Consider the following 144,179-nt stretch of genomic DNA (forward strand, 5'->3'; position numbering starts at 1 on the left):
ATCTCTGTGCATTTCTCATCTGTATATCTGCATGTCTTATGGTTGCTCTGTACATAGTCTTTATTTCTACTTTATCTATTGTTATGCTGCTCAGGACCTTGTTTTCATGCTGCTGTAATGGAATGGAAGGAACGCTGACAACCAACATGGGTCATAGCAGCAGTCACCTGGTGCGGTCATGTATCAGCTGGGGTGTGACGCAGTGGCTCCGTCAGTAACTATGGGCAGTGTGTACGCACCCAGACACACATGATTGGAAACCAGCTTTAATGAGAGGTGAGGGTTGCAAAAGTCCGAACAAGAGCCTGTTGACAGAAATCAAAACTCTAAAGGAGAAGGTTGCCATGTTAGAAAACGAACGAGACTTTCTGCAGAAAACCATGACCATGACATCCACTGGTAGGTCATCTGTTCTTTGAACGCAAACGGGACACAAGGACATAAACCTTTGCATTTCAATATACCAAATTAAGTTGGATGAAACTCCCACATCGCTGGGCTCCTGTCTTCAGAACATGTAAGCTGCCCTCCTATAGGGTTAAAAAACACAAACACACATAACACTCATGTTGATCCTGAGCATCACATAAACATGTGAATCTTTCATTAATATTGAAGTTCCTCCTTTGTTCTGGGAAACTTACAGAAGCTTCTTTGAGAAGTGGTTCAGCTGGGCCATGAACTTCAATGCAGCGGCTTTATATTCCTAAAAGAAATCTTTGTTCATAACTTTACCAATGTCAAACTAAGAAGAACATTGTGTTGTTCTTCCACTGACTGAAACATGAAAAAAGAGATGTCACACATGGCTCGTTGGTCTAGAGCAGGGGTGGGCAATTATTTTTTTGCGAGGGCCACATAGACTTCCATTAGAAAAGCAAAGGGCCACAAAAACATACAAAAACATCTGAAGCTGAAGGTTTTTATTTCACTATATGAAGTCAACACTGACCTCATATATCAGCCTGTTCTTGTTTTGTAAAATGACATTTTCTGGTAAAATAAAGGTTCAAATAAATAATGTGATTTAACCACATAAATACATTAATAGCATAAATACTATAATCAGATATATGGAACTACTAAAGGCAACTAACTGATTAATAAAACAGCTTTTGATGTTATTATTCATATGTGACTATTGTCATATGACGTAGTTTATCTCAACCGCAACCGCGTTTCCCCTTAAATCACCTATAATGTTTGCTGCGTTACCAGCTCTGTCTGTGCTGAGTTAATGTTCCATTATCAAGAACGTTGGTCGTCTTCTCTGTGAACATATCCGCGCTTATGTGTGTACGTGTGTGTGAACGCGGACGGGAGGAGAGAGAGAGTTGCGCGGAGTTGAATGAATGGAAAGATAGCGATATTATAAAGTCGCATTGGCGGAGACAAGGAGGGTTGGAAAGACGTTACCGGTAATGCCGTGCTGACAGCTGACTTTTGATGCCTTCTTTTTTTTATTGTGTGTACGAGTCCGCGGGCCGCATTGAAGACGCAAGCGGGCCGGATGTGGCCCGCTGGCCGTACTTTGCCCAGGTCTGGTCTAGAGTCTGATCTCACCGTTTATAGGAACTACACTGCAGTTTTGGGCAGATTGTCTTCAGTCGATTATTTGATGATTTGGCAGGTCTGGTTTTAGATCTGCAGATTGCACCCCCTCCTACATTAGCACAGGCCACTGGTGCAGCTTTGACACCTACTGCTAGGAGGGTTTTTTTAATGCACTAAAATTGGAAAGCAGTTTTTGTGACTGGGGGACAGGACACAGAAAAGCAGGGCTCTCTGATAAGGTGGACCAATGTGACCACTAGTGTGACATGTGGCGCCCTCAGTGACACCATGAGCTTCTTTTGGGTGTCGCCTCTTTAACCGGGGTCAGATTTATTGTGGCAACGGCGCCCTTAGCAACGCGGCGGGTCCATGGAGACAAACAACAGTCCGAGTAGTGAGGGAATGCTGGGCTGCACGGTTAACAGACACGAAGAAAGAAATCTGATTAAACTGCATGTTTGAGGACTTTTTATGGGCTCACTTCATACCGCTGCTGTGAGGTGAAGATGGGATGCCTAAGCTCGACGCACACGGCGGTTGAGCCGCTGGTAGCCGCGGAGGTGCAGGAGGTAGGCTCGGTGTGTGGAGACGTGTTACAGAGATTTACGTACTGTATCCTACCAATGATTCAGCTGCTGATTCTCATTCATTATTAACCAAAACTAGCAACTCTAAGTGAGAAACTTCTGCGAACTCATACAACACTATCAATAAAATCAGTCAATCAAATTACAGGATGGAACATAAATGTGAATAAATGGCCCTTAAAATGATCACATCATAGTGCTAATATTTATGTTTTAAAACATGTCACTAACAAAAGGATAAGTTGAATGAAACAATTTAATACTTAATAATCTTGGCCTTTGCCTGAGTATTGGCAGCTCTTGGGGATTTTATGCTTCATGATTGTATCTTTGTTTTATTGTATTTTACTGCAGTTTGTCTCTTTTATGTATTTTATTAGTTTGAGTTTATTTCATGTATTTTAATGTTAAGCACTTTGGTGGGCAATGCCCTTATAAATGTGATATATAAATAAAACGGGCATTGACATAATAATAAACCTTAAAATGTTTGTAGACTAACCTGAATTAAAAAAACTACAAATGAATTTAGTGTTAGATTTAGTTAAATATAAATTATACCTGTCCTCTGAAATGAAAGCGTGACAGATTTTCTCTGGTTCTACATTTACACCAGCAAAAATTGGCAAAATTTACTTCAATCTCTTTGTAGTGTATCATTGTTGTTGCTGAGTTACTGTATTCATGACAATATGTCAACACAATGATGATGTCACCATGACAACGTCACGTCTGGGATTCAGGATGCTGTCAAATTGTGATAATGTGTGTGTGTGTGTGTGCTGCCAGGAGGAAACTAAAAGTAAACTCAGCGGTCGTAGGGACTCTGCTGTGTCGAAGGGCACTGCGGACAGCGGGGTGGTGATGGAGAACACAGAGATCCCCAACTTACCCGACACAGTGCCCAGTAACCTTCCTCCTCTAACATCAGTGAGCGTCACAGAAAGTGAGGGAAACAAAGAAACACAGCACAGTGAGGATGTGCTCCACACAGGCTGGAGAGAGAAAACATGTGTCTTAAAATGTGTTTATGTTCTGTCTGCTGCTCCAGGTCAGCTGCTGCAAAATGGCACAGAACAGAACCGTCCAAAGGCCAGAGAGATCCTGGAGGAACTGATGCAGCAGGGAATCATCATAGAAGGGCAAAGAGAGGCCGGCAGTGGCGCAGGACAGGCCTACAGCATCATGGTGGGCACCTGGTTAGCATGCTTCATTCACAATATCAATGCTATGATAAAATATGTAACGTGTGTGTGTGTGTGTCAGCTGGATGACAGTGAAGGGTTCCGGCGAAGGTACCCTGCCAGACTTAAGTCTCTGAGGGGCAAAAAAGCTCCCTGCACCAGAGAACAGATTGATGAGAAGATGAGGCTCGCTGATGAGAGACGCAAGGTAGTGTGTGTGTGTGTGTGTGTGTGTGTGTGTGTGTGTGTGTGTGTGTACTAACCACCTTCTTCTAATGTCTTCTCTCTCACATGCTTGATATTTCAGTCAAAGGAAGATACGCTCAAAACACGTTTAAGAGCCAAGTCTGCACGTATTCGTGGCCCCGCTCCTGTCTGCACCACTGAGGAGGATGAAGATGCAACCATTACCCCTGTGGTGCCGCTGCAGTTACCTGTCAGTCCTGACAGACAGATTGGTCAAAAAGCTGGTGAGGAAAGAGGGTGGGTGAGAGACGCTGGAGGTGACGACAGTGGCCTTCCTCCTGTCTGCATCACATAAACCCAATAGTGGATTGGGTTCATTCTCTGGAATGTTGAATTAAAATAAACGTTGTTCTCGGACCTGCAGGACTTTGTAGTCACTTCAGCTGGACACGCATCAGAAAGTCTCACCTACGCTTACTACGTGGCCGGTTGTGGTGAAACGGCCACTTCATAGGACGTGAGCCAAACTCAAACATTTTGCACTGTGAAGACTCCTCTTTAAGATATATATTGTTTGCAGGTAAATAGACAGGATGTCATTAAGCATCAGCACTTTAATGGAGGTAACATTATTATATATATTTGCATTTAGGAGGGATCAGTCTGGCACTGAAAGTACTCCTGCACCACGTGCTGCTGAGGAACAGGAGTACTTTCAGTAGCCAGACTGATCCCTCCTAAATGCACCACTGAGTGCCACTGGAGGTCATTCCTTTCTGTGGCCATCAAACTGTACAACTCCTCCCTCTGAGATCAGACAATCTAACGCACTGTCTTGTAGTTATACCCATATTGGATTTATAGTAGACAAGATTTTACTGCACACAGTTTTAGTTGTATTATATATGACTATCAGTCTTCACTTGCCTGGATTTTACTTGAATGTTTATTAACGTTTGGAATTTCTAACCTGTTTTATTTTTATTTTACTCTTACTACTCCTGTTGGACTTGAGATGGCGCTGTTTCATTTCCCTGTAGATGAGCTACTAGGAAAAGTCTGAGTAACATGAGGAAGTGCCTTATGTGAAAAGACATTAAAAACTTATTTATGAATAAAGTTCCAGCTTTTCTTTAACTGTAAGTGTGTACAGTGGCAGTGTGTGAAGATATATGTGCTACAAAAGGATGCTGAATATGAATGAAATGTGATAAATTAAGAGGGAAAGATTACTATTTTAGGGGATATAACAACTCATATTACACACTGCTCAGAGACTGACCCACTAGTGTAACCTGATCTTTTAATATTTGTTTTAACTTACGCTTAAAAGTAACTTTAAAGTTATACAAATATTGGGTAGAGTAACAGTATTTCCCTCTGAAATTTACGTGAACATAACAGAAAAATGGAGAAGTTCCTCTCCCTATATTGAACACACAGTGCATATTTGACCATTTATCTATGTCATCTATGTCTTCAGGTTGGTTGTAGCCACACACACACAAGTGGAAGCTGTCAGGAAGCTGCACCTGTCTGTGGAGCATCTGTCCTCTGAGCTGCTGCCTGTCTGTTGGACAGGATGGATCTCAGTAACAGTTCAATCATGAGAGACTCAGCGAACTGAATGAGAAATATTTATTAAGTACAAAGTTTGAATGTGCATCGGCGTCCTAGACCCCGTCGTGAAGACCACATCCGAAAAGGGAAAACGCAAGAAGAGAGGCCGCTGGATCAGAAGATGAAACGCACTAAAAAAAACTGGGTGGGGTTAGAGGCAGCGCTTTTAGGAATGGGTCCCAAATGTATTTAGTTAGACAGCAGAGTTACCAAGAAGAGCTGGAAACACCTGATGCTATCCGTGGGACAATCCGCTCCATGTCACAGCCCTCTTAACTGACATCTACCTCCAGGTTGCTTCAGTATTATCACTTTTGTCGAGTTTTTTTGTTTGTTTTCTCCCGAGAAAGTCACAGAGCCAGCTGATCTTTTGCTTTCCTCTCCACACACGTATCGATAAGGAGACTTTGCACTATAATTAGGGCCCGAGCACCGAATGGTGCAAGAGCCCTACTGAAACCTTAGAGATTGTTATTATTAAGACGCAAGCGGGCCGGATGTGGCCCGCGGGCCGTACTTTGCCCAGGTCTGCCCTAGACCAATGAGCCACATGTGACTTCTTGCTTTTCATGTTTCAGTTGGTGGAAGAACAACACAAAGCACATGTTTTTCTTAGTTTGACATTGGTAAAGATATGTACAAAGATTTCTGGTTAGGAATATATAGTGTTGCTCCTGAACAGGGACTTGAACCCTGGGCCCTCAGATTAAAAGTCTGATTTCCTGCAAGATCCACCCACAGAGATCCTGAACACATAAAACTCAGATTCCCAACCAGAATAGTAGCAGAACTGAAGACACCACTTGGAGGAGTGTCTTCAAAAACCAATCCTTGAGTCCAATGTACCAACCAGCACACAGTAAGTGAAACAGGCATGTCCACGCTTCAACAATGAAAACACAGATTGGCCGTATGGGGATCGAGCTAATCGGTCGAGCCCTATTGATTAAATGATGTTATGATGTTATTCGGGAATTCTGCCTATCATTCCGGAATACTGATGTCTATATTGGAATGCTACTGTTTATTCTGGATTTCTGCATTTCATTCCAAAATTTTGTCTTTCATTATGGACTGCTTTTCATTCTGGAATGGTGTCTTTCATTCCGCAAATCTTTTCATTCTGTTAGCTGACTTTTGTCCTGGAATGTTGCCTTCCATTTTGGAATGCACGCTTCCATGACATCACAGGCCGCTGTCAGGTTAGGGGTTTAATCCAAGACTTTTGTCTACCATTCCGGAATCCTGCCTATCATTCTGGAGTGGGTGGATGGATGTCTATTCCAGGATGCTCTCATTCTAGATTTCTGCCTTTCATTTGGGAATGCTTTCTTCCATTCTGGGATGCTTTTCATTCCAGAATGATGTCTTGCTGACTTCTGTTCCACTATACAGAGTGTTAATCGGGAATTCTGCCTGTCATTCCGGAATACTGATGTCTATTCTGGAATGCTGCCACTTAATCTGGATTACTGCCTTTCATTCCGGAAATTTGAATTTCATTCTGGAATGCTTTTCATTCTGAAATGCTGCCTTTCATTCTGCAAGTCTGCTTTTCGTCCAAGGCGCTGTGTTAAAGTTGCAGTCTCCACTGGAGGACAATCCTGAGACAGAAACTGGTACACCCAAAGGATAAAACTCCCAGGGAGAAACACAGCAATATCATATATGCAGTCCAGTGCAGTGAGGAATGCTCTGATCTGTACATTGGAGAAACTAAACAACCACTCCACAGAAGAATGGCTCAGCACAGGAGAGCCACCTCCTCAGGACAAGACTCAGCTGTTCACCTCCACCTCAAAGACAAAGGACACTCCTTTGAGGACAACAATGTTCACATTTTAGACAGAGAGGAAGTCAAGGAAGCCATCTATGTTAAGCTGGTAAAACCTTCTCGAGGTGGTGGCCTCATCTTTTTACCACATACAAAGCAGTTATTTCATCCATTCCCAGGAAGTTTCACTCCAAGTCACATGCTAACAGCAAGAACAATGGGCTGTCTACCAGCAGTCTCATAGTCGTTAGCCAGTCGTTAGACACACCTGGCACAGGCAGCCAGATCATCACAGGTAATTATGGAAACATTTAGTGCTATTGTTTGTGAGTTTTATCCAGACCACCCACTGAGGTCTGCAACCACATATAAACCATGTTACCCCACCAACAGATCAACAACTGATGAAGCTGCTTGGATGAGCAGCGAAACCTCTTCAGGAAAACTCTACAAGTCCAGACGCCTTGCTTCAATCTTCTCTACAAACATGCCAAATCAAACAGTTTTTACCAACAATGTTACACACTGAGTTTTGAAGGTCTTAACCACTAGTCTTAAATTGGAATGTTTACGACATGTGTGAAAAATTGTAATTCACGCGTGTTATTACCCATAGACTCCCATGTTAAAATGTCCAACTTCACAGCAGAAATGAACATGTTTACAGCCTGGTACAAAAAAACTTTTGTAGAGGGAAGGGGGAGAGAGTGGGGCACAGCAGGGAGAGAGTTCAGCTTCCTGACAGCCTGGTGGATGAAGCTGTCCCTCAGTCTGCTGGTCCTGGCCCCGCCTGCGCAGTCTCTTTCCTGATGGCAGCAGACTAAAGAAGCGGTGTGAAGGGTGGGTGGGGTCTCCTGTGATGCGGAGGGCCTTTCGGGTGAGACAGCTGTCGTAGAGGTCTTGGAGGGAGGGGAGAGGGACGCTGATGATCCTCTCAGCTGCTCTCACTATGCGATGAAGCGTCTTCCTGCAGGTGGCGGTGCAGGCTCTGTACCACAGTGATGCAGCTGGACAGGATGCTCTCAACAGCCCCTCTGTAGAAGGTGCACAGGATGGAGGGAGGGGCTCTGGCTCTTTTGAGCTTGCGGAGGAAGTAGAGGTGCTGCTGTGCCTTCTTGGTCAGGAATGCAGTGTTGTTAGTCCAGGAGAGGTCCTCAGTGATGTGCACACCCAGGAACCCCGTCGATGGTCAGAGGGGTGTGCTGACTGTGTGCTCTCCTGTAGTCCACAACCATCTCCTTTGTCTTCTCCACATTCAGGGAGAGGTTGTGGTCTCTGCACCACTCGGCCAGAAGGTGCACCTCATTCCTGTAGTTTGTTTCATCTCCACCGGAGATGAGACCCACCACAGTTGTGTCGTCCACAAACTTCACAAAGATGTTGGAGTTGTGTATCTTTGAAGAAGAACTTGTTTCTGTCACAGCTTTTGCCTTAAACATAAGCATCTTGTTTGAAGACAAACTTTGACAAACATTGAAGGCCAGTGTTTGGAGTAGTTGTTTGGTTTCTCCATTGTACAGAACAGAGCATGCCGCACTGCACTGGACTGCATATATCCAGGGGTGGCAGTAAAAAAAAGCAGCTTCCCTGAGGGGAAAATCAGTGATGCTGTAACCTCTGTTATGCTGACTTTTTAAAAAAATACTTTAATAATCCCAGAAGGGAAATTGCTTAAAGCTGCTGCCAAGCAGTGTCATACAATGACCAGCACTGGAGGCAATGTGGGTAAAGGACACACAACCCTGCTCTACCACTGAGCCACTGCTGATGTTAGCTTCCCTTCTGGACTGCTGACTTGCCAGAATACTGACTGTTACTCCTGAATTCTACGTATAATTCCGGAATACTGATGACTATTCTGGAATGCTGCTGCTTATTCCGGATTTCTGCCTTTCATTCGAGGACAAAAAATGGACTTCTTTGTGGCTCTGTGGCACAATGGATAGCGCATTGGACTTCTAGTTAAACACAGGAGAAGTGATTCAAAGGTTGTGGGTTCAAGTCCCACCAGAGTCAAAGTGCCTTTTAACTTCCTGTGGCGCCTTCCTTCAGGGTGGATACAGCTCCCATCCTGAGAGCTAGAAAAAAAGGACTGCACTCAGACATCCCGGAAAACAGCGTCGCTACCCCCGGCTTTGTGACTGTACAGGTGGACAGAGATCTGACTGGTGTGAGATTTTGCTTGGCACAGAGGCAGCTAATAAACTGAAAAGGAGAACAGAAGATCTCTCAGCTGACATTCAGGCACAGCTGCTGGATAGACTGCGATCATGTAAGAAATGTTCCTTTCAGTTGGATGAATCGACAGAGCAGAGCATCTCCAGTGCTGCTCAGTTGATAGTTTTGGTGTGCTATCCCTGGAAAGGAGATATTTTGGAAGACTCCCTGTTCTGCAAGTTATTGCATAGATAAAGTCTGTCAATCCAGAGATTAAAGCTGCTCACTGTATGCTGCTGAACATGAGGCGCTGCTGGATCACTCTGAGGTGCGATGGCTGTCGCAATGGCTGCAGCACAGAGCTCAAACTGTACCGACCAGCTCAGAGGAGAAGAAGAAGGAGCAACATCACATCAGGAAGGCCCTGCAAACCTGTGGCTATCCCAGCTGGACTCTCATCAAAGCCACAAAAACAAGACCCACAGACAACAAGACAAAGACAACAACTGGCTGAGGAAGAACATTGTCACTGCAGAACTGAAGAAGCTACTCGGGGGAGTGTTGGTCCCACTTAAGATTCAAATGTAGGGTGTTTTCACACTTGCTCCCTTTCGGCCCTCTAAACGAATGCAGATCGATGACTCAGGATTTTTTGCTCTGTTTAACCCTAACTCTATTTTCCCTGAATGTGCAGTAATTTAACCAGAAAACACAGGAGAAAGCCGACATTCTGCTTCAAGTGAAAACTACCCAGACTTCAGTGCAGTGGAGGAGTCTGAGAGCTCTAGTGGACCTGGTGTGAACAGAAAGAGGACTAAATTACATAAAACCAGTGACCCTGACATGATTTGAACATGCAACCTTCTGATCTGGACTCAGACGTGCTACCATTGCTCCATGAGGTCTGTTCACAGCTTCTGCTCTTCCAAGGACTCAGTTTAGCATGACATGATTAGCTTGATGTTCATATATGTGTTACTCATTATTACTAGATGAGCTGCACTGAAACATCCAAGCCACCACGTCCCAGCACATATCAGAGATGCAGAACAGATGGAACAGTCTTATGGAGTGATGGAGGCCATGAAGCCTCCTAAAGCTTTGAATGGAGCTGAAGTCATGATGCACTGACCTTTCTTTTTATATAATGTCTCATAAGTATTTGTTATAATATTGCCCCAAAAAGTCAGCCACACTTGTGTGAAACCAGCCTGTCCAGTTAGGATCAACACTGATTGTGAATCAGTTTCAGCTACTGTTGTGCAAATGGAACAGACAACAGGTGGAAATGAGAGGCAGTTATCAAGACAGCCCTATAAAGGAGGTATTTGTTATAATACTTTAATAAATTATGTCTTCAGCTACTTTTATACTCATTATTAATCCCAGATTAAGGTGTCATTTAGGAGAGAGATTTAAATTATATCTTTATGTAACTTCTCCTTCTGATACACTCTGATAGTTATTCAGTTACAACATGCTGACTGGAAATCTGCAAAATGAGCCCTGAATTTTTAGAGAAAGTAGAAAGGACACCAGTATTACTGTCCAAACAAAACTAAAGGTTCCACTGAGATTTGAACTCAGATTGCTGGAGTCAAAGTCCAGAGTGCTAACCATTACACCATGGAACCTGCTTCTCATGGGTCTTCTTCTCCTCCTCTACCCAGCCGACTGTCAGCAGTTTGACATTGGTAAAGATACGTGCAAAGATTTCTTTGTGTCAACAAAGATTGAACACTTTGCATATCACTGTCCTCCATGAGGAGGCTGTCCTCCATGTCTAGATAAGGCTTGCTGTCTAGCAGCTGGGAGAAATGTCTTTTTGTGGCTGTGGCATTAGCCCAACATTGAATCATAAAGTTTATTTATTGCATAACAGGAAGTGGTCTTGTATTAGGGTGTGACCCTCCTGAGAAGCAGAACCTCTCCTCTGATAATTGTCTCTCATTGGACAGATATGAAAATTAGCCTGAACTATCCGGGCTCTACATGTTGTTACAGAGAATAATTCTGTGCAGACAGGTTAACTGAAACGGAGAGCATTGATTCAGGGTGAACTTCCTGTGTGTGCAGACAGTGGAGGTGGTTTCAGGTGTTGGCATCCCCATGGTTCAGATGAAGAAGTGGTTCCAGTTCCTCACAGGTCCTGTTTTCAAATCCCGGACGAGCCCACATCTTTGAACTTCAGTAGATTGGACGTTTGCATTTACAGGATTAATCTTTATTCCAACTTAGACCCTGTAAACAGCTGTCTGCTCAAACTCCCAGCAGCAATCATTCTAGAACTGAGACCAAATCATCAACCGCAAGCTCTACTTCCGACTGCATCCTGGGGAAGCCACTCCACGCCTGTATGGACCCAAGATACACAAAGAAGGAGTCCCCCTCTGCCTCCTTCAGGTGATGCTTTATGGCCTCTGATGTCACCTGGAGATAGTGGAGAAAAAACAGACAAAAGAAGTGAAAGAGGAGCATGACAACTAGAACAAGAACAACAAAAAGTTTCAATTACCGGTAATCAGTCTTAACTAAAATATATGAACATCACACACCCTGGTTACACTCATCACGTAATTAAGACACTGTGTCCTATTTCACCACTAGAGGTCACTGAAACAAAGCTTTGAATGAATGAACCCATACTCGACACAATTGATAAAGTGGTTCAATACTGCTTCACTGCTTCATTTGGACATCACTACATTATGGATTTGGACATATAAAGGCCTCAATTATAAACCAGGTCTGATTTTCTCATAAGGTAACAGCCCTGTCTGCCTAATTAAGCCTAATTAAGACACCTGTGTGATTCTCCTTTCACTCCTCTCAGGGCAGATCCCATGTATTTTAATAGGGGTTGTACCCTCCAAACAACTTCTCTTTTTGTCCAAACCGAAGCCTTCAGACAAAAAATAAGGACACCGCCAGAATCACAACAAGTTGCTCTACAACAGGGTATATTTTTTATGTCTGTGATGTCAAAGATGTGGAGATGGTGGTGAGTTAGATAATATGGCTGCTTCTCTGTTTTTGGTTTTACATTATGTCTTAATGGAAGAATGACCGGCTGTGAAGGCAAAACGGTTTGGTGTTCAGTTTAAAGAGTGACACCATCAGAAAGCTAACAAGTGTTCCTTCGAACTGATATACAAATTATCCCAGTTAGATGGACGGTGCAGGTCTAAGCGCAGGTTAGAGAGATTTTTTTAGGCATCTCCTCAGCCTCTCTCCACTCTGAGTGATGGCATCATCCACTCTGCCTTTGATCATTCCACACAATACACACTAATGTTAAACTCAGAGGAGACCTCAAAAACCACTCCAACTTTGAGAGCCTTGTATTCGGAATTAGAAAATTATGAATACAAGTTTGATAGAGCAGCATCTTTTATTTTTTTATTTTAGATACTGTATTAATCCCAGAGGGGAAATTCGTTACAGCTGCTGCCAGGCAGTGTCATACAATGACTAGCAAGGCGCGCCACAGGCTAGGGTGAAGTGTCTTGCCCAAGAACACACAACAGTGACTAGAGAGGAGTTGGGATCGAACCACCAACCCTGCTATCCCACTGCGCCACTGTTGCCCCCACTGTTGCCCCCTAATGAGTGTTTTAAGACTAAAATGGAGTCTGTAGCTTAAAATATGTAGGAGGAGATACATTTGGCAGATGACCCTCGTTGAAGGGCTCTCTCAAAGACTTCAATGTTATATGGCTTTTGAATTTTTATTAATATTTTGAAAATGAAACTTAACAAATCCGAATACAAGTTTAGTAGCCCTTGAAGAGCTGAACAGAATGATGTATGAACGGTTTCTGTAGCTGAAAGCATGTGGAACTAGTGACATGTCAAAGTTGAAGGTGATTTTGAAGGCTCCTCCATAGACTGTTAAAAATGATGCAGAAATTACTTAATATTACATTACATGCACAACATTTTGATAGTTGAATGGCTGAAATCGGTCAATGTATGCTGAAGATACGCTGCGCCTAGCAGCAATCAAACTAATAAGATAATGATGTCACGTTGATACAAAGTCAGGCAGAAGATTCAAAGGTAAGTAAAGGATCCTATGGAGAGGCTCCTTCCATGCCAACTGTCAGCAGCCAAGCTAGTCGGCCTATAGGCTGCTTGTTTCTTAGTCTCTTCTGCCACCTGCTGGTCATATAGAATAACAGCATCATTTCTTTAGTTTAATCGTCACAATTTAGTGCATGTATTTGTAAAATGTTTAAGACACTTCAGGTTATTACTTTGATGATTATAAAAAGAAGAAGCAAACCTGGTGTGTCTGTTAGGACAGCATGTGTAAAGACTGACTTGATGTTTCTATAGTTTAGCCTAATTAAAGTTACAGTACACGGTATTATTTGGCTGATGATACATTGTTGTCAAATCTGCAGATCAGATCTGATGCCAGGTGTCACACAGGTGTCTTAATTAGGGCTTAATTAGGCAGCCAGGGCTGTTACCATGGTGACAAGCTGACACACAGAGGCATACAAACTATATACTACTAAACTACTACTACTACTTTTCCACATTCAAATCACACAGTCTGTGTTTTTTATAGTCTTATGGTTTTATTCCAGCCTCTGACCTTTCATATGGTTTATTCACAGACTATTCTTTAAGGTCATGACTTCATACTGCTCTTGTCATTCAGCTGTTTCTTTTTCATTAGTGGGCCAATGCACTAGAGCATTGCCCTGTCGCACTGTTCTAGTGCATTGTTCCACTATTGTTATTGCTCATACTTCTTTATTGTTCTCCTTCTTCCAGACGTTATCTTTATTTATTCTTTCAGTGTTATCTGCTTTGTGTTTGTAGCTCTCACTCTCAAGTCTTTATTGAGTCATATAAATACTGCTCATAGTCGTAGTCCGGACTTTGTTTGTGGAATTGATGGATGCACCAAAGAATATGGAGTCTACAACTCACTATGGTCACATTGGAAGAAACCACCGCGAACACCTTGAACATGGCAGCAACCATTCACAGGGAGAGAAGACAACAGCAGCTTCATCAGGTGAACAGAACCGTGTGGGCATACAGTCCAGCTGAGCGACGGGGGAAACCAGTGAGCGAACGGATGAAGCAGGGCTGGAAACAGGGGGGTCATGTCTTCCTGCAGACTCTCTGCATCAAGTCAGTCAGAAGTGAGTCCTGTCCAGTTTAATAACAGCATCATGTTTTGTGTGGAGGAACAGTGATTTTCTTTTTAAGGAGGACATCAGGTGTAACCGTCTGACCAGACAAGCTACTGCTGTTATGTTGACTGCAAGAGAAAGCACCATCTTTCACAGGTCTGTCTACATACAACATTATTACATCTGTTTTGATTTGTGGCTCTGTTGATTATCTGCATGTCAAGGACAAGCCTAACTCTCACTGAATGGTGCACATCTGGGCTGATGCCTGCAATTGAAAACATTGTTTCAAATATTGTGTATATATATATTGAAAATAAAAAATACATTTACAGTGACCCTATTAGTCAATGAGCTGCAGCATATTTCTCTATGAGATGTGATGTTTAATAATTCCTTGTATTTGCTCTCTGCTATCTAATTAGGATTTGAATGTACTTTGAATGCCTTAATAATGAGTTAAATAGCATCATTGTGTGGATGTTAATATAATACACTTTGTAATAGAGATTGCATGCTAATAAATTAAAAACATGGACTGCTTGTATTTAATTTGCTCTTATTTCTTGTCTGTTCTGCAGAGGTGTGAATGATGTCTTGGCAGCAATGCAGCAATATCAAGCTCTGTTGGTGACTAGTCTGAGGAGTCAGCTACAAACTGTATTTCAACATCAGGGAAGTGAACTTGAAAAGGAAGCGTTGGCAGTATTGGACCGGATTGAGGATCCATTCACATCTGTTTGGACAGCATACAGGCAGGACAATGTGATTAAGAACAATGTCAAGTGTGTGGAGTCAGAGGAGCTTTCTGTTGGCTATACCGCCTGCTGCAGGAAAAAGGGACAAAAGGGGTTCTTGCCACAGTTCCTGAATGTTTTCATTACATACCTCTGATTACAAGTTCAGAACAGTTATTGTCCCATCCAAAAGTGTTAGAACTGACAGATGAGCCACCAAAATACAGAAGTGGCTCTCTCTATGACATCATAGATGGAGAGCTCATGAAATCACAGCCTTTATTTTCAGCCCCACCTTCTGCTTTACAGATCATTATTTGAAATCTGCAATGCACTTGGATCTCATGCTTCCCAGAATAAGTTGCTGATGTTTTATTATACATTAGGAAACATTCATCCAAAATATAGATCAAAACCTGCTGCAATCCGTCTACTGGCTGTTGCAAAGAAGAGTGAGTTGTCTGATTGTGGAGTGGATGGAATTTTGGGCAGGTTGTATGAGGACTTGAAAATGCTATATGATGGTGTTAATATTCAGACTGCAGCTGGTGAACGTGAAATATCTGGAGCATTAGTGTCGATATGTGGAGACACCTTAGCACAACATGAGCTTTGTGGATTTAAAGAGGCTGTTGGTTTCTCCTAGAGTAAGTGCCGGCAGTGTGAATGTTCATTTAAGGACACGCAAATGTATTTTGACCAAGACAACTTTGAACTAAGGACACTAGAAAGACATGTTCGGCAGTGCAGTGACATTGAGAAGCAAATACAGAGTATCTTAGCAACAGTTTAAAGACTACATTTGGCATCAACAGGAAGAGCAAGCTGGTAGAATTTCCAGCCTTTAACTTGATTGAACAAACACCTCAGGATATGATGCATGTAATTCTTGAAGGCATTGCTCCATTAGAAATAAAGTGTGTGTTAAACATTCAGTTCTTTTAGGTCAACTAGACTTGGATGCCCTCAATACTGCATTAACTGGATTTCCCTACTCTCCGCTTGATGTCAGAGACAAACCAAGCCCTATAGCTTACAGCACATTAGCTTCAAGTGACAGTAAACTGAAGCAATCCTCAGGCCAAATGACTGTTCATTTATTATTGATACAGCTAAAGATACTGAGTACTACAAATTCATCCTTGAACTCATAGAAAGTGTTCAGATGCTGTTTGCTCCTGTCATTGGTCTACAGACAATTAGCAGGTTAAAGAGACTGAACAGCATTTAAAACATATGACATGTCTTTTCCCTGATAACAATATTTATATCTGATTCATGCTCCATCGCAGATAGAACTCCTGGGACCGATGGTCCGTCACATGTGCATGAGGTTTGAATCAATACATTGTTTTTTCAAACAGTGGGCTGCAAAGGTCTTTAGTAAGGCATAATCAAATGTATGAGTGTTGTCAAAATGTAAGTCATCCTGAACACCCAATGTTTTTCAATGAGTGTGCATCGGGACCAACTTCAGAAATACGCAGCATGTCATATTTGAAAGAAAAACAAGGGCTTTCCTCGGAAATGATGACACAAACAATGCAGTGTCTGTTGAATGGATTCATCTAAATGGTAATAAATATGTACGGAGAAGACATTACTTGTAACTGCTGTTAATTCCAGTGATTTACCTGAGTTTGGACTCGTGAGCAATATCTATGTAATTAACTGGTCGTTATATTGTTTTGAGCTGCAGCAGCATAATACTGTCTGCTATGATAGAAATTACATGGCATATTCAATAGAGAGGCCAAACATGGCACAAGCAAGTGAACTCATAACATCTGAGGATCTGTTAGATTCCACTCCCTGTTATAGTTCTACTCACAAGGATGTGACATGTCCCCACAAAATATTACCTGGCAGCTGTGCTTGGGCTACACAGAGCCTCATCTGAGAGGTTGTAACAGGTGCAGTTTTTAATCGGTTTGCCTCGGTGGTTTTCGTTGTTTCGTGATTGTTCTTTCTGTCTGAAAATAACAGTAACACTAATCTGAAACAGCAGATCAACAGTCAGTCAAATGCTGATGCTGCAGTATACTGAACAAGCATGTTCTTTGCTACATTGTGATTTTTTTTATCTTTTATTATCACAATATTCATTTAAAATACACTCAACAAAAATATAAACGCAACACTTTTGTTTTTGCTCCCATGTTTCATGAGATGGACTTGAAGATCTAAACTTCATTCCAGATACACAATATTACCATTCCTCTCAAACATTGTTCACAAATCTGTCTAAATGTGTGATAGTGAGCACTTCTGCTTTGCTGAGATAATCCATCCCACCTCACAGGTGTGCCACATCAAGATGCTGATCTGACATCATGATTAGTGCACAGGTGTACCTCAAACTGCCCACAATAAAAGGCCACCCTGAAATGTGCAGTTTTGTCTCACAGCAAAATGCCACAGATGCCACAAGCATTGAGGGAGCGTGCAATTGGCATGCTGACAGCAGGAATGTCAACCAGATCTGTTGCTCGTGCATTGAATGTTCATTTCTCCACCATAAGCCGTCTCCAAAGTCGTTTCAGAGAATATGGCAGTACATCCAACCGGCCTCACAACCGCAGACCACGAGTAACCACACCAGCCCAGGACCTCCACATCCAGCAGGTTCACCTCCGAGATCGTCTGAGACCAGCCACTCAGACAGCTGCTGAAACAATTGGTTTGCATAACCAAACAATTTCTGCACAAACTGTCAGAAACCGTCTCAGGGAAGCTCAACTGCATGCTCGTCGTCCTCATCGGGGTCTTAACCTGACTCCAGATCGTTTTGCCCTAATTGCCGCTGCTTTACATTTTCTAATAGTTGTGCCGCTGCTAAAATCCCCGTCCCCCTCCCCGGATCTTTTGTAATATTTCCGTTTCTGTTTTAATAATTTCGATCAATTCTCTCTTCTCTTCGTTTTCTTCCCATTTTTTCCTCTTACATTCCTTAATGCACATTTTCTTAATTTGATTTTTGACTCCCTCCTACCATGCCAATAAATGTTCCGCTCCCTCCATTTCATTTTTAATTCCCTCTAAATAGTTATACATTTTGTTTTTAAAATTATCCTTCTCTAAAATTTCGTTATTTAAAACCCACAACCCCCCGTTTCTGGGTCTGCCTGCCCTTCCCAGAGTTACCCGGAGAAGAGAGTGGTCGCTCCATCCATTTGGCGCGTATTCGACGGTGTCCACGTCCGTGACCACTCCAGGAGACACCAGAGCCAGATCAATACGAGTCTGCTTTAGTTTTCCTTTTACTAGTTGTCTCCTGGAGCAGTCACGGACTCCCGGATTGAGGGTTCTCCAGATGTCTATGAGACTATATTTTGCCATGATATTATATAATTCGTTCCTACTAATATCATTCCGTATATCATTATGCGCTATATCATTATTAGTTAGTATTGTATTAAAATCCCCTATAATAATACTATGATTTGTTATCCATTTATCTAGTTTATTTCTATAAAAATCCTTTCTTTCCATTTCATTATTGCTACTATATATATTAATAATACGAATTATTTTTTCCCCTAACTTTACATCCACTACCACCAGCCGGCCTTCATCGCCGGCATGTATGCAGGTCATACTGTGAGGGAAGCCCGGTCTCACCAGGACCGCTGTGCCTGCTGTTAGCTGGGGCCCAGGGGCAAAAAAGAAACCCCCTCCCCATGTCTTCCTTGCATGCTCTTCCTTTTGCTGACCCCACCTTACCTCTTGCAAGCAGATTATGTCAGTTTGAATGTTTTTTAATATCCCTGTTATTTTCTCCGTGGTTCTTACCCCTGCTATATTTAATGAATTGATGGTTATCATTGCAAGAGGTAAGGTGGAATCTTTTTCTTATTATCATTTTTTTTTTAATTCTTTTTCCTTTTGTATTTGCTCCGTTTTGCCTCTCGTGCTTTTTCTCCTGCTCAACCTTCTCCCCGCTTCTCTTTCCAGGTCAGAGTCAGAGGACAGCTCTTTCCGGCCCAGGAAAGCAGAGACAGGGGCAGCCTCCTTTTCTCTGGCTTTTTCCGCCAGCAGGAAGGCGCTGGAGCGACAGGTGGACTCGACAGACATGGGAGAGGCATTTAACTGGGAGCCGGTGTCGACGTCTACGTCGTCTAGACTAGAGCCGAGCACCAGCTCCTGCCGTCTCCGCGACAGCCTCCGGGCAGGGAACTTCCCCCCCCCCATCCACAGCTGTCGCTGCACTGATCCTCGCACTACCTGGCTCAGACGTGCACATTATTTCCTCCTCTTCGTAACCCAAGGCAGAACCCATTTTTGGAGCTCCCCTCGCCCTCTCAGGAGCAGAGCCCACCCTCGGAGCTCCCTCCCTCGCAGGGAGTGCCTCCGTCCCTCCACCTGTCAAGCTCACCGCTGGCTCCTCTGCCTGCGCCATTGGCTCCGCCCCAGTCTCCGCTTCCTGGTCCTCGTCTTCCTCGACGTTGGACTCATCATTCCCTTCATCCATTTCGTTCCCTTCCTCGCTCTCCACCACACATATACACCTGTCCATTCGGTTATAGCACACCCTGCATTTCTCCACCCTCTGTGTGCACTCTCTTGCATAGTGCCCCTGAGCCCCACATTTATTACACGTGAATTCTGGGCAGTCCCTCACAATGTGACCCGGCTAAATGCAGATCCGGCAGACTCGGACCTGCCGGTCATGGATTACCCGGAAAAATTCTGCTCCTCCTGCCGTATTAAATTTGGCCGAGTATGGTAAAGACTGCACATCCTCGTTAAACTTTACTTTTACGAAGCGAGTCCCATCAGCCACCCTTGTCCCCGGCCACATACGGCGCTTTATGGGGGACACCGCCGATACAGGCCACACTCAAAAAAATAACTTGTCCAATCTACCTAATATAGTTATGTCAACAATTTCCACACAACTGTGTTGTGTTCAAACTAATTTAACCCTAGAATTACAATGGAAAGAACTAACTAATGTGAAACCCACAAGACTGTCTTGGGTCATTTCAATATTACCTGGTCAAGTTTACTTTAACTGATTAGGTTGTGTTCAGCTAACTAAACCGATATTCATCATGGTAACACAACTCACCCATGTAATTCTAACTCAGCTGTATTTAGTAACACAAACTAAACAGCTCCTTGTAGTTCCAACTTAACTTACTTGAATAAGCAGTACTTAAGTAGTTTTCATTGTATAAAGCTAGTGAATTTGTGTTGGACTTATTAAACCTAGTTATGTCAACAATTTCCACACAATGTTGTGAAGTACATACAAATCAAAATACCTTAATTCGGTGAAAAATATTATTTATTTCCAATGGAACACAACAACAACCAGGAATACTTAAAAACACAACATTTTTGAATACCTCAAAACTCCTGAATATCAAAAAACATTGTTGTTATATTTCCCAATGTCACAATAAAAATGTTTCCCTTTAATTTGTAAATGAAAACAAAAGTTGCTTATAGGGCTTGCCCTTTTCCCACGTTCACAGTTACTGTAACAGTATCCCACTGAAAACTTAGATGTTGAGATTGTTTAAGATGAACCATCATTAACACAGTAAAGAAATTTTAGGTGAAGATAATTGTGTCCTCCTTGTCACATGTGCATTGTAGGGCTTAAAAACAAATCAAAGCAGTTATAAAAAAAATCCCCCACAATCAGTGACAATTTTTAACTGATCATAGCAATCATAGTAAACTTAATGAAGGGTAACTTAGAAAACATGTTTATGTTGCTATGACCAAACAACAAAATATTCACCTATCACTCTTTTATACTGCTCACCTCTTCTGTGACATAAATGCAAACTTGTCATTGGTGCTTTCTGAGTAATTGAGTAATTTTTCTCTCTTATTGTTGTAAGCATTTTTAAATGTTAACCATTTAGTACATCTGATCTCTTCACCAACAGTTCAACACATACAGCAAAAAAAAAAAAGAAAGAAAAAAAAATCAGTTTCTGCCATATGATTTGGGATGGAATCCTTCCTCAAAACTTTCTCTGATGCTCAGGACCAGTACACTCTAAAATGTCCCTTCAAACAGTTTGTTCTTTAGCACTTGGGCCTTTGTTGAGAGTTTTTTGCCATCTAGTTCCATCACAAGTTTTTGCAGAACTTCAAATGTGTACGTCAGGTTTGTTGGATAGCTCAAGTCCAGAGAGTACATGAGGCCAAACAAAATTGCAACTGCATTTGCAATGTTATCAAGCTCATGGAGCACTTCCACACCTTCAATGATTATTCCAACATCTTCCAGGCCATCTGTAAGCTCGGCACCATCCCTCTTTATGGCAAAGATTCCCAGTACTGTCTGGTCCATAGCCTCCTGGTTGTCTTCAACATCCTCAAACACAAAACAAATAAACTTTAAGTTATAATATATGACATTTTCAGTTTCTGGAAGGAAAGTATGTACAATAGAACCAGAGACCAAAATACCTACCGTATACTCTTTTATCAGATCTTCAGGGTCTTCATTGAGGTAAACCATCAGTGCTTTCAGTACACAGGCTCTTCTCATTTCAATGGCATCATTCTACAGCAGAGAATAAGGTAAAGATGTCCAATTGGATTATGGTGACCAGCTAGTTTATCTTCATCATCAAAAATAAATGAAAATTCATAAATACCTTAGCCAAGTCAGCCATGATATTCCTTATTTTACGTCCTGCTGCTCCTCCCTTCCTTTTGAAGATTGTCATCAGCTTTGCTGAGTGATGATCCAGCTGTTGCATGAATTTCGATCTCAGTGGGGCAGTGGTGATGCGCTTAAACTCAGCTTCCACCTACATACATTTTAAAAAGCATAAAAATAGCAACACAATACAGGTCAATACAAGAATCAAATTACTGGACCAATGTTAATGTGACTTCCTAAGATGGAGTTCCATAACCAAGTATGTAAATCATTCTATCAACAAGATCCCGTAATTATTTTTCCCTAAATCCCTAACTTGACACAATGCTATTTTCTGGTAGATTATAATTATTATCTTTCAAAAATAACATTCATATAAAAAAACTTAGTCATCATGACTCACCTCATGCTCAAAGAAAAGCGCTGGCCACCTTTTTTTAAATTCACCAATGAAAGGCCTGTCTTCAATCACCTCATGACGCCTGTAAGCAAATGTCTTTTCCATTTTTTCCTTAACCACCTGTTGGTTGTTTCTCTTTGTCACTTCAGACAATAGTGCCACCCTGTCTTCCTCAAGGCTCTCTTGGGATTGTCCTGTTGGATAATCTGGACAATAGTTCACCTCTGCTCTTCTAGGTTTCTTCACTTGATTTGGTGATGTGCGTGGAGCACCTTGTTTACGCTTGAAGGAATTCAGATTCAGCTCTGAGCATCCAATACTGCGCAACTTCGTCCTGTAGTTTGCCATCTTATATTTTAAGCTTATTTTCCATCCATAAAAGCCAGAAACGGAACCCTGCTCCTTTAAACATGGGTGTTTCTTCACAAGTTCTTCACCCACTGCATCAAATTCAGCACTGGATGGATAAGCTTTATATTTGATTATCTGGGAGGCCAAACTTTCAAGAATGCATGATTTCATGCTTGGACTTGGACTGAAAAGGGTACCATTAATTTGAAAGTCAGTATTTGCACGCTGGAGCTGCAACTCAATATCATAAGGAAACTCAGGTACAGGGAAGATGCCTGGCCATGGCTCAGATCTGAGAGATGACGAGGATGAGCCAGAAAATGAGAGAATGTCAGTGTCCACAGATGAAACAGAAGCAGTCTCATTCAGGTTAGGTTCCACTGAAGATGTGCAAAGGTTACTTGGAGACAAAGTACTTGAAAGGTAAATTACTTTGAGGGTTGCTTTGTTTTGAACATCTGACATAGACTGCAGATTTATGAACTCATCAAAGTCAGTGTCCTTGTATTGCAGTCGGAAGTCACCTGACACCTCACATTGTCTCTTTATCTCATTTTTTAGTTCCTCAACAGAATCAGGTAATCCTGAAGGCAGGCTTATTTTGGACGAGTCGTTTTCTCCAAAAACAATGCGAAGCACTGCTGATGTCATGTTTCTTGACAGGTTATTCTGAGGAAAAGCAGGAAAATTATTAAGCCATATGTAATAAGTCTGAGTAGACAGCATCCATTTATCATCAGTATCACAATCACAGGGAGCAGAGGGTTAGTGTAAAGTAAGCATCCCTCAGAATGTTGCATAAAGGCCAGATACTTGCTTCCAAATTAGCTCATTGTGTATTGAAGTCAAAGTCAAAGTCAAAAGTAAGTCAGTATTATTTTATGATAGTGTTTACATGTTTACATAGTTAGCCAGTCGTTAGACCCACCTGGCCCAGCCAGATCATCACAGGTAACTATGTAAACATTTAGTGCTATTGTTTGTAAGTTTTACCCAGACCCACCCACTGAGGTCTGTAAACACATATAAACCATGTTTTCCTCACCAACTGAACCAAGAACTGATGAAGCTGCTTGGATGAGCAGCGAAACGCCTTCAAGAAAACTCTACAGGTCCAGACGCCCTGCTTCAATCTTATCTACGACTGCTGTATCAAACTTCACTTCATTATGAAATGTGTAATGTTCATACTGGCTATAACAACCTCATCCTGAAGACACAAAAAAGCATTGATCTAATTGTGACTAATGTTTCTGTGTAAAAATAGTTGTCTCTGAATCCTATTAAAAACAGTCAGCATCAAATAATAATCAAGAATAATTACCAGACACGTGTATGTATCTTTTAAGGGTGACCATTCGACAGCTTCCACACTTGTAGTCAACCAGGGGATAGTTGTCAGTCAGTTCAGTTAATTCAGCTGACACAAGCTCTGTTGCTGAGGGTTGCTGGATCTCAAATGCTCTGTAGTGCTCTCTGTACCATGATGCTAATTTTCTGCATATGAAGATCAATGTGTCTTCCAAGATACACATCTGAAGTATCTCCACAAATTCAGGCAATCCACCTACTGATCCATGCACAAGAATCATTCCATTTCTATATTGTATGCCATTGGTAGAGACACTTTCTGCTAGAGTAACTGTTGTGAGATCAGGATGTTTTTGTTGTAGATGAAGCACTACATCCTTTTTCATGTCACTATCTGTCAGACATGCACCACTGAAAGAAGAATTTAGTGAATCTGCTGTGGCCTTTTTCACAATTCCAGCTTTTAATTCATTCAGTGCAAATGTCCTGTGCTTTCTGTTCTTGTGAGTTTGATATGTTCCATAAATATTTGTTTGAAAGGAACAGTTCTCAAAAATGCAACATATAGTTTCATGTTTTTTTAGATGGCTATTAACATGAGTTAAAAATTCTTTCAATGAAGCAATGTGGCTACTTGAACAATGGTGGCAGCTAAATGTTGTGCAATCTACTGATGTTTGAGAGGCCTGGTCAAAATGTGATCTACACAGGTGACTTCGGAGTGCATTCCAAGTTTTAAATGTACATGGGCAATTGGAATATGTGCATGGATAAGGGTGTTTGCGGCCAAAGTGGCCATGTTTTAACCTATAGTGCTTCAGTAATTGGTAACGTGTTTTTTCTTCAGCAGCACACTCTTTGCACTTCCACATTCATAATACTGAAGATTGAACACAAACCACACAACAAAACAACAAAAACACCAACACATATACAGTATTAGCTTTGTAGATCTGTGAATACCTGAAATGTTACTTTGGATCTATTACTTACCTCAATAGCCACTTAGAAATGCAGACTCTCTGGTCCTCAAGCTCAGAAATGTAGGGAAAATCTGTAATATATAGGTACAGTTCATTTATTACACTCATCAGACTTAGTTACAGCTTGAAAATGTTGATTAACAAACATATCAGGTTCCAAAAAATAATATTATATTACTACCTATAACAAACAAATCAACATTATCATTGTTTTTGATAACGTCATTAGCTGTTGCCTCTGTCTGCATCTGATGTACACACGCGTGCACAGAACTCCACATACGGCCTTTCTACTGCGCGCACACGCACACAGGTTTAGAAGAGCTGCTGACGGCAGACACAGCAGCGAACCTGGAGCTGATAGTGTCGAGAGAGGTGGGCGTGTGCTCGTAGCATGATATATGATAATACATACATTTACACGCGGCCCTTCCACAGCAGCACGTGTCTGTCTCAGGCTTACCTTCGAAGACGCGTGCTGACGGCAGAAACAGCACCGAACTTAAACGTGGAGTTTGTTTTAGGGACAAGTCCTCCGTTTTCTTTTTGTTTTCAGCCATGGTTTCCTAACAGGGGGGCTGTCATTGGTTGGTCGTGTTCACATTAAGCATACTGAGAGTTGGCCGAGGGGAACAAAACTCCTACGGCTGCGTGAACATAGAACTGCAACTAATAAAAGGTGTTCTATCGACGAAATATGGATAAAACGATCTATCTGTTCCGGCATATCGCCAACACCCCATCTGCATTGTACATTTTATCACAAAACGTGGCTCATAATATTCTTACAAAGCGGTGCTAATTTTCAAATGAGCCAGCTGCTAAGGCAATCTCCCTCGCTCTTGATCGCCCACTCACTTACTCACGCGCCTGTTTTTTTTAACAAAAAGTCCGCTAGCTTACCTTTAGCTGTTAGCTTGCAGCTAAAATACAAGCAAATGACACACTTTCAGACTAGCTGTTTTACGAACTTTCTGTCCCCAACTGCAAAACCATTAGAACCATTTGTAGGTGACCTCACCTTGCTACAGGGAGCTCTGCTGCCCACAGAATGAACTGTAACCTATAAAATACCATTAAACAAAACTAATGTAATGTTGCATTCAAAATGAGATTATAAAACTAACATTACAGCGTCAAATTGATGATGTAATGTGTGTCTGTCATCTGAGAATTTTGTTAATTGGCTCGTTTGTTAGTTAAATAACATTTGCTAACCTGCTCATAAATAAAGAGATTTTCACAAGACAAATACAGCTGGACCAGCAATATATATCTCTCTCACCATACATTAATCTACATACAAACATAATGGAGCGTATTAAAACATACTTACTCACAGAGATGGAGGTAGATCCCACAGTGGCCCGCCAAAATGTAGCAAGTGCAGTCAGCTTCTGAGCATGTGCAATGTCAGGCCTACGGAAACCCTTCTAGGACATTCGTAGTGTGCGCATAGGTAATGTGCGATTTACTTAACAGTGTTATGTCGAATTTACTTAGTTCTGTTCTCTTGCTTTAACAAGTATACATTTTAACTTACACTCACTAAAGTGGGCTAGGTTTTGCAGCCAAACACAGAAATGTTAACTAAATTACACATAAATACAGTTGTTTGGTGCAACAACTCACTGTGTTCACTTTTTTGAGTGCATGTCTCCAGTTTCTCTAATATTTCCCCGTCAGTGACATACACGGGCAGACCCAGAAACGATACCACCAATTCATCATTACTTATTTCTTTCCCCTCCACCCCTGTGTTGCCTATTTTAAAGCCGTCTATCAACTCCCCGCCTGATTTCCCATCGTTATTTCGTATTTGTTTGGCCCCGTGCTTCTGCAGGCACAAATATTACCGCACATCAACCTTACCACTCTAATCAGCTCTATATTGGGGACACTATTTCTTCCCCTTTCAGTTCCACATGCACAGTTTTCTAAATCTTTTTCATAATTAACTGCTTTTTCCCTCTCTCCCTCTCTCTGCGACTCCGACCTCGTGGTTTCATGGCTGTCTGCCCCCCTCCCGGCCATCTCTCCCTCCCTTCTATTCGTTCTTTCGTTTACCCGTCTCGTGTTTTTCCCCATACTCACCTGTTCTTCCACTGTTTCTTTCTCTTTTTGTCCGTTTTCCGTTCGGTTTGCCATTTCTCCAGTCCTGTTTTCGTTGCCAGTGTTAACCATCCTTTTTATCGGCCCGCTTTCGCTCAGTCAAAGAGTCTTTCAAAAAACACAAAGTTTCCAAACACAAAACTACTCCCCGACAGCCAAAAGACTGCGGGGAGCGAGAAAAAAAATCCTTTAACGAAAAATGTTCAATACAGAACGAAAAAAAGCCAAAATAAAGCACAAGAAATTTACAAAGTTTCCCTCCAAAACGCTGCGCTCCGCTCCGCTTGCGACCTCCTCCTCTGGGCGTTTCTAGAGCTTTCCAAATCATTCACAGCCTTTGATTAGATAGAGTGGACAGAGGGGGACACAAAGACAGAAATGCCAATATTTAGACAGAGCGTTGTAGATGGACAGGAAAGATAGAAAAGCTTTTATATAGAGAAGAGATTAAAGATCGTCAGACAGGTCACCTGGAAAACAAAAACATAACATAAGGGGAAATTCCTGAAAAGCTGCTGTTTAGTTTACCTTATTCAGTAATGGTTAAACCTGAGAGTCAGGAGAAAACAGGAAGGAAATAGCAGGGGGTCCCACTCTGTTGATGATAAGCTTAAATTGAACATAATTTCCCCACAGGAATGATCACTTTCCCATAAGAGAGTGACTTTATGACGCGCCATAAAAGCTTACACCCCCCATGTAAGTTCATGTAAATGTGTGACACTGTGAATGTGTCAAGCATATCAAGCAAATGCATCGTCGAGCTGACATTGGTATTTGTAAATTATGCTGTGTAAACTGTCCCTTTGCATTTGATGGAAGCCTGACATCAGTGAGACCGAGCTAGTGAGGAAAATCCTGGACCAGTGTAATCCTTGGATCGCTGGGTGTCTTAGAGGCACTGTCACCACCATGGATCAGTTGGTGAAAGTAGGCACCCTAGTGGAGAAAGACTGTATGTCCACCAAGGAATATTGGGGAAAAGTGGATCAACAGAAAGCAAAAGAAAAGGGGGTGAGAAAGCCCCAGGAGAAGGTTTCCACTAGAAAACCAGCTGACGTGGTGACCACTGTTCAGCAAGGGAATAAAGTGCCACTGTCCTTGCTGCGTGTGCCCATTAAAGTGAGGGGAAGGCAGCATTGTGCCATCATTAGGGGAGAGGAGAGGTGAGGACTCCATGTTTATTCTATGTTAATGTTAATATTGATATCGTTACTGAGGCGATTTGTTTTCTTTAGTTTTCACGGTGTTCTAGATCTTTGTGGAGTATTAAAGTGATTGTGGACATCAGTATGGAGCGTGAACCTTTTAAAATCCAGGGCAGATACATAAGGCTTGTCAACTGTCAGCAGTTTGACATTGGTAAAGATATGAACAAAGATTTCTTCTAACTGTGTCAACAAAGATTGAACACTTTGCATATCACTGTCCTCCATGAGGAGACTGTCCTCCATGTCTAGATAAGGCTTGCTGTCTAGCAGCTGGGAGAAATGTCTTTCTGTGGCTGTGGCATTAGCTCAACATTGAATCATAAAGTCTATTTGTTGCATAACAGGAAGTGGTCTTATTAGGGTGTGACCCTCCTGAGAAGCAGAACCTCTCCATTCTCTGTCCGTACTTCGCAGCTTTGTACTCAGTCACACTGCCACATGTAAATGCAGTGGAGCGAGCACCCAGCAGGTGATGCACCTGACTGTTTATTTTATTTTTTAGTTTAGTTGATGTTTATTTTTATTGACATAAGTTACATTTTAAATGTCTTATCAAATCCAACCACCATTTCTTCAGATAACTGCAGTGAATATGCTTCCCTCAGGAAATGAGATCATTCCTATGAGAGAAATTATTCTTGAGGAGGCAGGGTAACATTGATGTTGCTTTTGTTGCAGCTAAAACCTGAAATATAATCAGATTAAATGTAGAATACATCAATTTACATATTTATTTTCACCTTGACTGTCCCAATGAAAAAAAACATCCACACATGCAAAGACAGTAAAACAAGGCCACATCGGGGCAGCAGCTATATTGAGTAGAGTGCACTTTGTATTGGTGAATTCAACTCTGGAGACCTGATTGATGTTTTTCGCCACTGTTTTGAGTTGGGCTACACATATTTAATAGCAGATGGAAATCCTGCACACAATTTGAGTTCATCCAATGAGCAACTGTACTTGCTGTCCATTATGGCTTCACAGTTACACTACAGTGCAGCTTTCCTTTAGTGGATTTTATTATGTAGTCCTATTTGCTAATGATGCCATTTACTTTAACAAGGATGCCTGCAATGACGTTATATGGTTGTTGGGGACATTAAACATCATGAACATGGAAAGCTAATGGAAAATCCAAATCTTGCACCATCAACTGTTACTTGTGTCTGTTGTATATGTGGAAGTGTGTCTTGTGGTTGCTGTTTATGTTCTGCACTGCTGGAATAATTCCTTAATTTTTCGGCGGAAAGAAAGACGTAGAGAATTGGGTTGAGAGCATTGTTGAAAATGCCCAAGAAGAAGGAAAAGACTCTGATGAGGCGCAATAATTTAACAAGACACTCATCCTTAGTGGTATATAAAAGAAACAAGTGTAGGACTCTTGCAATTTGGCCTGGCAGCCAGCAGATCACGAACACCAGGAGGACAGCCAGGACCAGAGTGGTGGCCCTGTGCTCCACTTTCTGAGTGTTTGAGCTCTCTGTTACCCTGTTCCTCAAAACATGAAGAATGCTGACAGTGCAGAAGGACATAATACAAAGGGGGAGGAAGAAGGTGAATGTTGAATACAGAACACTAAACAGCACATCATGACTTCTACTTGGATAAACACTACTACATTCAGTAACATTATTCTCAGGATCACGTACTGCTTTAAAGTAAACGATAACATCAACATTCAGAAGAAAACCCAGAGTCCACACCAGAACACATCCCAGTTTGGCACAAATTGGCCTGCGCAGTCTTTCATGGGACAGCGGGTGCACCAGTGCCAAATAATGATCTATGCTAACCAGAACAAGGAAGCCACAGCTGCAGGAGGTGTTCATGTAGATGATAGTTGATATCAGTTTGCATATGGCAGAACTCATGTAATCGTTTGCTAAAACTAGAACTTCAAAGGGGAAACGGCACATCAGAAGAAAGTCAGCAGCAGCCAGGTTGCTTAAGTAGATCTCAGGCGCAGTGCAGGCCTTCTTGTGGAGGCAGAAAACCACCAACACAAACAGATTGAGGATGATTCCCAGCACACTGATGGGAAGGAAGGTAACCTCCATCATTGTGAGGTAAAAAAATATGTCACCATAACACTGTGTTTCATTCTGATATGTAGTCTGGTTGCTCAGGTTGGCAGACATGCTGTGAAGACACAGAGGAAGCAAACTTAGCAAACAAAGCAGACAGCTTTCATTGTTGGTAACACAAGAGTACCGTATTTTCACAGCTATAAGGCGCACCTAAAAGTCTAAAACTTTCTCAAAAGTCGACCGTGCGCCTTATAATCCGGTGCGCCTTATGTATGGGTTGAGTACCAGACACAGGGACGTGATACATAAACTATGTACGCTGGCAGCAATTCACCAATCAGCTGAACGCTACAGTACAGGCGCAGCAACTTCCAGCAGATTACAAAGAAAAGCTGGCCAGCTTCCACGCCTACTGCAGTGACAACATTGCCAGCAAAAACATCCAGCCCAGCCTCATCACCAGCACGGATGAGGTCCCCCTCACTTTCGACATCCCCGTGAACCAAACTGTGGAGAGAACGGGGACCAGCACGGTATCAATACGGACCACGGGGCACGAGAAGTCAGCGTTCGATGTTGTTGTCAGTTGCCATGGTAACGGACAAAAACTTTTGCCTACGGTCATTTTTAAGAGGAAGACACTGCCAAAAGAAACATTTCCAGCCGGAGTCAGGACAAGGGGAAAATGAGAGTGGCTCAGGGAGGTTTATGTAAAGAGACCGGATGGTTTTTTTCACGCATCACCCTCGCTGCTGATCCGTGACTCCGCGTGCGCCCGTCTCACCGCCGGTGTAAAAAACCTGGCGAAGCAGATGAATTCATAGCTTGCCGTAATCCCGGGAGGGTTAACAAAGAACTCCAACCACTGGACATCGGCGTAAACAGGGCGTTCAAAGTAAAGATGCGAGCAGCGTAGGAGCGATGGATGGCAGACAGCGAGCACAGATTTACTGGGAGGCAGCGCCGGGCGAGTTACGCCAGCGTATGTGAATGGATTGTGGATGCGTGGACTTATGTTTCTGCAGTGACTGTTGCCCGAGCTTTTGTGAAAGCCGGCATAATTTCTGAACAATAATAATAATAATTTCTGAACAGCCAGCCGGCAACGTGTGTGGCTGTGACTCTGACAGCGATGAGAGCTGGCAGGTTTGAACTCGCACATATAGAGATGTGAGCGGCTTGCGGAGGACGCGGAGCGGTTTCCTGGGTTTTCACTTCTGTAACTCTCTGTCTGAAAGCTCAGACCCGAGGGTCCGAGCGTACGTCACTGCAGCTCAGAGCACAACAAGAAAAACACCACACAGGCGCGGCATGTGAAACAGAAAATTGTACATACACATTTCAAATTGTTATGCAGAATAACGTGCGAGTAACAAACCAATCAGCTGCATCTGTATTATGTAGTTATTGCGAGCTACAGCGCTATATGCAGCGAATAATCAAACTATATACAAAGTCGTTCCTTCACAACAATAAAGGTCGACTTAATAATAACTTATAATGCGGTGCGCCTTATGGTCGCGAAAATACGGTAGTTTTATACGGTAGTTTAAATACGGTAGTTTTCACAGGAGGTGTTACATGTCGGTGTTACAGTTACATGTTAATGGTCATAACAGTTGTTACGGCCCCAGGCCTTTGAATTGTTCTGAGGGTTTGGTTTGGTTTTCACCCCCCTGTGTTTTGTGGACCCTCCCCCTTACCTCGGCATTGTGACGACGATTTAATTATTCACTGCATGAATCCCATGAATACCACCTGCTTCTTGTCCCGGTGCCTGGTTTTTTGTGTTTACCCTGGGCTACTGCAGACTCACTGGGCACTGTCACTCTTCTCTCAGCATCTGCTTCACCTATGAAATAATATGTAGATGGAAATACTAATGCCAGGACACAAACAGCATCTTTGTTATGGTAATGTATCAACACAATAAACTACTCCATTCAGCTGTGCCTAATTTAATCTCCCTAATTTCGGTTTCATCAGTATTGTCTGCCTGGCTTTGCTCCTCAGATGCTCCAAAAAGCCAGCCCTAAAGGAATCCTTTTACAGCACACTTATTATACACATGTACATTATTTAATATATTATTATTTCATTTGATTTATTCAAATATTTATTATTGTTATTTACTATTTACAAACCACTTCTACCTCCAACAACTGTTCATATGTAAACTGTTCTTTGATTCTATTGTATATTTTTATTGGTAGTTTATCCTATTATGTATGTAGCTTCTCTTATCTTTTACTTTCTGTATCTGCCCATTGTGGGACTAATAAAGGTGTTCTTAATTCTTAACTTAGATTACACTTTTTAAATAAATGATATATTATGTAAATTCATTTCAGTAGCCATTGCCTATGTATACAATGCATGAATATTACTTTTTTAAATATTAGCCTATTGTTTAGTTTAGTTAATAACTGTGGTAACATAGCACATGTTCAAAGTGACGTGTGTAGCTTAATGGGTCACTTGGAAATGTTTTTTTTTTTATTTTTTTCAATGAAGATAACATTAAAGTAATCAGTAATCAGACATACAGTCTAGACATTGTTAACATGGTAAATGACTGTTCTAGTTAGAAAAGGCTGATTTTTAATGGAATATATACAAAGGTATACAGAGGCCCTTTTCCAGCAGCCATCACTCACTGTGCTCTAATGCTACATTGTGTTAGCTAATCGTGTTAAAAAGGCTGATTGATGATTAGAAAACTCCTGTGAAACTATTGTTAGCACAGCTGAACTGTTATCTGATCAGAGAAGCTGTAGAACTGGCCTGGTGACCCCACACTTTGGAACGGTAGTGTATGTATGCTAGTTTTGAACTAAATGATCAATTGGGCCTACCAATATATGTCCCTTACCCTTCGCCTCTTCTGTCTGTCTTCTTGAAAATATGTCAGTGAGCTTTGCACATTTGGCAGCATCCTCAATCAATGCCTTTTTCTTCTTTAACCTGGTCTTTCCATTTTTACCCGCTTCTCTGCCCGTTTGGACTTTTGGTTAAATAAAGATAAGATAAGATAAGATAGATACAAGATAAAACACATCCCAGTAAAGCTCATCAATACCTTGTAGGTGAGGGAGTCATTCCTGCTGATGAAGGATAAACTGTCAATCACCCAGCTGCTCTCTTCCAGGAGCTTCAGCATCTGATGTAGAAAATAAACTGATGTTAATGTGATGTCAGACAAAGGACTTTGTAACCACGCCCACTGTTGCCCCCCTTCTTGTTGCATCATGTGCAGAAATCAATGTTTTACCCTTCAAGCCAAGAATACATTTGTTCATCAGGATGTGGGAAAGCAAAGCTGTTATAAGTGCACATCTCCATCTTCTACTGCAGTGAAATATGAGGAACTACATCATTAACCATTAAGAGCCCAGACAGAGCTCCAGTACATGTTACATGGACATTTCAACAACCAGCATCACCTTTCACTGCAGACCATGTTAGTGAGAAGAGCTGGATACTGACACCACCTGCAGCTGCAGCTCTGGACTCCTCCCAGGATATGTAGACTGTACCTTCCACTGAACATGTATCCAGAAGGATCCAGTGGTTTACTGATATGATGTCACCATGATGTTTGTAGAAAGAACACAGGGAGACGTTCAGCTGCTGAGGAGCATGTTCACTTCAGTTTGACATTTGATTTAGTTCTCTTAAAGAATATTATTTAAATTTCTAATATATAACAGGTTTTGGTATTGAAAGAAAAAACAGGACAGGGAAGAGCAGGACGACTGTCCACACTCCAGTCTGGTAGGTGGCGGTAATGCGCCTTGTAAGTTGGCTGCCAACCGCCATTAAACTGAAGAAGAAGAAGAGCAGGAAGAAGGAGGAAGAGGAAAACAAAGACGAGCACAGCGGTGCTGTGTGTGCTGTGCACACTGACACACAAGAACTACATCTGTCAATTAGTAAAAAGGCTGTCCCACATATTAATGCTACCAAGGTGATGACAGTGTGACCACCAGTGATGACCATTAGACTCACAGCAGAGCAGGTTATTGGACAAATACACACATCACATCCACATTATCTCCACACTGCACAATAACACCAATGTATGAAACGTTTTTAAACATGTAGCAACATTATCAGCATGAACATGTTAAGCTAGGAAGCTAACAACAAGCAGGAGGAGCAAACCGCGTCTTACCTCATAAGCTGATGAAGGAGGGTCTGACCGTCGTTCGCGCCACACAGTTTTTATATCAGGTCCAAGGGTCCAATCAGATGTCCCCTTCAGTGACCATGCACCTGGCTGTCATAGGACGGACTGTCTGTCAGTCAGGCAAATGTCAGCCATGTTGGTCAGTTTGTAACTGGTATCTTTATTGGTTAAGAAAAGGCCGGTCATTATTCAAAATAATAAGTGTACTCAGTAACAAATTGTGATGTTAAAAATAGCGAAGTACATTATTTTGTTACATTTGTACTTAAGTTCAAGTAAAAGTACTGGCTTAAAAATAAAGTACAAGTACCCAGAAAAACTACAGTAACTACAGTACAGTACAGTAACTTGAGTATTTGTAATCAGTTACTGGCACCCTTGGATATATGCAGTGCTTCCCTGGGATATTTGCAGTCCACCCCTGGACACATGCAGTCCAGTGCAGTGAGGCATGCTCTGATCTGTACAATGGAGAAACCAAACAACTACTCCAAAAACTGGCCTTCAATGTTTGTCAAAGTTTGTCTTCAAACAAGATGCTTATGTTTAAGGCAAAAGCTGTGACCTTGTTCAAGCTTTGCAGCGTATTTTCGCTCGAAGCCGTGAACACATGTTAATCAGACAGACGAGGTGGCCGAGTGGTTAAGGCGATGGACTGCTAATCCATTGTGCTCTGCACGCGTGGGTTTGAATCCCATCCCTGTCGTTTCATATTTTAAGGTCAACATCCTGACACAGGATCATCACTTGATGGTGTCATAAACATTCCAACTTAAGACTAGTGTTTAAGGTCTTCAAAACTCAGTGGACAGACATCTGTTCCAGGCAGTTTTACACATATTGGAGGTTCCATGGTGTAATGGTTAGCACTCTGGACTCTGACTCCAGCAATCTGAGTTCAAATCTCAGTGGAACCTTTTGTTTGGACAGTAATACTGGTGTCCATTCTACACAGATCTATGGAGAAGTCCACAGTCTGTTCATTGGTCCAGCTGTAGTCATTAATTACTGAAATAAATCAACCTTTTGATGATGTTCTACTAAAACCAAGTGTTTATTTCTTTTAATTTTGATGCGATTGCCCCTTTATACAAGGGGGATTAGCTCAAATGGTAGAGCGCTCGCTGCGCAAAAGAAGGGGTCCGATTTTCTCGCTGTCGCACGCAAGGGAAAAAGTTGAGAAAAATGTGGAGCCCCGCTGTGCGCGGACAAACGTCTCGTGTAGCGGTATTGAGGCAATATTCCTGTTCATTATAAAGGAGTTTAAGTGAAATGAAACTAGAAATGAAACAAATCTGCTATGGGCTGGACTCGAACCCGTAGTCTGTGCCGTCAGCTGTGCGACAATGTATAGAGTTGTTGGAATGTTTAAAACCCACAACGTGCGTAAAATAATTAATGATTGATTTAGCTTAGTTTAGATATGTTTAAATATATTACAATATCAACAGATGTTTTTTAGTTTATTTAGTGTTTACTTTGGCTTTAACATGATATGCCCCATCCAATGACTTGTGATGTTTACCTGTTTATGGTTTAATAATATGAACAATGAGCATTCAAACGTGTTTTTGTGTGGGAGCTTCTTTGATAAAGATCAGAGTGAATCTTAAATGTTTATATGATTTATCAGAACAAATATAAAACAAATACAAGTGAATACACACACACACACACTGCATACAGGACTATAAAATACTATTCAGCTCATTCACCCATGTGAAAATATATACAACATATACAGGTCAAATATTAGGTCAAATATTACACAATGTACAATTATACAATAACATTCAACAGCACTGCATAAAGACAGACAGGCTTGTTGATTTAAACATAAGAAAATTGCTTATATACAATATATACAGGCCAAACATTGTACAGTGTTTACTGTGGATGTTTTTGCTGGCGCAGCCACTCATCCAGAGACATTCCACTGGATGAACGCGAGCAAAATGTGGCATTACCATATCTACTGTGGCCAAACTCTGCTGTTTTAGGATGCCCACATTTGCTGCATGTGTTGAAGGTAACCCTTCTCACATACTTCCTTTTTTGGACTCCACTCTCCTCCTCCAGAGCCCGCCGCCGCCTGTTCCTCTGAGTGAAACGGGACACAGTAGGAAGAGGAGCAGCAGACGCAGGAAGAAGTGGAGCTGTGCCTGCACCGGATGCTGCAGTACCAGAAGCTGCCATCACCACTGGCACAGTCATGTTTGGGTTCAGAACTAACGTGCCTAACCCAGCTGCTGAAACAGGCTGTGCAGTTTCTGATGCTGTGGGACCAGGTACTGTGGGCGCAGGTGTGATGGGGCGCTCCCTGATGCGCCGGCGACCAGGCCGCAGAGGAGGAGCCTGTCCTTCCTGATTTGGTGGAAGTACCAATGCGTGTCTTGGGCCTGACGTGACTGGTGCTTCATCCAGTGGTTCCCTCGGAGCAGTAAGCCGGGTTTGAGCCACAGGAATTGAGGCAGATGGAGCCGGTCCCTGATTAAGGACACTCAATTCCTGATTCTTCTGCCGCCGTTGAAACCTGAAAATACATCATTTGTATTATATGTGTTTAGAAGTATTTACTTCATTTGAGGCAAATAGTGTACCCTGCCTACCACTGAATGAGTGTCCGCTGGTTTAGCTCAAAGAGCTGGATCGTGGTTTCCTCCATCAGCCTGGTGCTGTTAAGCACCAAATCTCGGATGTGGTGGTAATCGGTGAGGATTTTAGACCACCTGGGGTTGCTCACTCCAGCCTTTTTGGTTGTTGACCTGTGTAAAGCGCACAGCTTTACACATATGGCCTCAAGCGGCTGGTACTAGGCCACTGAGCTGGCCCCCCAGGATGGCCAATCAAACACCGTTTTACACTCTCCACACCCGGGGTGACTCCAGATCGCTTTGGTGCCTTAAAGCGGCCGTGTGTCAGTCGAGGCTGATGTCGAGGCTGGTAGTTAACCCGTTGTTTGTCACCATCAGGGAGCGCTGCCCACAGCCGGAAGGCCTCTGTCACCTGCAGCTCAGTGAGGTAAGAAGCCTCACGAAGACCCACAAGGTAACCAGCCAGTTCCTGGACCTTGTCCCACCCAGTGACACCATCAGGGCCAATAACTGCTCCCTAGTAAATGCAGATTAATGTTAATATATGTGCAATAAAAGCTGACCAAAAGTTAAAAGGCCATTAAAATGTCTTACCTGAGGCTCGTTGGATGGACTGCTTCCAGGATCCAGTGCAGCCTGAGAGATGTCAGACGGCTGTGACAGCACTAAGGAGGCAGAGGCAGGATGCTGTCCTTCTCCATCACTGGACGTGGATGGGTGGGGTGGAGCAGAGGCCTGAGGACTGGTTGTCAAAGATGGGGGGCTCTTTTGAAGATCATGGCAGGGGTCATCCTCACAGAGCACTGACACTGTGATGTCCTCCATGATCTCCTCCTGAAATCCCTCATCTTGCAGGTCCTCGTCATTTATTTGCTCCACCAACCTGTCCTCCTCTTCAGGGTTCTGGAGCACTGGAGTCAATGTTTTGCCTGTCTGGCTGTACAGATACTCCACCCCCAGCAATTCACCTACAAGAAAAAAACAAAAAAGAAAGTGTTCTTAATATTTTGTCCAGAACATAAAAGGTTATACAGATAATGTTTCAAAATACAAAAATGTGGATTGATGAATAAATGATTTATATTGGTGTTAAATGAGTATTTCTTGCCTGTGTATACTCCAGGAGGGCGGTAGCGCTCATCCCAGGGCTTCCCAAACACAACTCGGCTGAGCTGGTCCACAGCCTCTCGCAGGGCACTGCCATATGATCGGATGGAAGAGGCTCCTTTTACAGCCTCTTCCATCCGATCTTCATTCCATCGCATCAAGCCTTCAAGGAGATAGGCCTGAAAATGTGCATCACTGGCACTGGTTCCTAAAGGTTAAATAAAATAGGAAAAAGGGTCACACACGCGCAAGATATGTGCTACATTTGAGTTACTATGAGGTTACATGCAATAGAGTTATGTAAATACATGAAAAATCATCATTATAACCAGAATTAATGAGGAAAAGTAATTAAATTAGTTTCTTGTGAGATAAGATCTGTTCTGACATCAGAAAAGGACTGTAATATTACTGTAGAATGTGACATTACTTTAAAGTAATGGAAACAGTTACAGTGCTTATAATACTTAAAGAGACACTGTAATCCATATGGGATACCTGGGATGAAGCGGTTCAAGTGGAGGTGGAAAGACTCCAGGGAGGTAGAGCCACGGGCACACCTGTAGCAGCACAGCTCCACACCACCTTTCTTCAGTGTCCCCTTCTTAATGTAGAGTGGGAAGTTCTCTGGGTCTTGGATACACAGTACATGTTTCTGCTGTTCTTTCCATATTTGCTGGATCCGATCATGGTCCAGTAGAGGAACTCCCAGAGTGTCCTTCCCATCCACACTGTCAAAGTGATCAATCAGTGATCCAATCAGGCTGGTGGTCTCCTCCATCCCTCTGGTCCTCCTGCGGCAGTGCAGTGCCAACTCCCTCCGGGTAATGCGAGCACTGAGTGCCTTTTCTGAGAGGTGGCCGGTCTTCTTTGCTGCTAGCTCCCCCTCCTTTGCACGGCGAAGAGCAGCGACATCCTCTGGATCCCATTCAAAGATGCACGTGGACAGACGTGCCATGAAGACTCCATAGAGTGGATGAGCCTCTGTTGTGACACCTGCAGCAAATCGGCGCATAAAATGCCAGATGTCAAGGCGCACTTCGAGGTCATCCCACTCTGAAAACATGGCCTTAACACGAGACTGGCCATGCTGACTGCAGCAGTCTCTGTCCACATACATCACTTTTGGGGGCATCTGTCCTGCCTCCCGATAGCGCTTCATCAGGCCAGCTGAAAGACAAAGACAGATGTAATTTTGGCCTTGACCTCATGCAGTCGCCCCAGAACATCCCTGGAGTATACAGCTAACAGCCACTTAGGTTTAGGTATGGCAGGTAAGGGAGGAGGCTCAAGGAACACAGGAGGCTGCACAAGGGAGGACTTTGTAAATGGCTCACAGGCAGTGAGGTACTGCAGTACACGCTGCGTCCATGCCTCACCATGTTGCTCCATCAACTTCTTGTGAAGCTGAGTCACACTGTTGCCCAATGTCCTCTCCCTCATCATCCTCACCACCCGGTTGTCACATGAGTATCTAATGAAAGACCAGTGTAATAACACAAATGCAGTTTTTGGTTAAACAATAACACAAATCAAAGCACCTAATAATGTTTGATCTTAATTATGATTACCTGTATGTCAATAAAGCAGGAAACTGACTGCGGTGGCCCATATCCAGTTGTCCTAAGATGTCTTCGGACCAGGCTGGATACTTTTTTGTGCAGCGTTTGCACTCCAAGTACTCTGTTGCAAGGTCATACCACCCGTCGATGTCTAAGACCTTGCGCACAGTACAATACAGTCCTGCCGCTGTTAGTCTGTGTTTACCACAGTCTGGGCGAACACAGACAAGAGGGAACTGCCACATCTTCAGCGGCATCCATAAAAAAAGGGGCCGACAGAAGAAGAGGTCAGGTGAGGCGGGCAGCTGACTGTGAATGAGAGGGGGCTGAGGAGGATGCCATCAAAGCTTCAGCTGGGGCACTAGCTCTGGCTTGCCAGTGTGTAGGTTGGCCTTGAAGAGGGTCTTACGGATCCACTCCTGCTGGAAAGGTGGAAGCTGATCCTTCCAGTGACGAGGGAGCTCAGTAGGTGGCTGATGATGTGGAGGGTCTGGTATTTTTACCACTAGAGGCGGACCAGCACGGGCCTCTGAATGAGCAATGGCTGGAGCTTTTGAAGGAGAAATGCAGAAAAAAATAATATAAGGATGACTGTTGTATTTGATCGCAGTCCACAATCTGCCTGCACAGCATACATTTGGACAAGCATTAATAGATTATGATTATAATTAATAGTTAGACATGAAAAATAAGAGACCGCTGTGGTTTCTTATTTTTTCCAGAGCTATATTTGAAAAGGATTAGATGGAATAGAGCAAAGAAAATAAGTTGTGATGAATTTAGTATAAAGTAGTGATGCCCACAGACATGAAGCGTGCACAAAGTTGCAGTGATGAAAAACAGTTACTGTGATCATTAAAACAATGAATCTCCTCCGTCCTGTTCAGGGGATTAGACAGATAGTGAGTGAGAAAAGCAAGTGATGTTAGTGAAAATGTTATCCAATGATTGTTTCTCAACGGGAAACACAAATGAAAACACCAACACCTTTGGATACCCTTGAGGTTTTGAAGAGGTGCACTCAAAGAATGCATCCCGCTTGAAGCTTGATGCGACATAATCCTGTACTGTAAACAAAAATATTTGAAAAAACAGTGATTTTTTATTCCTCAAAAATAATACTTCACAGTGTGTTTTCACTAAACATTTTCATAATATTTGCATTTGTGTCGTATGCCACACCTGTATTCTGCTGTGCTTCATATTGTGACACTGCAGATACCAGCTCCTCATCATCGTCTTCAGCAAAGTCACCCGCTCCAGAAGGGGCAACAGAAGTGCCTGCAGCACAAATAAAAAATGTTATTAGCATTTATTAATAGGTTAATAAAATTATTACTGTTGACAAGACACAAGGACAAACAATGTACGATGTTACTTACCAGTAGGGAAGAGCTGCCTTTGTGCCAAATGTTTGGCTGGGGGTTCTGTTGGCAGAGTGCACTGCGGTACTGGGGCTGGAAACAGCAAGTGGATAAGTCTGTGTAGTCTGTCATAATGATAACTGAATACATATACAGTACATGTTACGCAGTTACACTCACAGGGTTTAACTGGTGACATCAGTTTTTTAGCCAGCTGTGAAGGAGACAAATGTTTGCCACGCGCCAACAGTGCTTTCACAGTGCCAGTCTTCCACACACCAGTTTGGATGGCAGCAGGTGAAGGAGCAGACATGTGGGAGGCTGCAGGGGTAGGTGCAGAGGCACTGGAGGCTGCAGGGGTAGGTGCAGAGGCACTGGAGGCTGCAGGTGTAGGTGCAGAGGCACTGGAGGCTGCAGGTGTAGGTGCAGAGGCACTGGAGGCTGCAGGTGTAGGTGCAGGCTGACATGCTAGTGGACTCCCACCCAGCAGATCAAGTCCCAGAGGTTACAGCATCATTTATTAACTGAGTTTCCCCTCAGGGAAGCTGCTGTTTACAAGCTGTTTACAGAGAGAAGCAAGAAAACAACAGTCAGCATCATCTTCCATAAAAACACATGACAATAACAGGTGAGACAGAGAGTTTATGATCAGTGCTCCCCCTGCTGGTTAGGACATATGATGACATTTTAAATGTACCAGTCAAAAGTCACTCAGTGGTTTGTCTTTGTTTTTATGACTTTCTACATTGTAGATTCATCCTGAAGACATCAGAGCTATGAAGGAACACATGTGGAATGATGTAGTGAACAAACAGTGTTAAACCAAGCAGAATATGTTTGATGTTTGACATTCTTCCAAGCAGCCAGCTTTTGCTTTGATGACAGCTTTGCACACACTTTGCATTCTCTCAATCTGAACTGAGCCACCAATGCTGTGCAATGCTGACATCTAGTGGTGGAGTCCAGCTGTCTTTGATGATACTGATTGGACTTGATGAGGACAGACACACACCTGTCTGTATAAGACCTTACAGCTCACAGTGCAGGTCACATACTGGGTGATGACGTCCTCCTGCAGGTGTTACTGTGGAACAACTGCTCTGGATTGGGATGAGTCTGAATAGAACTTTGTTAGCTTTGTAAAGCTGTGTGGTAGTTAGAGAGGAACTGAAAAGAGTCAACAACAAGGAGTTGTCTCCAATGAAATAGTTACACATCAGGGCTCGTCCGGGATTTGAACCCAGGACCTCTCGCACCCTAAGCGAGAATCATACCCCTAGACCAACGAGCCATGTGTGCCCTCTGATCTTCATGTGTCAGCAGCTGAAACTGAAATGTAAATGAATAAAAGACTACTGTGCGCTATAGCTGTCTGGAATTAGCGACCTATCTACCACGCGTGTCACATGTGCTCGGAAAGTGTGGACAAGCTGGAGGTGGAAGAGAACCGTCAGGAGAGGGATGAACAGCTGCCATGATATTTGTAATGGGACGTCAGGACTTTGTTTTGGTTTTCTTTCCAGAACAATAAAGGATCTGAAATGAAATGTGTGAAATGTTTGTTCCACCATTTTGAAGACTTGGATTAAATTACGCATTCTGGGAAATTTTACATTTCTTTTTTATTTTAGGTACTTTAGTAATCCCAGAGGGAAATTGTTTAAGGCCCCTAAACAAAAGACAGGTCCTCTGGCCAGTAGGTGGCGCAGTGTCTGTAGCATTTCAGCATATCAGCTGTGAGTCAAATGTTCAGCATGACTGTAAGGTTTCATCCACATAGGATGAAGAATGAGGGAGATACAGCCACAGAAACCCTGTGGGGGTCTCAGCAGGGGATAATTGTCTAGTTGTTGAATCTAGAATCTAGAATCTTCTAATACGTCAGACAAAAAGACATTTCCTGGGACACATCAGCTGAGTGTGTGTTTGTGCAGTGAAATACACTTGTTGTGAGGACTTGAATCAGTTTACTCCTCAAACATACTCCTGAAACTTCTCTAAGCTTAATGAACAGTAAACACAGGTTCATGAAGCAGTGCTTCCAGCCAACGATCACACAGTTTAACACATCTTTGTTTTGTGTGGTGTTGTCAGGCGGCAACCTTCGGGGTTCAAACTTGAAGCCCATGCGGAAGTGTCAAAACTTGTAATTCATGCCGCAACCACTGGGGGCTGGCTCCAAAAGCGAGTCATTTCCCATAGACTCCCATGTTAAAATGTCTGACTTCACAGCAGGAATGAACATGTTTACAGCCTGGTACAAAAAAACATTCTGGTCTCAGATGATAGGTTCTCTTCTAGTGTCAATTGTATGGGGGGGGGATTTTTTTTATATAACTTACTCGTTTTAATTATATTCGGACTTAAAATTCTGCATAATTATAGGCGTTGCCACTTGAGCAGCAGAAGGCTGACATATAACAATGCGAGTTTCCTGCTTTCATGATCGCCCGCCCCCAAACTCCACTCGTGCTCCCCCTCTTTGTACGTATTTGGAGTTTTTGGCGGACGTGATGCTTCCAACATGGCGGCTCCCACGAGCCTCAGAACGGCGCTTCAGAAACAAATGGGTGACATCACGGAAGCTCTGTCTATAGTTTTTACTCTCAATGGGTTTTGTCTTTCTTTAAAAGGAACCTCCTACAGATCTTTGAAGGCATGGATGGGAATTGAACCCATGATCTTTGGTTTACGAGACCAACGCCTTACCACTTGGCCACCACGCCACCATGGCTTTTTCTTTTAACTTCTGAGTTGATCACTGATCGTGATCAATACACACAACATAAAACAGCAGAAGTCTTGTGATCCTACACTCAGAGAAACCACAACAGCATGCAGCTTTACCTTCAGGTCTAACAGCTGGGAGCTTTTTCCAGCATTATTCTGTCTCAGCATGATCATGGCTAACAGGACGTGTTACGTGGTCTGCGGTCTCTGCTTTGCTCATTGTGGAGTCACTTTGTGCTTCCAGCGCAGACTCTTGGCAATGGCAGGTATATGGTTTCACACAAAATATGTGATACAAATTAGAGTCATTTTTAACAATGATAAAAAACATAACACAACACATCCACACCATCTCACTGTATAATGCTAAGCTATTGTTTCCTTGACAGCTATTATGTAGAAGAAGTCGAGCAGTTCAGGATCGTTGACGAGGGAGAAACGTGCGATCTCATGGATGGAAAAATGTGCAGTGGATACAGATCATATCAGCCCCAGTGGCCTAATGGATAAGGCACTGGCCTCCTAAGCCAGGGATTGTGGGTTCGAGTCCCATCTGGGGTGTTTACAGCAGAGTGTTCTGTGTCCACTGGTCAGTGGACCAAACCAACCTGTGTGAAAATGCATTTCAATGTTTTCCCTAAACTCCATGTGTCAGCAGCTCACTTTTCATGATCACTATGCTGCACAGTGAACTGATATACACTCTAAAAACAATAAGCAGGCTCTACTCAACGTCTTTGGTGAAACATTTTTACACTTCAAAATATTAAGTAAACATGAAACTAATTATTTAAATATACTATACAGTTAACAACCAGAAAGTGTGTCTGGGCCATGTGCAGGACTAGTTGACGGCCCATCGTTAGAGATTGAATGTGAGTGAAGTCTGCTAGGAAGGGATGAAGGGACAGAGCTGTAAACAGGTGAGAGCTGATGCAGCATCACTTATTACCTGAGTTTCCCCACAGGGAAGCTGCTGTTTACAAGCTGTTTAAAGAGAGAAGCAAGAAAACAACAGTCAACCAGTCCCCCTCCGGCAGTTTCATTGTCATTAGCCAGTCGTTAGACACACCTGGCCCAGTCAGCCAGATCATCACAGGTAACAAGTGCCCCTTGTGAGGGTTGAAGTCACAATCTTCAGATTATGAGACTGACTCGCTGCCTACTGCACTAACGAGGCTCAGAAAGAGGTGAAACATGGTCTTTTTTCTTTTTCTTTTTAAAATAAAGACATCTACAGTGCTCATGCTGGCTACTGCACCAACAAACATTCTTAATTTAAATCAAATGAATGTGTTCTATAAAAAGGCTCTAAAGGTAAAACATCACAGTAATTCTTCCTGTGACACCTTCACTACCAGTGATGGTAAGTGCTCTTGTTTCAAATGTGCACTGTACCATTGAAGCTCGTCTGTGAAGTGTAGAGCCTCTGTGTGTATGTCACAGTGATGTTAACAGAAGTCAGGTAGGTCTGTTAACACATATAAAAACAACATGCTGAACAACAGCATAGATGTGAAGGTGAATATATGTCCCCTCACATGTTCCTCGGTTAAAAGGGTCATTGCATTGGCCAGGAATCGAACCCGGGCCTCCCGCGTGGCAGGCGAGAATTCTACCACTGAACCACCAATGCTGTGAAAAGCTGACATCTAGTGGTGCCATCGCAGGTTGCAGCCTCCTCATTCCAAAATCAATCCCTCCTCCACATAAAGTCAAAAGTTATAAATTCACCTCATTACATGAGCGGTTGTGTGTAATGACGCGGCTCACCAGCAGAGGGCGTGTGACGGAGCAACAAGCAGGAAACTACAGGGGAGAAGAGACACAAGCATCCACAGATCAGAACAGACACTCAGCTCTTCTCTCTGAGACCATGATGATACGTCACATATCATCACTGCACATGTTTTTGGCTGCACGTCTGGAAATGAGAGGAGACAGAACATTATCATACATGTTGCATAAGTAAAGTCACATGACTTGCACGACTGTAAACAAAGGAAACCACAGAAAAAGTCAAAGGATTCAATCTAGGCCACCTGCATTGCTGCATTAATTTCAGATTGCAGCCTTTCTCCCAGGTTTTGTCTGATGTCAACAGGCATCAAGTAGAAGCAGACATATGAGCTATGTTAAAGATGATAATATATGATGATAGATATATTAATGCTGAATCAATCTTGAACCCCTTTTTCTTTCAGATGACAAAGCCAAAGCAGATGCTGACGTGTCCTGTATGTGGTGGGATCTTCTGGTACGTGTCCAGGCACCTGATGAAGGCCCACCACATACAAAACCCACAGGAGCGCACCTTGCTCAATGGCCTGGCCACAGGCCACATAGCAATAGGCTGTGTGCAGTGTCCCGTGGCGGGCTGCACACCGCTGGTGAAAGATGTGAAAACACACCTTTCCAGGCAGCACACGGACAAGATTTCGCTGCATGAAGCCCTGATATACAGGCTGGTGAGGGCAAAGGTGTTGGAGAAGGTACTGAGATGCTTGATTCTATTTTTAGTTGTTTTTTTTCATGCCTATTCTACCATGTATAATACCCCCCCACTTCCCCCGGGATAAATAAAGTTGATTAATTTAATTTGATTTGATTTGAAGCTCTCGGCACCGTGGCCGCCCATAGTATCAGAGCTGGACTTGCAGGCCAGGGAGGATGAGGCAGGGACGGCCTGCACCAACTGCCGGGAGCTGGCGGCCAAAATCATCTCATCTAATGAGGGTGTGGCGGTGCAGAGGTCGAGGTGGTGGTGCCTGAGATTCATGATGGGGAATTCAAGGAGAAGGAGCAGGCCAGGATGGGCATGTCGCCAGTGACCGTGGCACTCTACATCGGCCAGGCCACTGGCTTTGTGGAGTACTTGCGAGACACCCCTCCGCAGCACAGCCGGCTCAAGGCACAGGATGTGGTCGTCCTGTTCAGGTACCTCAAAAAAATGTACAGGGACCTGAACAGGACGATCCTGGGGCACCAGATTGCCGTGAAGGCTCGGAAACAACAGCAGCTGGTGAGCCGGGAGGCGCTCGGGACCTGCATCCACCTGGCCAGAGACAGGATTCCCTCACTGCTGGGTAATGCTAGACTCCACACACACAATCCCAGCTTCACATACTACACATACTTCATCAGTCTAATGGTATGAACTGAAAGTTAACCTTACTAATGCATCTCTCTCTCTCTTCTTTTCACAGACAACGTGGAGAAGGCCGCACCCAAAGATCCGGTGACAAGATACCAGTTCTTTGGGTACATGGTTCCTGACCTGCATCTAAGGGCACAGGACCGGGGTCCTCACCCGTATGCGGGTCAGGGAGGTGGAAAGGGCAGTGGGGGATGATAGTACGGGCTACCTCGTCAGTGTAAGTTCAAGATGCCCGCAAAAGAATTTACCATGAGTTTAACCCTCATGCGTTGTTCGGGACATTTTTGTCCTCTGAGAGAAATTTTTCTGTTTATTTTGGCCATAACTTTGTCAATATGTGGACAAATTGAATCATTTTTCCTCAATAAGCTTAATTTTACATAAATTTTGTTAATATGATTTTAAAATTTTTCATAGGTCAACGGTACACTGTGGGCAAATTTTACCCCCTAATGTGTTGTTCGGGGACAAAAACGTCCCCTAACTTTAACGGTTTTAAAAATATATTAGATAAATATTTTTTTGAAATTTTTTTGCATAGACCTTTTAATTAACTTCAGTTCTAATCAACAGTAGTGAAAAAATCATTTTCCCCCAGGATTTTAACCCTTTAATCACCAATTTTATAAGGGGTGGTGCTGAAAATTGAAAAAAAAACACACAAAATGGCTCATTTTTAATAGAAAAGGTGAATGTGGACTGGATTCTTTTTAACCTTTATTATAGTCTTGGTCATGTCAAACATCAGTAAAAAAATTGACTTTATTGCATTATTAGTTTTTGCACAGCACTGGATTTTCTTTTTTTCTCCCATTTTGTCCCATAGACTTACATTATAAACACACTTTTTTTGACTGCACAGCCATGGCACTAAATAATCATGCATTCTTGATTGTTGGTGGTTTACCCTGTTGGTAGGAGGTAACATTTGTGATTTTTACAGTTAACAACTTAATTACCATATTAACCCTTTACCTGCAGGCCTGTGCTCATGTAGTGTAGTTTCTGGCTTAAGTATATGGAGTTATAGGGAGTATTTTAGCACATAATTGTGTGTCTACACACTGTGTGTGTATGTTAGAGAGGAAGAGAGCCATTTGCACACTGTCAGGGAAGGAAAGTCAGGAAAATAAAGTTACTAAGTAAGTGAAGTGTACCTAATTCAGACGTACAACGGCAATGCATAAGCATGTAAAATGAAAACATCCAGGAGTTCTGGCGTCTGAAGTTGTGGATGGGTAAAATAGCTGTTTTTTTTTTTTTTTTTAGCTTTCGGAAAACACGTCCTCCAGTAGAGTGACTTTACTTTTAGGTTAGTGTCTCAGTTGAGATCCCTGAATTAGTCTAAGTGAGGTTTAAGTGCCCCTTTTCCATGGTGTGTTGCGCTCCACACGACCATACGTACATGTGCATGTTACTAAATAGACACCATAGATAGATAACTTGATAACATAATAAATAATCATTGACTAACCAAATCTAATCTACAGTTTAGTCCCCTACTAAAATTAGTATTAAAAGTAGTTTAGTAAAGTAAAGTAAAGTAAATTTGTTGCAGCCCTAAAAGTAAGTGCCGGGCCCTTTGATGCTGAGAGGTTCAGACTAAACAAAACAAAAACACTAGTGGACTTGCATGCATCCTCCTGGTCATTTAATGGTGACAAGAGCAGCAAGCAGCATGAAGAGAGGATTCACCTGTGCATGAGTGAAGGATTCACTTGTGAACGAATGAAGGATTCGCTTGTGAACAAGTGACGGATCTACTTGTGCAGCCTTCACAGCTTCACAGCCTGGCCCTTCATAGAGCCAGGCTGCACAATCATTTCCAGAGATTGTGCACAAGTGAATCCTCTCTTCATGTTGCTTTCTGCTCTTCTCACCATCAAATGACCACAAGGTCACATGTAAGACCACTTGCCTTTTTGTTTTGTTTAGTCTGCACCTGTAGACATCAAAGGGCCACACGTGCATAGCAACACTTTCTTTGTTTTTGTTTACTATGAAGACTCTGTGGTTGTGTGTACTCACAGACAACAAGATCAGTGTGCAAATGGCTCTCTTCCTCTCTAACATACACACACAGTGTGTAGACACACAATTATGTGCTAAAATACTCCCTATAACTCCATATACAAGCCAGAAACTACACTACATGAGCACAGGCCTGCAGGTAAAGGGTTAATATGGTAATTAAGTTGTTAACTGTAAAAATCACAAATTTTACCTCCTACCAACAGGGTAAACCACCAACAATCAAGAATGCATGATTATGTAGTGCCATGGCTGTGCAGTCAAAAAAAGTGTGTTTATAATGTAAGTCTATGGGACAAAATGGGAGAAAAAAAGAAAATCCAGTGCTGTGCAAAAACTAATAATGCAATAAAGTCAATTTTTTTACTGATGTTTGACATGACCAAGACTGTAATAAAGGTTCAAAAGAATCCAGTCCACATTCACCTTTTCTATTAAAAATGAGCCATTTTGTGTGTTTTTTTTTCAATTTTCAGCACCACCCCTTATAAAATTGGTGATTAAAGGGTTAAAATCCTGGGGGAAAATGATTTTTTCACTACTGTTGATTAGAACTGAAGTTAATTAAAAGGTCTATGCAAAAAAATTTCAAAAAAATATTTATCTAATATATTTTTAAAACCGTTAAAGTTAGGGGACGTTTTTGTCCCCGAACAACACATTAGGGAGAAAAAAAGAAAATCCAGTGCTGTGCAAAAACTAATAATGCAATCAAGTCAATTTTTTTACTGATGTTTGACATGACCAAGACTGTAATAAAGGTTCAAAAGAATCCAGTCCACATTCACCTTTTCTATTAAAAATGAGCCATTTTGTGTGTTTTTTTTTCAATCTTCAGCACCACCCCTTATAAAATTGGTGATTAAAGGGTTAAAATCCTGGGGGAAAATGATTTTTTCACTACTGTTGATTAGAACTGAAGTTAATGAAAAGGTCTATGCAAAAAAAATTCAAAAATATATTTATCTAATATATTTTTAAAACCGTTAAAGTTAGGGGACGTTTTTGTCCCCGAACAACACATTAGGGAGAAAAAAAGAAAATCCAGTGCTGTGCAAAAACTAATAATGCAATAAAGTCAATTTTTTTACTGATGTTTGACATGACCAAGACTGTAATAAAGGTTCAAAAGAATCCAGTCCACATTCACCTTTTCTATTAAAAATGAGCCATTTTGTGTGTTTTTTTTTCAATTTTCAGCACCACCCCTTATAAAATTGGTGATTAAAGGGTTAAAATCCTGGGGGAAAATGATTTTTTCACTACTGTTGATTAGAACTGAAGTTAATGAAAAGGTCTATGCAAAAAAAATTCAAAAATATATTTATCTAATATATTTTTAAAACCGTTAAAGTTAGGGGACGTTTTTGTCCCCGAACAACACATTAGGGAGAAAAAAAGAAAATCCAGTGCTGTGCAAAAACTAATAATGCAATCAAGTCAATTTTTTTACTGATGTTTGACATGACCAAGACTGTAATAAAGGTTCAAAAGAATCCAGTCCACATTCACCTTTTCTATTAAAAATGAGCCATTTTGTGTTTTTTTTTTTCAATTTTCAGCACCACCCCTCATAAAATTGGTGATTAAAGGGTTAAAATCCTGGGGGAAAATGATTTTTTCACTACTGTTGATTAGAACTGAAGTTAATTAAAAGGTCTATGCAAAAAAATTTCAAAAAAATATTTATCTAATATATTTTTAAAACCGTTAAAGTTAGGGGACGTTTTTGTCCCCGAACAACACATTAGGGTAGTGTTTGCGAACAATGCATGAGGGTTAAAGCCTCAGAAAGAACTAATGGTCTGTCTTTGTGTGTCTGCTCTTCTTGCAGGTCCTGGACCACAAAACATGCCGTAAATTCAGCCAGGCCCAGGTTTTTCTGGAGCCTGACGAAATTCAGTGGTTCAGGCGCTGGCTGAGGCTCCGTGGCCGGGCGGTTGCCACAAACTCGTTGTTTTTGAACTCCCTCGGGAGGGGGGAAGCAAAAAACATGACAAAATATTGTCCCTCCAGGCCGAAATGGGCCTGGAGGGACGGCCCACCCTTCTGGATATCCGCAGTGCTGTGGCTACCTACGTAAGTTTCAGATACTCTCCCAGTTTCCCTGAATGCCCTATGATCCATACAGATGTCGCCTTTTGCTTGTCTTTTTTCCACAGAACTTTGAGGACAACAATCCGACCATGAAGGAGGCAGTGTCCTCCTTCATGTGTCATAACATTGATACACAGGAGCGTTTTTACGCCTTACACAAAAACCTTGGCCGGGCAAAGTCCCTCAGGGAGGTATTTGTGCGGCTGTCCCTAAGGCAGGCCTCCGTGGAAGAACTAAAAGACAGAGATGACTCCCCATCCACCTCTGGACTGAAGAGGGCCAGCGAATCATCTCTTGAGGCAGAAGAGCGCCCAGCCAAGGTAACTCACTTGTGTGCAGTTGGTGGAACATGCTGCAAGCCAATAAATGTTAGCATGTCAGTTAGCATGCCAATTTGACGGACCACCATTGTAGAAGTGACCCTAATCTGATGATGAACTGGCTTACCCTCAGGACAGCTAGGGACAGTAACCCGCCATCTGATCAGGGACACTTGCCTGTAATGTACAGATTAATCCACAGGGAGGTGCTGTACTGGTGCCCAAGGTTCCCTCAGTGTGCAGGGGTGATGGATGGGAGTCATATTCCCATTATTGCTCCTGAGGATAACCATGCTGACTATTTTTTATTTATTCAACATCTGTCCAGTCAGCAGTCTTCCCCATGATTGTGTCTGCTTTGCAGGTGTTTTGAGTTCATCATCTGATCACAGTGTGACATCATTAGTTTATAATATTGACCTTTTCCACAATATTCTCATTTTTGGAGATGCACCTGTACATGGTGGCTGATTATGACAAACTAATGAAGTGCTGTGAAAATAAGTTAAATATAAAAACATGAGACAGTGGGGACCTTGGGTGTCTCCTTCAGCCACAGACCTTTGTCCAGACAGGGGTCAGACTGTATAACATCAGTCCATCTGTACTCTAACCTCTGTACTTTATCACCATGTTTACACCCAGTGACACTGATGGGGAAACAGTACAGTGTTTTTTCTCTTAGTGCAATAACATCCTCACCTACAGTGTAATACTCAGAGTTTTTCATGATATCATAACAGGACATAATACATCTCTGTGCATTTCTCATCTGTATATCTGCATATCTTATGACATGACATGACATCCACTGGTAGGTCATCGGTTCTTTGAACTCAAACGTTTGAACTAGTGCCGTCACATGATTACAATTTTAATCACATTAATCACTGTTGCTGTATATTTATTGTGATTAACCTATACTCATTGGATGAACTCAATTAAATTGAGTTTTTCCATCCAATAAATACTGGTAGCCCTGACTCAAAACAAGTACGTTAATGCAATATAATGTATTTGAATTGGACCAACATGATTTTTTCAGTGCTGCTTAGGCTAACACAGAGCGTTAGCTCTGGGCTAACGTTAGCCTGTCAGCTACACTACAAAAGTAAAGCAAAGCACTTTTGGATTGCGTTAGCTGGCGGCGAGCTGTGCTCTCAGTGTGTTAAGGATGAATTCAACGTGCCTGTGTAGAAAACTCCAAGTACTAACCGTGTTCACCACTTACCTCTGACAGCTATATGACGGGACCATAGACGTTAGCTACAACGAATGCTAACTAATCTTAGCTGCTTGTAGCCTGTCTACCCCAACATGAACAATGACTGACATTTCTTCTTAAACCCAAGGTCCATTTATCTTAAGGCATGCACATTGTTTCACATAAAGATAATAAACTTATTGAATAGAAGACAGAAAACTTACCAACAGTAGTTTCGTAGTAGTAGCAGAGGCAGATGACGGGTAGGACAGAGGCTGATCTCCTGATCTCCTTATTCAGTAGTGAGTTGACATTCCTTATTATTGCCGAGGGGATCGCTGGCTTAAAATGTCTACGTGCAGCCTCTACTTTCACTCCTGCCTTACAGCCCCTGTACTTCTTCCTCAGCTCTCCCTGGACCTTGGGCTGCATTCTGACTTTAGTCCTCAGTGCAAAGACTTCTTCTCTTGAATAAACAATATCAGTTGTAGATTGCTTCTAGGAGTTTGAGCAGACTGCTGTTTACAGGGTCTAAGTTGGAATATGAACTTGTTTGGGTTAAAGATAATTGCTATAAATGTAAACATAAGACAGACCTTCAATCTACTGAAGCTGAAAGAAGAGGGCTCGTCCAGGATTTGAACCCGGGACCTCTCGCACCCGAAGCGAGAATCATACCCCTAGACCAACGAGCCACATGTGACCTCTTTTTTTTCATGTTTCAGTCGGTGCAAGAACAACACAAAGCACATGTTTTTCTTAGTTTGACATTGGTAAAGATATGTACAAAGATTTCTGGTTAGGAATATATAGTGTTGCTCCTGAACAGGGACTTGAATCCTGGGCCCTCAGATTAAAAGTCTGAGTTCCTGCAAGATCCACCCACAGAGATCCTGAACACATAAAACTCAGATTCCCAACCAGAATAGTAGCAGAACTGAAGACACCACTTGGAGGAGTGTCTTCAAAAACCAATCCTTGAGTCCAATGTACCAACCAGCACACAGTAAGTGAAACAGGCATGTCCACGCTTCAACAATGAAAACACAGATTGGCCGTATGGGGATCGAGCTAATCGGTCGAGCCCTATTGATTAAATGACGTTATGATGTTATTCGGGAATTCTGCCTATCATTCCGGAATACTGATGTCTATACTGGAATGCTACCGCTTATTCTGGACTTCTGCATTTCATTCCAAAATTTTGACTTTCATTAGGGAATGCTTTTCATTCTGGGATGGTGTCTTTCATCCTGCAAATCTGCTTTTCATTCTGTTATGCTGTCTTTTGTCCTGGAATGTTGCCTTCCATTTTGGAACACACGCTTCCATGACATCACAGGCCACTGTCAGGTTAGGGGTTTAATCCCAGAATTTTGTCTACCATTCCAGGATCCTGCCTATCATTCTGGAGTGGGTGGATGGATGTCTATTCCAGGATGCTCTCATTCTAGATTTCTGCCTTTCATTTGGGAATGCTTTCTTCCATTCTGGGATGCTTTTCATTCCAGAATGATGTCCTGCTGACTTCTGTTCCACTATACAGAGTGTTATTCGGGAATTCTGCCTATCATTCCGGAATACTGATGTCTATTCTGGAATGCTGCCACTTATTCTGGATTTCTGCCTTTCATTCTGGAATTTTGAATTTCATTCTGAAATGCTTTTCATTCTGCAAGTCTGCTTGCCAGATCATCACAGGTAACTATGGAAACATTTAGTGCTATTGTTTGTGAGTTTTACCCAGACCACCCACTGAGGTCCTCCACCACATATAAACCATGTTTCCCACCAACAGTTAGAACTGATGAAGCTGCTTGGAGGAGCAGAGAAACGTCTTCAAGAAAACTCTACAAGTCCAGACGCCTTGCTTCAGTGGTCTCTATGAATATGACCTGGATGACATGTAAACATACAGTGTGCTCTTTGTAATCTGTATTCTGGCTCTAAAACAAGTGCCCCTTGTGAACTGATATGGGACCAGGTCTGAGAGTGACCAATCTAAAGAAGGATAAGCACCCTCTCCCCGTCCCCCACACCCCTTGGTCCCGCCCCCAAACAGTCAAAAGTGTTTTTCTCTGCGCGAGCATAGCTTCACCTCACGAGCAGAGAGAGAGCAAGAGCGCAGGTGGAGTCCTGCTCTCTGTTGATCATATTGCGTGCGAAAGAGTGTGATTGCACACGCAAAGTTAATATCTACGCTTGCGAGTGTGCAACAGCGCCCCCTGGAGTTATGACTTAAATGTAATGCCATACTGACTCGCCTTTTGTCATCGGCCATGACCGGTAAGGCAAACTTTCCATGAATGTATTTATAGCCTTTGCTCTGTTGTAAACACTGTAAAAGGTTTATGTGTACAGAGCAGAGGTGAAATAATAAATAGGCCTACACAGATAAATTGGTAAGTGTTTAGCTGTTTGTTACCTTTTTATCTGAATTTAGATGAGTATAATAATATCATGCTCATTTCAAAGCAATGTATACACTGATTTTCCTAGTGTTTATTTTGGATTATATTTTATATTTTTTTATTTATGTTACGTTTTGCTTATTAGTTGTGATTTTTCTTTCGTAAACCAAGCATTCACATTGATGTAAGGAAAATGAGAATTTTCCTGAAGCGTTCGCTGAATGTCCAGCAAGCCCTTGAATTATTTTTTAGAGAGGAAGATGAAGAGGGTGAGCCCACTTGTATGTAGCAAAGAACAAAGCAGCACGGAAGAAGTACAAATGGGCTGATGTTGAAGTTGAGGAGCTCTACAAGTTTTTTGGGCTGCTTTTATACACATCACTGGTGTCACTGCCAAATATCCAAGATTACTGGAGGGAGAATACAGTCACGTCAGTGCCGATACCAGCTACTGTGATGCCTAGGGACAGATTCAGGGCTCTGGTTTTAATTAAAAAATGAATTAAGAAACCTTACTAGTCCCACAATGGGGAAATTGCTCAAGGCAGCCTGGCAAAGAGTGCCATACGCCAGTGAGTACACTGGAGGCTATGCAGGTAAAGTGTCTTGCCCAAGGACACACAACAGTGACCAGGGAGGAGTTGGGATCAAACCACCAACCTTACGGTTATTGGACAACCCTGCTATACCACTGAGCCACTGCTGCCCACGTTTGGAACATCCACCCCAGTGAACCCAGAGGAGGACCAAAAAAAAAAGGACAAGAAGAAGGAAACACCAGCATATGACAAGTTGCTCAGAATCAAGCCTCTCATGGATCATTATTACCCAAGGAAAGAACTGGCTGTTGATGAGAGAATGGTGGCCACCAAGGCAAAAACTGGCATGACCCAGTATATGATGTTTCTTCCAGAGGTACAAGTTTTAATCACGGTGTTCCACAGGGTTCTGTGCTCGGACCGCTCTTGTTCACCCTCTACATGCTCCCTCTAGGAAACATAGTCCAGAAGCACGGCATAAACTTTTATTGTTATGCTGATGATACCCAGCTGTATTTATCCATGAAGCCTGAAGAAACGGAGCCGCTTGTCAGACTACAGGTGTGTCTAAAGGACATAAAGGACCGGATGTTAGTCAATTCGTAGTAGCACTCGGCCTCGTGATTGGCTGTAGGAGGAGGTGGCTTGCTCGACACACGGGCGGCCGGAGGCGCCAACCGGACTTAAAAAACTGGGAAATATGGTCTTCTTTTTTTTTTTTTTTTAAACAAAGATCTACAGCTGGGGTCTCAAACTCAACTTACCCGGGGGGGGGGGGGGGGGGGGGGGTACATTTTATGTTTACTAAATAAAAACTGCTGTCATATTCCTTAATGAGTGGTTTGCTGTACCATTGGGGTCCTAAAGGACCGGTGACACCTATGTCACCGTGGGTCCTTAAGGAAACAGGCTGGTTTGTTTGTAGGTGATTTTGTGTTTAAAGACGCAGAGCTAGCTAATTTTAAAAATCTACTTGCTAAATGTAAGATTTGACCAGTCAAGGATTCTAATGACTACATAACACATCCTTTATTACATAAACGTGTTGTAAACACATGTATTGAACAAATGCACTTCAGATAAAAAATCAAATCAGATAAAAATCATTGTGACATATATGTCACATCGGCCCTTTAGCCAAAAAAATCGGTGAAAAAATGATGTGACATTATGATGAAACTCTCGAGGGTTAAAAGTCACTCCTTCTACTTCTCTACGTAAGATTAAAAGCTAAACATTGTTACTAAATAAAAACTGCATGTCATATTCCTTAATGAGTGATTTGCTGTACCATTGGGGATACAGTACAGACAATGACATTTATGTATGCTAGATAAGTATGCTTTTGTTTTCCGATGAAATGACAGGTGTGTTAAACTTTGCCAGGGCTGGTTAGCTCAGTTAGTTAGAATGTGGTGCTAATAACACCAAGGTTCAATCCCCGTACGGGCCATACAGAGAGTTATGCTGAGAAACAGTGTGACTTTAGTACAAACACACCCTACTCACACTGGAAGGGTGTGGCAGAGACAGTGCAGGACAGTGAGAAGCATTCCATTACCATTAGCTTTTGGAAGAGACCAAAGGGAAAGGGGATCATCAGCAACATGTTGAATTTGTGGATCGGCGTTCTCAACAATGAACAATGACAGCACACAGCACAGGGCAGATCCAGCTTTGTGTTGTGTATCCTCCTCCTCACCATGTCATTTGAAAAAGGTACAACTTTCAGTTTATTAGCTGCCTCTGTGCCAAGCAAAAGCTCACACCAGTCACATCTCTGTCCACCTGTACAGTCACAAAACCGGGGGCAGCGACGCTGTTTTCCGAGATGTCTGAGTGCAGTCCTTTTTTCTAGCTCTCAGGACGGGAGCTGCTGCAACAGGTATCCTCCCTGAAGGACGGTGCCACAGGAAGTTAAAAGGCACTTTGACTCTGGTGGGACCCAAACCCACAACCTTTGAATCACTTCTCCTGTGTTTAACTAGAAGTCCAATGCACTATCCATTGTGCCACAGAGCCACAAAGCTGTGAATTTTTTGTCCTACAGTGGAGATGAAACAAAACTACAGGAATGAGGTGCACCTTCTGGCCGAGTGGTGCAGAGACCACAACCTCTCCCTGAATGTGGAGAAGACAAAGGAGATGGTTGTGGACTACAGGAGAGCACACAGTCGGCACACCCCTCTGACCATCGACGGTGCTGCTGTGGAGCAGGTGAGCAGCACCAAGTTCCTGGGTGTGCACATCACTGAGGACCTCTCCTGGACTAACAACACTGCATCACTGACCAAGAAGGCACAGCAGTGCCTCTACTTCCTCCGCAAGCTCAAAAGAGCCAGAGCCCCTCCCTCCATCCTGTGCACCTTCTACAGAGGGGCTGTTGAGAGCATCCTGTCCAGGTGCATCACTGTGGTACGGAGCCTGCACCGCCACCTGCAGGAAGACGCTTCATCGCATAGTGAGAGCAGCTGAGAGGATCATCGGCGTCCCTCTGCCCTCCCTCCAAGACCTCTACGACAGCTGTCTCACCCGAAAGGCCCTCCGCATCACAGGAGACCCCACCCACCCTTTACACCGCTTCTTTAGTCTGCTGCCATCAGGAAAGAGACTGCGCAGCCTCCGGGCCAGGACCAGCAGACTGAGGGACAGCTTCATCCACCAGGCTGTCAGGAAGCTGAACTCTCTCCCTGCTGTGCCCCACTCTCTCCCCCTTTCCTCTACAAAAAAACCCTGACCCTGACACCCAAGCCCTCCCCAAGATAGGAACTCTTTGTACCGGCCACTTTACCAAAAAGGAACTCTGTGCACCAGCCACTTTACCCTGTGCATTCTCTTGCACCCTAGTCATATCATACCAGTCTCATATAAGCTGCTATAACTTAAACCATTCCTGGACTGTTTACATTCTGCCAACTGCACTGTCTTGCACTATACATCTTTTGCACTCTTACTGCATTGTGCCTTCATTTTGTGCCTTGTATTTTGTGTGTGCCTTTTTACACTTTATATTTATCTTGAGTTTTTAGTTATATGTTATATGTTGCGGAGTGAAGAGTAACGCAATTTTCGATTCTCTGTATGTCCAGCACATATAGAAATTTGACAATAAAGCTGACTTTGACTTTTGACTTTGATTGCGTGGAATGATCAAAGGCAGAGTGGGTGATGTCATCACTCAGAGTGGAGGGAGGCTAAGAAGATGCCTAAAAAATCTCTCTAACCTGTACTCAGGCCTACACCGTCCATCTAACTGGGATAATTTGTATATCGGCTCGAAGGAACACTCGTTAGCTTTCTGATGGTGTCACTCTTAAAACTGAACACCAAACCGTTTTGCCTGTAGATCCAGTTATTTGGGAAGAGTGCCGGTCATTCTTCCATTAAGACATCATGTAAAACCAAAAACAGAGAAGCAGAGCAGCCATATTGTGTAACTCGCCACCATCTCCACATCTTTGACATCATACACATAAACATTATACTGTGTGTAGAGCAACTTCTTGTGATTCTGACGGTGTTCTTATTTTTGGTATGAAGGCTTCGGTTTGGACAAAAAGAGAAGTTGTTCGGAGGGTGCAACCCCCATTAAAATACATGGGATCTGCCCTGACAGGAGTGAAAGGAGAATCACACAGGTGTCTTAATTAGGGTACTCATTACTCATACTCATAAAATAGCTTTGTTTCTATGGTGACCCCACAGGCTGCAACAAAACACCACTACAGGTGCTGGTCATATAATTAGAATATCATTAGAAGGTTGATTTATTTCAGTAATTCCATTCAAAAGGTGAAAGCTGTATAATGCAAACATTCATTCCACACAGACTGAAATATTTCAAGTGTTTATTTCTTTTAATTTTGATGGTTATAACGGACAACCAATGAAAACCCACATTCAGTATGTCAGGAAATGAGAATATGTGAAAAGGTTCAACATTGAAGACACCTGGAGCCACTCTAACCAGATAATGAACTCAAAACACCTGCTAAGGCCTTTAAATGGTCTCAGTCTAGTTCTGTAGGCTGCACAACCACGGGAAGACTGCTGACTTGACAGTTGCCAAAAGGACGACCATTGACACCTTGCACAAGGAGGGCAAGACACAAAGAGGCTGGCTGTTCACAGAGCTCTTTCCAAGCACATTAACAGAGAGGGAAGGGGAGTACAAGCAAGAGGGAGTACAAAGTGTTCTGCCCAAACAGGGACTTGAACCCTGGACCCTCAGATTAAAAGTCTGATGCTTCCAATTCGTCACTAGTACACTTCATGTAGTGCAGTGAGTCCTGATTGACTTGCAATTGACCCTTTGTACAAGGGGGATTAGCTCAAATGGTAGAGCGCTCGCTTAGCATGCGAGAGGTAGCGGGATCGATGCCCGCATCCTCCAGCCTGCATCTTAAGAGGGAGGGTGTAGCTGGATGGATGAGGATGGATGGATAATGTAGTGGACTCCCACCCAGCAGATCAAGTCCCAGAGGTTACAGCATCATTTATTAGCTGAGTTCCCCCTCAGGGAAGCTGCTGTTTACAAGCCGTTTACAGAGAGAAGCAAGAAAACAACAGTCAGCATCATCTTCCATAAAAACACATGACAATAACATGTGAGACAGAGAGTTTATGATCAGTGCTCCCTCTGCTGGTTAGGACATATGATGACATTTTTAAATGGACATTCTTCCAAGCAGCCAGCTTTTGCTTTGATGACAGCTTTGCACACTCTTTGCATTCTCTCAATCTGAACTGAGCCACCAATGCTGTGCAATGCTGACATCTAGTGGTGGAATCCCAGGCTGCAGCTTCCTCATTCCAAAATCAATCCCTCCTCCACATAAAGTCAGAAGTTCTAAATGTGAGTCATTAAATGAGAGGTTCCAGCAGAAACGTCCAAACATCTGAAGAGAAGCTGAGAAGCCTGAGATACAGGGGCTGCAAGCTGAGCTTCAACTGTTCCTGTTTAGACAATAAGAACAGATCATCACTGTCTTTTAAAATGTTCTGATCAAATCACATTAGTTTGTATATTTATATTACACACAGAGCTGTTGTTTCAGTCACATTCATTTGTTATGTGTACAGTGGGTGCAGGAAGTATTCAGACCCCCTTAAATGTTTCACTTTGTTATATTGCAGCCATTTGCTAAAATCATTGAAGTTCATTTTTCCTCATTAATGTCCACACAGCTCCCCATACTGACAGAAACACACAGAGTTGTTGACATGTTTGCAGATGTATTAAAAAGACAAAGTGAAATATGACATGGTCCTAAGTATCAGAGCCTTTGCTGTGACTCTCATATATTGAACTCAGGTGCGTCCATTTCTTCTGATCGTCCTTCAGATGGTTCTACACCTTCATCTGAGTCCAGCTGTCTTTGATGATACTGATTGGACTTGATGAGGACAGACACACACCTGTCTGTATAAGACCTTACAGCTCACAGTGCAGGTCACATACTGGGTGATGACGTCATCCTGCAGGTGTTACTGTGGAACAACTGCTCTGGATTGGGATGAGTCTGAATAGAACTTTGTTAGCTTTGTAAAGCTGTGTGGTAGTTAGAGAGGAACTGAAAAGAGTCAACTACAAGGAATACAGTTAAACATCAGGGCTCGTCCGGGATTTGAACCCGGGATCTCTCGCAACCTAAGCGAGAATCATACCCCTAGACCAACGAGCCATGTGTGCCCTCTGATCTTCATGTGTCAGCAGCTGAAACTGAAATGTAAATGAATAAAAGACTACTGTGCGCTATAGCTGTCTGGAATTAGCGACCTATCTACCACGCGTGTCACATGTGCTCGGAAAGCTCGGAAAGTGTGGACAAGCTGGAGGTGGAAGAGAACCGTCAGGAGAGGGATGAACAGCTGCCATGATATTTGTAATGGGACGTCAGGACTTTGTTTTGGTTTTCTTTCCAGAACAATAAAGGATCTGAAATGAAATGTGTGAAATGTTTGTTCCACCATTTTGAAGACTTGGATTAAATTATGCATTCTGGGAAATTTTTTTACATTGTTTTTTTATTTTAGGTACTTTAGTAATCCCAGAGGGAAATTGTTTAAGGCCCCTAAACAAAAGACAGGTCCTCTGGCCAGTAGGTGGCGCAGTGTCTGTAGCATTTCAGCATATCAGCTGTGCAGAGTCAAATGTTCAGCATGACTGTAAGGTTTCATCCACATAGGATGAAGAATGAGGGAGATACAGCCACAGAAACCCTGTGGGGGTCTCAGCAGGGGTTAATTGTCTAGTTGTTGAATCTAGAATCTAGAATCTTCTAATACGTCAGACAAAAAGACATTTCCTGGGACACATCAGCTGAGTGTGTGTTTGTGCAGTGAAATACACTTGTTGTGAGGACTTGCATCAGTTTACTCCTCAAACATACTCCTGAAACGTCTCTAAGCTTAATGAACAGTAAACACAGGTTCATGAAGCAGTGCTTCCAGCCAACGATCACACAGTTTAACACATCTTTGTTTTGTGTGGTGTTGTCAGACGGCAACCTTCGGGGTTCAAACTTGAAGCCCATGCGGAAGTGTCAAAACTTGTAATTCATGCCGCAACCACTGGGGGCTGGCTCCAAAAGCGAGTCATTTCCCATAGACTCCCATGTTAAAATGTCCGACTTCACAGCAGGAATGAACATGTTTACAGCCTGGTACAAAAAAATTCTGGTCTCAGATGATAGGTTCTCTTCTAGTGTCAATTGTATGGGGGTGATTTTTTTTTATATAACTTACTCGTTTTAATTATATTCGGACTTAAAATTCTGCATAATTATAGGCATTGCCACTTGAGCAGCAGAAGGCTGACGTATAACAGCGCGAGTTTCCTGCTTTCACGATGGCCCGCCCCCAAACTCCACTCGTGCTCCCCCTCTTTGTACGTATTTGGAGTTTTTGGCGGACGTGATGCTTCCAACATGGCGGCTCCCACGAGCCTCAGAACGGCTCTTCAGAAACAAATGGGTGACATCACGGAAGCTCTGTCTATAGTTTTTACTCTCAATGGGTTTTGTCTTTCTTTAAAAGGAACCTCCTACAGATCTTTGAAGGCATGAATGGGAATTGAACCCATGATCTTTGGTTTACAAGACCAACGCCTTACCACTTGGCCACCACGCCTTTTTCTTTTAACTTCTGAATTGATCATTGATCGTGATCAACACACACAACATAAAACAGCAGAAGTCTTGTGATCCTACACTCAGAGAAACCACAACAGCATGCAGCTTTACCTTCAGGTCTAACAGCTGGGAGCTTTTTCCAGCATTATTCTGTCTCAGCATGATCATGGCTGACAGGACACACACATTTACATCAACACACACAGGCGGCCGCGTATGGATGAACACACTGACCCCTAAAACCAGATAAACACACACATCAAATCACATCAAACACACACACATCATTCTAGAACTGATATGTTATTAGTCAATAAAAACCCACAGCCACCCCACAGGTAAAGAGCACAGGACAGAAGAGACACATCCACAGGACAACACTCAGCAGTCCATCTTCACCTCAAAGAGAAAGGACAGTCAGTCTTTTGAGGACAATAATGTCCACATTTTAAACAGAGGACAGGTGGTTTGTAAGGATGGAAGTTAGGATGCTACAGTACATAACAGAAGCTCACAGGCAGACACGTTTTTTCCAGCATAGTAACGCCGTGTTACGTGGTCTGCGGTCTCTGCTTTGCTCATTGTGGAGTCACATGTGCTGTATTGTACTGTTTGTGAAAAAAGAAGGATAGTGTTTTATTACAAACACCACTGAAGCCTCCATGAGGTTGTTCTTGTATAGTTCCTGTGATGTTTAGGTTACCATTGTAAGATCCAAACCAGGTGTGCAGTGTAAAAACAATACACTTCAGAGCTTCAGGGCATTTATTGTTCATTAAAAATATCTAAAGTTGGTTATCCATCAACAACAATGGAGAAATGACAGTGATGAATCAGCCTACAACTGAATTTACAGTAAGTTTGAATATTTGTAGGGGCATCGATCTTCAGTAATAACTGCTAATAATAATTATACAGAAGAAATGGTGCACTGGAGGAACAATAATACTTGATAAATACTGTACAGTGTGTGATGCACACTCTACTTTTAGGAACATCTAAAGTGTGAAGAAATAGGAGCTGTCATCACAATAAAGACGGACACAGTGCAACAGTCTGTTGCTAAAATGCTTCATCAAAAAGCATCGGAGCTCAGCGACAAAAGTTCAAGTAATAAAGCAACAAAAGCATTAAAGGATGGTCATCGTGTCTGTTATATCAAATATAGACATGAACGGTATTAAACTGGCTTCTGAAACTACAGCTATGAAGCTATAGCTATGAAGTTCAGCTCGTATTAAGGAAGCTGTGATTAAGATTTTATTTTACTTTATTAGGGCCCAAGCACGAAACGTGCGAGAGCCTGGATTTAAACTGAATGTTTATTAATGTTTAGAATTTATTAGGTTTTATTTTTAGTTTACGCTTACTACTTTACCTTTTTTTATATTTGTAACCTGTTTTTTGAGTATACATGGAGCACCTGGAATGAAAGCAATTTCCCCCTGGGATCAATAAAGTATTTCTGATTCTGATTCTGAAATGCAAGCATAAATGCATGTTACACCGTGTGGGCGGGGCAACGTCATGAAGTTGACCCTTCGCCACCATAGGGAAAGCTGCTGTGTTTCTTGATTTGTTCATCCTACCTGCCTCTTACTCTATCATGACATCAGCCCCTGTGCACCTTTTAAAACCCCCAAATCGTCATATGTGGGCGTGGCCACATGGCTCAGCAGCGCCCCCTGGAATGAGATCTGAGTCCCCGTTTGACCTACAGACATGAAAATTGGTACACATACGTATCACCTCTAGACGAGAAAAAAAGTCTCTTGGAGGTATCCTCTAAAACGCACAGGAAGTCCTGCATTGATCAGGAGGTGGTTTCGCTGATACCAGTCCACAGAGTTCTGCATCAGTCCTCTGTACTCTACGTCGACGTTGTCAGTGATGAAACCAACAATTGCAGTGTTGTTAGAGAACTTCTGCAGCACACAGCCGTCAGTGTTGTTTCTGAAGACCCACAGTTCTGGGCTCTCACATATTGTTCAGATTCAGATTCAGAAAATTTTATTTGTCTCTAAGTGAGCAGCTTGAAATATAAGACACAGTAAAATAGAATAGAGAATAGATACAAATAAAATATAAAATATTAAGTATGTACAGGTTATCAAGTCATAAATGTTATAACTATCCAAATGTCCATGAACAATGTAAACAGACTGTAAAGTGGCTGAAGTGCAAAAGTAAGCAGTAAACGGTAGTATTTGTATGTGCAAATTAAAACTATTGTGGTGTCTAGTGCAAGAGTGGGGGGAGAAAACAACAGATACGGAGGCAGACGAGAAGGAAGGGAGGGGTAGGGAGGGGAATGTATGTGCGTCAGTTCCATGAGAAGTGTGTGCGATAGTATGACTGAGACTGCCAAGATGTTTACAGGCAGTTCACCAGTTGTCCTTGACGGGAGATAGGAGTTGCACAGGAGTCAGATAGGAGCACAGCTGCTGGGCTATTCTTCAGGGCCTCAGGAGGGGGGGGGGGGGGGAGGGGGGCAGACAGAAAGTCAACCAAAATCATAACAACAATTTTCGATCTGTAATTAATTTGCCCAGATCAGTGATCGATAGGTCAGTCCGGCCTCAGTGCGCATTCGTCCCTTGCAGATATTCCTTCCATTGAGATCCTCAAATGGTCGGACTGTCTTCCGATGTTATCCACCCGCTTCCAGCCCTCTCCGGAGCGGGCTGAAATGTTGCAGATCAGCTCTTCCATCCGGTCCATCTTCTGATGTAATTCTGAGATCCGAGGTCCCATGAGCCCAGGGTCTTGTTTTGTGTCCATGCTTAGTGGTAGTGCCAATTTGCCAGCAGCGGCTTTTCCAACTTTTCGGTACAGCAGGACAGCTCCCACGCAATTCAGAAGTATGCCTACTACCAATGTCCAATAGATGAATAGATCCTCCACATCTTCTAGGGTCCCTTCAGGGCAGAGGGGTTCTCCCGGTGATGTCTTTCTTTGTGAGAAAATGTTGTCCAATGCACTGAGCGACCAATTTATTTGCTCCATGTCAAAAAATTATCCCAAGGATAGCAAAGCTGGGTGTTCAGGGAATAAAAAGTCACAAAAATCACAGGACAGGACAAGCCTTATCTAGACATGGAGGACAGTCTCCTCATGGAGGACAGTCTCGCCGGATAGAGGAGGAGAAGAAGATCCATGTGAAGCAGGGTCCATGGTGTAATGGTTAGCACTCTGGACTTTGACTCCAGCGATCTGAGTTCAAATCTCAGTGGAACCTTTTGTTTGGATGGTAATACTGGTGTCCTAATCTAACAGTAGTCATAGTAGTCAACAGTCAGTAGTTGGTGTAAAATAATTGGATTAGAGATTAGATTAGAATATGCATTGACTAGATTTATTTTGTAACTGTATCCCAAGCCTCCATAGATGATGAGAAATGCTGTCTTTCCACCCAGATGACTATAGCAGACTGTCAACACACACACACTAACTAGCACATTAATGCTAACATCAGTGGATAGCTGCTGCAATGTACGGTAAGTGTGTTATAGCTGTATAACACACTGTATAGAGTGTAACATGTATAGCCAGAAACTATGCCAGGGACTTGTGCAGGACTAGTTGATAGCCCATCATTAGAGTTTAAATGGGGGTGAAACCTGCTAGGAAGGGATGAAAGGACAGAGTTGTAAACAGGTGAGAGCTGATGGTTTTTTCACATAGATGACTCTTTCCGCCATCTATGTGAAATTGAAAAAAACTCTTCATTTCAGTTGAGATGATGAAGCCCAGTGCTTGGATGCTGTCCATTGAAGGAGAGGTGGTGGTGGGACCACACAACAGTTTCAGAGGACAGGAGGGGTTCATATATCAGTGAGTTACAGAAGAATCAGAAGGAAAGGAAACAGTGATGACTGCAGGTTTGGAGCAAACAATCAGTCCTGGAGTCTGAGCTGCTCTGATCGTGGTTACTCTGTCTGTCACAATAACAGAAAAAACACTCATCTCCTCCTCCTCTGGCTCTGACAGAGCAGCAGTGTATGTGGACTGTCCTGCTGACACTCTGTCCTTCTACAGAGTCTCCTCTGACACACTGATCCACCTCCACACCTTCAGCACCACATTCACTCAGCCTCTACATGCTGGGTTCAGGTTGGGTTCTGGTTCCTCAGTGAGTCTGTGCTGTGTGTAGAAGCAGAGTGTGTGGAAGTGACAGCAGCTTCAACTTTGTGCTTTAAATGTTGATGATGTTTCACTTTCATTTGAATCACTGACTGTGATTTCAGGTCAGAACATGTTTTTGTCTTAGAAGCAGTGAAATGAAGAATGTGAAGCTGAATTTATGATCATGAACTTTGACATGTCCTCACAAATGAAACCCTTACATTAAGAAATGCATGATTCCATGTTGTTATGGCTCTGATATTAAAATGTAGTATTATAATAGGAGTTAATGGACCTAAGTGGAAAACACCATTTAAAACTGCTGCAATACAAACACTAATAACTCCAACTCAATATTTTGGATAAACTTTGACATGACAGATATAAAATAATGCCTGAGCCTCCCAACTTGTAAAATAACTTGTTTTGTGCATGTTTACATGAAATATTTGCATCATGCAATCTACCTGGCATTTAAAGCGTTAAACTCCTCCAATGATTTCATGTTTGGTAGTTCTGAGCAGTCCTGAAGTTGTTTCACATATTTATGCAGAAAAATATGAATCTGTTCAGTTTTTAGAGCAGTTTTTAGAAGCGGACATTTTTGTCCCTGATGACACAAAGGGTAGTAAATGTGTTTCCCAGTGTTCTGGTGATGGATTAGAAACATTTAAGTTTGAATTCTAAAATTTGTGTTGAACTGCCCGATTGCCCTTTTTTCCCTCAACCTGTGACGTCGGCGGAACTGCGATCACTCACCTGCTCCTGCCCGGGACGTTAAAAAGAAGCAAAGACACGAAGAAAGACTCGGAGAGACACTGCAGCGCTACCACGCAGCTGTGGACCTTTCAAAAGCAAAAGCATTGAAGGCATTCAGTGCCACAATGGAGAGATGTGGATCTTGAGGAGCTGCGTGAATTCCTGGGGCTGCTGATCCTGGGCGGCATGTACCGGTCCAGACACGAGTCCATGAAGAGCCTCTGGGATGAAACAACAGGGAGGGTCATTTTTGCAGCCAAGATGTCCCAAAAAAGGTTTTCCTCCATCAACCTCGCTATGTGATTTGATGATCGACTGTCCTGGCCAGAGCGCCACAGGTGAGACAAGCTGGCTCCTGTGCGAGATCTGTGGACCCAATGGACCACCTGCATCCCAAAAATGTATAACCCAGCGAGGGATGTATGTGTTAATGAACAGCTGGTCCCTTTCAGGGGCCGCTGTTCGTTCAAACAATACATTCCCTCCAAACCCGCCAAGTACGGGTTAAAAATCTGGGTGCTGAGTGATGTGCAGACCTCCTATGCATGGAGATTGGAATTGTACACAGAGGTCTGCCGCATCAGCACCCAGAGAACGGAACCAGGGGATGCGGGTGGTCCTTCAGCTAAGAATTTCCTTCGGGATTAATAAAGTTTTATCTTATCTTATCTTATCTTAACTGAAAAGGGCTACACAGTGACTGCGGGCAATTTTTTACATCTTTCCCCCTGGCTGCAGAGCTCCAAAAGGGCAAGATGGCTCTGGTCGGGACAGTGCGAAAAAATAAGCCAGAGCTCCCCCAGCAGCTGCTCACCGTGAAGCAGAGACGGGTGCTGTCCTCTTGCTTTGCATTCACCCAGGACTGGACAGCAGTGTCGTATGTACGAAGAATGTGGTCCTCCGCAGTACAAAAAACGGGGAGCCAGTATTCCAGGAGTCTGGTAAGTTAAAGCCCCAGATCATCCTGGACTACAGCAAAGCCAAAGGAGCTGTGGACCACCTGGACCAGGTAAGCAACATATCAATTATTACCCAAGTTATTTACTTATGTACATGTTAAGTAAATACATTTGTATGTAGTATTATTATGTATTATTGTGATTGTCTGATATAGCCATACTATTTATTCAATTGTATTCCATATTTTACATATTATTGGAAGATTTCAGACTCTTTTTCATAATAAGAAGGTTGTGTGTAAATGTATTCAAACCATCTGAGCATTTCTTTTTCAGATGTGTGGTACATACTCGTGCTGGCGCAAGACACCGAGAGGGCCAATGTGCATTTTATATCACATGCTGGACATGTCTTAATGGCTTCAATGCTTTTGTACTCTTTGTGGCTGTCGATCCTGCATGGAACAGCCAGAAAACCTGGTCCTTCAGGAAGAAGGAAGAAGGAAAAGAAGAAGAAGAAGAGGAAGAAAAAGAAGGGCCAGGGCCATCTAAAAGCTGCAAGCAGTGCACTTTGTGCTTCCAGCGCAGACGTGTGTGGAGCCACTGTGCCAAATGTGGGGCACACTGTGCCAAATGTGGGGCCCATGTCTGCAAAATGCGTCATGATGTCATCTGCAGTGATTGCCTTAAAATGTTAAAAAATATTTCAAAAGAAGAAAAAAAAATGTTCAATGTCTAATTACGTCTGAAGTTATTTTAAAAACAATTTGATGCAGTGAAATTAAAAAAATTTATATATGACATTGTTATTGTACTTGTGATTTTTTTTTTAAAGTTTATGGGAGGACAAGGTTCCCATTGGTGATCTGATAGTGAGAGAACTTGATGCTCTCCTTCATATCTGCATCCTTGACTCTTGGCAATGGCAGGTATATGGTTTCACACAAAATATGTGATACAAATTAGAGTCATTTTTAACAATGATAAAAAAACATAACACAACACATCCACACCATCTCACTGTATAATGCTAAGCTATTGTTTCCTTGACAGCTATTATGTAGAAGAAGTCGAGCAGTTCAGGATCGTTGACGAGGGAGAAACGTGCGATCTCATGGATGGAAAAATGTGCAGTGGATACAGATCATATCAGCCCCAGTGGCCTAATGGATAAGGCACTGGCCTCCTAAGCCAGGGATTGTGGGTTCGAGTCCCATCTGGGGTGTTTACAGCAGAGTGTTCTGTGTCCACTGGTCAGTGGACCAAACCAACCTGTGTGAAAATGCATTTCAATGTTTTCCCTAAACTCCATGTGTCAGCAGCTCACTTTTCATGAGCACTATGCTGCACAGTGAACTGATATACACTCTAAAAACAATAAGCAGGCTCTACTCAACGTCTTTGGTGAAACATTTTTACACTTCAAAATATTAAGTAAACATGAAACTAATTATTTAAATATACTATACAGTTAACAACCAGAAAGTGTGTCTGGGCCATGTGCAGGACTAGTTGACGGCCCATCGTTAGAGATTGAATGTGAGTGAAGTCTGCTAGGAAGGGATGAAGGGACAGAGCTGTAAACAGGTGAGAGCTGATGCAGCATCACTTATTACCTGAGTTTCCCCACAGGGAAGCTGCTGTTTACAAGCTGTTTAAAGAGAGAAGCAAGAAAACAACAGTCAACCAGCCCCCCTCCGGCAGTTTCATTGTCATTAGCCAGTCGTTAGACACACCTGGCCCAGTCAGCCAGATCATCACAGGTAACAAGTGCCCCTTGTGAGGGTTGAAGTCACAATCTTCAGATTATGAGACTGACTCGCTGCCTACTGCACTAACGAGGCTCAGAAAGAGGTGAAACATGGTCTTTTTTCTTTTTCTTTTTAAAATAAAGACATCTACAGTGCTCATGCTGGCTACTGCACCAACAAACATTCTTAATTTAAATCAAATGAATGTGTTCTATAAAAAGGCTCTAAAGGTAAAACATCACAGTAATTCTTCCTGTGACACCTTCACTACCAGTGATGGTAAGTGCTCTTGTTTCAAATGTGCACTGTACCATTGAAGCTCGTCTGTGAAGTGTAGTGCCTCTGTGTGTATGTCACAGTGATGTTAACAGAAGTCAGGTAGGTCTGTTAACACATATAAAAACAGCTTACTGAACAACAGTATAGATGTGAAGGTGAATATATGTCCCCTCACATGTTCCTCGGTTAAAAGGGTCATTGCATTGGCCAGGAATCGAACCCGGGCCTCCCGCGTGGCAGGCGAGAATTCTACCACTGAACCACCAATGCTGTGAAAAGCTGACATCTAGTGGTGCCATCGCAGGTTGCAGCCTCCTCATTCCAAAATCAATCCCTCCTCCACATAAAGTCAAAAGTTATAAATTCACCTCATTACATGAGCGGTTGTGTGTAATGACGCGGCTCACCAGCAGAGGGCGTGTGACGGAGCAACAAGCAGGAAACTACAGGGGAGAAGAGACACAAGCATCCACAGATCAGAACAGACACTCAGCTCTTCTCTCTGAGACCATGATGATACGTCACATATCATCACTGCACATGTTTTTGGCTGCACGTCTGGAAATGAGAGGAGACAGAACATTATCATACATGTTGCATAAGTAAAGTCACATGACTTGCACGACTGTAAACAAAGGAAACCACAGAAAAAGTCAAAGGATTCAATCTAGGCCACCTGCATTGCTGCATTAATTTCAGATTGCAGCCTTTCTCCCAGTTTTTGTCTGATGTCAACAGGCATCAAGTAGAAGCAGACATATGAGCTATGTTAAAGATGATAATATATGATGATAGATATATTAATGCTGAATCAATCTTGAACCCCTTTTTCTTTCAGATGACAAAGCCAAAGCAGATGCTGACGTGTCCTGTATGTGGTGGGATCTTCTGGTACGTGTCCAGGCACCTGATGAAGGCCCACCACATACAAAACCCACAGGAGCGCACCTTGCTCAATGGCCTGGCCACAGGCCACATAGCAATAGGCTGTGTGCAGTGTCCCGTGGCGGGCTGCACACCGCTGGTGAAAGATGTGAAAACACACCTTTCCAGGCAGCACACGGACAAGATTTCGCTGCATGAAGCCCTGATATACAGGCTGGTGAGGGCAAAGGTGTTGGAGAAGGTACTGAGATGCTTGATTCTATTTTTAGTTGTTTTTTTTCATGCCTATTCTGCCATGTATAATACCCCCCCACTTCCCCCTGGATAAATAAAGTTGATTAATTTAATTTGATTTGATTTGAAGCTCTCGGCACCGTGGCCGCCCATAGTATCAGAGCTGGACTTGCAGGCCAGGGAGGATGAGGCAGGGACGGCCTGCACCAACTGCCGGGAGCTGGCGGCCAAAATCATCTCATCTAATGAGGGTGTGGCGGTGCCGGCAGAGGTCGAGGTGGTGGTGCCTGAGATTCATGATGGGGAATTCAAGGAGAAGGAGCAGGCCAGGATGGGCATGTCGCCAGTGACCGTGGCACTCTACATCGGCCAGGCCACTGGCTTTGTGGAGTACTTGCGAGACACCCCTCCGCAGCACAGCCGGCTCAAGGCACAGGATGTGGTCGTCCTGTTCAGGTACCTCAAAAAAATGTACAGGGACCTGAACAGGACGATCCTGGGGCACCAGATTGCCGTGAAGGCTCGGAAACAACAGCAGCTGGTGAGCCGGGAGGCGCTCGGGACCTGCATCCACCTGGCCAGAGACAGGATTCCCTCACTGCTGGGTAATGCTAGACTCCACACACACAATCCCAGCTTCACATACTACACATACTTCATCAGTCTAATGGTATGAACTGAAAGTTAACCTTACTAATGCATCTCTCTCTCTCTTCTTTTCACAGACAACGTGGAGAAGGCCGCACCCAAAGATCCGGTGACAAGATACCAGTTCTTTGGGTACATGGTTCCTGACCTGCATCTAAGGGCACAGGACCGGGGTCCTCACCCGTATGCGGGTCAGGGAGGTGGAAAGGGCAGTGGGGGATGATAGTACGGGCTACCTCGTCAGTGTAAGTTCAAGATGCCCGCAAAAGAATTTACCATGAGTTTAAAGCCTCAGAAAGAACTAATGGTCTGTCTTTGTGTGTCTGCTCTTCTTGCAGGTCCTGGACCACAAAACATGCCGTAAATTCGGCCAGGCCCAGGTTTTTCTGGAGCCTGACGAAATTCAGTGGTTCAGGCGCTGGCTGAGGCTCCGTGGCCGGGCGGTTGCCACAAACTCGTTGTTTTTGAACTCCCTCGGGAGGGGGGAAGCAAAAAACATGACAAAATATTGTCCCTCCAGGCCGAAATGGGCCTGGAGGGACGGCCCACCCTTCTGGATATCCGCAGTGCTGTGGCTACCTACGTAAGTTTCAGATACTCTCCCAGTTTCCCTGAATGCCCTATGATCCATACAGATGTCGCCTTTTGCTTGTCTTTTTTCCACAGAACTTTGAGGACAACAATCCGACCATGAAGGAGGCAGTGTCCTCCTTCATGTGTCATAACATTGATACACAGGAGCGTTTTTACGCCTTACACAAAAACCTTGGCCGGGCAAAGTCCCTCAGGGAGGTATTTGTGCGGCTGTCCCTAAGGCAGGCCTCCGTGGAAGAACTAAAAGACAGAGATGACTCCCCATCCACCTCTGGACTGAAGAGGGCCAGGGAATCATCTCTTGAGGCAGAAGAGCGCCCAGCCAAGGTAACTCACTTGTGTGCAGTTGGTGGAACATGCTGCAAGCCAATAAATGTTAGCATGTCAGTTAGCATGCCAATTTGACGGACCACCATTGTAGAAGTGACCCTAATCTGATGATGAACTGGCTTACCCTCAGGACAGCTAGGGACAGTAACCCGCCATCTGATCAGGGACACTTGCCTGTAATGTACAGATTAATCCACAGGGAGGTGCTGTACTGGTGCCCAAGGTTCCCTCAGTGTGCAGGGGTGATGGATGGGAGTCATATTCCCATTATTGCTCCTGAGGATAACCATGCTGACTATTTTTTATTTATTCAACATCTGTCCAGTCAGCAGTCTTCCCCATGATTGTGTCTGCTTTGCAGGTGTTTTGAGTTCATCATCTGATCACAGTGTGACATCATTAGTTTATAATATTGACCTTTTCCACAATATTCTCATTTTTGGAGATGCACCTGTACATGGTGGCTGATTATGACAAACTAATGAAGTGCTGTGAAAATAAGTTAAATATAAAAACATGAGACAGTGGGGACCTTGGGTGTCTCCTTCAGCCACAGACCTTTGTCCAGACAGGGGTCAGACTGTATAACATCAGTCCATCTGTACTCTAACCTCTGTACTTTATCACCATGTTTACACCCAGTGACACTGATGGGGAAACAGTACAGTGTTTTTTCTCTTGCAATAACATCCTCACCTACAGTGTAATACTCAGAGTTTTTCATGATATCATAACAGGACATAATACATCTCTGTGCATTTCTCATCTGTATATCTGCATATCTTATGACATGACATGACATCCACTGGTAGGTCATCGGTTCTTTGAACTCAAACGTTTGAACTAGTGCCGTCACATGATTACAATTTTAATCACATTAATCACTGTTGCTGTATATTTATTGTGATTAACCTATACTCATTGGATGAACTCAATTAAATTGAGTTTTTCCATCCAATAAATACTGGTAGCCCTGACTCAAAACAAGTACGTTAATGCAATATAATGTATTTGAATTGGACCAACATGATTTTTTCAGTGCTGCTTAGGCTAACACAGAGCGTTAGCTCTGGGCTAACGTTAGCCTGTCAGCTACACTACAAAAGTAAAGCAAAGCACTTTTGGATTGCGTTAGCTGGCGGCGAGCTGTGCTCTCAGTGTGTTAAGGATGAATTCAACGTGCCTGTGTAGAAAACTCCAAGTACTAACCGTGTTCACCACTTACCTCTGACAGCTATATGACGGGACCATAGACGTTAGCTACAACGAATGCTAACTAATCTTAGCTGCTTGTAGCCTGTCTACCCCAACATGAACAATGACTGACATTTCTTCTTAAACCCAAGGTCCATTTATCTTAAGGCATGCACATTGTTTCACATAAAGATAATAAACTTATTGAATAGAAGACAGAAAACTTACCAACAGTAGTTTCGTAGTAGTAGCAGAGGCAGATGACGGGTAGGACAGAGGCTGATCTCCTGATCTCCTTATTCAGTAGTGAGTTGACATTCCTTATTATTGCCGAGGGGATCGCTGGCTTAAAATGTCTACGTGCAGCCTCTACTTTCACTCCTGCCTTACAGCCCCTGTACTTCTTCCTCAGCTCTCCCTGGACCTTGGGCTGCATTCTGACTTTAGTCCTCAGTGCAAAGACTTCTTCTCTTGAATAAACAATATCAGTTGTAGATTGCTTCTAGGAGTTTGAGCAGACTGCTGTTTACAGGGTCTAAGTTGGAATATGAACTTGTTTGGGTTAAAGATAATTGCTATAAATGTAAACATAAGACAGACCTTCAATCTACTGAAGCTGAAAGAAGAGGGCTCGTCCAGGATTTGAACCCGGGACCTCTCGCACCCGAAGCGAAAATCATACCCCTAGACCAACGAGCCACATGTGACCTCTTGCTTTTCATGTTTCAGTCAGTGCAATCATTCCGAAATGCTGCCTTTGATTCTGCAAGTCTGCTTTTCGTCCAAGGCGCTGTGTTAAGGTTGCAGTCTCCGCTGGAGGACAATCCTGAGACAGAAACTGGTACACCCAAAGGATAAAACTCCCACAGCAATATCATATATGCAGTCCAGTGCAGTGAGGAATGCTCTGATCTGTACATTGGAGAAACTAAACAACCACTCCACAGGAGAATGGCTCAGCACAGGAGAGCCACCTCCTCAGGACAAAACTCAGCTGTTCACCTCCACCTCAAAGACAAAGGACACTCCTTTGAGGACAACAATGTTCACATTTTAGACAGAGAGGAAGTCAAGGAAGCCATCTATGTTAAGCTGGAAAAACCTTCTCGAGGTGGTGGCCTCATCTTTTTACCACATACAAAGCAGTTATTTCATCCATTCCCAGGAAGTTTCACTCCAAGTCACATGCTAACAGCAAGAACAATGGGCTGTCTACCAGCAGTCTGTCGTGACCTTCCCTGGTCACCCCGGATTGTCAGATTCCGTCTCCTGTATTCAGAACATTGAGTGAAAGAAAATACCCTGGGTTTTGTAGTTTCGCCTTTTGCAAAAGGGATAACACAGTGAACACAGGCCTTTCAGTCTGCTTCACTCCCGTCCATACGTGTTCTGCCCCTCCCTGTACACAGGCTAGTTTTATTGAAAGTTGAGGTACATTTGCATAACAGATAAACAGTTCTTCAAGACCATCGTAGGTATTTCCATATTGGGACATGTTGCCCTTTTATCTCCACCTACTAATTATCATAATTGGTCTAACATATTTATGACTGTGAAAACACTCTGTCCCTTCTATGTTGGTTGATTTATCTTAGGTCCGTGGCTCCTAGTGCTTCGGCCTTCACCTCATCAAAGAGTTCCTCCCTAACACTCTGTAAGAGTTATAGATGTGTTTTTCTCTAAGTGTAAGCTTATATAATCAAATACATACGTGGTCTGTATCATGTCATTGCGTAAATAACCTTGTATACTTCACAAGTCTCCTAGTCGTTAGCCAGTCATTAGACACACCTGGCACAGGCAGCCAGATCATCACAGGTAACTATGGAAACATTTAGTGCTATTGTTTGTGAGTTTTATCCAGACCACCCACTGAGGTCTGCAACCACATATAAACCATGTTTCCCCACCAACAGATCAACAACTGATGAAGCTGCTTGGATGAGCAGTGAAACCTCTTCAGGAAAACTCTACAAGTCCAGACGCCTTGCTTCAATCTTCTCTACAAACATGCCAAAGCAAACAGTTTTTACCAACAATGTTACACACTGAGTTTTGAAGGTCTTAACCACTAGTCTTAAGTTGGAATGTTTACGACGTGTGAAAAATTGTAATTCACGCGTGTTATTACCCACAGACTCCCATGTTAAAATGAAAGCAGAAATGAACATGTTTACAGCCTGGTACAAAAAAACATTCTGGTCTCAAATGATAGGTTCTCTTCTAGTGTCAATTGTAGGGGGGGGTGAATTTTTTTTTACAACTCACTCGTTTTAATTCAAAGTCAGCTTTATTGTCAAATCTGCTATATGTGCTGGACATACAGAGAATCGAAATTGCGTTACTCTTCACTCCATATATAACATATAATTAAAAACTTGTGTAAGTGTAAAAAAATGTACCTACAATGAGGCACACACAAAATTCAAGGCACAAAATGAAGGCACAATGCACTCAGTGATGCTGTAACCTCTGTTATGCTGACTTTTTAAAAAAAAATACTTTAATAATCCCAGAAGGGAAATTGCTTAAGGCTGCTGCCAAGCAGTGTCATACAATGACCAGCACTGGAGGCAATGTGGGTCAAGGACACACAACCCTGCTCTACCACTGAGCCACTGCTGATGTTGCCTTCCCTTCTGGACTGCTGACTTGCCAGAATACTGACTGTTACTCCTGAATTCTACGTATAATTCCGGAATTCTGTTGACTATTCTGGAATGCTGCTGCTTATTCCGGATTTCTGCCTTTCATTCTAGGACAAACAAATGGACTGCTCTGTGGCTCTGTGGCGCAATGGATAGCGCATTGGACTTCTAGTTAAACACAGGAGAAGTGATTCAAAGGTTGTGGTTTTGAGTCCCACCAGAGTCAAAGTGCCTTTTAACTTCCTGTGGCGCCGTCCTTCAGGGTGGATACAGCTCCTGAGAGCTAGAAAAAAAGGACTGCACTCAGACATCCCGGAAAACAGCGTCACTGCCCCCGGCTTTGTGACTGTACAGGTGGACAGAGATCTGACTGGTGTGAGCTTTTGCTTGGCACAGAGGCAGCTAATAAACTGAAAGTTGTACCTTTTTCAAATGACATGGTGAGGAGGAGAACAGAAGATCTCTCAGCTGACATTCAGGCACAGCTGCTGGATAGACTGCGATCATGTAAGAAATGTTCCTTTCAGTTGGATGAATCGACAGAGCAGAGCATCTCCAGTGCTGCTCAGTTGATAGTTTTGGTGTGCTATCCCTGGAAAGGAGATATTTTGGAAGACTTTCTGTTCTGCAAGTTATTGCGCAGATAAAGTCTGTCAATCCAGAGATTAAAGCTGCTCACTGTATGCTGCTGAACATGAGGCACTGCTGGATCACTCTGAGGTGCGATGGCTGTCGCAATGGCTGCAGCACAGAGCTCAATCAGAGGGAAAGAAGAAGGAGAAACATCACTGGAGAGCAGACTGGAGAAGAAGGCAGCGTGGTCAGAGCAGTCAGAAACAGGTGCTGCAGGGTTTCAGCCTTTCTCTGACACAACCTGATTCAGATCATGTGCTTCATCTGGTGCAGAATGATACAGCTGTAAATCCGAATGAACTCAAAATTCATTAGTAATCCTGTACTCCTGTTAACCTGTCATTGTGATCAACAATTACATAATGCAATTAGCAGAAAAAGTGTCACTATTATTACAAATGGGCAGCTAATTATCTACAGGTTTAGATTTTGTTAGCCACAACACCCACTGTTTTAACGGAGACAAAATGGCTGACAGTAAGTAAATAGTAAAAGTACATTATTTTGTTACATTTGTACTTAAGTACAAGTAAAAGTACTGGCTTAAAAATAAAGTACAAGTACCCAGAAAAACTACTTAATTACACTAACTTGAGTATTTGTAATCAGTTACTGCCACCCTTGGATATTTGCAGTCCACCCCTGGACACATGCAGTCCACCCCTGGACACATGCAGTCCACCCCTGGATATATGCAGTCCAGTGCAGTGAGGCATGCTCTGTTCTGTACAATGGAGAAACCAAACAACTACTCCAAAAACTGGCCTTCAATGTTTGTCAAAGTTTGTCAAGATGCTTATGTTTAAGGCAAAAGCTGTGACCTCTTTCAAGTTTTGCAGCGTATTTTCGCTCGAAGCCGTGAACACATGTTAATCAGACAGACGAGGTGGCTGAGTGGTTAAGGCGATGGACTGCTAATCCATTGTGCTCTGCACGCGTGGGTTCGAATCCCATCCTCGTCGTTTCATATTTTAAGGTCAACGTCCTGACACAGGATCATCAGTTGATGGTGTCATAAACATTCCAACTTAAGACAGTAATACTGGTCTCCTGTCTATGGAGAAGTCCACAGTCTGTGCATTGGTCCAGCTGTAGTCATTAATGGAAAACCCACATTCAGTAGGTCAGGAAATGAGAATATGTGAAAAGGTTCAATATTGAAGACACCTGGAGCCACTCTAACCAAATAATGAACTCAAAACACCTGCAAAGGCCTTTAAATGGTCTCAGTCTAGTTCTGTAGGCTGCACAACCACGGGAAGACTGCTGACTTGACAGTTGCCCAAAAGACGACCATTGACACCTTGCACAAGGAGGGCAAGACACAAAGAGGCTGGCTGTTCACAGAGCTCTGTCCAAGCACATTAACAGAGAGGGAAGGGGAGTACAAGCAAGAGGGAGTACAAAGTGTTCTGCCCAAACAGGGACTTGAACCCTGGACCCTCAGATTAAAAGTCTGATGCTTCCAATACTTCACTAGTACACTTCATGTAGAGTAGTGAGTCCTGATTGACTTGCGATTAACCCTTTATACAAGGGGGATTAGCTCAAATGGTAGAGCGCTCGCTTAGCAGCTCCAGCCTGCATTTTAGGGAGGGTGTAGCTGGATGGATGAGGATGGAGCTGCTGTTTACAAGCTGTTTACAGAGAGAAACAAGAAAACAACAGTCAGCATCATCTTCCATAAAAACACATGACAATAACATGTGAGACAGAGAGTTTATGATCAGTGCTCCCCCTGCTGGTTAGGACATATGATGACATTTTAAATGTACCAGTCAAAAGTCACTCAGTGGTTTGTCTTTGTTTTTATGACTTTCTACATTGTAGATTCATCCTGAAGACATCAGAGCTGTGAAGGAACACATGTGGAATGATGTAGTGAACAAACAGTGTTAAACCAAGCAGAATATGTTTGATGTTTGACATTCTTCCAAGCAGCCAGCTTTTGCTTTGATGACAGCTTCACGCACTCTTTGCATTCTCTCAATCTGAACTGAACCACCAATGCTGTGCAATGCTGACATCTAGTGGTGAAATCACAGGCTGCAGCCTCCTCATTCCAAAATCAATCCCTCCTCCATATAAAGTCAGAAGTTCTAAATGTGAGTCATTAAATGAGAGGTTCCAGCAGAAACGTCCAAACATCTGAAGAGAAGCTGAGAAGCCTGAGATACAGGGGCTGCAAGCTGAGCTTCAACTGTTCCTGTTTAGACAATAAGAACAGATCATCACTGTCTTTTAAAATGTTCTGATCAAATCACATTAGTTTGTATATTTATATTACACACAGAGCTGTTGTTTCAGTCACATCCATTTGTTATGTGTACAGTGGGTGCAGGAAGTATTCAGACCCCCTTAAATGTTTCACTTTGTTATATTGCAGCCATTTGCTAAAATCATTGAAGTTCATTTTTCCTCATTAATGTCCACACAGCTCCCCATACTGACAGAAACACACAGAGCTGTTGACATGTTTGCAGATGTATTAAAAAGACAAAGTGAAATATGACATGGTCCTAAGTATCAGAGCCTTTGCTGTGACTCTCATATATTGAACTCAGGTGCGTCCATTTCTTCTGATCGTCCTTCAGATGGTTCTACACCTTCATCTGAGTCCAGCTGTCTTTGATGATACTGATTGGACTTGATGAGGAAAGACACACACCTGTCTGTATAAGACCTTACAGCTCACAGTGCAGGTCACATACTGGGTGATGACGTCCTCCTGCAGGTGTTACTGTGGAACAACTGCTCTGGATTGGGATGAGTCTGAATAGAACTTTGTTAGCTTTGTAAAGCTGTGTGGTAGTTAGAGAGGAACTGAAAAGTGTCAACAACATATACGCTGTGTTGTCAGTCCCCACTGCTGGCTCTGTCTCGGTGAGCTTCCACTCAACTGCAACCTTCTTAAATTCTTTATTAAGTTTGGTGCTTTGTAGAAATTGTTTTCACATAGCTGCTGCTTTCAAAAAAACAAGCTTCAAGGAAAGATTTGACATTTCTGAGCAGTTGTTGTAGTGAAGAACCATCATAGAAAACATGTCTGATCTCTCTCCAGACATTATCACGCTGTCTTCAGGTGCTGTGGAAATGAATGTTGTGATGAGCATCCAAAAGGAAAAGGTGGGATTTCTAACAATTCCCAGTTTGCCAGATTAAAGGTTAAGAGCATCAAGGTCCTGTCAGTGAGTGCTGCTAACAGTGATTAATACAACAACTACTGTTAAAAATAAACATATGCTGTTTGCATGCATCACGTTCTTACTCTGCAGTAAATGCTGTGTGTCTTTGATGTGTGGAATATAAGAGCTTTTGTAGAAGCTAGTTTGTGTATCTGCATCTCTCAGTCAATAGTGTACATTTACATTCTAGAAATGAAGGCTTGCTGGGTGACAATTGTTGTATTTATAATGAGTTCAGAATGTTTGAAGATGTGTGGCTCGTGACAGATACAGGAAGTGACTGTTCAGTGTGTTTTTCTTCTAACCCAAGTTTCAATACTTGTGTAATTGTACAAGTGTAAATGGTGTAAAGTGTAAAAACAGTCTACAGGCTCTTACGGGAAACAAGAACATCAGGAAAATTCTCTAGAAGTTTTATGCAACTATGCAGTGGTAACAGAAGTGTCAAAAACTGCAGTTTCCCCTGTGGCCTCTGGGTCTTACTCCAAAAATAATTTAATTTCCATAGATCTGAAAGAATAAGCCATTCAAATGGAGACATCATTATAACATATCCCTGGGATAGGTGTGTGCTTGCTGTTATGTATGTGTGTGATTGACAGCTGTGCTCAGCTCCACTGTTACTGTGCCTGCATATAACTGTCAGAGTTGAACGGCAAACACTGATTTTGCTCATGCTTGTACTGCATGTGTTGATGTGAGAAATAGAGTGACATGGACAAGGGAGGTGTGCAGGTCAATACAGTCAGTCTGTAGATATTGTCCTCACCTCTTTGGCACACGCATAGTCTAAGAGATGATGTAGTCTTACTACAGAAAACCTGGCTCAACAGTAAGAATAAAAACCGGCCTCTGTTTATATGAAGTTTGTATCGAGCACTCCTGTGTCTGCATGTGGCCCAAAGTTTTCCTGTACAATGTTTGTCATCCGACAGAAACTGGCTGGTGCAGACAGCAACTCCACCAAGTGTCCCTGTTCAGTACCAGGTACCATTGCTCACTAATTCCTCTGTGCTGTGTTATGCTCATGAAAGTAGCCCCTTTGACCCCAGTATGAGGTCTGTAGTTAGCATACGAACGTGCGAGTACAGACTCAACTGATGGATGAATGCAGAGCTCAGGGAGCATGTCACATGAAGAGCTGAGTGCACTGAAGTGGAAGGCTCCTCATGTGCACACAGCTGTCAATAAAACACTTTCACTGGCACCAATGCAAGAATGACTGGACACATTTAAAGTTGTTTTCTTTTTAAAAATGACCACAAACACATTTTTACATTGGCTGCTATGATCTGTTGTTTTAAGTGGGCCTGGTTCTCTGTTTTATTTTCAAACTTCTTGTCTTCTGATCTTTGGTTTCTCTCCTTTCTTGTGTCACACTCCAGGGTTTCTGGTGGCCCTGCATGATTCTATCTTTTGTGTGTTAACCATCCGAGTTATACTTCCTGTTTCATTTTGGTGGTGGTCTTTGCTGCCGTCTCGGGGGTTGTTTCCTGTCTTTTTCTTCTTCTTCTTGATTAGCTGCCCGCTCTCATTGGTTCCACCTGTGTCTTATTATCTTTAGCTGCTGTATTTAGTCTGGCTGCCCCCCCCTCTCTGTGTCTTTGACATGTGGTCTGCTAACCTCTGGGTTCCCCGTCTGACCTGTCCATGTCTTGTTTGGTTTGTATAGGTTTAGTCTTTTGGTGTCTTTCGTTTGCAATGTGTTCATTCAGTTTACTCTGGTGGTTTCTTATGTTTTTGGATTTTGTAATTTTAGAAGCAGCTAGAAAAGGTTCTATTTTCCTAAGGAACCAATACCTTGTTGTATGTGTTAATACATAGTGATATAGACCAAGGAATAGGCTATTATTGGGTACACTGTGCAAAACAAATTATTTTTGCATTTTTAGTGTATAAATGTTACTCAAGATAACTAAAATGAAACTTCAAACCTGTTGGTCTATCTAACCAGTACATATTGAGATTTTTAACATCTCAACAACATGAGCCAGTAATGAGTTTCCATTGAGATCAGATAGTGACCAGTCGGCCCTTTTTTCCATGATCCTCTCCAGCCTGACCAACTTGCAATAATGCTGCTGCTGCTGCTGCTGCTGCTGGAGCTTTTTAGGACCACGATTGATGCAGTTATTTCTGCATCAAGCGTCAGTTTTAGGACAGTTGTAGCTTGAGGACAGTGACAGGAAATGGCTTGACAGGAAGTGTCTGTGAGGTAAAAGCAGTTAGAATCTGAAAAAGGTAAAGTTCATGTACAGATAAAAGGAAATAACTCAGAATCACATTTGTGTGTCAGTATTTGTGTGTGTGTGTAGGAAGGCTGTGTGTGAGAGTTGAGCAGCAACCTTGCCAAAAGCAGGTTAAAGATTTTTGATTTGATCTGACTCACCGACCTACACACACACACACACACAGCTTCTCCCTAGTCATTGTTGTGTGTGGGCACTTTACCCACACTGCCTCCAGTGGCGCTCCTTGCTGGTCATTGTATGACGCTGCTTGGCAGCAGCCTTAAGCAATTTACCTCTGGGATTATTAAAGTATCTAAAATAATTTAAAAAAAATGAACCTCCACCAGAAAACACCAAGTGTCACCTCAGCCTCATCAATAATGCAGCTCTCTGCTCTTTATGGAGGCATACGGCTCTTTGGGCCTGTTGAAAGCCACGGCTTGTCAGTCTGAGTTGTTTGAGTAAGTGCTTAAAGAGCTCTCACTAGTGTGACAGTGAACACAACTTGTCACACATTCAGGTGCTTCAGTGTGGAAATGATAAGAAAAGAGAAGCCTGTGACTAAACTGCTGATTTACTTTGCAGAGCTGTTCAGTTCATGCTGACAGCGATGAGAAAATCAGTCATATCAGCTCATCAAATGAGGACGTGTAGCAGCTCCTGCACTGCTTTCAGCACACAAAACTCACTGCAAAGTGATGGAAATGGCCCTTTAGACACAAATAACACAATAATATGTAAATAAATAGACAGGAAGCAAGAGACGGAAACACAACAAAGAATAGTAAATGACAAAGCAAATGGACTCCACAGCAGACTGACTCAGGACTAATGATAGTGATCTCAGCACATTTGATGTGTGTGTTTATCTGGTTTTAGGGGTCAGTGTGTGTTCATCCACATGCGGTCGCCTGTGTGTGTTGATGTAAATGTGTGTGTCCTGTCAGCCATGATCATGCTGAGACAGAATAATGCTGGAAAAAGCTCCCAGCTGTTAGACCTGAAGGTAAAGCTGCATGCTGTTGTGGTTTCTCTGAGTGTAGGATCACAAGACTTCTGCTGTTTTGTGTTGTGTGTGTTGATCACGATCAGTGATCAATTCAGAAGTTAAACAAACCAAAGATCATGGGTTCGATCCCCATTCATGCCTTCAAAGATCTGTAGGAGGTTCCTTTTAAAGAAAGACAAAACTCAACACCCATTGAGAGTAAAAACTATGGACAGAGCTTCCGTGACGTCACCCGTTTGTTTCTGAAGAGCGATTCTGAGGCTCGGTGGGAGCCGCCATGTTGGAAGCATCACGTCCGCCAAAACTCCAAATATGTACAAAGAGGGGGAGCGCGAGTAGAGTTTGGGGGGTGGGCGATCATGGAAGCGGGAAACTTATGCGTCAGCCGTCTGCCGCTCAAGCGGCAACGTCTATAATTATGCATAATTGCCATTTTAACATGGGGGTCAATGGGAAATGACTCGCTTTTGGAGCCAGCCCCCAGTGGTTGCGGCATGAATTACAAGTTTTGACACTTCCGCATGGGCTTCAAGTTTGAACCCCGAAGGTTGCCGCCTGACAACACCACACAAAACAAAGATGTGTTAAACTGTGTGATCGTTGTCTGGAAGCACTGCTTCATGAACCTGTGTTTACTGTTCATTAAGCTTAGAGAGGTTTCAGGAGTATGTTTGAGGAGTAAACTGATTCAAGTCCTCACAACAAGTGTATTTCACTGCACAAACACACACTCAGCTGATGTGTCCCAGGAAATGTCTTTTTGTCTGACGTATTAGAAGATTCTAGATTCTAGATTCAACAACTAGACAATTATCCACTGCTGAGACCCCCACAGGGTTTCTGTGGCTGTGTCTCCCTCATTCTTCATCCTATGATGAAACCTTACAGTCATTTGAACATTTGACTCTGCACAGATTGATATGCTGAAATGCTACAGACACTGCGCCACCTACTGGCCAGGACCTGTCTTTTGTTTAGGGGCCTTAAACAATTTCCCTCTGGGATTACTAAAGTACCTAAAATAAAAAAAAAATGTAAAAAAATTTCCCAGAATGCGTAATTTAACCCGCTGGAGTCAATTGACGCGCCTGCGCGTCTTTTTCGCATGGCCAATTTAAGATGTGTTAGGTGAAAGATTTTATTTTGTATAATGTTGTTATGTGGTGTGGGTCCACATATCTAGAGGTGTGTCCCTAACATGAAGTTTTCATTTCTGTATGCATATTACTGTAATGTGTTTTATTAGTACTTATGTGTTAAGTAAGTTTTACAAAAGATCAAAAAAAGACCGGTATACTGAATGTATTGAGAAGTGTGTAATTTCCCTACTTCTCATAGACTTTTGTAATTCATTTCCTTTGTTAGCTGTTGTCTGCTCTTTGGAGACAGCTCTGGTTGATATCAAGCTAAGGTTGTAAATCTAGATCTTGATTGAAGTAATGTGTTCATCCCCTATGACCCCATTTTACGACCCACCCTTCCTGTGAGTTTGTTTTCCTGGTCACTTTCAGATTTGACCCACAGCTTATGAGATGTTAGGACTTAAAGTGAATTTACATGGGGGAAGAGGTGTAAGCTTTTATGGGGCGTCATAAAGTCGCTCGTATGGTACAGTGATTATTCTCCTGGAGAACTTATCTTCAACTTAGGTTTACGACTGACAAAAGGGGACCCCCTGCTATTTCTTTCTGTTTTATCCTGACTCTAAGGTTTACCCATTACCAAATAAGGTAAACTAAATATCAGTTGAGCTGACCCCATTGGTGCAGAGTTAGGGAAGGACATGATTTTATGGGATCTCAAGATAGGATAAAAGGTGTTTACAAGAATGGCATATTGTTCTCTGGCTGTGAGGCTAGGCAACCACAGAAGCTTCTGTTTGTGTGACTCAGAATTTGTTTCTTTACTGTTAGAATAAATTGTAATTTTGAGACCAGATATTGTCCACTTCTTCTTAGTCAAAGAACCGGGGAAGATAAACGAAAGGATCCAGAAGATTTTACTTCCACAACAGATGACGTAGCGGCAAGACACAGTGTTGCTGACGCTGTGTCTCTAGTTTGTGTTAAAAGTGGGGACTTAGTGGGGATTTAGTCGTTTTATTGTTTTGTGCGCCATGAGACGGCTTTTGAATGTGGAGCAGGCTCTTCTTGGAACTGGAAGGCGCAGAGGGAGACACGTGGACAGCGTCTGAGTTTGATGACGTCATGATCCGTCATGATCCGATGACACCCTGGAAGTGTCAGGCCTGTGATGTGCCCCTCTGTGTTGTGGTGGACAGGAACTGCTTTTTGAAGTGGCACAAATAATTTGTGTGACACCTGTACTGCATATAATACTTATAAATAGCTGTACAAAAAACGCCTGAGGCATTTACTGCATTCAAGGATAAATAGTTGTAAATAATTTTGTTTTTTGCTACATTTGTACATATCTTTTTTATTTATTTATTTATTTATTTTATTTTATCTTATTTTTTTATAATTTTATTTTATTGCAGGACAAACAGGTAGTACATAGCTAGACGTACATCAAATATCAAAACAGACACATAACATGATGAACATGAGCGACACAGAACAGTACAAAACAGACAGAACAAAAGATAATAATTGTAGATGACCGTAAGTGGTGAATGCTGAATTGTGTGTGTATGTTCTGGAAAGAAAACCAAAACAGTTTCCCAAACCTTGCTGTACGTGCATGTAAATATCTGGCCATACCTGCTTCCTCTATACCTGTTGAGAGGATTTTTAGTGTTGCTGGCAAGATGTTCAGACCAGATGCCGCCGCAATGATAAATCCTTTGAGGAACTGTTGACCATTAAATGCAACAATGTTACCCTGTGAAGTACCGTATTTTCACGACCATAATATAATCCGCTGGAAGTTGCTGCGCCACAGTAGTCCGTGTGCGGATCGAGAGATGACGCCTTTTCATGAAACGAAAGCACCAAGACGGACCTCCTTTAAAGTGTTCGATATCCATGTCCTGTGCTATCGTTGCTGCCTTCAGTCGAATGGTGACAGTAGAGACGCTTCTCCCGGCAGTTCTTTGCTCAACAATCCACTGCTCGAGTCGGTCTTCTAACTGTGGCCACCTCGCTTTGTTGCCACGGAAACTCAGTTTTGTTTTCTTAGCTTGCCGCAGTTCGTCTTCCTGCTTCCTCCACTTACGTACCATCGATTCATTGATGCCGAACTCCCTCGCAGCTGCTCTATTTCCCTTTGCAACCGCAAAACTGATCGCCTGCAGCTTGAATTGCGCGTCGTAAGCAAGTCTCTTCACTGGTGCCATCGTCAGGGGTCCGTAGTTGTAGTTGTAGTAGTAGTAAAAGATGTTATTATTTTGCAGGTTATATACGTGCTGGGAGCTGTACCGTAGCATTCAGCTGATTGGTGAATTGCTGCCAGCGTACGTAGGGTGACGTAGCGTTCAGCTGATTGGTGAATTGCTGCCAGCGTACGTAGGGTACGTATGACGTAATATCCATCTGATTGGTTCATCGCTGCTAGCGTGCGTAGTGTACGTATGACGTAGCGTTCAGCTGATTGGTGAATTGCTGCCAGCGTACGTACTTTACGTATCATGTCCCCGTGTCTGGTACTCAACCCATACACACGGCGCACCGCATTACAAGGCGCACGGCCGACTTTTGAGAAAATTTTAGACTTTTAGGTGCGCCTTATAGTCGTGAAAATACGGTAAATGATAACTGCATTTACCTCAAGTTTGTGTTATTTGATTACTATAAAAATACTATACTATAAAAATATTTCTAATTATTCAACAAGAAGTTAATGTATGCGTAATGATAGTGTCTGTATTGGATTTATAGTGTTTCAGATGTAATTATTCTCATTTGGAAGAAAAAGACGTTTAAAGAATCACATTCTCACTGATGTGTGGTAAAAAATAATTTCTCTGAATTGAATTCTGAAATTCAGAACGCTGATAGAGATGCAATTTCATTTTCAATTGCAGAACTTGCAGGATGATCGGACACAGAGGGTAATGGAGAAGAGTCAGTGGGACCAAAGGAAGAAATGTAGAGACTAGACGAGTGTCAGCATGTACCAGAAGATGCATGATGCCATGCTGTTGGAGTATGCAGACACAGAGAGGACCACTAAGAAGGTAGGAATCACTTAATGTTGATTAGATCAAAACTAAGAATTATTGTAGCAAATGTAAATGTCAATCATACTCACTCTGTGTATGTATGTGTAGTCCTTCTGAGTACACGAGGAGAAACTTAAACAACAACCGAAGCTGAAAGGAGTCGATGTTTGAAAACCTTCCCAGCAAGGAATGTTTTCATTTTATTTACATTTCTATTGCAGATTATTATGATTCTAGATTGTACAGATACATTAACCTGCTTAGATTACATATAAAATGCATGTTGACCTCGTGCTGTGTATCTAAAGTCTCCCCGTCCACCTGCAGATCTTCCTATGAAACAACAGCATGTCAGCATCCAGGTAAAGTTTTCTAACAGGATGATTTGACTGTAGTTTTACTCAAGTGCACTGTTATTGTCATACATATGTACATATCATAATATTAAGTCATAGTGGTTGTAACTCATAAATATTACCGTATTTTCCGGACTATAAGTCGCACTTTTTTTCATCCTTTGGCTGGGTATGCGACTTATACTCAGGTGCGACTTATCTATTAAAAAATATACAACTAGTTAGCCTGTGTCCTGACGTCCCATTACAAATATCATGGCAGCTGTTCTGTCCCTCTCCTGACGGTTCTCTTCCACCTCCAGCTTGTCCACACTTTCCGCGCTTTCCAAGCACATGTGACACTCGTGGTAGATAGGTCGCTAATTCCAGACAGCTATAGCGCACAGTAGTCTTTTACTCATTTACATGATGTTAATAGGAATTTCTGTGCAGTGAAGCTCATCATTTCTCTGCGTGAGAACATGTTGAAATGCGTGTGTTTCACTCAATGCCCTGCAGCCACACCACTTAAGTTAAGAGGAATTCAAGAGGCAACATTACACTAAAAAAGTAGTGATTTATTTACACTGGCGCAACTAATAGTCAGGAAAATACTGTATTTTTTTTTGAAAGAACAAACCCGAACAAACTTATTATACCTTAACGTTATGATTCAATGTTGAGCTAATGCCACAGCCACAAAAAGACATTTCTCCCAGCTGCTAGACAGCAAGCCTTATCTAGACATGGAGGACAGTCTCCTCATGGAGGACAGTGATATGCAAAGTGTTCAATCTTTGTTGACACAGTTAGAAGAAATCTTTGTTCATATCTTTACCAATGTCAAACTAAGAAGAACATGTGCTTTGTGTTGTTCTTCCACTGACTGAAACATGAAAAATAAGAGGTCATACATGGCTCTAGGGGTATGATTCTCGCTTTGGGTGCAAGAGGTCCCGGGTTCAAATCCTGGACGAGCCCTGATGTTTAACTTTATTACATTGGAGACCAACTCCTTGTTGTTGACTCTTTTCAGTTCCTCTCTAACTACCACACAGCTTTACAAAGCTAACAAAGTTCTATTCAGACTCATCCCAATCCAGAGCAGTTGTTCCACAGTAACACCTGCAGGAGGACGTCATCACCCAGTATGTGACCTGCACTGTGAGCTGTAAGGTCTTATACAGACAGGTGTGTGTCTGTCCTCATCAAGTCCAATCAGTATCATCAAAGACAGCTGGACTCAGATGAAGGTGTAGAACCATCTGAAGGACGATCAGAAGAAATGGACGCACAACAACTCTGTGTGTTTCTGTCAGTATGGGGAGCTGTGTGGACATTAATGAGGAAAAATGAACTTCAATGATTTTAGCAAATGGCTGCAATATAACAAAGTGAAACATTTAAGGGGGTCTGTACTTTCTGTACCCACTGTACATATTAGAAATATAGATTATTAAATTATGCGAGCAAGGGCTGAGCTGACAAACCTGTAGCATTGTAGTACACCAATTACTGACTCTGCGGGGGTGGGAGAAAACCCACAGTGCCGTCATAAGACGGTATTAATGGCCTGGTATGGAAAATGACATAACGGTTGTGTCTCAATTCAGGGTCTGCATCCTTCAGAGGATCTATGCGGTCTCGGAAGCCACGTCCTCCTGAGGATCCTCAACCATCGATAAATGCCCCAATAAAAAAATGCCCTAATAAAGGCGCTGATGGTCACTGCTATCGCAACTCTTTTCCTCCATTATATTGCAGGCAGTTTGTGACCATCAGGGCCGCTTCATTGAAACGACTCCAGGGTACTCTGGCACAGCCCACTGTACAGGCGTGGCATCTACCCTCCTCCAGGGCACTTCATCTTTGCAGACGGTGGGTACCCATGTCTCCAGCATCCACTCCCCCTCATCACTCCTTACAAGCGGCCTGTACAAGGTGTGGCAGCCATCATTCCAGGGCACGCTCCATCATAGAGCATGCCTTTGGAATGATGAAGATGAGGTGGCGATCCATCTTCCTCCAAGAGCTGGAGGTGCACCACACCCTTGTGCCTCAGGTATGTCACTACACAAGAGAAATATTGCTTATTGTTTAATGGTGAATAACTCCCAAAAAACTGAAAAAAAGAAGAGAGAAACTTTAGCAGAGAAGAACAGATTGAAAAGGACGGTGTGGCCTGATACGCAAGCCGGATCTGGATTTGTTCTGTTTCAGATAGCGTGAAAAAAAGAAGAGAGAAACTTTAGCAGAGAAGAACAGAATTAGCAGGACAAGAAAGAAGAGAGAGGGAGTTGGGATGGGAGAAACAAGAGAAACAGGCCAGTCTTCTTCTTCAGGTAGTGATCTGTAAACAGATAAAGAAAATCATTATTGTGTTTGAAACATAGAACCTAAAAGCTACAAAGTTTGTACTATTACAATGTGAAGCTTCAGCACACTGAGCTGCTCAGGTGAGTATCTTACTTTAGCATGTTGTGTATTTAAATATTTATCATTATGGAAGTTGTTACATGAATCGACTGTATTTTCCTTTGTGAAACTTGTTACAACATGTTGGCTCTGAAACATAGTTCTATCAGTTAAATGTCAAATATACCTTATGTTTTTCACATTATAACCTGTGGAAATATATGGTCAAACTTGGTCAAAATATATGTTTGTCTGCATATATGGTAAAAGTGTATGGTTGTGCATAGATCCAGACCTCTGGCTGAGGTCATAAAGCATTCTGATGTTTAATGGTGTGTTTAGATATTCGAACTGCAAACCCCTAGTTGACCCAGAGATGTAAACACAAGCTTACCAAAGAGACACGATATACTCAAGGTCGTAACAGGAGGATCTGTGAGAATACACACACACCCTCACATCAAAGATGTGAGTGGGAGAACTTCAATGTCTTTTAGTTTCGTATACGCCTTCCACCTTGTGATTATTGAATATGCATGTTTCACTGAAAAACATTACCTTTTATGCCTTTCTATGTAAATGTAACCACACCTTGTTGTGAGATTAATAAAACGAGCCTAATGCAGGGGACCGGCAGAATGCAAATGGTCAGCTGCAGGAGCAGATCGAGGGGTCTGTATTGAGCTGTGCATTCTCCCTTTATAAAGGCGAAACTGAAACTGATCAGTACTGGTTTTCATTCAATGTTCTGTGCTTCGGGGACGGAGTCTGGGAATCCGGGGTGACCAGATTAGGTCACAACAATTGGGGGCTCGTCCAGGGGATCAAAGGGCAAAAAATCATCCTCAGATCCGTCAATTGAACACAAGGGCCGATTACGAACAGACAGAGGACACGTGCCGGCAACAATAAGGTAAGCAGACCTTTTATATCTGCATTGACTACTCTAAAATGTAACGTGTCCCGAGTCTTAGTAGTAATCTGTCTGTAAAAGCAAAAAGAACATTGACTGAATGAATGTAACTGTATGTGAATGAATATGACTACAGTGAAATAACCGTATGTGAATGAATATGACTACGGTAAATGAGTAATGACTACAGCTGTTTAAGAGATAAGTAAATGATGCCTGCAGAGGAATAATGCCTGCAGAGGAATAATGCCTGCAGAGGAATAATGCCTGCAGAGGAATAAGAGAAAAAGGGGTAGCAGAAAATCCTGAGTGTGGCGACTCCACCGGTGCTCTGACGAGGGGCCGGAAAAGCTGGGTTTGAGGCCCGGGGCTTGAGGAACCCTAAATCACTACAGAAAAGAGAGAGAGAACAAGACCAGGCAAAACACATGGTATGCATGTTGGACAGACTGGAAACTGAAACAATGACCGCACTAGTTAGGCGGGAGTTGAAGTAAGTCTACAGGCTTCCAAATTACAGATATATAAGATTCTGGTGTCACGGACAGAGGCTAGTCTCGAATCCATTGGACTGAGTACCAGGGACACAGCGTGCCATATTTCTCAGTCGGCCAGAATCTAGAAAAGAAAGGCACTCTTGAGACTCATAACTGTGAGTCGTCTGAGATAAAGACGACAAGACCAGAGAGTAGAGAGTAATTAATGAAATAACTGTGAGCCGTTCTTACACTGGACGGCAAGACCAGAGAATAAGTCCTGTGAGTTCATGAAGCACCCCTAAAGAGAAACAAAGAGAAGTGAAGATACAGTACTGACACACACACACCGAGCTCGCAGTATAAATGGGTAAAGCATGAGTGTGGAATGTGTATGAATGCCAGAGACGAGGTGAACTGAAGCAGCAGCACTGCTGGAAACCTTAATCGGTGTAAACGTAAAGCAGTGGCCTGTTGAAGTAGGTTCACTCACAAACTGGATTAGTGTTTTGTTGTGCACATACTTTTGTATATATTTCTGATGTGAACATAGTTTCTGAACTTTTCTAACATCATAGTTTTGTTAACTCTTCTGAGCACAGTTTTGCAAATAACACATTATTATTAAGCTTTAGTTTTTAATTTTCACGTAATCACTTGACTGAGACTTTGATGACTGACGACATGGACGGAGATTTTAACAGAGACACTGTTGATGATGGGTGGGGTCCGAACAGCCCACTAAAAACAGTAGAAGCTCAACTGATTATTTTAGAGAAAGCGCTGCATCAGGCTTTTGACTCTAAAACCGCATCTGAAGAGATGACTCAGATGAGGGAGGCAGTCATTAATTTGCTGGGAGAAATAGGCCGTGGCATGAAAGATAGAGGTTGTTTACAGAAGGAGTTTTGGAGAAAGGAGGGTGAAGCGAAGGCAGAGAGGGAGAAGGCCAGGAAGAGTGCAGAGCAGTGTGGCTGGTCTAAGAAAGGGAGATTTAAGAGGGAGCAGGAAAAAGCAGAGGAGAAGAGAGCTCAGTGGGTGGCTTTGATAGGTCAGGGTGTAACTCACCTCATGACTGAGAAGCCCAAAACACAGGATGCCAAAGCAGAAAAACCTAAGGATCCCCCACCGTATACACCACCCCCTCCTACTGCACCACCATCCTCTCACTCATCTGCTGGATTATATCCAGTTTTACAAATAACTCAAGGCACACTGGCTATAACAGACATGCCTGATTCCCCTGAGGCGTGGTCTGATGACAGCTCTCACACGTCCCAAGTGAGTAGTGTGTCTGCTTTACCCTCGGGAGTTAGCACCCGTGAAGGGCCTCCAGAGGCCCCTGCCCTTTCACCTTTCCAGCTGCGAAAGGACAGAGAACTGAGCTGCGACAGAGCACTATGTGTTGCAGCTGAAGCCCCGCTGTCACACAGAACACAGACACCAGACATTGTGAACACAAAGCAGGGAGAAATAGACAAGGTGCAACAGTTGCAGGAGGAATTAAAGGAGTTGCGGGCTGCTATAGCTCAGGACTTAACACCACACACATATGCACACGCTAACCCCCAATTTGGAGACGCTACACTTCACGTGGGAGGCGTGTGGAGAGATGGATCACAGGAAGGGAGGACAGCTGGAATTCAGATGCAGGTCGAGGGTGTTTGGTCCGTGGAGCAGGGAGACACGTTTGATCTATTACAGAGACAGGCCAAGGCTACTGAGGAGTGGTTGAAAACACATGAAGCCGAACACTTAGCACACAGAAGCAAAACACACCACATGACAACTAGATCTCAAGGACATGATAATACACAGACACTCAACTATCAGTTACCACTGATTCAAACTGAACACCAGATCAAATATCGTCCATTCCCACTAGGTGATGTACAGGCACTAGTGGATAAATTACCTCCAGTGGCCGAAGGTGGAGCAATGTGGCTGAGTCAACTTGACAGTCTGACAGCAGGCCACAGACTCGCTCTAGGTGATTTTCGGGCCGTTATTTCTAGGTGTCTTACAGCTTCAGAAGTGAGGGACATAGAGGAGGACGCCGCCACTACTAGACAGAGAGATGACACACCTTTCACTCAGGTCAGCACTGAAATAGGCAGAGCACTAAGACATAAATATCCTCTGCCTGCTGGAGCCGCCGTTCCCACTTTGAAATGGGACCCCAAACAGAGTCCAAGAGAATATCTTAATCAAAGCAAAGACACATGGATCAAACACACCGGGTGCCACCCTGGTAACCCAGGCATTCAGAGGGTGTGGTACAGGACCGCCGTCCTAAACGGGGTTCCTGAGACTGTAAAAACTGCCATGGATAATAACCCAGACATGGCAGGGTGTGATTCCAGTGTGTGGGAGAGACATCTAGTACATCACTTGGCACGTGCCCAAGAGGCAGCACAAGCTGACAGTAAAGATGTCCAGGATTTGCAAGCACAATTATTGAAACTGCAATTGACTGAGGCCAGACAGAAGGCCAATGACAAAAAAGAAAGATAAAATAATAAAGTCATGGTTGTCACTGAAAGCTCTGACGCACCTCCTGTCACACCTTGGGTGCCTCCATCACCTTATTCTCCTGATTATCAGCAGCCTACGGGGTCCTACAGGGGGTACGGATCAGGGAGGGGCAGATGGAGAGACAGGCGCGGAAGGGGTGGAACACTTAGGGGACAGCCGAGGGGAGACCCAAGTCGTGACCGCTGCTATTACTGTGAGGAGTTGGGACACTGGGCCAAGGACTGTCCACACAGACAGGGACAGTATGCCCGAGGACGTGCAGCGTCTGGTCCACGGAGGGCTTCCTCCCGCCCCCCAGGACCTCCATTCACTGGACAGTTTCCTGTTTCCGGCTGGGAACAGTGGGATTGTGACTTCTCACAACAATGACACACCCCACAGAGCAGCTCAGATTACATCGGCACGGCAGACCCGATGTTATCTATGCAAGTTGAGGATGAGACACTGCCTTTTCTGGTGGATACTGGCGCCACCTGTTCTACACTGTTTCAATCATCTTCTATGGAATTGTCCAACAACTCTATCACTGTGATGGGCTTCTCTGGGGATAAACAGACTCTGCCTATAACCACTCCCATGACTGCTCAGTTGGGACATCAGACTGTTTCACACTGTTTTGTACACTCACCTCTTCTGCCTCTGAATATACTGGGGAGAGACTTGCTGATTAAGTTTGGAGCATCTATTTTGTGCGGCCCAGACGGGCTGACAGTGACACTGCCGGACGGCACCATGTTCCACTGTAATGTTGCAGACACAGGCGGACAATATCTGATGAGACCTGTGACTGACCCATGTGCTGACATCTACTGGGGCATGTTACATCCTGAAACTCCCCAGAACCCAGGAATCCTTTCTGCCTACCTGCAGTGGAAGCCCTGGATAGCGCAGGTCGAACCATATGTTTCTCCCCCTGACCCCCCTCATGTGACTCTATTTTATGACAGGCAGCAAACTGATTGGTACCATGAGAAGTTTGCGCACTCCCTAGAGGGACAGGACTGGTCTATTACAGTCCGAGACATTTTTGTGGCACCTGAGGGCGTGGCAGCCGGTGTGGACCTCACTCCAGAACAAATGTCTTGGTACATGATGAGTGACGAAGGGCATCCCCACGTCTCATTAGCTGTACATCCAAACCACCAGGCCAAAGAACTAGGTGGCATGGTTAAACGTGCCATGGGGCAATCAGACTGGCAACCCACACCTTTACCTCAAATCATGTATTCTCCATCTGCTAAAGCATACAAAATAACTGTTTCAACTATGAACACTGTCACTCTGGCACATGAACTGCTTGCTAGACATCATGGTAGAGAAAAAACTGATCATCCTCTGGCACAGGCTGTGATTGACAGCTTGCCACCACATTTATGGGCAGACGGCCCCACTGATGTGGGTCTGGTGGACTGTGAACCTGTGACGTTTCAGATTAACACACCAGGCCCTTTATGGATACCACAGTATCCACACAAGCCAGCAGCCGGAGCTGGCATTGCAGATACTATTCATGGACTTTTTGAAAATGGCGTGCTGGAACTCTCTCACTCAGACTGGAATACTCCCATCCTACCTGTAGAAAAGAAAGGGACAGGTAAATATCGCATGGCACATGATCTGAGGGACATTAACGCTGTACTGTCAACCCCCACGGTACCAGTTCCGAATCCATACGTGGCATTGGCCCAACTGGATCCTTCACAGAGCTGGTTCACCTGCATAGATTTAGCTAATGCTTTCTTTTGTCTCCCTCTGGCACCTGAATGCAGAGACATTTTCTCATTCACATATCAGGGAACGCAGTATCGCTACACCAGACTACCTCAAGGTTTTGCGCTCTCCCCCGGTATTTTTAATCAGGTTTTGAAACAGATACTCAGTCACTGCACCCTCCCAGAAAACACTACACTCATTCAGTACGTTGATGACCTTCTTATCGCAGCTCCAACGGCAGCAATCTGCCTGGATGCCACGCAGGCAGTTTTGCAACATCTGGCTAAAGCTGGTTTTAAGGTCAGCAAATCTAAACTCCAATTAGTCAGGAAACAAGTTGCTTTCTTAGGACGCATTGTTTCACAAAAGGGAGTCAGCATATCGCCTTCACACAAATCTACCATTTTGCATCATCCGCGTCCTGACAAAGTGAAGGACATGCTCTCATTTCTCGGTCTGACTGGCTACAGTAGAAACTTTGTTGCTAACTACACTGGCCTCACACAACCTCTCAGAGACCTTGTCAAAGAACATGGCATGCGTAATGTGTCAGCTCGCCTAAATTGGACGCAGGCAGCTGAACAAGCATTCATTGCTCTTAAACAATCTTTGGCCACTGCAGCAGAACTAGCCACCCCTGACTACACTTTACCTTTCTATTTGGATGTCTCTGGAACAGATGCCTGCATCAATGGCATCCTGTTCCAGAGAAAAGGGGGAGAAAGAGTAATACTGATGTACATCGGTGCCCCCCTGGACAACATGGAGAAAAGACACCCTCAGTGCACACAACACGCAGCAGGAATAGCTAAGCTAATTCAAAAAACCGCACACATGGTCATGGGACACCAGCTGTATGTACTGACAACACATAGTGTAGTGGCATACGTGAACTCAGAGACATTCACACTCACCTCATTGAGACAGAGGAGGTTGAGCAAGATTTTAGAAGCACCAAACATCACCTTCACACATGAGGGCATCAACATGGCAGACCAGATAGGAACAGGAGAGCCACACACATGCACAGAGAGGGTGATTAGGGAAGAAAAGGTCAGAGTCGATTTACAAGCCACACCTCTTTCACAGGCCAGAAATCTGTTCACAGATGGGTGCTGTTTTAGACATGACACAGAAGGACTCAGAGCAGCATACGCAGTTGTTGAAGACACAGGGGAAGAAATGAGAACACTGAAAGCAGAAAGATTAGAGGGACAGCAGTCAGCGCAGAGAGCCGAGGTGAGGGCAGTGATTGAGGCACTAAAGATAGGTCAAGGACAGGACATCAATGTTTTTACTGACTCAGCATATGCGGCAGGAGCAGTGCATGTGGAATTAGGGCAATGGCTGAGAGCAGGTTTTCTCACTGCAACTAACAAACCTATACGGCATGAGGCTGAAATGAGAGAGCTTGCTGAAGCTCTGTTGTTGCCTAGCAAAGTGGCTGTGATTAAGTGCAAAGGTCATGGAGCAGGAACTGACAGGGTCACAAGAGGAAACAATGCAGCAGATCAGGCAGCAAAACAGGCAGCAGGCTATGTTGAGCGAATGATTTTTATGTGTTCAGAAACAGACTTGCCTCCCCCTGTTGATTGGACTGATTTGATTCAATTGCAAAACAAAGCCTCTCCACAGGAAAAAACACTGTGGAAAGCTAGAGGGGCGACTGACACAGGAGGAGTATGGAGAGGGCCTGACGGACGCCCCATACTGCCACCTGGACTGAGACAGACTGCCATGGAAGAAGCGCATGGGGTAGGCCATGTGGGAGTGGCACAGATGATGAAAAATCTTGAGCACTGGTGGCACCCCTACATGAAAGACATGGCTCAGTATTTGATCAGAACATGTGACCAATGTTGTAAATACAACCCCAGACCGACTATCAAACCAGAAATTGGAAAATATCCTCTAGAGACCAAGACAGGTAGAGAAATAATCATTGACTACACTGACATGGTTGACTCTGTGAGAGGATACAGATACATTTTGATGTGTGTTGATGCATACTCAGGATGGCCAGAAGCCTGTCCTGCAAAAAGAGAGGACAGTAAAACAGTCATTAAGTTCCTGATTAACACCTACATTCCCAGACATGGTTTCCCTGAGAAGATCAGATCTGACAATGGCACACACTTCAAAAATAAAGACCTCCAGCAGGTGGAGGCAATGCTGGGACTTAAACATGCTTTTGGTACAGTTTACCACCCACAGTCTCAAGGCAAAGTTGAGAGAATGAATCAATCTATCAAACAAAAATTGGCCAAAATCTGTGCGCAGACAAGCATGAATTGGCTGGATGCATTACCTTTAGCCCTAATGTCTATCAGAAGTTCAGTAAATCACTCTACAGGACTGACACCACATGAATTGCAGACAGGAAGAGCTTTTCCAGGACCACATTCTAAACTTCCTTTGATGCAACATGATGATCAGATGTTAACTTCTAAAGCTTATTTCCACGAACTGCAGGGTTTGGTGACCAACTTTTCCAAGCAGGTACAGGACCGACATCCGGCAGCTGCCAGCGGGGCTCCGCCTGAGGCTGACTGGGTGCTTCTGAGGGTCATCAAACGGAAGTGGTCGGAACCAAGGTGGACCGGTCCCTACCAAGTGACGGAACGCACCTCTCATGCGGTTCGGCTGAGAGGAAAGGGGGACACCTGGTATCACTGGAGCCAGTGCGCGGGCGCAGAGGAGCCTCAACGCTCTCTACAGGACGTCCAAACTGATCTGAGGGCACAGAAGTCTGAATCGGCTGATTCAGACACAGATCCTGTCACAAAAGGGGCAGAATAATCCCCTGACAGAGATCAAGGATCCCGGGTAGTCTGACCCCAGGGATCCGAAGAAAGAAGACGCATCCTGAGGACCAGAGGACCTGACGGGGGCTGGACGACGAGGCAGACGGACCGAGACCCACCCGTGGACGGCTGAATGACACACTTTTGAACATTCTTACTGTAGGATAATTTTCATTATATTTGAGCTGTTAGGAGTATCTGGGGGCGGGAACGGTGAAAGACCGACCGATTAAAATACCCCCACATACTATGATGTATAACATGTATTTGTTTTCTTGTTAGGATAACCATATTAGGGTTGTTCATAATTTTTTTGATCTATTGGTTACACTGCGAGTTCCCTGGACAGAGGTGTAATACTACATATTTATTTTTATATTAATCTTTATACTGTTCTACTTGTTACTTATATTATTCTTATATTATCCCATTGTTGGCAGAAAACTTGGAGGACTTGGAGGACGATCTGATTTTCGATGCAGGGATTTAAACTTAGCCATCACGTTTCGTTTTAACACACTCACATGATATGTTTTTAATACACTACATTCTCACAGAGTTTTCTTTTTTGCACCTTCATTAATGGTTTTGACACACATACGCACACACCAGGTGTTTGGGTTTTACTCACAGTGTTGTTATATATAGATGTCACTTTTACCCATAGTTTTGTTTGATTATACACAGTGTTTTCTATTTGCTGATGTGACCGTTTGTTGTTTCTTTTGCTTATTTTGTGTTGGACTCTTAGTAGAGTCCAAAAGGGGGAATTGTGGAAATGTATGGTCAAACTTGGTCAAAATATATGTTTGTCTGCACATATGGTAAAAGTGTATGGTTGCTCATAGATAGTGACCTCTGACTGAGGTCATAAAGCATTCTGATGTTTAATGGTTAGTTTAGAAATTCGAACTGCAAACCCCTAAGTTGACCCACACAAGCTTGCCAAAGAGATAAGATATACTCAAGGCCGTAACAGGAGGATCTGTGAGAATACACACACACACTCACATCAAAGATGTGAGTGGGAGAACTTCAATGTCTTTTAGTTTCGTATACGCCTTCCACCTTGTGATTATTGAATATGCATGTTTCACTGAAAAACATTACCTTTTATGCCTTTCTATGTAAATGTAACCACACCTTGTTGTAAGATTAATAAAACGAGCCTAATGCATGGGACGGACAGAATGCAAATGGTCAGCTGCAGGAGCAGATCGAGGGGTCTGTATTGAGCTGTGCATTCTCCCTTTATATAAAGGCGAAACTGAAACTGATCAGTACTGGTTTTCATTCAACGTTCTGTGCTTCAGGGACGGAGTCTGGGAATCCGGGGTGACCAGATTAGGTCCCAACACTTCCCATCGTTATTTCGTATTTGTTTGGCCCCGTGCTTCTGCAGGCACAAATATTGCCGTACATCAACCTTACCACTCTAATCAACTCTATTGGGGACACTATTTCTTCCCCTTTCAGTTCCACATGCACAGTTTTCTAAATCTTTTTCATAATTAACTGCTTTTTCCCCCTCTCCCTCTCTCTGCGACTCCGACCTCGTGGTTTCATGGCTGTCTGCCCCCCTCCCGGCCATCTCTCCCTCCCTTCTATTCGTTCTTTCGTTTACCCGTCTCGTGTTTTTCCCAAGCGGCAACCTTCAGGGCTCAAAGTTGAAGCCCATGCGGAAGTGTCAAAACTTGTAATTCACGCCGCAACTGCTGGGGGTTGGCTCCAAAAGCGAGTAATTTCCCATAGACTCCCATGTTAAAATGGCCGACTTCACAGCAGAAATGAACATGTTTACAGCCTGGTACAAAAAACCACTCTGGTCTCAGATGATAGGTTCTCTTCTAGTGTCAATTGTAGGGGGGGTGAATTTTTTTACAACTCACTAGTTTCAATTGTATTCGGACTTAAAATTACGCCTAATTATGGGCGTTGCCGCTTGAGTGACAGACAGTTGACGTATCACAGCGTGAGTTTCCTGTTTCCACGATCGCCCGCCCCCCTAAACCCCGCTCGTGCTCCCCCCCTTTGTCCATAATCGGAGTTTTAGTTGACGTGACGCTGCCAACATGGCGGCGGTCATCAAGTCCCGGAACCTCCCACCGAGCCTCAAAACGGCTCTTCAGAAACAAACGGGTGACGTCACGGAAGCTCTGTCCATACTTTTTACTGTCAATGGTTTTTCCCCATACTCACCTGTTCTTCCACTGTTTCTTTCTCTTTTTGTCCGTTTTCCGTTCGGTTTGCCATTTCTCCAGTCCTGTTTTCGTTGCCAGTGTTAACCATCCTTATTATCGGCCCGCTTTCGCTCCGTCAAAGAGTCTTTCAAAAAACACAAAGTTTCCAAACACAAAACTACTCCCCGACAGCCAAAAGACTGCAGGGAGCGAGAAAAAATCCTTTAACGAAAAATGTTCAATACAGAACGAAAAAAAAAAACAAAAAGAAAAGAAAAATACAAGGTTTCCCTCCAAAACTGCGCTCTGCTCCGCTCCGCTTGCGACCCTTCTCCTCTGGGCGTTTCTAATCACTGTTAGCAGCACTCACTGACAGGACCTTGATGCTCTTAACCTTTAATCTGGCAAACTGGGGATTATTAGAAATCCCACCTTTTCCTTTTGGATGCTCATCACAACATTCATTTCCACAGCACCTGAAGACAGCGTGATACTGTCTGGAGAGAGATCAGAAATGTTTTTTATGATGGTTCTTCACTACAACAACTGCTCAGAAATGTCAAATCTTTCCTTGAAGCTTGTTTTTTGAAAGCAGCAGCTATGTGAACTCAATTTCTACAAAGCACCAAACTTAATAAAAAATTTAAGAAGGCTGCAGTTGAGTGGAAGCTCACCGAGACACCCAGTTCACCCAGTATGTGACCTGCACTGTGAGCTGTAAGGTCTTACACAGACAGGTGTGTGTCTGTCCTCATCAAGTCCAATCAGTATCATCAAAGACAGCTGGACTCAGATGAAGGTGTAGAACCATCTGAAGGACGATCAGAAGAAATGGACGCACCTGAGTTCAATATATGAGAGTCACAGCAAAGGCTCTGATACTTAGGACCATGTCATATTTCACTTTGTCTTTTTAATACATCTGCAAACATGTCAACTGTGTGTTTCTGTCAGTATGAGGAGCTGTGTGGACATTAATGAGGAAAAAATGAACTTCAATGATTTTAGCAAATGGCTGCAATATAACAAAGTGAAACATTTAAGGGGGTCTGAATACTTCCTGCACCCACTGTACACATTAAAAGACATTGATGATCTGTTCTTATTGTCTAAACAGGAACAGTTGAAGCTCAGCTTGCAGCCCCTGTATCTCAGGCTTCTCAGCTTCTCTTCAGATGTTTGGACATTTCTGCTGGAACCTCTCATTTAATGACTCACATTTAGAACTTCTGACTTTATGTGGAGGAGGGATTGAGTTTGGAATGAGGAGGCTGCAGCCTGCGATTCCACCACTAGATGTCAGCATTGCACAGCATTGGTGGTTCAGTTCAGATTGAGAGAATGCAAAGAGTGTGCAAAGCTGTCATCAAAGCAAAAGCTGGCTGCTTGGAAGAATGTCAAACATCAAACATATTCTGCTTGGTTCCCATGTGTTCCTTCATAGCTCTGATGTCTTCAGGATGAATCTACAATGTAGAAAGTCATAAAAACAAAGAAAAACCACTGAGTGACTTTTGACTGGTACCTTTAAAATGTATGTGACTGAGTTTGTGCTGCTGACGATGGGTCTGAGGGGGACTCCTTCCTTGTGAATCTTGGGGAGTCCATACAGGCATGGAGTGGCTTCCCCAGGAAGCATACAATGCAGTGATTCCATCCATTCCCAGGAAGTTTGCACATACTCACAGCAAGAACAAAGGGCTGTCAACCAGTCCCCCTCCGGCAGTTTCATAGTCGTTAGCCAGTCGTTAGACACACCTGCCAGACACATATAAACCATGTTTCCCACCAAACAGAACTGATGAAGCTGCTTGGATGAGCAGCGAAACATCTTCAAGAAAACTCTACAAGTCCAGACGCCTTGCCTCAAAGTATATATTCTATTCTGTTCTATTCTAGTATGGTCAAGATGTAAAGTGGTCATACTACCACAAAGTCTTAAGCTGCAATCCAGGATGATGAAAATCTGGTCTGATTTTTTTCACGTCTTTATGAACACACAAATCCAATCCACAATCCTGACTTTCAAATCAAGCACAGATGACCTGTGTTTGAGTCAACTATGAACGCTCGGCTGTGCTCGGGCATTTCTTCTCATCCCACCCTTCGATAGCTCAGTTGGTAGAGCGGACGACTGTAGTGAGACAGTAAAACTGAAATCCTTAGGTTGCTGGTTCAAATCCGGCTTGAAGGAGAGACTTTTAACCCTCAAGAGTTTCATCATAATGTCACATCATTTTTTCACAGATTTTTTTGGCTAAAGGGCCGATGTGACATATATGTCACAATGATTTTTATCTGATTTGATTTTTTATCTGAAGTGCATTTGTTCAATACATGTGTTTACAACACGTTTATGTAATGAAGGATGTGTTATGTAGTCATTCCAATCCTTGACTGGTCAAATCTTACCTTTAGCAAGTCGATAGAGCCTTTTTAAAATTTGCTAGCTCTGCGTCTGTAAACACAAAATCACCTACAAACAAACCAGCCTGTTTCCTCAAGGACCCACGGTGACATAGGTGTCACCGGTCCTTTAGGACCCCAATGGTACAGCAAATCACTCATTAAGGAATATGACATGCAGTTTTTATTTAGTAAACAATGTTTAGCTTTTAATCTTAGTGAAACTGAGGGAAAATCGCTGCATATCAATTTACGATGAATGAATTCCTCGATAATTTGCATCCCTATTCTGACCTGGAAGATTGAGAAGATCGGACCAGTTGTATTTTGTTTTTTGGAATATTTGAATGCTTTTTTTGTGGAATACTTGATGCGGCCCAGCCTCACCCAGGCTCGACCCCCATCGCCCCCCGGGTAAGTTGAGTTTGAGACCCCTGCTGTAGATTTTTGTAAAAAAAAAAAAAAAAAAAAGACCATATGTCCCAGTTTTCAGGCCTCGTTGGCGCAGTAGGCCGCGCGTCAGTCTCATAATCTGAAGGTCGTGAGTTCAACCCTCACACGGGGCACAACTTTTAGAGACAGCATTGAATAAAGAGTACACACACTCACCATTTACAGGTACATAATTTTAAATAGTAGCATCGACAAGCTAATTTACAGAGGAAATGACCATAAAAGCAGGTGTCTGTCAGTGCTTACTATACAATCCGGTGGTTGCCTACCCATTGTGCATGTGTAGAACACAGACCTTAAGGGGCCCCACACTGAACAGACTGTGTGACAGAGGCTGGGGATCAATGCCACCATTGTGAACACAATACCAGGAAGTTTAAGGCCTTTTTTTCATATACAGTGCCCATGTTAGTGCCAATATGTCTCGTATACGTGCTGGCTACTACTCTTTTCAGACTATGAGACTGACGCGCTGCCTACTGCGGCTGTGGTTGCTCACAAACAAGTGAAATATGGTCCTTTTTTTAACAAAGACATCTACATTGCAGTATGTTAGTGAGAATATCTCTCATATGCGCGCTGACTACTGCACCAACAAAAAATCTTAATTTAACCTTTAGGAGTATCTACACACCTTAAAACTGCTGTGAAAATATGATATGTTAATACGTAGAGACGATTGAAGCAAGGCATCTGGACTTGTAGAGTTTTCTTGAAGACGTTTCGCTGCTCATCCAAGCAGCTTCATCAGTTCTGTTTGGTGGGAAACATGGTTTATATGTGGTTGCAGACCTCAGTGGGTGGGTCTGGGTAAAACTCACAAAAAATAGCACTAAATGTTTCCATGGCTGCCTGGGCCAGGTGTGTCTAACGACTGGCTAATGACTGTGAGACTGCCGGAGGGGGGCTGGTTGACAGCCCTTTGTTCTTGCTGTGAGTATGTGCAAACTTCCTGGGAATGGATGGCATCCCTGCATTGTATGTGGTAGAAAGATGATGTCTGAGGCCACCACCTCTGTTAAGGGAAGGTTTTTCCAGCTTAACATAGATGCTTCCTTGACTCCTCTTTCAAACCACCTTTCCTCTCTGTCTAAAATGTGAACATTGTTGTCCTCAAAGGAGTGTCCTTTGTCTTTGAGGTGGAGGTGAACAGCTGAGTCTTGTCCTGAGGAGGTGGCTCTCCTGTGCTGAGCCATTCTTCTGTGGAGTGGTTGTTTAGTTTCTCCAATGTACAGATCAGAGCATTCCTCACTGCACTGGACTGCATATATCACATTGCTGTGTTTCTCCCTGGGAATCTTATCCTTCGGGTGAACCAGTTTCTGTCTGAGTGTTGTCATCGGTTTGAAATGGACCGGGATACAATGGTTGTTGAAGATCCTGCAGAGTTTCTCTGATACTCCTGACACATATGGAATGGAGATGTTTTTTCTCTGCCGGTTGTTGTCCTTCTTCTTGTTGTTGGGGGGTCTTGTTTTAGTGGCTTTGATGAGTGCCCACTTGGGGTAGCCACAGGTTTGCAGGGCCTTCCTGATGTTTTGTTGCTCCTTCTTCTTCCCCTCTGAGCTGGTTGGTACAGTTTGTGCTCTGTGCTGCAGGGTCCTGATGACTCCCAGTTTGTGCTCCAGTGGGTGGTGTGAACCAAACAGCAGGTCCTGGTCCGTGTGTGTGGGTTTCCTGTACACTTCCATGTTGAGGCTCCTGTCCTCCTCAATATGTGATGTTGTTGTCCACTGCGTTGATGTGTTCTGTGAACCGTTGCACTTCATTGGTCACCCAGGTGTCATCCACATATCTAAACCAGTGGGTGGGGGTGGTTCCAGAAAAGGAACTCAAGGCTCTTCTCTCCACTTCTTCCATGTAGAGGTTGGCCACAATAGGAGACACAGATGATCCCATCGCACAGCCGTGCTTCTGTCTGTAAAAGTTCCCATTGTACTGGAAATAAGTGGTGGTTAGGCAGAGGTCCAGCAGGTCACAGATGTGGTCTGGCGTGAGGTTGGTTCTTTCCTTGAGTGTGCTGTCTTGTGTGAGGCACGTCCTTACCGTCTCTGTGGCTTCTGATGTAGGGATGCAGGTGAACAGGGAGGTGACATCAAATGAGGCCATAGTGTCGTCTGGGTCCATTCGGATCTTCTCCACCTTGTTCACAAAGTCCTACCAGTGGTGTCAGGAGTTCAGCCAAGTGCTTAGCCATGTTGTATGTGACTGAGTTTGTGCTGCTGACGATGGGTCTGAGGGGGACTCCTTCCTTGTGAATCTTGGGGAGTCCATACAGGCATGGAGTGGCTTCCCCAGGAAGCATACAATGCAGTGATTCCATCCATTCCCAGGAAGTTTGCACATACTCACAGCAAGAACAAAGGGCTGTCAACCAGTCCCCCTCCGGCAGTTTCATAGTCGTTAGCCAGTCGTTAGACACACCTGCCAGATCATCACAGGCAGTTATGGACACATTTAGTGCTATTGTTTTTAAGTTTGACCCAGACCCACCCACTGAGGTCTGTAACCACATATAAACCATGTTTCCCACCAAACAGTTAGAACTGATGAAGCTGCTTGGATGAGCAGCGAAAAGTCTTCAAGAAAACTCTACAAGTCCAGACGCCTTGCCTCAAAGTATATATTCTATTCTATTCTATTCTATTCTATTCTATTCTAGTATGGTCAAGATGTAAAGTGGTCATACTACCACAAAGTCTTAAGCTGCAATCCAGGATGAGGAAAATCTGGTCTGATTTTTTTCACGTCTTTATGAACACACAAATCCAATCCACAATCCTGACTTTCAAATCAAGCACAGATGACCCGTGTTTGAGTCAACTATGAACGCTCGGCTGTGCTCGGGCATTTCTTTCTCATCCCACCCTTCGATAGCTCAGTTGGTAGAGCGGAGGACTGTAGTGAGACAATAAAACTGAAATCCTTAGGTCGCTGGTTCAAATCCGGCTCGAAGGAGAGACTTTTAACCCTCAAGAGTTTCATCATAATGTCACATCATTTTTTCACCGATTTTTTTGGCTAAAGGGCCGATGTGACATATATGTCACAATGATTTTTATCTGATTTGATTTTTTATCTGAAGTGCATTTCAGAATCAGAATCAGAATCAGAATCATGTTTATTGCCATGTAAGTGAAGGGGGTTCACATTACTAGGAATTTGCCTTAGTGATTGGTGCATACAAAGAACATGTAACAATTAACATGCAATAAGATAAAAACTAAGATAAAATTAAGTAAATAAACTAAAGTAGGGCTAAATTTACATGACAGACATGGCATGACAGACATAAAATGAACAGAACATAAAATACTTGGCAGATGAAATGGTAAACATAGACCCTTATATGATCGAATGGGACAGTGTAATAATGTAATAATGTAACAGGTACCACATGGATCGGTGAGGTGGTACTCGTGTGCAAGTAGTGCAAGATGGAGTAAACAGTGCAAATAGTCGTCATTGTGCAGTGACTATACTAAAGTGATCTTCTGAAGTGACAGTGCAGAGCAGTGCATTAATTACAGTTTAACAGTCCAACAGCAGAGGGGAAGAAGCTGTTCTTGTGGCGTGAGGTTCTGGTCCGAATGGACCGTAACCTCCTGCCTGAGGGGAGTGGCTCAAAGAGTCCGTGTCCAGGGTGAGAAGGGTCAGCTGTGATCCGACCTGCACGCCTCAGAGTCCTGGAGACGTACAGGTCCTCGATAGATGGCAGGCTGATAGATGCGATCACCTTCTCAGCAGAGCGCACAACACGCTGCAGTCTGTGCCTGTCCCTGGCAGTGGCCCCAGCGTACCACACTGTGATGGAGGAGGTGAGGATGGACTCAATGATGGCCGTGTAGAACTGAACCATCATCCTGGCTGGCACCTTGAGTTTCCTCAGCTGCCGCAGGAAGTACATCCTCTGCTGGGCCTTTTTGATGAGGGAGTGGATGGTGAGCTCCCACTTGAGGTCCTGGGTGATGGTGGTACCCAGGAAGCGGAAAGAGTCCACTGTGGAGATGGGGGTGTCTGTCAGGGTGAGGGGGGGTGATGGAGCTAGCACTTTCCGAAAGTCTACTGTCATCTCCACTGTCTTCTGGGCATTCAGCTCCAGGTTGTTGTCAGCACACCAGGACACCAGGCGGTCCACCTCCATCCTGTAGGCAGACTCATCCCCATCTGAGATGAGTCCAATGAGGGTGGTGTCGTCAGCAAACTTAATCAGCTTGACAGACTGGTGGCTGGAGGTGCAGCAGTTGGTGTACAGGGAGAAGAGCAGAGGGGAAAGTACACAGCCTTGGGGGGTACCGGTGCTGATGGTCCTTGTTTCCGAGACATTCGTCCCCAGCCTCACATGCTGTCTCCTGTCTGTCAGGAAGTCAGTGATCCACCGGCAGATGGAGTCTGGAACATGCAGCAGGGACAGCTTGTCTTGGAGGAGAGCTGGGCGGATTGTGTTGAAAGCAGAGCTGAAGTCCACAAACAGGATCCTAGCATAGGTTCCCGGGGAGTCCAGATGCTGCAGGATGTAGTGAAGAGCCAGGTTGACAGCATCGTCCACAGATCTGTTAGCTCTGTAGGCGAACTGCAGGGGGTCCAGGAGGGGGGCTGTGATGGTCTTGAGGTGGGACAGTACCAGGCGCTCAAAGGACTTCATGACTACAGACGTCAGTGCCACAGGTCTGTAGTCATTAAGACCAGTGATCCTTGGTTTCTTGGGAACTGGAACAATGGTGGAGGATTTGAAGCAGGCTGGCACATGGCATGACTCCAGAGAGGTGTTAAAGATGTCTGTGAGCACTGGAGTCAGCTCATCTGCACAGTGTCTTAGGGAGGAGGGGGACACACCATCAGGTCCAGGAGCCTTGCGGGGGTTCAGTCTCCTTAACAGCCTGTTAACATCCTCCTCCAGGATTGAGAGGGCAGCTGAGGGGGAGGAGGAGGGGGGCAAGGAGGACTCTGATGGGGTATCTTTGATGTGGATGTCCGTGTTGATGGGGTGTGGAGAGGTGTGTGGAGAGGTGTCAGGGCTGGCTGATAGTCCATCAAAGCGGCAGTAGAACTCATTCAGACTGTTGGCTAATTGCAGGTCGTCAGCTGAGTGGGGGGCTTTGGGCTTGTAGTTGGTGATCTGCCTCAGTCCTTTCCACACAGAGGCAGAGTCGTTAGCAGAGAACTGCTGCTGGATTTTCTCAGAGTACAGTGATTTAGCACTTCTCACCTCCTTGCTAAACCTGTACTTGGCCTGTTTGTAGCAGTCTCTGTCCCCACTTCTGAAAGCGGCCTCCTTCTCTAGCCTCAGCTGTCTGAGTTTAGCTGTGAACCAGGGTTTGTCATTGTTATAACTCACCCTGGTGCGTGTTGGCACAATACTGTCCTCACAGTACTGTATATATGACGTCACAGTGTCTGTATACTCATCAAGACTATCAGTGGCAGCCCTGAACACCTCCCAGTCCGTTGTCTCAAAACAGGAGCGAAGCTCCTCCACAGCCTGGCTGGTCCACTTTTTAGATGTCCTCACCACAGGTTTGGAGAGCTTCAGCTTCTGTCTGTATGCAGGAATCAGATGGACCATCACATGGTCAGATAGTCCAAGAGCAGCACGGGGCACTGCGCGATATGCCTCGCTTATTGTGGTGTAACAGTGATCCAGTGTGTTCTCCTCTCTGGTCGGGCATTTGATCAGCTGTTTGTACTTCGGGAGTTCTTTGCTCAGGTTTCCTTTATTAAAGTCACCAAGGACAATAATTAAGGAGTCCGGATATGTTTGCTCCAAACACAGGATCTGATCCGCGAGTGCACGCTGAGCCTCGTGCACGTCCGCACCGGGCGAGATGTAAACAGCAGCCAGAATGAATGAAGCAAACTCACGTGGAGAGTAGAATGGCTTACAGTGAATGAATAAGTATTCCAGAGCAGGAGAGCAGTGCTGGGAGATCACAGTCACATCAGTACACCAACCACTGTTGATATAGAAACAGACACCTCCACCTTTGGTTTTACCGAGAGTTCCCTGTGGCGATCCGCTCGGAGGAGTTGGAATCCCTCCAGCTGCAGCGCGCAGTCCGGTATCTGTTCACAAAGCCAGGTCTCCGTGAAGCACAACACACAGGATGAAGAAAAGTCCCTGTTCCTTCCCATCAACAGTGTCAGCTCGTCCATTTTGTTGCTAAGTGAACGGACATTAGAGAGAAAAATCCCAGGTAACGGTGTGCGCGTCCCACGTCTCCGGAGGCGCACCAGCTCTCTTCCCTCTGCGCCGGCGTCTCACCTTTTTAACTAAAACGTGTAGTAAATCGGCAGCAGATGCTAAAAAAACTGGTGATAAGTCCACAGGTATGGTAAATCTGATGTTCATGAGCTCTTCTCTGGTGTAAGAGCATGCAGACACACAGTTTGTGCACAAAAACAAACAAAACAGAGCGCACCAAAACACCAGGGCGTCCGTACCCGGCGCCATCTTTGTTCAATACATGTGTTTACAACACGTTTATGTAATGAAGGATGTGTTATGTAGTCATTCCAATCCTTGACTGGTCAAATCTTACCTTTAGCAAGTCGATAGAGCCTTTTTAAAATTTGCTAGCTCTGCGTCTGTAAACACAAAATCACCTACAAACAAACCAGCCTGTTTCCTTAAGGACCCACGGTGACATAGGTGTCACCGGTCCTTTAGGACCCCAATGGTACAGCAAATCACTCATTAAGGAATATGACATGCAGTTTTTATTTAGTAAACAATGTTTAGCTTTTAATCTTAGTGAAACTGAGGGAAAATCGCTGCATATCAATTTACGATGAATGAATTCCTCGATAATTTGCATCCCTATTCTGACCTGGAAGATTGAGAAGATCGGACCAGTTGTATTTTGTTTTTTGGAATATTTGAATGCTTTTTTTGTGGAATACTTGATGCGGCCCAGCCTCACCCAGGCTCGACCCCCATCGCCCCCCGGGTAAGTTGAGTTTGAGATTATAGATAGATAGATAGATTTTTGTAAAAAAAAAAAAAAAAAGAAGACCATATGTTCCAGTTTTCAGGCCTCGTTGGCGCCTCCGGCCGCCCGTGTGTCGAGCAAGCCGCCTCCTCCTACAGCCAATCGCGAGGCCGAGTGCTACCACGAATCTACCACGAATTGACCAATGACGGAGCCGCCCTCTACCACGATTCGCCAGCTCCCGCCTACCTCCGCCGACGGCCAACCACGAGGCCGAGTGCTACCACGAATTGACCACGAATTGACCAATGACAGAGCTGCCCTCTACCACGATTCGCCAGCCTTGGCGCAGTTGGTAGAGCATCAGACTTTTAATCTGAGGGTCCAGGGTTCAAGTCCCTGTTTGGGCGGCAAGCTTTGTACTCTTGTTACACCACATTCAGATGTTAACCCTTTAAACCCTAAAAGAAAAAAAAATAACCTAAAAAGACAATAATAATGTGCATTATGCATGTTCTTGGTGTCTAGGAACATCCAGGGACCTCGGAAAATGCTTTTCCAGTGTTTAAAATATTGTGTCTATTAGTATGCCTGAGTGAATTACAATAAACTAAATGAGAAATGTAACATTTCTATCCTCGCCTGAGTTTTTTCCTGTTTGACAGCAGAAAACATTATGCTAACAATGATTCTATGTACACAGATGCCATTGATCACATTCAGCTATTCCTTGGCTACAAATGTACCAAATTTGATCGAATTTGAACAAAGAGCAAAGTCTTCACAAAGGTTTTAGTAAGGATATCACCAGGCGGACACTCAGTTTGGCACAATTTGGCACCACATTGCCAAATAGGTTACTTATCATTTCCAATGGGAAGTGGCTGAAAAATACAACTTATATCCATTTCACTAGTCTATTGCCATCTACTGGAGCTTTTGGGTATGAATTTTACCTTGTACTTCATCAACTTCTACCATTATGCACAGTGTAAAATCAAAAACATCAAAATGTATAATTTTGTCTCCAAATAGAGCAGTTTTTATTATCATAACTAATAACTAATGTAAAATAATGAAAGTCCAACCAAATATAAAGTAAGAAAAATACAATAACAACAAGGAGAGGTGATGCCTCAGCGTTGAGCCCAGATGGGCCTGGGACCTCGCTGAAGAGGAAAGCCAGGTCCCAGGCCCATCTGGGCTCTTCCCTCTTGTTGGCTATGAAAATAATAACACTTATTTTTATCTGTAATTGCATACATATTGAAATATACACATTATGTAAAAAATATGTAAAGACAGTATTGAATAGGATTGAATCATCCTTCATCTCTGTTCAGCTCTTCCCTTAGGGGTTGCCACAGTGAATCATCACCACTATCTTCTGCATCCTCCTCTCTCACCCCAACTACCACCCTGCTGTATACTATACTGTGTATATGTATATATATAATAAATCATTTTTATTAGCAACAAATAGTTTACACTTCAAAATAAATGTACAAAACTTACTCATAAACTGGGTCCATCTTTTCCAAAGTTCAACTGGCTGGCAACGGGGTCAAACAAATCAGGAAATCCCTGCCGTTGAAATTCTGCTCCATGCCCCTCTCGACGCAGTAAGAAGAAGAGATAAGCTAGCTAACAACCTAAAAAAACCTCTGACACTCACTGAAACTCACTGAAATTCACCAAAAGTCACTGAAGCACACTAAAGCAACTACAACCTCCACAAACACCTACGCGCACTAGCGTTAGTGTTGTTGCATCTAGTCTTTACGCAGGGATTTTATGTCAGCTGGGTATTGTAGTCCAGTAGATTTTTATACCATTCAATTCAGTAGCTTGTCCTCTTTCATTGGACTACAAACATGGCCGTGTCAGAATTTGAAGTAATAGTGCCTGCACGTTTTCAGCCCTTCAGCGGCCCATCGGGTTTAACCACTGCAGTACTGTTAACCTGCTAGCATCTTTGCTTATCTAAACACAGTTTTCATTTCTGTCCAATGCGAGACAATTACCAACCCCTATAAAGGAGAGGTTCTGCTTCTCAATTCAATTCAATTCAGTTTTATTTATATAGCGCATATTACAATCAGACATTGTCTCAAAGCGCTCAGGAGGGTCACACACTAATACAAGACCACTTCCTGTTGTGCAACAAATACACTTTATGATTCAATGTTGAGCTAATGCCACAGCCACAAAGTCAATCAAGGATTGTTTTTTGAAGACGTTTCGCCACTTCCCCAAGTGGCTTCTTCAGTTCTGCTACTTTTCTGGTTGGGAATCTGAGTTTTATGTGTTCAGGACCTCTGTGGGTGGATCTTGCAGGAGCTCACATGACTACGATCCCTATAGTTCAGGGTTCGGCAACCCAAAATGTTGAAAGAGCCATATTGGACCAAAAAAACAAAAAACAAAGCCTTATATAAGCCTTATAATAAAGGCAACACATGCTGTATGTATCTATATTAGCTATATTAGCCTACTATCAAAATGACTAAGTTGGCTACAAATACATAATGAACCTTCATGATTAAATGTTTATTTTCCCTGCAGCACATTGTTGTGACCTAATCTGGTCACCCCGGATTCCCAGACTCCGTCCCCGATGCACAGAACATTGAATGAAAACCAGTACTGATCAGTTTCAGTTTCGCCTTTATAAAGGGAGAATGCACAGCTCAATACAGACCCCTCGATCTGCTCCTGCAGCTGACCATTTGCATTCTGTCCGTCCCATGCATTAGGCTCGTTTTATTAATCTTACAACAAGGTGTGGTTACATTTACATAGAAAGGCATAAAAGGTAATGTTTTTCAGTGAAACATGCATATTCAATAATCACAAGGTGGAGGGCGTATACGAAACTAAAAGACATTGAAGCTCTCCCACTCACATCTTTGATGTGAGTGTGTGTGTGTATTCTCACAGATCCTCCTGTTACGGCCTTGAGTATATCTTATCTCTTTGGCAAGCTTGTGTTTTCATCTTTGGGTCAACTAGGGGTTTGCAGTTCGAATTTCTAAACTAACCATTAAACATCAGAATGCTTTATGACCTCAGCCAGAGGTCTGGATCTATGCACAACCATACACTTTTACCATATATGCAGACAGACATATATTTTGACCAAGTTTGACCATATATTTCCACACTACCTGTCTGGAAGTACTGTGGCCACCGCAGCGTAGCATGTAGCCGCTTCTGCTCGGCCAGTCGTCGCCAGGTGAAGTCGTACCGATAACCACTCTTGTCTCACATCTTTCTGCATCAAGACATTTTCTGGTTGTGGCTTTTCCGACTCACTGGTAATTTCTCTGCCATATTGCGCCGTATTCGGTGTTTTCACCAGTTGAGTCTCGCTGTAACTCAGCACTGACGCTCATTACTTCTCTGGTCCACGGTTTGAGGAGCCGCGGACACTTCAAGCTCTCTCTCCGTGGATGCAGCGGGCCAGCTGGATGTCTTTAGGCGTGATGGTGAGCCTCTTGGCGTGGATGGCGCACAGGTTGGTGTCCTCGAACAGGCCGACCAGGTGCTGGCCTCCTGCAGAGCCATGACAGCGGAGCTCTGGAAGTAGTCAGCTCCATGTTTGATTATTCTAGATGCTTTAAGGCTGTGAACCCCTCACTGCACACTTTAAACTCCGTTCTCATCATCTTCTTCTTTCCTGCTAAATAAATAATGGCCCTGTGGTCTGGTGGTGTCGGTTCACCTTGGACAGCGATGGACAGGAGGACAGGAAGGTCCGGCTGCTCTCAGCTGGGACCTGTGTGTGTCTGGGTGCACACACACCTGCAGTAGGGGTGGGCGAATCGATCTAAATATCGATAGTATCGATACCAAAGTTAGGATCAGTAATTACTCGATACTAGCGTGATGAGATCGATATTTCTGTGGAAGTTTCTCTTCTATACCTTCAGCAACTTTACTCGTATTTACTCGCGGTGCAGACAGCGCTCCTCTCTCACTCTGCTCAGTGCGCAGGCGCACTCCACCCCCCCCCCTTCTCTGCCCTGCCGGAGCAGACGGAGCTCCTGATTGGCTGTAAAGAGCAGCTAGCGTCATGGAGATGGCAGAGAGGAAGAGGAGAGCTGTTTGGAGTTATTTCACAGCGACAGACGTGAAGAAGAAACTGCTACTGTGAGGTGTGCAGGAAAGCGACCTGCCGCTGTGGAAATACAACTCATTTACACAAACATAAAGCAGCAGAGCCCAAAGAGCTCGAGCTGCAGAGTAAACAGAGGGAGGAGGAAGAGGCAGATCCCCAAACATGAACCAGAGACAGTGGTCACTGACAGAGGCTTTACTGCAAAACACTCATAAATAGATGATGATTATATATATTAAATATATATATATATATATATATATATAATAGGAGATTATTTAAAAAGTGAAGGTTTAGATTTTAGTAATCTGCAGCATGAATTAAAGGTGTCTGTCTGAGTGCTGTGATAAGACATGCAATTTTAGCAGAATGACTGAACAGTCATCATATCACCAGCTGAAATAAATCTCGTTTTTCTCAAATTCCAAAATATATCTAATAATGTAATTATTTAAGTTTATATAATGATATGTGTTTCAGTATGATTAATATAATTATGCTTTGGTGATAACAGTTGAATGATCGTTATTCTTCATATTTAGGCTCCATGCAGAGAGGTGTTAAACTTTTATAAAAGTATCTTAGTCATGCTGTTTCACCTACATGATTCACAAAGAGCCATGGCTGTCACAAGGAGCATCGCTGACATGATTGTGAAGTTAAAATTTCAAACAGTTCTGCACTTTTGTATGCAGCTTGATTTACTTAACAAATGTTTCTTGTGTATTATTACTCTGCTAATCACGATAATCTATTTAAAGGCAAAAAAGAAGGCAAAAAAATAATTATTTATGATCATGAAATTTCAAAGTAAAAGTATCGGTATCGGTATTGGCATCGGCGATACTGGCCCTGTATTTACTTGGTATCGGATCGATACTGAAATCTTCAGTATCGCCCACCCCTAACCTGCAGTCTGCCCACAGTTACTGACGTAGCCACTCCGTCACACCCCAGCTGACACATGACCGCACCAGGTGGCTGCTGCTATGACAGATGGTGGTTGTCAGCATTCCTCGTTAGTATAGTGGATAGTATCTCCGCCTGTCACGCGGAAGACCAGGGTTCGATTCCCCGACGGGGAGAGACACTTTTACCAGCAGATAGGATGATACTGACCCTGTACATTGCTGCTGCAATAGAAAACATTTCCCAGTTTGGGATAAATAAAGTATTTGTTCTGTTCTGTTCTGTTCGTCTTGTGTCTTGTGAGCTTTAGATTATATTATTTCTTGGGCTCTGTGTTCTAAGAGTCTGAAAATATGTGGTTTTCTTTATTTACAGTGGTGCATGTCATGTGACTTTACTTATGCAACATGTATGATAATGTTCTGTCTCCTCTCATTTCCAGACTGTCTGGAGGACACACAGAGTGGACATGGGTCACAGAGTGCTGCTGCTGTTTGTGTCTCTGCAGCATGGGCAGCTGCTCCTGCTCCACTCGTCACCGGCTGATTGTTCACACCTGTGATCAGTCATCAGCCAATCCTGCTGCAGCTTCCATCTAGTATATGTGTCCAATGGAAGCTGAGCAACATGTCAGCTACACACATAGAAACACTACACATAGTTTGTCATATAAATAACATGGATTGAATCATGTTGTACAGTCAATGGAAACAAAAAGCACTGAGAGTGGTGCTGGTAGTGCAGCAGTGGATGGAGGCTGAAGTGCTGCCACCTAGTGTCAATATTTGGTATTAACTCTGACTACATATTCCACCTTTAACTCTCTGCCATATATACTGTGCCATGTGTGAAGTGATAATAACATGTGAATGTGAATTTATTGTAAAGAGCTTTACTTATTATCCCTGTTATAAGTGAGCAGTGTGTGTGTGTGTTTGATGGAGTGTGTAATGTCTGCTCAGTGTTACTGATGCTGCTGTGTGTGATCTGAAAACTGATCAAACTGTGATGTGTCTGATGCTGACAGAAGAATCAGAGGTCAGACAGTCGGATCCTCCTCTGTGACACCTTTAACATCATATCAGAAATCTCTGTCTGCTTCTGGTACATGCAGCTGATCACCAGCAGGGGGCTCACTGCTTTGCTGTCACTCAGGGGGCCTGCTCTGTCTGCCACTGGGATATGATGAGGTGAACTTCAGAGTTTGAATGGATTTCATTTGTCATGTGTTTATGATCATTTTATGAATCAGTTCAAATAAAGGAGACTCACTGAAGTCACAGTTTAGTGTTTTAATACTTATACACACTTATTTTGAAGCTGCTATCAACTTGATGAGTCTTCCTGTTGAAGCACGAGGCAGGACGTGTGTCAGAACATCCATGAACTGAGTAGATTAAGAGGAAAAGCTGATGTGTCACAGCTGCTGGTTGTGTTCTTTAGTGTCTCCATCTTGATGAAATGAGGCGTTTTACTTCCTCCAAGTAGAGTGGACCTGGCTCACAGAGTGCTGCTGCTGTTTCTGTCTCTCTGTGAGCAGCATGTTAAACAGCAGGCTCTGAATAGTGACGTCATGATGTCACAGTCACATCAGTCTAATCTCCCAATCGGAGAGAGAGCTGTCATCAACAGCAGGAAGTGCAGGAAGCTCATGGTGTGCAGGCCTCTGATGTGTGGAGGCTGTCGGCTTGTAGCAGCCAACAAGAAGGGAGTTTGTAAAAGTTCTCTGTAACTTTAGATGGATGATTGTAGCTCAGGTCCAGCTCTCTCAGATAGGAGGGGTTGGAGGTCAGAGCCGAGGCCAGAGAAGCACAGCCCTCCTGTGTGATCAGACAACCTGACAGACTGGAGGTACAAAACATGTCATGAACTCAAGAAGAAAGAAGGAAAATCCAACAGATCTTCAACATGAACATGAAGCAGAATTTAACTGATGATCAACAAGCTGGATCCTGACCTGAGAGTCTCCAGTCTGCAGTCTGGACCCCCTAATCCGTGAGACAGCTGCTTCACTCCTGAATCCTGCAGGTCGTTATTATCCAGATCCAGCTCTCTCAGACTAGAGGACTGGGAGCTGAGGACTGAGGACAGAGCTTCACAGCTTCTCTCTGAGAGGTTACAGCTGCTCAGACTGAAAGAAATGCAAATTAGTTGTTATTGATGAATGAATGGAAATTTGTTGTGAATAATGACAATAAAGATCTTTTTACTTGTGTAGAATTCAGTGCACATTAGTGTCAATCTGAAAGCCTCCACATGTCAACACATGAACTGCATGTAGAAAAGCTTCAAACATAATGTTAAGGTATGCATTTAAATGATCAACAACCAGATCCTGACCTCAGTGATTCCAGACCACAGTCAGCACTCTCCAGTCCAGCACAAAGAAGCTTCACTCCTGAATCCTGCAGGTCATTATTATTCAGATCCAGCTCTCTCAGACTAGAGGACTGGGAGCTGAGGACTGAGGACAGAGCTTCACAGCTTCTCTCTGAGAGGTTACAGCTGCTCAGCCTGAAAGAAATGAAATGTGTACATTTAACAATACTGAATAATTGTAAGAAGTAGAGCAGTGCAATGAAAAAAACAATTCTACAACATGAAAGGACACTATTGTCTAAGCTTAGTAATGTCAGTGGTTATAATTTGTGAATTATGTTTGTACATTTTTTATTATTAATCATCTGTCATTTCTATGGCAGAGAACAGGAATCAGCCAATCAGAAAAAAATGTATTGTTGCCAGGTGAGGTCTGAGATTCAGCTGCAAGCACACCGTGCAGCAGACGTTATGGCATATAGGGCAGGCCAGGAGTGAGAGACAGGGAGCGGGTTTCCTTCTATATTGATCCTCCCTCTGTGTTTCAGTCACTTCATGTGAACTGATTGTGTGCTGATCAACACAAGCAGACACATCAGCACAGATTCATGTGAACTAAGTTACCTGTTGTGCAGCTTTTTTTGGAGGCTTTGGGTAATCTGTTTCTAATCTGTTTAATCTGATCTGTTCTGTGAAGTCTCTAAAACCTGACAGTGCAGCTGATGGCCTCATTGGGAATACAGTGAAACAGAAATGTGGTTTTTGTGGTTAAAGTCATGGTGGCACAGAGGTAGACAGTAACAGATGTAAACATTTTGTTCTAATAACCTGTTAGTGTAGTGCCACCATGAGGCTGACAGAACTGTTTCATTTTCAGTTGGTTTTATATTTGTCATCATGGCTTAAAATAAATAAGGAGTTATTGAATCTCTCAGTAATAGTTGTTGAGTTAACCCTTTACTTCTGTCAGTATAATAGCTGTTGAAATCCACCAGAATGCAGGAAATGGCTTCTACTTCATCCAAAATGTTCTGGGGGAGGTAACTCTGATACTTTTCCACATTAAAACCATACAGCCTGTCCTTATTAGCTTTAGATATGATTCCAGCCTCAGACCTTTATGGTGTATTTCCAGGCTATTCTTTAAGGTCAGTGACTTCATATTGTTCATCTTCAGCAGTTTCTGTTTCATAACTTCCTAATGTTCAAAGGTTTTCTACTTTTCACAATAAAACAGCTTCATCTATTCAAAGTGTTTCAGCAACTTAAATTCAGACTGCAGATTCTCCAGCAATTCAGAGCAATCCTTCACATCATTCAGAGCAATGCTTCAGCTGCAGCAACCAAACTCACATTTTCTGCAGGAAATGCTTTCTAGTTAACTTTGTGTTCATAGTGTGTCAATTCATATTTTCGTCTTGTTTAATGAGTTGCAGTTTAATGTTATAGATGTACTTGCACAATCCATCATCATTTAATCTCTTGAGTGAAGCCTACATCTAGAAGGTTTCATTCCTAAATGTGTTTTGTTTGTAACCCAGTTTAAAATCCCCACATGTTTTAATGAGTGTTGATCATTTCAGTTCAAGTTTAAATGTGTAAGCATTTAAAATGTGATTTAAAAGGGTAAAAAAGTGTTACATGTTTGTTGTGTTATGTTAAAGAATGTTGCTGAAAGATGTTCCCACCAGCATAGATGGGGTTAATAACAAGTGACAGGACCGTGAGCACAGTGTGACACAGACTAGGAGAGGTGTGTCGGAGAAACATGTGTAACAGAGATTTTCTGTCTTCATTTCTAAGTTAGCAGTGCACAAAACGGTGTGTAACTTGTGTCTTAAGGTTGTTGACAGGACAATCTGTGAGAAGAAGTCTAGCAGCATACTGAAAGGCGGGAAGACTTTCAGCACGAAGTTCAGACGGTTTATGTTTGGTGCTAATGCTAAAGCTAGCTGTTAGCCACCTGGAAGAATAGATTCAAGTCAGTTGATGACAAGTGAAGGGACTTTTTCTAGCTCTAGTTGGACTCACTCAGTCGACTGTTTGAGGAGCTCATCTGCTGTTTTCCACCTGAGGACAGAGAAGAGACACGGACGGAGGTTGGAGCCACTAGGACTTGGGAGTTTCTTCCGGCAAGAAGAGAGGATAGAGACAGTAGACGGAGTCTGTGGTGAGATGCTGATGCTGAGCCTGCTCCTGTGACTGTTGGAGGACAGGACTGGAACACCTCAGGTGCTTGTTTTATTTTGCTCACAGAGTGAAGCGGCCATTAAGTTTTGGGCGTCCACGAACACAAGCACCGCATCAGGCCTGCTGCGGTATATGTCAGTCTGTAATCATTTAAGTTGCCGCTTTATAGAGTGTATTAAGCTCACCCCACCACAACCTTTACATCACAACACATAAAACTATTAAGACTGACCTCAGAGTCTGCAGTCCACAACTCTCCAGAAAACCACGTAGCTGCTCCACATCCTGCAGGTGGTTCCCACTGAGGTCCAGATATCTCAGCTGGGAGGGGTTAGCCTTCAGAGCTGATCCCAGAGAGCTGATCTCTGACAAACCACAGCCACACAACCTAATAAAACAATACAAGACATTGATAGAGCCATTGATACCACTGATCATCTAATAATATGGGATAACATTAAAACATACAGATTACTGTTACTGGGAGGGAAGAAAATAATAATTATTCACTGAATTACTGAGCAACATTTGAACATATGAGTAGATCTGATTTGTCATCAGAGCAACAGTGACTGAAGATACACATGTCTGTGGTCCTTTTCTGTCTGTCAGTCCTGACAGATGATTTAAAAACTGGACCTCAGCCTAATAATAACATTAACTGACCTAAGAACCTGCAGTATGCAGTGAGGACTGTCCAGTCCAGCACATAGCTGCTTCAGTCCTGAATCCTCCAGGTCGTTCTGGCTCATGTCGAGCTCTGTCAGATGGGAGGGGTCGGACTTCAGAGCTGAGGCCACAACTTCACAGTGAGTCTCTGAGAGGTTACAGTCAGAAAGTCTGTGATGACAGAAATATCAGAACATTATGAAAGGGACACTTTAAGTAGTAGCAGTGATCTCATTTGATCTGACTGTTTGACATGTAACAATAGTTCTGATCATTCTCATCGTCTCATTTTGACAGGGTATTTCACTTTATTCCTCTGTTGTAGGTTCTTCCAGCTGATATTGCTGAAAGATAAATTCTTCTCTTTCATTCAGAGACTTTCAAGAGTTATTCTGTGTTGTGTGACATCCTGATTGAACTGTTTGTGTAATGGTATGTGTCTGCATGTTTGCATACCATGATGTTGTGCTGCAGTTTTTGCAGTCTTTGTATTTATGTTGTTCGTGCAGCTCTTTGGCCACATGCAGCGTTTTAACTACAAATAATAATGAGTTAGCAGTGCACAAAACGGTGTGTAACTTGTGTCTTAAGGTTGTTGACAGGACAATCTGTGAGAAGAAGTCTAGCAGCATACTGAGAGGCGGGAAGACTTTCAGCACGAAGTTCAGACGGTTTATGTTTTGTGCTAATGCTAAAGCTAGCTGTTAGCCACCTCGAGGAATAGATTCAAGTCAGTTGATGACAAGTGAAGGGACTTTTTCTAGCTCTAGTTGGACTCACTCAGTCAACTGTTTGAGGAGCTCATCTGCTGTTTTCCACCTGAGGACAGAGAAGAGACACGGACGGAGGTTGGAGCCACTAGGACTTGGGAGTTTCTTCCGGCAAGAAGAGAGGATAGAGACAGTAGACGGAGTCTGTGGTGAGATGCTGATGCTGAGCCTGCTCCTGTGACTGTTGGAGGACGGGACTGGAACACCTCAGGTGCTTGTTTTATTTTGCTCAGAGAGTGAAGCGGCCATTAAGTTTTGGGCGTCCATGAACACAAGCACCGCATCAGGCCTGCTGCGCTATATGTCAGTCTGTAATCATTTAAGTTGCCGCTTTATAGAGTGTATTAAGGTGTGGGGCCACAACTTTTGTTTAAGTGACCTTGAGGTTGGTAAACTGAGTTTCTGAATTCATTAGAATTCATTCTAATTTGATTTTCATGTCTTAGTTCACCAGCATTAACCTTTTCTTAAATAACTGAGAATTATTTTTCTAAAACCTTGTGTTGTGTTACTTATTACTCACCTGAGAAAGGGCAGTGATTCAATTGCAGAGACATATGCAGACGTAGTTAAGATCTTTATTAAAAATATAATTTAAAGATGGCCATTTGATTGATGGGTCAAACACTGCACTTGTGTGTATTAAAGGGACATCCAAGATAATAATTAAAACTGAGTTAATCAGGGTTAAGAAACATTGGATAAATACTTTAAAAGAACCTAAAAGCCTGCCCTCATCAATATGACTACAGAGGGGAGCGCTACATGTTGTTGAAGTGTTTTCTATATTCACATATTTTTGTCGGAAATATTTTACACCAGAAAGTTCCAACAATTTTATATTGGAACTCATTTGTACTAGTTATATCTACAACTCATGCTGATATACAACTGAAAACAAAACCATGCTGCATCTCAAAGAGCTTCAGTAAACCCAAACCTCCCTCATTGATCAGACAACTTGACAAGAGTAGAGTTACAAAATCATAAACTCAAAAAGCAAGAACTAAACCCCTACAGACATTCAACATCTGGGGTTGGGTGGGGTTAGTAATGCATCATAAGTTCAAAACATAAGCAGCAAAATCCAACCGATCAACCAATGAAATGTGAAGACTGGATCAACACCCAGATTTACCCTGACCCAAGGATCTGCAGTCTTGGGACTTCAGAGCTCACCCCACCACAAACTTTAAATCACAACACATAAAACTATTAAGACTGACCTCAGAGTCTGCAGGCTACAACTCTCCAGAAAACCACGTAGCTGCTCCACATCCTGCAGGTGGTTCCCACTGAGGTCCAGATATCTCAGCTGGGAGGGGTTAGCCTTCAGAGCTGATCCCAGAGAGCTGATCTCTGACAAACCACAGCCACACAACCTAATAAAACAATACAAGACATTGATAGAGCCATTGATACCACTGATCATCTAATAATATGGGATAACATTAAAACATACAGATTACTGTTACTGGGAGGGAAGAAAATAATAATTATTCACTGAATTACTGAGCAACATTTGAACATATGAGTAGATCTGATTTGTCATCAGAGCAACAGCGACTGAAGATACACATGTCTGTGGTCCTTTTCTGTCTGTCAGTCCTGACAGATGATTTAAAAACTGGACCTCAGCCTAATAATAACATTAACTGACCTGAGAACCTGCAGTATGCAGTGAGGACTGTCCAGTCCAGCACATAGCTGCTTCAGTCCTGAATCCTCCAGGTTGTTCCGGTTCATGTCGAGCTCTGTCAGATGGGAGGGGTCGGACTTCAGAGCTGAGGCCACAACTTCACAGTGAGTCTCTGAGAGGTTACAGTCAGAAAGTCTGTGATGACAGAAACAAGAACATTATGAAAGGGACACTTTAAGTAGTAGCAGTGATCTCATTTGATCTGACTGTTTGACATGTAACAATAGTTCTGATCATTCTCATCGTCTCATTTTGACAGGGTATTTCACTTTATTCCTCTGTTGTAGGTTCTTCCAGCTGATATTGCTGAAAGATAAATTCTTCTCTTTCATTCAGAGACTTTCAAGAGTTATTCTGTGTTGTGTGACATCCTGATTGAACTGTTTGTGTAATGGTATGTGTCTGCATGTTTGCATACCATGATGTTGTGCTGCAGTTTTTGCAGTCTTTGTATTTATATTGTTTGTGCAGCTCTTTGGCCACATGCAGCTGTTTTAACTACAAATAATAATGAGTTAGCAGTGCACAAAACGGTGTGTAACTTGTGTCTTAAGGTTGTTGACAGGACAATCTGTGAGAAGAAGTCTAGCAGCATACTGAGAGGCGGGAAGACTTTCAGCACGAAGTTCAGACGGTTTATGTTTTGTGCTAATGCTAAAGCTAGCTGTTAGCCACCTCGAGGAATAGATTCAAGTCAGTTGATGACAAGTGAAGGGACTTTTTCTAGCTCTAGTTGGACTCACTCAGTCAACTGTTTGAGGAGCTCATCTGCTGTTTTCCACCTGAGGACAGAGAAGAGACACGGACGGAGGTTGGAGCCACTAGGACTTGGGAGTTTCTTCCGGCAAGAAGAGAGGATAGAGACAGTAGACGGAGTCTGTGGTGAGATGCTGATGCTGAGCCTGCTCCTGTGACTGTTGGAGGACGGGACTGGAACACTTCAGGTGCTTGTTTTATTTTGCTCAGAGAGTGAAGCGGCCATTAAGTTTTGGGCGTCCATGAACACAAGCACCGCATCAGGCCTGCTGCGCTATATGTCAGTCTGTAATCATTTAAGTTGCCGCTTTATAGAGTGTATTAAGGTGTGGGGCCACAACTTTTGTTTAAGTGACCTTGAGGTTGGTAAACTGAGTTTCTGAATTCATTAGAATTCATTCTAATTTGATTTTCATGTCTTAGTTCACCAGCATTAACCTTTTCTTAAATAACTGAGAATTATTTTTCTAAAACCTTGTGTTGTGTTACTTATTACTCACCTGAGAAAGGGCAGTGATTCAATTGCAGAGACATATGCAGACGTAGTTAAGATCTTTATTAAAAATATAATTTAAAGATGGCCATTTGATTGATGGGTCAAACACTGCACTTGTGTGTATTAAAGGGACATCCAAGATAATAATTAAAACTGAGTTAATCAGGGTTAAGAAACATTGGATAAATACTTTAAAAGAACCTAAAAGCCTGCCCTCATCAATATGACTACAGAGGGGAGCGCTACATGTTGTTGAAGTGTTTTCTATATTCACATATTTTTGTCGGAAATATTTTACACCAGAAAGTTCCAACAATTTTATATTGGAACTCATTTGTACTAGTTATATCTGCAACTCATGCTGATATACAACTGAAAACAAAACCATGCTGCATCTCAAAGAGCTTCAGTAAACCCAAACCTCCCTCATTGATCAGACAACTTGACAAGAGTAGAGTTACAAAATCATAAACTCAAAAAGCAAGAACTAAACCCCTACAGACATTCAACATCTGGGGTTGGGTGGGGTTAGTAATGCATCATAAGTTCAAAACATAAGCAGCAAAATCCAACCGATCAACCAATGAAATGTGAAGACTGGATCAACACCCAGATTTACCCTGACCCGAGGATCTGCAGTCTTGGGACTTCAGAGCTCACCCCACCACAAACTTTAAATCACAACACATAAAACTATTAAGACTGACCTCAGAGTCTGCAGGCTACAACTCTCCAGAAAACCACGTAGCTGCTCCACATCCTGCAGGTGGTTCCCACTGAGGTCCAGATATCTCAGCTGGGAGGGGTTAGCCTTCAGAGCTGATCCCAGAGAGCTGATCTCTGACAAACCACAGCCACACAACCTAATAAAACAATACAAGACATTGATAGAGCCATTGATACCACTGATCATCTAATAATATGGGATAACATTAAAACATACAGATTACTGTTACTGGGAGGGAAGAAAATAATAATTATTCACTGAATTACTGAGCAACATTTGAACATATGAGTAGATCTGATTTGTCATCAGAGCAACAGCGACTGAAGATACACATGTCTGTGGTCCTTTTCTGTCTGTCAGTCCTGACAGATGATTTAAAAACTGGACCTCAGCCTAATAATAACATTAACTGACCTGAGAACCTGCAGTATGCAGTGAGGACTGTCCAGTCCAGCACATAGCTGCTTCAGTCCTGAATCCTCCAGGTTGTTCCAGTTCATGTCGAGCTCTGTCAGATGGGAGGGGTCGGACTTCAGAGCTGAGGCCACAACTTCACAGTGAGTCTCTGAGAGTTTACAGTCAGAAAGTCTGTGATGACAGAAATATCAGAACATTATGAAAGGGACACGTTAAGTAGTAGCAGTGATCTCATTTGATCTGACTGTTTGACATGTAACAATAGTTCTGATCATTCTCATCGTCTCATTTTGACAGTGTATTTCAGTTTATTTCCCTGTTGTAGGTTCTTCCAGCTGATATTGCTGAAAGATAAATTCTTCTCTTTCATTCAGAGACTTTAAAGAGTTATTCTGTTGTCTGACATCTGACTGTTTGTGTAATGGTATGTGTCTGCATGTTTGCATACCATGATGTTGTGCTGCAGTTTTTGCAGTCTTTGTATCTATGTAGTTTGTGCAGCTCTTTGGCCACATGCAGCTGTTTTAACTACAAATACAGTCAGATTTATTGTCCATTCATTTAACAGCTTCAAACAGAAACATAAAAAACAATGTTTTCACAGTAGAAGAACATTCGAGACAAAAACACAGCTGATGTGATGTGTCAATGAACACAAGGAGCTCTGTTAGAGAGAAACATACTGTGTGAATGTGTCTAAGAACTAAACCAGTAATCTACACTGATTGGTCACATCTGGACTCACCTGAACTTTCTGCAGTTCCTCACAGCTGGAAGCAGTCTCAATCGTCCTTCTGTTGTTGTGTTGTACTTCATCAGGTCTAGCTCATCAAGAACCTCCTCTGACATCTGCAGCATGTAGGCCAGAGCTGAGCAGTGGATCGCAGAGAGTTCCTTCTCTGATCTGTTCTCTGACTGCAGGAACTCTTGGATCTCCTGATGCACCGAGAGGTCGTTCATCTCCATCAGACAGTGGAAGATGTTGATGCTTCTGTCAGGGGACACTGTATCAGTGCGTCTCTGTTTCAGGTTGTTGATGGCTCTCTGGATGGCCTCTGAACTGATCTCTGTCTGACCCAGCAGGTCTCCTAAGAGTCTCTGGTTTGACTGCAGGGAAAGACCATGAAGGAAGCGAACCATCAGGTCCAGGTGGCCAGTTTCACTGTTCAGAGATTTCTCCATGACTCTGTACAGGATGTCATCCAGAGATAACCTTTTTTTCTTACCCAGGAATGGCCAATACCTCTTTTTCTCTCCCAGGAATACCATCAGCTTCTTAGTGTCCCCATCGATGAAACAGTGTATGAGGTGGAAAGCAGCCAGAAACTCCTGAACGCTCAGGTGAACAAAGCAGAATGTTGTGAATTCCTGTTTCCTTCTCTTCTCTTCTTTGAAGATCTCTGTGAACACTCCTGAGTACACTGAGGCTTCACTGAAATCGATGCCACACTCTTTCAGATCCTTCTCATAGAAGATTATGTTGCCCTTTTCCAGCTGTTGAAGAGCCAGTTTTGCTAGTGACAAAATGCACTGCCTGGACTTCTCTGGTCCACATTTCTCTTTGGTCTGATTTGCCTGAAACTTCAGAAACTCTGCATACACCTCAGTCAGGGACTTGGGCAGCTCTCCTCCCTCTCTGGTTTCCAACATGTCCTCCAGAACTGTAGCAGTGATCCAGCAGAAGACTGGGATGTGGCACATGATGTGGAGGCTTCGTGATGTCTTGATGTGGGAGATGATCCTGCTGGCCTGCTCCTCCTCTCTGAACCTCTTCCTGAAGTACTCCTCCTTCTGTGGGTCAGTGAACCCTCTGACCTCTGTCACCACGTCCACACAGTCAGTAGGGATCTGTTTGGCTGCTGCAGGTCGTGTGGTTATCCATATGCGAGCAGAGCGTAGCAGTTTTCCATTGATGAGGTTTTTCACCAAGATATCGGTGGTGGTGGACTTAGTTACATCAACAGAGTGATCATCGACATAAAGGTCCAGATGAAGGCGGCTCTCATCCAGTCCGTCAAACACAAACAGAAGCTTGAATTCGCTCTCGTCGTAGTTGCTGTTTCCTGATGATTCTAAAGCAGTAAAGATGTAGTTAAGAGCCTCCTCTTTGATGCCCTTAGCCTCTGGGATACATTCATGAATGAGGTTTGCCAAACTGAACTGTTTTCCCATCAGTGGATTCAGCTGGCGGAAGTAGAAGGGGAAAATGAGATGCACATCTTGATTGGCTGTTCCTTCAGCCCAGTCCAGCATAAACTTTTGCACCAGGAAGGTCTTTCCAATTCCTGCGATTCCGTTGGTCAGCACTGTTTTTACAGGTATGTATTCTCCAGAAGGATGTTGGAACATGTCTCTGGGTTTGACAGATGTCTCAGTGTCTCTGGGCCTCCAGGCTTTCTGGATCTGTTGGACCTCATGCTGTGTGTTGATGTGTATGTCAGGGCTGGCTGTGATGTACAGCTCTGTGTAGATATCAACCAGACGCTTTTTATCTTTTGCCCAGCCTTCTCGTGCACACAGAATCTTGCCCTTGAAGTTTGATTGAAAAATTCTTTGGTAATATGTGATGTGGCGTGACTCCGGTACTGGAACCATCCCATCTGTGTCAAAGACAGTGAGTAGTGTTAGTGTGTGTTTACACATATAGGCAGACCTTGTCTGTCTTAACTAACTTTCCCAGGCAGCTCAGTGTGTTCCTACAAAGATCCATTATCATCCAAAAAACTAATTCATCTTGGCAATGCTATGGCTAAGAGAGTAAATCAAGGCAACTGAACACATGGATGGTCTTTGTTGTTTTCTGTAAACATTTCACTGCTCCCCCTAACCACCTTCACTCATGATACAAACTACTAATAAATAAACTTAACTTGAGCTTCTATGGTAATATAATGAAACATATTAAAACATATGAGTTTTAATAGACAATCAAGTGTCAGTATTAGTGTGAGTGTAATGTGGTAGTTTTGTTTTGGCAACACTGACACTAGTGTAGAGTTTTAACACTATTGTCAGCCAGTGTTACTTTCTAACACCTGTCAGAGTTGAAATATACAATCTGAATATCGTGCATCTTAAGTCTGACAGACAAAGCGAGTGATTAGAGCACCTTAAACACTGCAGTGTTTGGTACACAGGCTGGATTCAGTGTTAGGCTGTAGGTCATGAACTCAGAGGGGAGCAGTGCCCAAAACAACAAACAAAAAGACACTAAAAACACTAAGGTTCCCTAACAAAAGAAAAAAATGACAAAGCTGGAACCTAAAACTCCTGACCCAAAAACAGGAGAACAAAGAAAAAGGGCGTCTCCCTCCTACAAGCTGCAGCTACACATGACAATATATACAGAGCTACTTACAAATGACAATGACTGATCCAAAAGCAAGATGGACTCCAGCTACACAAACACATCAACACAACAGGTACTCAGACACAGACTAAAGACACACAAATCATCTGGCTCATGTGAGAGTGGAAGTGAGGAGGACATGAGACTAAAAAGACACCTGGGACATGCTAGCAGGTCACAGTCCATATTCACTCCAATGACATCACATCCAGACGTTTGATGGACAAAAGCCTTTTTCTTGTTGCATATGTGGGTCAGAACAATAAGGATCCAGTAAGTGTGCAATGACACTGTGACTGAATACAAGAGACAAATGTCCATTAAAGACAGGACTTCTGATGGACTCATGCACAATAACATGAGGAAAGACTGAGTCAAACTTACCCTTCCTCACATCAGGTTTTAACCTCTGCTCTCCACCATGGTCCACCCTGCAGGAAGAAACACATTCTGACTGTGTTATATCAAAGGCTGTCATGTGTGTAGCTACGTTGGTTGGCAGCATCAAAACACATGTGAGACAGTGAGTGCGAGAAACAAGAGATGGCAGCCAAAAAGAACGTCTATATAAGGAGCTATTCTGTAATGAAGCCTGTCAGTCATGTAAAGTTCACTAATGAAATTAGTTCATCATAATAATAACTGATGCATGGCATCTAACAGGCTAATCGCTGCACAATAGTCCTAACAGTCCTCTTAAGGTCTCCTTTAGAAAACAGGACACTCATAGTATTTCTGACTAAAACCATCTTACATATGTTCACAAAGAAACCAGGGAAGATGAAGCATTTGCTAATGATAATATGGAGTAAGGAGGCGTTCAGTTCATGTGTTGTGCTTAAAAATATTGTTCATATTCTGATGTTAAAATACATTTTCCTCTCTCTGTTTTTTTGAGAGTGGTTTAAAAAAAAGAAAATGGGAGATGAGTAGTTCTAGTATGGAAAGTAATGGTCCAGCCAAATTGTCTCATGTTAATGTTGATATTTATAATCAGTTAAGCTGATAATGAGAATATTTATAATGACCATTGAGAGGCCATGTTTTACATGGTACATGGTTGTGTATACATGTGTTTATATGTCCGTATCTATATGTAAAGACATATTCTGTTATGAGAATATTATTGTTATAACCCTATTTTGGCCTATACAGGCCGGGTGTCTTTTCTTTATGTGGATCCCTGGGTTCAAGATCTTTCAGAGCCGAAAACTCTGTTTATATGTAAACGAAGGGAAAAGTAAAGGTAACACGAGTAAAATATAGAATATATATTGTTCCCTCATGATGACACTGGTGTTCAGGCCTGGGTGTCCTCACAGAGCTTACGTCTTATTGAGGTCATCGATGAGCAGCTGCTCGTGCGTCTGGAGGATGTGGTAGAATTTATCTTTGGCCTCTGTTCCAGCTTGCAGGAACGTGTAGAGCTCCCTGACCTTGTCCTGGCTGGTGGGCTGAGCTCTGATCCGATCATATGCTTCCTGCTGGATGACCGAGCCCAAGAGCTGGTCCAGGATGGGGTCGATGTTGCTGATTCTCTGGATCAGGTCGGCTCTGTGTTCATCCACAAAGTGCGTGTCTGAGAGGAGAGCAGAGAAAGATGATGACCTCTGTGGTGCGTTCAGGAACCCCTGCCCTCTGTCCTGTGAGGACTGATGGGCTTCAGGGTGTATAGAACGCTGAGTGCCTGACATTTCCCAGTTTGGGATCAATCAAAGAATAAAGATCATCAGTCTATCAGCTGGTTTATGGTGTGTTCAAGAGGAACTGGTGCTGACCTTTGGACTCTGCCCTCTTTGTGAGGTCAGAGAGGTCAAAGGTCAGGTCAGTAAAAACCCAAATACTCGCACTGAGGTGTGTGTGGTGTACAGAGAGAAGACTGTACTCACGGTCAGCGGGCTTTGCCATCAGTCCAGCTGTGTCTTCAGCTGAAACAGAGAAGGAGACACCGTCAGTGACAGTGGCTGGACCTTCAAAGTTTGAACTAGCTGCAAGTGAAGTAGCTGCTGAACAAGTGTAGAACCTGCAGAGTTATAGAGTTGTCTGAAGAGGGTTCACTGCTCCTCCAAGCAGCTTCATGTAGTTCTAACATGCCTCTCGTTTCAGGTGTCTTCACTTCCTTGTGTCTCCTCTGCTGATCACCTGCTGGCCCTAATGTGTCTCACCTGTGTCCTGTTTTTTCCTGCTCCTCGTGTGTTTTTCTTGCTGACATCTTTCACATATAGTATCACAATCAGTGTTAATTTTGTTGACGAATCATTTTCGTCATAGTTTTCGTTAACGACCTTTTTTTGCTGATAAAAATGAGACGATAACTAAATAAAAACTAACGCACGGTGCCAAAAACGAAGACGAAATGTATTGACACTTTCGTCAACGAATAAAAACGAGACGAAATTATTGATGGAGACGAGATCCAATCAGAGCAAATTTTGTTTGTGGAAGGGAGGGACGAATCAGGAGACGGCGGCAGAGAGCCAATCAGAAGTGATCTCTCTGTGTAAGGACGTTGCCCCGCGATGCTGGAAGTGTACTCATGCATGGTAACACAACACAGGAGAAGAACAGACACATGGACACATTTGATGTCAAGACAAACAGGACGGTTCAAACCGTGCGGAGCGACTATCAGCGGTAAAAACACAACAAACGTGAAGCGACGTTTGCAGACGAGTCATCTTAACTTCCGCTCAAAGATACACGTGACAAAATCTATAAATGAAGACAGCGCTGATGGTTTTACGGCGGTTATGCGACCTGTTTCTAAGTTGTCACTGAAGTGTTTTGCTGTAGTTATGGAGGATTCATGAAGAAAGTCATGACTGAACAGTGTATTCAGGGAGAGCAGCTCACTGTTCACTGGTTCTTAGGTCATAGCAATTAAATAAAGAGGTGTTTGTTTCAAATTACACAAGTTAAAGCTGTGCCTGTGTTATTGCACAATAAAACCTTAATTATTTCATTCATATTTCATCAAAAATATATATCAAAGAATTTTAGTTGACTAAAAATGTTGATGACTAATATGTGACTAAAATAAAATGACATTTTAGTCACAACACTAAAATAAAAACTAAATTAGAAATTGCTGCCAAAATTAACACTGATCACAATAAATAATCTACAGAAATACATTTGAAAATAAATATTTATATATTTATTCTCATAATAAAGGCACAATTCAAGTCCATATTTTAGGAACTAATTAACATGTACTAATTTAATGTTTACTCATTAATTTAAACTCCTGAATAAAGATTACAGGCACTTTCTGAGTGCAAAACGTTACAAGCTCTTTAAGGTAATATCAATCCACATTTATTTCAGTGTAGAAATGTGAGCTGTTTAGTTGGTGTTAGTTGTGTCAGTGTAATAAATGTCAGATTATGTTGAAACGACTTAACACAGTCTTGTTAGCTTCACATAATTTAGTTATTTCGATTGAACACAACTAAGTTCTGTGGAACTTGTTGACATAACTATATTAAGTAAATTGGACAACTTCATCAAAGGGGAACTGTGCATGTCACACAGCCAAGTGCTGCCACCTGGTGTCAGGTGTAAGTATCAGGTTGGTGAGCGTTCAGTTTACTCAACAATGTTGTGTTGAATTGACTTAGTTGGTTTGTGTTGCTTCAACAAGTTTACATTTTAAGTTTAGGTTTTAAAACCAAACACACAAATGTTAATGAAACTGCACATAATTACATTTATTTGATCCAACAACTCACTGAGATCACTTTCACTACCTAGGACTGTCAAACAGCAGGCCCAGGTATGAGGGTACAACACTGCACTTTTCACACTTTTATATGCCTGGGTCCAGTAGACCCAAACATCCTGTATATAATAGAAATGTGTGTGTGTGGGTCAATGAAAATGTGTTCAGATATATGTTCATCACAGTCAATGAGCCAGGGCCAGTGAGTCTCAGTTTAAAACAATAATTGGTTGGATCATTTTTCTGTTGATGAAATGTCAGTTTGACCTTTGACCTCATGCTCCTCATGTGCTCTAACATGCACTGTGAGCTGTAAGTCTTATACAGACAGGTGTGTGTCTTTCCTCATCAAGTCCAATCAGCATCACCAAACACAGCTGGACTCAGATGAAGGTTAGAACCATCTGAATCATTTTTCACTTTTTGTGTTTTAATCTGCAGAAATGTTTTCTGTCAACATGGGGTGCTGTGTGTACAAAAAATAACTGAAATGATTTCAAATGGCTGCAGCTGTTTATGTGAGCAGATGCTGTGACTTAATGACTGGAATGTTTAATCATTTATTTCATTTCATCCCAAAAGGACCGGATCAGGACTGACCTCACGTTTTTAAAGACTAAAAGACTAAAATGAAATGACTAAAAAGACACCTGGGACCTGCTAGCACACACCTTCATACAAACACAACACTCCCCCCAACACTTACGCCACTGAATACCACTGTCACTCTGGATTCTACCAGCAGATGGAGACAAAGTAAACATGGGTCAGAGTACAGAGAGTGTAGAAATAACGTCATGATAAACAGTGAAGAAGCATTTTACATTAAAGATTTCATATGATGTCTGAAACATTGGATTGTAACTTATCTATAAAACTATGTTTTTGTAGGATTCATAAAAAGTGCATTTGGACTGTTTATAAGCAGGACCTCCATCTTTCTCCAAGCTTTAAAAAACAGCTAAGAGTTTTCACAGATCCATGAAAACATGCAGCTCTCTGCTGCAGCTCATCACTTCTGGAAACACTTCATTTTAAGAGACGGCCTCATAATGCTGTTAGAAGTGTTCTTATGATTCCTGAACACCATCTGTGCATCATAACTCAATCTCTACAGCTGCATTGGATCTCTGCTTGTTAATCAGTGATGGATGATAACATGTTACTGCACAGGTTTCCACCATTTTATGGCTGCATTAAAGACTTTGAACCTGGCTGCTGCTCAGAGTGAGAACATTACTTGAAGCTGATGGGGAGCTGTGTCACTGCACAGTGTTCTGTGTTGAAGCTTCGACACACGATTCAAGAAAAAGGTTCATTACTCGAGGCTTCATTGACACAGTGCTCCAGTAGGACATCTAGTGGTGGATAAAATGAACTGTGGTGCGTGTTATTGGTTCATGGATTGTTTGGGATTTGAATCGCCGCACAGTCTCGTTTGACTACACTACATGGTTGAATGGTTTCAGGCTGACACAATAAAATACATTAAACTTTCACTTTTACTGCACAAAATTTGTATACAAAGTTACATTTGAAGTGATCATCATGATTAATCCGATTAAAATGTTTAACACAATTAAAGCATTTGCGGCGGAGAACAAAGCTGGATGCTGGTGTAGGGGAATCATCGTCGGTTTGGGTGCGAGAGGTTCCGGGTTCAAAACTTATGATACGCGAATCAGCAAGAGGTCCTCCACACACACACATGCCAGAGAAACGTGATCAATAACTTTTCTTCTACTAACATGTACACAATGACAAATTGCGATGTATGTATCAATGTAGCTAATATATTTCACTATCTAACTGATTGATCTATTACTATATATTGATATATAGTCATATCCCTGAACACACCCGATCCCACCAAGCGATTCACAACCCGAACCAATCACATGACTCGTATGCCGTTCGAAGCACTCAACTGCTTCAAACGTCACTGAAGTGGTTCAAACGTCACTAGTCACGTGACCGAAGCAAGCCTCAGCACAGTGTGAGACCGATTACGTGATTTCAGACTCGATCGGAATCGGACATTACCTCCCGATCAGGACTCGGATATATTTATTAGGACTCTCAAAGTGAATTCCTTCTGTGCAGGGTGGCTCTGTGTCCTGTAGTGTAGGGGTATGACAGCTGCTTTTGGCTCGAGAGATCCTGGTTCGAGACCTTGATGTGCTGCTGCGTGTGTGCAATCTCCTAGCGTGGCACTCTGGACACACACACACACACTCGGTATGGGCAGATACTCAAAATGAGGCAAAAAAAACCTGATCGGGACATCCCTAATTAAAACGTTATGGATACGCATAGCATTGTAACTTTTTATATTTATTACATAGAAGACACCCTGAAAATAATTCATTAAGCTTTAAGGGAATACGTCATTAGTACATTTTGTTCAAAAACTGTGCATACAGCCATCAACTGCACGAGCAGATCCCCGTTTATGCATAGCAATCTCCCACCTCATCTTACGTTGCAGACATCGCTTTTCACACTCCTCACAAAACTGCACCTGTTCCTGAGATCGCTTGTAGAGTGTTTTTCTCTTGTCAGCTGTGTGCAGAATGAACTTTGCTACTCTGTCCAGTTTAGTCGCTTTGTCCTTTCACCCGTTTCAGAAACATTTGGATATAACATCATTGACTCAAGCAAAACTCCCCAAAGGAACTTTTCCACACAGATGTTTCAGAACATTTTCCTCTTTGGCAAACATGGCTTCTTATCTATGCATCCTTCATGTGACAAATAGCATTCAATTTTAAAAACAACTGAAACAGTTCCCTCATATTGTGCTAGATAAAGGCTTCTCACCTGTACGGGTTCTGATGTGAACAGTTAAATCGTTATTTTGACTAAAACATTTGCCACATGTTTGGTTTCAAAATGGTTTCTCACCTCTGGCTGGAGTCTATAGTAGTTGTCAGTGGGAGACAGGCCTTGATGGGTGGCCAGTCTATCACAGGGCTGCCACAGAAAGACAAAGACAATGAACCTAACATGCACGTCTTGGAATGTTGGAGGACATGTCACATGACGCATCTGATGACTAAATATAAGAACAAGCACATAAAACATTCTGAACTTTAAGGAAGCTAAAAGCAAATAAAACATCAATTTATGACAGAGCTTCTGACATTGAACTATAAACTGTAGCTGACCTACAACTGGTTATTATGAAAAATCCACTGTTATAATATGAGGTTATATATAAAGTTTACACACATGTAACAAATAACCAAACTGCTTTATAATGAATCTGTCACATATAATTCATGTTATTTAATCACTTCTGTTTTAATCTGTTTTAATTGGTCAGATTTATGTATGAAATATGATTCAAGTCCTCATATTACATATTTGAAGTTATGTCTCAATATTTTACTGTAATAGTCATGATAACAAAAATATTGATTTAACAGACACGGGCAGTATGTGTGGATATGTCAAATATTATACATTTCTGTTCATGAAATATTATTGATGGACATGCTAGATAAAATATTTACCAGATCACATTTAACACATTATGATGAGTTATTATATATTATAATTATTACATATTGATGTCTATTTACCATCATTTACTTTAAAACCAAAATATGTATTTTTATATATTGTATAATTTTGATTCAGTAGAAACAGTCCATGAAGAAAGTGACTTTAAACAGCTTCAACATTCCAACAGTAAAAACAAATGTTAGTTCTTACCTGTTACTATCAGTTTAGTTCCAGGACCAAAGATCCTCACACAGTGAAACAGGCTCATACAAAAACCTGCTGAGTGAAGCATCCAATCAGGAGGCAGGATTCTGTCAGAATTCCATGTTGCAGGAACGTCTGTGTAAAACAGAGACACTGAAAATCTCCATGTTTGTAAAAAGCACCACAGCGTCCTCATCATAGCTTTTTCCTGCTGGTTCTAAACGTCCTCTGTTAACATGTGAAGCTCCGACTGGAAGACTCCCAGTCAGCGCCCCCTCTGGTCACATGGACTCATTCCTTCCTTTGTTGGGATCAAACATGCATTTGTGCAGCTTTCGATGCTTCAGAGCTCTTTGAGTGTGTTTGAGTCTGAGATGGAGGTGAAACATGAAGCTGATGTGGTTTTCTGTTCTCTGCTGGTTTTTGTTCAGGCTGCTCCCATAATCTCTCACTGTGGGACCTTCCACTCCACCAACAGGAGCAGTAGGTGGCTGAATGATCCTCTTTAACTGTCTTGAGCTCCAGCTCCAGCCCTTCTGTGTTTGTACAGCTGAGAAATCATCTTTCTGAGGATGACTGTAACCTCCATAGATGTCACCATTATCATTATCAATATAGAGAATCAGTCTGAATGTGTCCTGGTCTTTCTTCTGGTACCAGAATACAAAGCTGTCACTACACTGTTGAAGCCCTCCACAGCTGAAGGACACATGTCCACCGACTCTCCTGGTCAGCGAGGCATCGTCCTGGGTCAGATCTGCTGCCATGGAAACCAGCGCTGCAGAGACAGGTGGAGGTCAGTGTTTGTTACAGGTGCGGCTCGTCAGCGCCTGATTGGCTGGAAACACTCACCTGAACACAGACAGCAGAGAGCAGCAGCCGGCAGGAGAAGCATGTTTCCTCTGGTGAACTCACAGAGAAGTGACGCTCTGATGCAGCTGAGGCCAAACGAGGACGAGCTGCTCAAAACTCCCATCAGCCCCTGCTGCCCTCAGATAAGACTGCTGAGTGCTGTGGTTTGTAACCACACCATTAAGGAGGAGCTTCAGATGAGACTGATCACTGCTAACAGAAAAGAAAAGAATTCTTATGAAGAGTTCAATAGTGCCATGATATCTGGTATCATCCTGTCACCACAGTTTGTTGTGTGTGTGTGTGTGGTGGTGAGGAAGGCTGGAGAACAGGAGAGATGAGGGTTTGGACTAATTGGACTTATTAATGACTTTTTACTAACCAGACTGAAAACTGTGTCATCACACACCCACACATGTTGTGTTATAAACTACTACTCATACATATTTATACACATACATATGTTTTTAAAGCATGCTGTGTGGATGGGAAAGGAGGCAGAGCTGAGCCTGTCTGAGCATGTGGCTCCACCTAGTGGACAAAAGTGCAAACCACTGGCCCGGTCACAGAAGTCAGAGGCTCATGCAGATCATGGGGCATGTTTTGCAGTGCTTATCACGAGCGTGCTTCTCCTGCAGTTCACACACTTGTGAGGACAAACACTTGTTGCTGCAGGACTGACTGTCTGTGGTGGTTTGGCAGCGTCCTCCTGATAGTTTTAGTCTCTTATCAGATGTTCAGGTGAGCCACACATCAAGACATCAGATAAAAACAGGACCTGCTCCTTCCTGCAGGAATAAAAGCACTTGAGTGATGAACAGCTGATATTTTGGGTTTTATTCCTAACAACTTCACACACTACAGACCAGCCTCACTGCTGCCTCACTTCTCTAAAGTCCTTGAAACACTAATGATCGCTTAGAAACATTTATTGAAGAACATCAGTTATTAAATGAAAGCCAACATGGATTTAGACTGAAAACATCAACCTCAATGGCAACAACTGATGCAGCAGAAGAAATCTCAAATGAGCTGCACAATAAAGAAATCTGCCTGGAACTGGGTCAAAGTGATTTAACTGATAGAGTACAATATGTGCAGATGGCAGTTTGCTTCTAGGTGTCTTAGCATTGCTTGTGCTGTCCACCAGGGGTCAGTATTAGGTCCTTCTTGCTACATTCTGCACAGCACAGATCCTGTTTAAAGCATATAATAACTTCTTACCTGGTACCATCCAGAAACTCTTCACTCTGAGAGAGAAGTCTAACAGTCTGAGAGGTTATTAACCTATATATTAAATTATGGATGATTATAGTATATTGTGTGATTCTCTGTTTCTATGCATAGATTCATCCTGTGCTGTTGTTATGTATGTGCTTACAGTATGACAGGAAGCAGCTACAGGTTATGTTCTATGAATGATGGAGACGGGTGGTGTCAGATCAGTTCTACTTCCTTCCACTCCCTTTCAAGCATATAGTGCAGACTTTATGTACAAGCATGTATCCAGGGTCAGTTCTGCAGGCTTGTTACACTGGCCCTTACACGGTCCTAGAAAAAGTAAATGACTGTGATTTTATCTGCCATGGCATTTGTGACGGCCACAAAAGTGTCACATTTGTGTTTTGGGAATAACACGTTTGTAATGTATTGTTTGTTTTTGGAATAGGTATATACTTGAGAAACGTAAAGTGTGTGTTTTGTAAGGGTTTTCCTTTAAAAAAATGGGTCTGTAATAACCACTCCAGAACAGCAGGGGGCAGCGTCGAGTGCTGGGTTTCTCTGCGCTACAGGTGGATTTTCCTCATTACTGCAGAGGGCGCACTGTGAACTGACGCGCTGTCGTCCTGCCTCATCATTTCTTTCCTGAATTTCAGGTTAGTGATGTGTAAAATGACACAGAATAAGGATAGCACGATGTGAAAATGTGTTTAAGAGTTGAGTGAGTTATGTTGGCCAAATAGCTCTGTAGAAACATGGGTTTAATTAGTTGCTGTGCTCCGTGACGAGCAGGCTGAGCCTGAGATACTTTGTTAGCTTGGCACACACATATCCCTCCGCGCAGTGTGTGCAAGTGAGCTCCGTATAAGTTTGCTCCCACTTGGTTATGAGTTGTTTCGCCAAATGAGTTGTGAATAAAATGTTTAGGATTGAATATGAGTAAGACAGAGTTAAGTAAAGAGTTGTTAACCTTGGTTTGATGGGTCTTTGCAGTATGGTGATTACAGTGAATGAGTTATGCTCATCGAAGGACAGTTTATATTAAAGACTGTTAATAGAAGTTTGTAAAAACATTTTGAATAGCTTAATATCACAACAGTCCATACATTTTGAGTATAAAGAGTAAGAAAAGACATTTTTGGAAATGTATGTTATTTTGAGATGGACTGAAATGTATTGATGTTGATTTATGATTGATTCATGTTGAACGGACATTCAATATTGCACATACATTGGACATAATGAGTCTGAACAATAAGAGTTATTGTTATAAGTATTTTCTGAAGGAAATGTCCAAATAAATGACTGCAGAGAACGCACTGTGAACTGACACGCTGTCGCCCTGCCTCATCATTTCTTTCCTGAATTTCAGGAGTTTATCTGGCAGCCCGGTGCCGTTGCTACGGTACCCGTTACACATTCACTACCTCAGATTGGTCAACACTCACAACATCTACATGAGCATCAGTGAGACTTGGCTGCTGAGCGGGACCATGAGCGCTTATGGTCCGGCTTGGTGCTCAGCCAGATGAAGTTTGACTCCCAGCAGCCAACCAGTGGTCTCGTGTGTGAGGCCGCCTCCCACTCGCCACAAAGGAGGACCTGCTGCTGTTTGGACCCCTGTCTGTAATAATGTGTCTTTGCATGCTGGCCATCTGCTACTGCTATGTGTGTGTGTATCGGGCTGCACTCAGCGTGAACACAATGTTGAAGTCCAACAACCACCGAGCCAGATGCACCATAGGACTCTACCTCTCACTGTTGTTGCTCCAGCTGTCATCAATCATATTTCATATCATCTTTACCATGACGCTGAAGAGAGAAGCCCTCTGCAGCGTGACCACCTCCATGGTGCTGCCTCTGATAATCAGAATTCCCTCGTGTATCAATCCTTTCTTCAACGCCAGGAATCCACAAATCAGTTATCTCCTCTGTTCTGCATCCAGTCAGAGGAGACAGGCTGAAGAAGTGGTAGAGATGGAGGTGATTCAGTAGAGCAGGAGTCCTATTTATGTGCCTCATTTGTTGAACTTTAAACAGCATATTTATTGGATTTCTCCCTCAGACTTTGCAGGAGCAGGATAAATCTCAAAAATCAGAAATCTGAGTTTAGATTAAGGATTTTGGGGAAAGAAATTGTCTAAATTGTCAGAATTTAAAGTCAGAATTCTGGATTGAATCTAAATGAGCTATGAATATATGATTACAAAATAGATTTTTAATTTGTATGAATTTAATTTATTCATTGAAAAATATATACTCCATTATTGACTGTTTATCTTACTGTGTCAGGGCCCCATTAAATGTACCCCCTCTTGTATTATTTGAACCTATTGTGTGCAGAGGCAGCTGAGTGATACTATCACACTGTATTAAAAAGAACAAAATAATTACAGAGAGCACAAAATGAATTGAGGACAGACTGCAAGCACCTCAAATAACAAACTCTACATTGAATCTTTGTGGCATGTGTGATACGTCGCTCCATTTGAATGCTTGGTGTTTTTTCTAGATATCATTAATATAAGTGTCCGTGCAGTTATCACAAAACAGCTTTTCTGGCACTGTCAGGTTTCTGAGTGCATATCTATCAATCACAGAAGTATATCTGTGGATGCTCTCATTCATCAGGTCAGAGTCATTTCCAAGAGTTTAAATGGAGGCAGCTGGACTCCAGGACTGTTTTTGAAGATGTTTCCCACTCCCCCGAGTGGCTTCTTCAGTTCTGCTACTGCTCTGGTTGGAATCTGAGTTTTATGTGTTCAGGACCTCTGTGGGTGGATCTTGCAGGAGCTACCATGACTAAGATCTCTCAGAAAGTGTGTCTGGGCCCTGTGCAGGACTAGTTGACGGCCCATAGTTAGAGTTTTAAAATTTGAATGGGAGTGAAGTCTGCTAGGCAAAACTGTAGCATATCAATATGTATCTGCCATCAATAATGTATAGGAAAGCATGTATACTGATTAAATCACAAAACACGCTGTTATAAGTGTCTTATAAGGAAACACAGACACTAGGATCCATTTTCCTGCACACGCTGTGACAGTGCCTAAAACTGCAGTTGATCCTGTGGCCACTTGGGGGTGGCACCAAAATGAAATCCCACAGGTGTTTATGTTCAAATGTCAACAGCAGAAATAAACAAAAATTCATGTCTATAGATAATTATTCATGCAAATGGTTCTCAGGCTAATCAAGGGAGGGACCACTGTAATGCAAACATGTGATTTGCTGATTCTGGTGTTTTTAGGTTTTGATTTAAATTCCACAAAATCATTTATTTGCATTCAATTCTTTTTGATTGTAACCATATATAATTCATACTTCTGTCTGTGTTCTAAGAGTCTTAAAATATGTGGTTTCCTTTTTATTTACAGTGTGCATGTCATGTGACTTATGAACGTACAGTTTGTGCATATATATAAACAGTTTGATTTCCAGGTTGATGCAGCAACAGCTGCTGCTCTGACACCATTGTTCATGTCTTCCTCTCTCTGCACTGTGTTAACACACCTGAATGCTGCAGAGCATCTTCTTCTTTCCTGCTAAATAAAGAATGGCCCTGTGGTCTGGTGGTGTCGGTTCACCTTGGACAGTGATGGACAGGAGGACAGGAAGGTCCGGCTGCTCTCAGCTGGGACCTGTGTGTGTACTGACCCTGTACATTGCTGCTGCAATAGAAAACATTTCCCAGTTTGAGATAAATAAAGTATTTGTTCTGTTCTGTTCTGTTCGTCTTGTGTCTTGTGAGCTTTAGATTATATTATTTCTTGGGCTCTATGCTCTAAGTGTCTTAAAAATATGTGGTTTCCTTTATTTACAGTGGTGCATGTCATGTGACTTTACTTATGCAACATGTATGATAATGTTCTGTCTCCTCTCATTTCCAGACTGTCTGGAGGACACACAGAGTGGACATGGGTCACAGAGAGCTGCTGCTGTTTGTGTCTCTGCAGCATGGGCAGCTGCTCCTGCTCCACTCGTCACCGGCTGATTGTTCACACCTGTGATCAGTCATCAGCCAATCCTGCTGCAGCTTCCATCTAGTATATGTGTCCAATGGAAGCTGAGCAACATGTCAGCTACACACATAGAAACACTACACATAGTTTGTCATATAAATAACATGGATTGAATCATGTTGTACAGTCAATGGAAACAAAAAGCACTGAGAGTGGTGCTGGTAGTGCAGCAGTGGATGGAGGCTGAAGTGCTGCCACCTAGTGTCAATATTTGGTATTAACTCTGACTACATATTCCACCTTTAACTCTCTGCCATATATACTGTGCCATGTGTGAAGTGATAATAACATGTGAATGTGAATTTATTGTAAAGAACTTTACTTATTATCCCTGTTATAAGTGAGCAGTGTGTGTGTGTGTTTGATGGAGTGTGTAATGTCTGCTCAGTGTTACTGATGCTGCTGTGTGTGATCTGAAAACTGATCAAACTGTGATGTGTCTGATGCTGACAGAAGAATCAGAGGTCAGACAGTCGGATCCTCCTCTGTGACACCTTTAACATCATATCAGAAATCTCTGTCTGCTTCTGGTACATGCAGCTGATCACCAGCAGGGGGCTCACTGCTTTGCTGTCACTCAGTGTAACAATGGAACTGTTAGAATGATGGTGCGGCTCACACAGGTGTGTGTGGTTGAGGTTAATCAGTGCAACAATGTCAGCTTCTCTCTACAGACTGTGAGAGAAACAGTCTGACTGAAGACAGGAGGAGGCAGAAATGTCACTGTGTGGATGTCAGCTGCCAGAAAACACCACAGAAGAAGAAGAAGAGGCAGAGGAAGAAGAAGAACAGAGAGGGGAAAGTGTTTGTGGTGACGGTGGATTGGAGTAAAGCTCAGCTGCTACAACAGAACAGTTTCTGAACACATGTGTAGCCACCAAAACTACACCTGGTACAACAAAGGATCACAGTGAGTGGAGGACCAAGGCTGGAACCAGAGGACCAGAGCTGAGCTCTGGAGGCCAGAGAAGTCCTCCTGCAGCCTCTGCTGAGTTTGTTCCTTTTGACCCCCTGTACTTTGTTCTTGATGATCTTTTTGCAGTGTTTTGCTGATTTATCTATGTAATTATATCATGTGAGGATGTTTTGACATAGCAGATCATCATTTCACTGTGATTCAGATCAA

The 144,179-nt window shown here is 43.0% G+C and overlaps 1 protein-coding gene and 13 non-coding genes across 14 annotated transcripts; 7 read left to right on the forward strand and 7 right to left on the reverse strand.

Moving 5' to 3' along the window:
- The first annotated feature begins 8,829 nt into the window (after positions 1 to 8,829).
- On the forward strand, positions 8,830 to 8,921 carry trnar-ucu (transfer RNA arginine (anticodon UCU)). Its single transcript is given in 2 exon segments — positions 8,830 to 8,866; positions 8,886 to 8,921. It is a non-coding gene; the product is annotated as a tRNA-Arg (tRNA).
- A 1,703-nt stretch (positions 8,922 to 10,624) lies between these two features.
- Positions 10,625 to 10,696, reverse strand: trnaq-uug (transfer RNA glutamine (anticodon UUG)). Its single transcript has one exon. It is a non-coding gene; the product is annotated as a tRNA-Gln (tRNA).
- Positions 10,697 to 20,968: 10,272 nt separating this feature from the next.
- On the reverse strand, positions 20,969 to 30,014 carry LOC114431086 (B2 bradykinin receptor-like). The gene is made up of 5 exons (XM_028398750.1): positions 29,115 to 30,014; positions 21,987 to 22,265; positions 21,576 to 21,731; positions 21,389 to 21,481; positions 20,969 to 21,289 (listed from the first exon to the last, which is right to left on the reverse strand). Exons 1-5 carry the CDS (start codon positions 30,012 to 30,014, stop codon positions 20,969 to 20,971), a joined length of 1,749 nt encoding a protein of 582 aa, XP_028254551.1.
- A 12,002-nt stretch (positions 30,015 to 42,016) lies between these two features.
- trnap-agg (transfer RNA proline (anticodon AGG)) lies at positions 42,017 to 42,088 on the reverse strand. The gene has a single exon. It is a non-coding gene; the product is annotated as a tRNA-Pro (tRNA).
- Positions 42,089 to 43,451: 1,363 nt separating this feature from the next.
- Positions 43,452 to 43,523, reverse strand: trnat-cgu (transfer RNA threonine (anticodon CGU)). Its single transcript has one exon. It is a non-coding gene; the product is annotated as a tRNA-Thr (tRNA).
- Positions 43,524 to 44,015: 492 nt separating this feature from the next.
- trnar-ccu (transfer RNA arginine (anticodon CCU)) lies at positions 44,016 to 44,088 on the forward strand. Its single transcript has one exon. It is a non-coding gene; the product is annotated as a tRNA-Arg (tRNA).
- An 8,871-nt stretch (positions 44,089 to 52,959) lies between these two features.
- Positions 52,960 to 53,031, reverse strand: trnap-cgg (transfer RNA proline (anticodon CGG)). The gene has a single exon. It is a non-coding gene; the product is annotated as a tRNA-Pro (tRNA).
- Positions 53,032 to 59,606: 6,575 nt separating this feature from the next.
- Positions 59,607 to 59,679, forward strand: trnaa-agc (transfer RNA alanine (anticodon AGC)). Its single transcript has one exon. It is a non-coding gene; the product is annotated as a tRNA-Ala (tRNA).
- Positions 59,680 to 62,345: 2,666 nt separating this feature from the next.
- trnat-ugu (transfer RNA threonine (anticodon UGU)) lies at positions 62,346 to 62,417 on the reverse strand. The gene has a single exon. It is a non-coding gene; the product is annotated as a tRNA-Thr (tRNA).
- A 3,168-nt stretch (positions 62,418 to 65,585) lies between these two features.
- trnaq-uug (transfer RNA glutamine (anticodon UUG)) lies at positions 65,586 to 65,657 on the forward strand. The gene has a single exon. It is a non-coding gene; the product is annotated as a tRNA-Gln (tRNA).
- Positions 65,658 to 69,354: 3,697 nt separating this feature from the next.
- Positions 69,355 to 69,427, forward strand: trnar-ccu (transfer RNA arginine (anticodon CCU)). The gene has a single exon. It is a non-coding gene; the product is annotated as a tRNA-Arg (tRNA).
- Positions 69,428 to 74,744: 5,317 nt separating this feature from the next.
- On the reverse strand, positions 74,745 to 74,816 carry trnap-cgg (transfer RNA proline (anticodon CGG)). The gene has a single exon. It is a non-coding gene; the product is annotated as a tRNA-Pro (tRNA).
- A 3,462-nt stretch (positions 74,817 to 78,278) lies between these two features.
- Positions 78,279 to 78,360, forward strand: trnas-gcu (transfer RNA serine (anticodon GCU)). The gene has a single exon. It is a non-coding gene; the product is annotated as a tRNA-Ser (tRNA).
- Positions 78,361 to 107,043: 28,683 nt separating this feature from the next.
- trnay-gua (transfer RNA tyrosine (anticodon GUA)) lies at positions 107,044 to 107,134 on the forward strand. Its single transcript is given in 2 exon segments — positions 107,044 to 107,080; positions 107,099 to 107,134. It is a non-coding gene; the product is annotated as a tRNA-Tyr (tRNA).
- The last annotated feature ends 37,045 nt before the right edge of the window (positions 107,135 to 144,179 follow it).

Source organism: Parambassis ranga, unplaced genomic scaffold (genome assembly GCF_900634625.1).
Source record: "Parambassis ranga unplaced genomic scaffold, fParRan2.1 scaffold_37_arrow_ctg1, whole genome shotgun sequence".
NCBI classification, from domain to species: Eukaryota; Metazoa; Chordata; class Actinopteri; family Ambassidae; genus Parambassis; species Parambassis ranga.

Coding starts and splice junctions, on each gene's coding strand:
- LOC114431086 (XM_028398750.1), bottom strand. CDS start 30,014: ATGATGGAGGTTACCTTCCTTCCCATCAGTGTGCTGGGAATCATCCTC. Junction 21,732..21,986: donor CGCTTTTCTTTGAGCATGAG/GTGAGTCATGAT, acceptor AAATGTATGTAG/GTGGAAGCTGAGTTTAAGCG. Junction 21,482..21,575: donor TCATGGCTGACTTGGCTAAG/GTATTTATGAAT, acceptor TCTCTGCTGTAG/AATGATGCCATTGAAATGAG.